General features: G+C 44.7%; 3 protein-coding genes across 14 annotated transcripts; 2 read left to right on the top strand and 1 right to left on the bottom strand.

The window, feature by feature from the left end:
• Positions 1-61,284: 61,284 nt before the first annotated feature.
• URB2 (URB2 ribosome biogenesis homolog) lies at positions 61,285-81,558 on the bottom strand. Of its 3 annotated transcripts, none has more exons than XM_082306664.1 (10): positions 81,520-81,558; positions 81,097-81,261; positions 79,704-79,880; positions 74,610-77,988; positions 72,480-72,640; positions 71,113-71,223; positions 69,924-70,166; positions 68,784-68,874; positions 66,979-67,118; positions 61,285-62,351 (listed from the first exon to the last, which is right to left on the bottom strand). In XM_082306664.1, exons 2-10 carry the CDS (start codon positions 81,220-81,222, stop codon positions 62,154-62,156), a joined length of 4,626 nt encoding a protein of 1,541 aa, XP_082162790.1. In that variant the 5' UTR covers positions 81,223-81,261; positions 81,520-81,558; the 3' UTR covers positions 61,285-62,153. The 3 variants fall into 3 exon arrangements, with proteins under 3 accessions (XP_082162790.1, XP_082162789.1, XP_082162791.1); XM_082306663.1 differs by lacking the exon at positions 81,520-81,558 and adding an exon at positions 81,472-81,517; XM_082306665.1 differs by lacking the exon at positions 81,520-81,558 and adding an exon at positions 81,412-81,433.
• Positions 81,559-81,781: 223 nt separating this feature from the next.
• On the top strand, positions 81,782-103,641 carry TAF5L (TATA-box binding protein associated factor 5 like). 5 transcript variants are annotated; one of them, XM_082306386.1, is made up of 5 exons: positions 81,782-81,884; positions 86,814-86,958; positions 91,900-92,004; positions 94,906-95,630; positions 101,652-103,640. In XM_082306386.1, the coding sequence occupies exons 2-5, from the start codon at positions 86,817-86,819 to the stop codon at positions 102,447-102,449; spliced, it is 1,770 nt and encodes a 589-aa protein (XP_082162512.1). In that variant the 5' UTR covers positions 81,782-81,884; positions 86,814-86,816; the 3' UTR covers positions 102,450-103,640. The 5 variants fall into 5 exon arrangements, with proteins under 5 accessions (XP_082162512.1, XP_082162515.1, XP_082162514.1 ...); XM_082306389.1 differs by lacking the exon at positions 81,782-81,884 and adding an exon at positions 82,582-82,679; XM_082306388.1 differs by lacking the exon at positions 81,782-81,884 and adding an exon at positions 82,708-82,942.
• Positions 103,642-110,759: 7,118 nt separating this feature from the next.
• Positions 110,760-138,024, top strand: ABCB10 (ATP binding cassette subfamily B member 10; the record flags this gene model as incomplete). 6 transcript variants are annotated; one of them, XM_082306898.1, is made up of 14 exons in its annotated part: positions 112,581-112,627; positions 118,029-121,404; positions 122,672-122,872; positions 123,214-123,416; positions 124,919-125,053; positions 126,694-126,840; positions 127,639-127,774; positions 129,467-129,562; positions 132,805-133,014; positions 133,293-133,372; positions 134,760-134,940; positions 135,180-135,223; positions 136,764-136,798; positions 137,405-138,024. In XM_082306898.1, the coding sequence occupies 13 exons, from the start codon at positions 121,218-121,220 to the stop codon at positions 137,694-137,696; spliced, it is 1,947 nt and encodes a 648-aa protein (XP_082163024.1). In that variant the 3' UTR covers positions 137,697-138,024. The 6 variants fall into 6 exon arrangements, with proteins under 6 accessions (XP_082163027.1, XP_082163022.1, XP_082163024.1 ...); XM_082306899.1 differs by lacking the exon at positions 112,581-112,627 and having other exon boundaries at positions 112,847-118,162; positions 119,820-121,404; XM_082306901.1 differs by lacking the exons at positions 112,581-112,627; positions 118,029-121,404 and adding an exon at positions 110,760-110,826.
• Between the last annotated feature and the right edge of the window lie 4,936 nt (positions 138,025-142,960).

The following is a 142,960-nucleotide window of genomic DNA, read 5'->3' as shown; positions in this document are numbered from 1 at the left end:
AATATCCATCAAAATTCAGGAAAAGGATTTATGAAATTTCATAATGAAAGTTGGTACTTGTTTACTTTTCAGCTGTCATCTAGAGCCCTCCAGCCACCTTCAACATGTCATGCCCCATGTTATCCCCATTTCACAGCACTTAAATTGAGGCAAGGGTTCACACGGACTGCCTGCCATCCCAGCAAGAGAGCTTGAAAGCATGGACTAGCGTGGAGTGTCCTTCCCTTGGTTTCCCTGCTGTGGCCTCCGGACAATGCTGCCTCCTGTTAGCCCCGTACGCGCACGCACGCAACACACACAGGTGCAAACACTGAAAAGAAGGGACCTCTCTCTCAAAGAACGGCCTATTGAGGCCGACCGACTTCGCATTTAGACTTCAGCCTTCTTGGCCTCCACCCAGTGCCTGCTTCCAAAGAGCTGGGAGCCCAAATCAATATTGTCTATAACTTCTCAGCTTGGCAAATGCACACATAACAAACAGGCACTTTGTGTGCTTCTGCGGAAAGAAACAATCCTGCATCACTGAAGATCATTTCTTCTGCCTTTCGTTCTTTGACTTAATTGAATCCTGGCTTTGTCCCTTATTGCTGTTACAGAAATAACTGAGACAGGAGTGTCGTCTAGCAGTCCAAGCAGGAAAAGCAAACTAATTACAAAATTGTAATCCTAATCCTTGCTTGGTCAAATCTTAATCCAGCTCCTATCGAAGTCAAGGAGTCTTCCTAGATGGTCAGGAATTAGGCTGGACAATAAAGATCTCTGCTTACTGTCAGTCTCCAAGCTAGCTGCGTTTAATACTTTTACCAGAAATAAATCATGAAAATCACCAATGATGATGTTTTTATCCGAGCCTAAAAGTACGGGAGTATGAAGTACTGAGGGAGACAACTCATTTATACATACCAGTCTGGGCAGTTGGTAATGTAGGAGCCAGATCATGTCCGTAGGAACAAAGAATACAGTGACCGTTATAAGATGGACTGCAGGATACTGAAAAGGATGGGGGTGATCAGCTTGGACACGCAGCTGGGTATCCCATGCAGTAGTACAGTTTTGTGGGTGACACAAGGAAATATCAAGGAGGTGGAGGAATCGTCTGTATAAAGCCAGTGAAACTGTCACAGTAATACTGTGCCTGTTTCAGAGACTTACTTACTTGTAAATGTGTTGGTTAGGTATGCAGAAGGGATCAGTGGGGCAATTTGGTCTCCTGAGGTGTCCATGGGCTACTTCTAGAAGGTCTGTAAAAGAGCACAAAAAGAGCAGTAGGCGTATGGAAATTTTTAGAAGTCCATTTACTGAAAAAGGTGAAAATTGCTGTTCCGGCTTGACCTCCTGTATAAAAGACCTTTATATGCTCTCTTGAACAAAAGATTTATGGTGACCAAGTGTCTGCTAGAAACCTTGGAAGCAGTTAGATGGCTAGGAACTCTCAGTGGTAAAAAGAGTGAATCTTATCTCAAAATGGAGCTTTGTAGCTTCAGCCTCAAACTGTTGGATCTCGTTAAGCCCGTAGGGTGAGGAGCCCTCCAGGATCAGATTTCTGTTCTTGGTGTAGCTGCGTAGGCTTCAGCCAAGTCCTTTCTGGGGTTGCTGATAGCCAAGGCGGCGTCCCCCTTTCTGTAAGTGCAGCCTACTCATCTTCTCCCTACAAGTACCACTTCACTTTTGGCTGTACTGGAGCACACAGTATTTGCGGGCTCCCATTTTAAGAAGTAATTCAGTTCTGTGGCGTGTCTTCTTCATTATCCTCATACCCCAGCGTTCGGTAACATTTATAGATTTGCTTTTAGGTCATTCATACAGCCAAGGGTTAAACAGCACAGGTCAAGGAAGCCAGCAGTTGCCTACTGAAGATGGTCCTATATTTAACAGCAGGTTTTGGGCCCAGTCTGCTAACATATTTTTAATGCCATTTAATATGACATGTTATTTTGAATAATTCTCGATAAAAAATGTTCATTACCATAACAAATACCTTAGAGAAATATGAATACATTACCCCCCACACCTCTGCCACCAAACAAATATGCATGGTACCATGCTGGTATTGAACATTTTGTTTCCCTTAAGCCTAAACTGATTACTGTTAAGTACAGTTCTTTTTTTGCCTTGTTGATAACGAAATTGCATTATTTTTCTCAGGCTCACTGTCTATGTCAGGCTGATATGCCTATAATTACCAATATCTGTATCTTCTGTTTCTCCAGGCAAGCAAGTCTTTCTAGCGTTCCCATGATTTACCAAGTTTAATAGCCCACACATCTCCTCATCCAGCTCTTTAAAGCTCTTGCTGCAGCCAGACCTACTGGTTAAAAACAGCCAACTTATTAGCTCTTGCTTCACATATTGCCAAGTTACTGTTGGAAGGGAACAGATTTCAGCTTCGCCCTTGGTGAATTCTTCATGCAGACTTTTAAAAAAAATGCTTGGAACAAGAAGATATATTGAAAGTATTTGCCATTTCTACATTAAAAACATGTTTTTACAGACTAGTATTGTTGTTAGGATTTTTTGTATTAAGAGACATACTAAAAACTTTGTTTTACTGCCATTTGCTCTCTTGCCTTAGGTTTTTTCCTTGTGTCCTGTCACTTCACTAAGACATTTTCTGGTTTTCCACCCTTCTAATTTATATTCATTACTATCTCTTTTCCCTCTGTGTGTGTGTGCATTTGTATTCAGCTACATTTGCCTATTTCAAGCCAGCCTGGTTCTTCTTACCAGTGCAACTTTTTTTCTCTTACTTGGGCAGCTGTGTGGCTTGCAATAAGTGATTGTATAAAATTCCCAATTACACTTCCCATTTTAAGACCATGAGAACAGCTGGGTGGGGTGCGATCAAAGGCCCATCCAGTGACCCTCCAGCAGCGGCCAGCTTGCCTGGAGTACAGACAACCCGGCAGCAGAAATGCAGCCAGAGCCTCCCCGCCCCCCCCCCCTCCATCCCCCCCAGCCCTTGGTGTCCCCCAGAGCGGTCTGAGCCAGCGGCGGGGGCCTTTGCATCCCACGGGGCTTGCTGGATCTTTCTTCCCATCCTTTACCCAGTGGCTTTTGGAATCCGTATGGACTTTTAGCAGCCACACAGCCCACATGACAGGAAACATGTGAGTTTGATTAGAGGACTCTTTATGTTCACTCTGTCTTTTCATTCGATGCCTCCTCATCATTGCACTCCATCATTGCCATTCACCTTTTCTGCATCATTTTCAGTTGTATTCTGTCACCTTCCCTCCTCAATCAACTCCTTTCCAAGCTGATAAAGTCTAGTCTATTTAATCACTCCTTGAATGAAATTATTTTCACCCTATCTGTGATCACTCTTCTTGTCCTGCTCTGAACCTTTCTACTCCTTCCTTACCCTTTTCGAGGTGCAGGGAAGCAAAACTGCGCGTACTACTGTGATGTCTTGCATTTTAAATTCTTTCTCCAGGATGATTTGGCTTTTAAAGTTTTTCAACTTCATGAAACTGGGCTTTTAAACTACAAAGTTTTTCTGAGTTACTGACTTGGACTTATTTGGAGCTTCTTTGAATATGAGAGACACTCAAGCCACCATCACTGTGCTCCAGCAAGAGGCAAGTTTCAGCTCTGTGCCCGATGCACCCTTCTTGCTGAGTTAATGCCTAATTTGGAGCCATGCGAGGCTGGATGCAGTACCCAGGCAGGGAATTGCCAGCTATGGGTTTTGGCAATTCTGAGGAAATTTTGTGTCTGCCTCATAAAAGCAAAAACGAGTAAAGATTCAGACGGAAGCTGCAAGAATAATCCGAGATGGGACAACCTGGCTGTCTAGTAACAGACTGACGAAGCTTAATGTTTCTAGCTTATTCAAGAGAAGATAAAAGGTGACTTGATCCTGACTTACAAACACCATTATGAAAGGGATTTCTGATGGCAGATGGATCTGTAATCTGGTGGTGTAAAGGCGTAATAAGATCCCATGGCTGAAAGCTGAAGCAGGACAAATTCAGATTAGAAACAAGACATAAATGTTAGCAACAGGGGTAATTATCCAAACAGCTTAAAGGGATGTACTGTGTTCTGTAACACATGATGTTTTCAAATCACCATTAGCTGTCTTTTTAAAAGATGTGCTGTTGCTCAAGCAGAAATTATGGTCTCCATGCAGAAATAATCAGAAGAGAGTTTTTAGCCTGTATTAAGCTAGAGGTCAACCTAGATGATCTTAATTACCCCCTTGGCCTTAAGATCCATGAATCTAGAAAAGTGGGGATAATGGCATGTACTTAACTACCTTGGGTTTTGAATGAGAAAAATTGGGAGGATTGTTCACAGTGAATAATTGATTCTATACATTTAGGCCAATTTTTTGCTCATAACGTATCTGGGAACAGAACATTAACTCCTCAAATCTGATTTTCAAATGTGATGGACGGCTATCTCACCCAATATTTTAGTTAGAATTTGTGAGCTGTGCTGCCTAATTGGCTAGCTAACGGGTAATGTGCCAGTTCACCTCTGTGATGGATTAGCATGAAGCCAAAGCAGACAGGCATACTTAAAACATTTAAAATTCAGTTCAAGTGAACATGTGTACGAACATGATTTTGAAATCCGTGTTCCTTTAATCAAACTCCACCATGTCATGGCTACTGAGGAGCAGTCAGAAAAACTGTGTAAGTGTCACTAAAGCAGATTCATTTATTTTAAATGCTAAGGTCTAATCAAGCCATAGTCACAACATTATTTTGCTCATCAGTCATCCAGGTCTAGGTCTAAGGATGGATTTTGTTTTGAAAACGAACAAATTCCCTAGCCATTTGCTTATACAGTAGGTAGTACAGTGAGGTCCTTCTAGGGGCTAATGTAATCAAAACAGCAAATACTCAAGATACTGGGTATTAAAAAAAAGACTGCTTTCACTTAATGCAGGTCGCTATCCATGGGAGGAAGTACAGCATACTGGGAGACAAAACAAGAGCAGGGGCAACTCACTTGGGTTGCAGTTAAATATTACAAAAACAAGACTGGAGTATTAAGATAGGAGAACCACAAAGAGGAACAACTGTTAAAGAAAAAAAATCTCTTTCAAAGCAGATCTTCTTTTGCTAATGAAACCCATTTAAATGATTTTAGGACCGTGGAAAGACATCCCTGGCAGTGATGAGGCACATCTGAGAGTGGTCCACTGTGGAAAGAAGAGGGGTCCTCCAGGACCGCAGAGCCGGCAAGTCACGCCTGTGACACTGGACCACAAAGGGAAGGCACAGCAAAAGCAAGTGGCTGTTCTTTAGGAGCACGTAACACAATGCGCTTATTGAACACGGCTTTTACTACCAAGCTTTGGCAACCTGTGCTTGTTATCCATCTGCCTCCCCACCCAGCGTGCGTAGCTACCCACACCTCCATCTGCAGGGCTCGTCCTGCAGCTGGGACCCACTGCATCAGCTCCCAGGCAGCGAGGCCTGGCCACGGCAGGGGCGGGAGTGCTCCCTCCTGGCCAAACTCCAAGGGGCCTGCTGGCAACGTGGACCATCATCGTGAATCAAAAAGATGGTCCCCCTGCAAGGGCTTGCTGTCTCAGGCACGTCCACCCCACTGCCAGGAGACGTGACTGTGATGCACGCAGACTCAGTCGAGTTGGTCACGGTCAAACGTGAAAGCTCAGGGAGGTACCCAGACCGCCAGCAAGCTTTGGCATCTCACAGTGAAACCTGTGCTTCTGCAGCATCAGATTTTGCAGCCCACCCTGGATTTCAAGCAGCCTGGGTATTGCAACACATACTTCAATGCTGTATTCCAGCTGCAGCGTGGAGATACCCTGCGTAGGAGCCGAACGCCTGCAGATGATTACAGAAGCAGAGTTGAGTGCGATTAACAGCCGTTTGGCCTGCAGTGAGCTTGTGAAATGAGTGCAGTTTGTATTACACAGAGACGTCAGGGAGCAGTGGGAAAGGCTGTGACAGGCAGGAGGGAGTAGCTGCCTGTGTCAGGGACCACTTCGTTTTTCACCTGTTAGATGGCTTTGCTATTACATCTCCAGCCTGGTGTGGAAATCATGCTTGTTCTGTGCCTCCGGTTCAACACCAAATTGGAGGAAATATATGGCTGCCCTACTTTCATGCGCTTTCTGATGGGAGATGTGAACGTCAGTTGCAAAACGACTCGGTACTGCCAGCACCTGGGGGGAGTGGTACCCCCTGATGCTCACTAAAAATGTGATGCTTTGAACCAAACTGATCTCTGCTCTGTCAGTATCAAGAGCTGTAAGAGCATCTGTGCTCCTGGAGACATGCCGTGGTATGCAAACAAGAAATAATGCAATAATTTCCCTTTTCCCCACCCATGAAAACAAACTTCTGAGTCATCAAACCATTGAGATAACTGAGAAATACACGCGGAGGGCAGCGGCCGGCTCAGCCAGTCGAGCACACCTCCTGCTCTCCTGCCTCGCAGGCTGGCAGGCTGCCTTCTCTGCTCCCTGCGGCACACAGGCCACGCATCATCTCAGCTGCTTCCTGGTGTTCGGGAGATGCAACGTTCAGGTGTCTGACCCATCGCTGTGGGAGCCCGTTTCTGCCCTTGCGGAAGGAGGCTGCTTTTACACCCGCAGAAAGCCACTGACGCCAGCAAAGTCCCTCCTGTCATCTCCGGTGACAGCGTCAGGGCAGACGTGGACCCTGACGAAAGGTCTGGCCATCAATTCATCCCCAGCAAGGAGAGCACTTACTGGCACATGTGCAGCCTATTTACAATCCCTGCATGCTCTTAGCGCTGGCTAGTAAATGCCCGTGCTGTCAGGCCATACGTCGCTTTATTGTGCTCTGAGCAGCCAGGACAAAAACAACTGCCTCCACGGTACGTTTCCAGCCAGCAAAGCTCTCTTCTGTTTCCTTCTGGGTTTGGTGTTTGAATTAAGTGGAAGCTGGGTTAACCCCAGCTCTGGATGCTGAGCCACTAAAAAACTGTTTCATTGCCAAGAATAACAGTCAGGGTTTAAAGCGTTTCAAAACCGCCTGTTCTGCCTTCACTGGTGGTGGAACAGTGCTAGATTCCTTGTAACGGGTTCAATCCTAGTCATGACTGGGACTAACCTACGTAATGAGGCCTCTGAAAAAACAGTCCCACTTTTCCCCAGATGTGAGCTAACCTCACAGAGGGCTGCAGATGTGGGGGGATTTGCGCGATGGGGAGGGAGGACTGGGTGCCTTCATCCTAAGGACTGGGCAGGGGTGGTTATGGCAGGCAGAAATTCATGTTCATGTCTAGTCTAGGTCCGTTACAGCAACTCCTACCTGTTCTCCTTTTGCATTCATGAGGTTAACGTGGGTTGCCTAATGGGCCAGAAACTGGCTCTGGAAAAAGGCTGCCTCTCCCTCCCTCCCTCCCTCCCTCCCTCCCGCCGTGCTGACTCAGACCTTCAAAGCCAGCCCGGAGCCTTTTCTCTGCCACAAGGCTGGGGAGAGGTTTGAAAACTCGTGGAAGTTCATGGCTTCGTTTTAGGGATTTGGAAAGGCTGCTGCCCTTCCGTGGGCAGACAGAGATGCTCAGGTATAGCTTACTTGGGATCTGTTTATTTGCAAAAACTATCAAGCTATTCCCACCAGCTGCCGTGTGAAGGCCGAGGAGACGGGAGATACGAATGCGAGACCTGTTCTTTGATTAGTGTGGTTTGTACATCAAGGTTTTATTAGCTTTTACTGCCCTACTGACTGCTGCCTGCGATTGCTTCACGCTCGCCTCTTCTCTAACAGCTCCTCTGCTCTCTCCGCTTTCCTTCCCACTGCGTTTATGTGAACCTCTTTATTGTCAGCTCCAGTGAGATGATCAAATTTGGCATCTGTTGCTGGACATTTCAGGTTTATTAAATCTGTTAAAAAATCTTTAGCTCTGTAACGTGCGCAGGGCTGGGTAACGGCGGGGAAGCAGAAGGGGCGGCCCCGGGGTCCCTGTGCAGGCACGGTTTACGCTGGTTCAGCGCTCAGTGCTGGGGGGCAATTCCCGGGGGGTGAGCAGGAGGAGGGGCTGGGAGGTGATTTACGGGCTGGCTGCATCCACCTGCCTGCCCACGGGTGCTTGCCACGTCCACGCCATGCATACATGCTCCAGGTATGCATGCTCACCTCCGAGATTTTTATGTCTTACTTAGTGCTCGTGCCTCCTTTTAAGTGTTATTATTCAATGTACTACTCTTATCTTAGTCATTGTCCCAAAGCCTTTGAAAGGCCAAGGTTAAGGTGAGGACTAGGTCATCTCTGTGGTTTTTTCTTCTCCCTTTCTTCTAACCACGAGCAGCTCTTAGTCTGCTGTTTATGAGCTCTGGGGATTTCAGGAGGTTTCTTGCCTTGTCCTGTTAGTCTCACATTGAGCCTTTTTTCTTATCGGCCTGCACTTAGACTTCTGCCTTCTGCTGAGCTGTGGAGAGCTCTCAGCTCTCCTCTGCAGAGGTCTGCTTGGCTTTGCTGGATGCCCAGGACCTCGTTGCCAAACTGAGTTAAATGCTTAAATAAATACCTCCAACATCTGCCTGTTGCAGATCTTGGTCCTTTTCTTCCACAGCCTCGTTAAAAAAGGTGTGCGTAGAGCGGGTTTCTAATGTGGGAAATAAGCATTTTTTCCTCCTCCTTTCCCCTCCAGCAACCAAAACCTGGAAGAACTGGAATATTTCGCTCCAATTTTCCCAGAAATTTGCTACTGAGCTGAAAAGCTGCATGAAACTTCACACCAGGAAAAGCATGAGCTCCAAAAAGTCATGAGAATGTGGAAATGAGAGGTAATCACGGAAAGCGCTGTAAACTTCACACAGAGTGGTCACTGTTGGCAATTTGCATAATAACCCTGAGAAATAAGCTATTATGCTTCATGACAGCAGCAATAATTAAATGCCAGAGCTGGTCATTACAAGAGTTAACCACTGATTAATTTGTCTGTTTATATTAAAAAACAGGGTTGGTTTCACTAACTAATAAATTGTCTGTGTACAGCTGTTACCAAAAAGATCACTTGTTAGATAATTGCTTAAGTCATTTTTAAATTGTTTTAATTAAGTTTCAGCAATTGGACTCCCCCCAATTTATTTTCCCTTTTTTATGGAATGGGGAAGAAATAAACAGGCACTGTGTAAGTGTAGGTAATATGAGGCAACAAAAGTATGATTGGAAATCTATAGGAAAACAAATACCCATTGTGATCCTCTTGTCCTCCCAAAGGCTTGTAGGAATCTAGAGAAAATTAGATTTTAATTTTATTTTATTTACTTTGCCTCACGGAGACTTGGCTCCTACCTCACTCCACTTGGTGAATTCATAATAGGGACAGAGATGCTCAAGTTGGTAAATCTTTGTGTGCTCATTCAATTTATTATGCGTGATATTAGCCAGCCAAGTGATGTTGTGGGGACAGTTTACAGCTTGACGATAAAGCCTCACTTACAGCCTCATAGTTCCAGGTCCTCCCTGGAAACCTGCAGATTGTCTTTCTCTGCCTGCCCTCCAAGAAGGGCTCACCCCACACCTGCCCCGAGCCTGGTGGGAGGCAAGGGCGGCGGGCAGCCGTGCCCAGGGTGAGAGGTGAAAGGGGCCCAGCACCGATGGTGACAGCAGCAAGGCTGCCTTCCCCAAATCAGCCTCCTGATGTTGCCAATGTGTCAGATCAAACGAGCCTTGGCACGAGAAAGAGAGAAAAGTTCTTTCGTTCCTGGAAATTCAATTATAGGGGGGGTTGCCGTAAAGGGCCTCTTTAATATGTTGTCGCTCTCCGCATTGCCAGTCATTGCTGTATAGCCTGCTCTTAAGGAAGACTCTTGGGCATCATCGCACAGGGCTTCTGCATTGTCTGCCCTATCCGTAAGGTCACTTTGTTAATGACTTCATTGATCCATACCTTTGCGTGGTTCAATATGCTATTTTCTGCCACGCTGTTTCAATGGTGTGGAGCTTAGCTTTGGGACACAGTCATCCAGGCATGACAGTAAGTTTTGCTAAAATACAGTTGTTTGACAGCTTACTGGCTAAGGTTCAATCTTTAACATATTTGCAGGCTCCAGGTCCAGAATAGCAGTAGAGTAACAAGGCCAGAAAATCCGAAAAGCAGGAATAATCACATTCTGTTATCACTTAGAGTTAACTACCTGCACCACACCTAAAAAAGAGACGTGTATATATATATACACACCTCTCTTGCCCAGTACAAAACCAAAACCATCTAATCCATAAATTCACATCAACAGTTTCCTCCCATACAGAACATTCAATTACATTCAATTTATATCTGTAGTCCACCTGTGTGGCTCTGCTAATATTGGTTCTTAGAGACATTTTTCTTTCCTCTTAAGAAAATGCGATTGCTTTTTAATTGAGAAACAGTCTCATTGGGGAATGGCAAACCCAGAGTTATATCCCCTGGAGATTTCAAAGCACACAATACAATCACCAACAGTGTGAGCAGTGTGTAAATGCTGAGAAACCTCCCTGCTAATCCCTGCTTTTTTGAGCATGTTAGCCTATCCACACTCACACCTCCCAGCTGAAGCGCCCTTGAGCAAAACAACTACGAATACATCAGAAAAAACGCAGTTGGGTTTGGAAGGGGAAGGGATGGACACTTCAGGAATCATAGAATCATAGAACCGTTAAGGTTGGAAAAGACCCTTAAGATCATTGAGTCCAACCGTTAACCCAGCACTGCCAAGTCCACCACTAAACCACGTCCTCAAGCACCACGTCTAGCCGTCTTTTCAATATCTCCAGGGATGGAGACTCAACCACTTCCCTGGGCAGCCTGTGCCAGTGCCTGACTGCCCTTTCAAGGGTGAAGAAGTTTTTCCTAATATCCAAGAAGAGCTGAAGGAGCGCCTGGGCACAGGGCCAGGTGCTCGCTCAATCCCCTGCAAGGGGAAAATCCCCACTTGCCCTTTTCAGCCGCACGTTGGAAATTACCAGCGAGCGACTCCTGCTCTTTATATTCACCCCAGCGATTAGTCCCGGTGAGAAGCCCCTTTTTCTGGCGATCCCACTCCTGAGAAGAGGACTTTTTTTCTGTTGGACTCAGCCCTTGCCTCTTGGCCTGGGCTGCGACTGCCAGCAAGCTGGAGTGTGATGGATTGGGGGTGAATTTGATGCAATGTCTCATTAGTAATCTTACTACGGTAGTTTTCACCTCGTGTTAGTTGAAACCTCCCTGTGGGGCTTTCAGCACAACCGCCCCATCAGACAGCTTCTCGTGTCCATCCTGCCCTAGCAGCAGTCTGACCCCCGAGCCCCTGACAGCCAAAGGAAGAACACTCACTGGTAACGGTATCTTCCTCATCCCACCAGCAGAAGACAAAAGATAGGAAGGGGGAGAGGTGGGCGGCCCGGTGCCGTCATGGTCCGTGACTGCACCGATCGGCTTGGGGAGGCGGCGCGGGGCCAAGGGCGCAGGTGTGGCCGGGCGCTCTTGCTCGCTGGCAGGGCGCTCGGTGCCCCAGCGCAGCAACGCCACTGGCACGGCCGGCCGAGCCCCTCGTGGGACACCCGCACCCAGCACCCCTGCTCACCCACAAACGCTTTTGCCCTCCCTCAGGCTTCCAGTTGTCCTTCTGTTCACAGCACCATGACTAATCTGTGTCTCACTTCTCCTTTACCACGCTGCCTTGCAAATGCTTCTTCTTACCATTCCTGTTTCCCAGGTCTTTTTCTGACACCCCTGCCTCCAGCAGCCCTGTAGACCTCACACAGAAGCTGTCTAGACCAATTCATGAAAACTTGGGAAGCACTTGGATGCTACCACAAGAGGTTAGGCAGGAAAGTTAATCAGGAAATTGCCGTCCATTTCCTCCACAGCACAGTTTGAATCACGGATTGTAAATAAGGCATGAGACGCACTCTGAATAATGAAGAGAAATGATGAAAAGTATGAAATAGCTGATCATGAGATCACAATTTATTTTGGACGGTGAATGTAGGAGAGGTTCCCAGGGAAAAATTAGTATGCAAGTACGTAGGTTCAAGATGAAAGATGGTATCATAATACATATGGAAATGGGAATTAAATGAATATCGTCCAGACAATCCTAAGTCTAACCATTCTTATATTCCAAGAGCTTAATTTTGCCATTTTAAAATCCTCTTACATTCAGGGGATCAAGGCCTTATTTTGTTAATCGCCTGTATGGAAATGCTCCCAGTGTAGAAAAGGAATTCAGTGACCAATAAAATAGCATTTAATGTTTTTGTCATTTTATTGAAGTTTGACTTGCCTGTATATTGAAGTGTGGGGCTTCAGCCACTTCTTTACTTAAGAGCAAAAGAGCTTTGCTGAGCAAGAAAGAAAAAAAAAATCCCACAAAAAAAACTAGTCACATAAAAAATGTTCTTTACTTTTTGTATATTCAGCACTTTTCCTGAGTAAAGTTCACAGAACACTCACATGAATAAAGCATTTTTTTTGTCTAATTGGATTGAACCTGGAGAGAGAGGAAACCAAATAAATCTTTAAGTGGAGGCAGGGAGGAATGGGGGAAAATACTTCAAGGTAAATTGAGAAATAGGTAACACTCTTACGGAAATTTCCTAAGGCAGAATGTTATTTAATGCTGGGTTATTTTCCTGGACTCACAGATTTAAAGGCAGAAGGTGCCTGATCTTGTTCATAACACAGGTCATAGGATTTCATCCCGCTGGTCCTGCTTTAGGACCATACCTGGGCGTGTGGTGAGCTGATCACAGGCAAGCTTTGCTCCAGCTGTCCAGAGCAGTGGGATGAGGAGGATCCTGGGGAAGGCGGCAGGATTTCTGTGCCATCCCACCAGCTTGGATCCATCCTATGTCACCACCGGAGGTTTCTTATGTGATTTGTTCCTCAGCAGTGAATTTAGGACAGCCAGAATCCTTTTTGGGTTTGGAGGCTCTGGGAGCTGCTAGAAGACTCGGAGTGCCCCATTAAGGGTACCTGCTGCCTTCAGCACCGTGCTGGGAAAGACCTGATGGGTGCTGGGATGGAGCTGGACAGACTGCAATCCCTTGGTGCTTCCTCAGGGCTGGAGGCCCCATCGCAGCCGAAGACCGGCTAATTACCAGTGTCTTTACATGCACTCAGGATAGCTTTGACAAAGTTGGCTCAGGTATAGATCAGGATGAAATAGCAGTGGTCCAGGCTGCAATAAGTACTACATTTCCAGGCACATTTTTCCACAGCATCCTGGGCTCTAAGCTGCCATGATTTTATTGCTAGTGGTGTACAAATTAGCTGCATTAAGACTAGCTCCACTCTACCTGTGATGGCCGCAATCACAGTCCAGTAGCTTGAGTAGTTTTGCAACGATCCCTTTTGCTCCTTTAGGTTAGCAATGAGAAGGAATAGCTCCCTGCTCTGAGTAGCCTTTCTTCATGCTGTCTCACAGCTCGACCTCATTCAGGTACGTTAAGGAGAGCTGGAGAATAGCAGCCCATTGTGTACTTTATGGGCTGGATGTTAAGCACCCCCACAGTCCCATATTTCTCTTTGCCAATTCATTTCAGGGCTATTGACTTTTGCGGGGATTTAACTGCAGGGTCAACACAAGAGCTGGTTGAAAGAAACATTCACGTCAGTGTGCTTGTTTGTAGGGCTGGAAAAGGAGACAAGACTCTTTAGTGACAGCAAGTATCGTGACAATGTTGGCAAACCCTGTCAGCAGCAGGCAGCTTTTGGCCCCGAAAAGAGCAAGGGAGTGTGACAGCAACCCTTGCTTGAGTGCTCTGCACCTTTTAGTTACTACCTGCGAACAAGCTGGTCGGTCTTGCAGACTGATGTCCTCATTACAGCGATCAGAAACTGCCAGTGTGCGTGCCATGTTGGTAATCCCGAGAGAGAAATCAGAAACTCAGCTGGAACAAAAACCGCTCTCCTCTGCAAGGGTGGCTCCTCCAGGGTAGGATGGAAATACACGAACGGCATGCTGTGATTTGACACAGCAAACACAACTACTGCCCAGGACGTGCGCTGTGGCTGAAGAGGAAGTCAGGATGTGGACTTGTTAATCCAGCATGTCTCAAAAGCACTATAAAAATAGACTAGGAGTTAGCTTATTCACAAATGAGACGTTATTTTTAGCACTGGGGAGAAAGGAGGTGCAGAAGGCTGTGACACTGTTCTTCACACTTGTTCATTTACCCAGGCTTCCCCCAGAGAGACCAGCAGCCAACACAGGCTAGTAGAGAAGGTTTGCAGTAGGAGAGCCAGTTTACACAATTTGCTGATGGAAAGAAGGCCTTTTGTGGCACTCAGTGCAGCACGAAACATGTTGTTCTTCAGTATGGGGTGAGCTATCTCAGGCAAATGCTACCTATTCAACAAGGAGATGAAGAGGACCAGATGGAAAGATGAATTTCCTTTTCTAGGATCCAAGAGAGTGGGCTGATGCTGTTGCAAGCGGAGATGAAGACTGAGCTGGAGAGTGAGGATCTGGCTGCAGATCTAAAATTTGTTGGGTGGAGGGGGAGAGAAGTGCTGGCCCAAATATTCACAGAGAAACTGTAGGATGAAGAAAACTAAAGGTACTTTTAGTGTGGCTCTGACCTTCAGCACAGTAACACCTGCCTTCCATCTGTGTGTTTGTTAACTCAAGATGCTCGTGCCTTAAAAAAACACAGACGGGAACACCCCACCCCACATTACAGTGAGAGGATGGTATTCATTTATTGACCATGGCAGTCCAGCTGCCAGAACATCTCCCTCCCAGCACTCAGGCCCATCGTCTCTGACCAGGTCTGTCCCTCAGGTGAGGACAGTCACAGCTTATAGCTACACCAGCCTTTTATTTGTCTGTGATGCCCCGTTCCCCACTGTCCCTGTCTCCTCCCATGCACCAGATCTTCCAGCCCTGTCTGAAACCCTTGTCCCTCCCCGCTACTAACTGCTCCTTGCCTCTGCACCCTCCTGACATGAATGCATCCTTGAAATCCTTCCTCACCAGCTCCTGCGTCCCGCTGTGTCCCCACAGGGTCATTCCTATCACTCCTCCCTGGCTGAGAAGCATTTCACTCCACCCTGCCGCCAACAGGTAGTGTGCCTGTGCTGCCCACCACTCGGCACTGACACAGGTTGGTCTGCTGCTCTCCCCCTCTCCCGAGATAACCACATTTCAGAGGCAGCTGTACGGCTTTTTTTAGATGGGACTTAATGTCACTTGATGGACCACAGCACTATTTTTGTGCCAAATTAGCACAGGCTTAGTATTCTGCGCGTGTGAGTGCTTCACCCAAGACTAGTTGCTGAAATATAAATACCACTCAACCAAAGTTATTTAGAACTTCAGTCGGATCGACCTGATCTGAGCCAATTATTTTCCCCGTCAGAATTAATTTGACTGCATATAAAGTGAGTGAGATGTGAAAGACAGGTCTGCAGAATTACTTATTTCATTAACAGTTGGTTTGGGAAAAAAAAAAAAAAAGAGGCTCTGTCCTTGACTTGGCTTTGTCATGGCCTCGTCAAGAAGGGAACCAGGGTCTTCGCATGCGAAGCTGCTCTGCTGGCAACCACAGTTCATTTGATGTTAGTTTGCATCAACAAGCTCCCTGCTCTCTTATATTCATGATGATAAGGGCTGGCTGTTTAAACCCTGTCGCAGAATCCAGACTCCCTCCCTGCTCAGAACAACTGTTGCTCAGACCTCCTCTGCGGAGCTAATTTATTGCCAAAGAGAGAGAAATGTAAATAGTTTGCAGCAGGTACGCGAGCAGGCGTTTCTTCACCGAGTATTACTTGGAGAAGAGCCAGTCGGTGCCTGTACACAGAGCTGGGGGGAGCAGCTTTTCAAGCATGGGAGAAAAGTAGGATTGGCTTCAAAAGCGATGATTATTTTATGGGAATAACTCCAGCAAGGTGGGGAGAGATTGAGAAACTCATTTTTTCAAGCTCAAAACTCATACTCAAGTTTCCTTGGGACTCCTTTCTCCTCCAGAGCTCAAAAAAAAGTGAGAACAGCTCTGCAGCTCTAGTCTATGTGAATACTTGTTTCTGGGGTGACATACATCCCAGTACCTTAGGACAGACAAAGCCTATTTTTCTTTTACACACAGCCCATGAGAAAAAGGTGCAGCTGAGACATAGGGCTGGGGCCAGCTTCCCACCCTCTGCACAGGGAGAGGAGTTCACGCCGTCCCACTGAGCCTCCCTGAGCCCATGCCACGGCTGCTCCAGTGCAGCAGCTTTCACGCAAGATCGGAGGTCTGGTTGCACCTGGGTTTGTAGGGACCGGGGAACTGTCCCCAGCCCCAAGAGCTAACAGTTTACATCTCACAACCAATAAACTCTGGCCCCCTGCATTCACCATCCTGACAAAATCCACCTGGGCTCTCCCCGTGTAAAACACCGTCCCTGGTGCTACAGTCGGACAGGGGGATTCTCTCCAGTGGCAGAGGAGTTGCTTGCACTCTCTTCTTTTCCAAGACCAACTTCTTTCTGATCTCAGAGCCTAGGTGTCTAGCCTTGTGGGAAGGAAGGCTGGGAAGACTTCCTAGTCACCACCTTGTCCCTGCAAACAGCTTCACCTTCGACGCGGTTTCATCCCAGCATGCTTCTTCCTCTACCGGCTCTTTGGATGTAACTCCTCACGGGCAGGTTAATATGAACAAAGCAGTGACCTACAGAGCATCTGAGGGTTGTAAAACATATTGCACATAACCCCGCAACACCCACGCCCAGGCTGCAGGGCAGGCCTCCTCACAGCACAGGGCCGCCACTGCCACCTCTGCCAGGGACAGACAGAGCTTGGGACTCTGTTGTGGTACAGCAGAAATGAAAAGTATTACTTCCTATTTTGCAAGGTTATTTTGAGCACCGTTCTCTTGTTTCCTGAAACACACTAGTGGTTTGTAGTTAACTGTGCTTTGGGGAGGTGGAATGGACCATACAGTCTCTGAAAATCTCTCCCCAGTCCCATAGCCTGGCTTGAGAAGGAGAACAGAGGGATCTTGCAAGGTGTTTGACTTCATCCCCTGCACCCTCCCACCTGCTGTGGAAAGCTTTCAGTGAGGGCAGTTCTGCAATACCCTTCCTCCCACCATGCCCGGGGCTTACAGCTCTCCTACAGGCTCTTGTTACACCTAATCTAAGGGTACGTTGCTATATATTAAGCCAATTATTTCTCATCCTACCTGTAGGAGACAAGGAGGAAAGTGAAAAACAGTTCTCTCTGTATTGAAATATCTGTGATTCCCCTCAGTCTCAGTCATCTGCTTTCTAGACAAAACCAAAGTCCCACTTATTTCGTGCCTTCTGAAACTTTTCCTTTTTTTTGCTGCTTTGCCCAGATTGTCTCTGACATGATATCCAAATCTGGACACATTGCGCCAGGTGGGATCTCAGCAGCGCTGGGTGGAGTGGCATAAGTAGCTCTCATACTGTCTGCCTGCTAACACCTCCTACCCAAAGACCCACCTTTCTCAAAACACCAACATATTATCGGCTTGCTCAGTTTGCGGAACACCAAAACCCCAGCTCCTGTTCTTCAGTACTGCTGTCTCAGCACTTATTGTGCAATCTGGTTTTATGCATTTGATTTCTATGTGTAATACTTCCAACTTGTCTCAAAAGAATTCCATCTCACTGGGTCCAGATCATTTCTCCAGCTCATCGAGATCACTCTTTTTCTTATTTATGTCCTCCAAACTCATTATAGCTCCTTCCCAGCTTGATGTCTGCTGCACATGAAGTCCTTTCCATCATCCACCCTGATAATGAAGACAGTGAACAGAAATAGTCCCAAGGAAAAAATTCCCCTGCAGAACCCAACTTGAAATGCCTTCTCATTTTGACAAGAGACCATTGCAAACCCACCAGTACATTTTTTCAACCACTTCAATGCGACTGCATGGCAATTTCTTTTCTAATGAAGATTCACCCCAAAAAGCATTGAATACTTCAAACACCTCTTCGTCATGCTTTATTTGTTCTCTGTGTCCATTAAGTAGTGGAGTTACAACTCCCTTTGCCTTACTCCTGCTCCTCATACATTCAGAAGAACTGTTTATGTTGCCTTGTTGCCTTGTTTTTAATCTTTGCAAGACTCCTTTTTTTGGATTTCAAGTAACGAAGTACCCCTGATGCAGCTATATAGGGTTTACTGTAAACTCTAATGCTCGTCTGCACTGAGACAAGCTGCTGATTTGCTTGTAATATAGCCATCAGCTCTCTGCACTTCTTCACTTAGAATTTCTTCCCAAGAGACCCTGCCTAACTGCTCCCTGAATTTGCTGAAATCTGTTTTTTTTTAAGTCCAGAGTTTCATTCTGGCACCCTCAGACCCTGAAATAGCCAGTGATTTGTTCCCCATCCGCGGTTTCAGCAGAAGGTGAAACAGACACAGAAAATGTCCAATTCTCATTTCACAAATTGGCCCCCTCCAGAACGGAGATGGATGGGCAGGATAATCTGAAAACTGCTGCTCTCTTTTCTGTGCTTGATCTGTAGGTAAAGGACTTTGACTTTCACAGTTGTACATCCAGCGGCCTTTGCGAGCACAACAAAGAAAGGGGGAAAAAATCCTATCAATCAAGGGGGGGGGAGATGGAAAGATATAAGGTCTCAACTGACATATGAGAGAGTTATGTTTTAATTTGTTCTTTGAGAGATGGACATGACTAGCAGCAATTTAGGATTACCAGCTAACTTGGGCAGCTGCCAGAATGGACAGAACATAATTTGGTATATCCAAATCAGCTGTCAAGGGACAGGAAGTTGAAATTAATCTAGTGGGATCAGAAATCATCCAGAGACTTTAACATCAAATGAGAAACATTTATTCTAACATAGCTCTAAAAGCAGGAGTGAACACCCCAAAGCACGCCAGGAAATTCACTGACCAGGTCCCTTCAGCTAACTTTTCATACGAGTGCCCTGAGAGGAGGAGGCAAGTAGCTTTTGGTGCTGGATAACATATCAGAGTCATTGCAACAGTGAGAGAAGCTATTTGTTTGGGACTTCAGGGGAATGAGGGGAAAGTTGGCTTTTTCTTTTTCTTAATAAATAAGGGTTAAATACTGCAAAAAGAGGTTTAGAAATATTTCAAGAACTAATTATAGTATCTTATCAACTTATAGCGGAAAAATTACTTATGTGACTTTCTCAGGAACAGTGGCAATGAGCCACATCACAAAAATACTCCTTTGCACATACATCAAGAAGAGACCGAGTGCATTTATGATACATATATTAATTCTTCCTAGATACCACAACCACTGCTCAAGTGAGGATCACAAGCCTGACTCTGAAAGCTGTTGAGTACCTACTGATAACTTCCACAAACTTGAGGAAGAAATATAGATGGTCTTTGACTTAATTATGTCACCTGGGAATTTTGGCAAGCCCTTAGGCACCTGGATACCTTTATGAACCTAGACCTCTTTCTCCCTATCTCCAGGACCAAGCTTTGTTCAGATGAGGGTCTCAAAAATCAGGGTCGTTCCACTTCAGGGAGGATTTCAGTAAATGGAAATGTGGTCTCCTTCAGATTTGGGAATTGCTGCTTCAGTGGTGACAGAGCACCTTTAGCAAACATATCAGCTGAGCTACAGAAAGATTTGTCAGGGTTTTTCCAAGCAGCTGTACTAATTTGGAGTAAGGAGTAACCTGGTTTTCTGAAGTAATTGCTTTTCTGTTCTCTCTCCCTATGTCTTTTTCAGAGGCCCATTTGCAAGCAGCTTGGCCTGTTTCTCATTTTCATGCCAAATTGTTTCTTCAGGTCTATCCCCTCTCCTAGGCTGAAAGAGGAGGAGACTGTCAGGCTGATGTTTTCTGACAGCCCTACAGGGCATAGGGCTGGGGGCTTATTGACTGCTTTTGAAGGAAAATAAAGCCCAGCCAGGCTGCCTTTCAACCAAAAGCCCTGCCTCAAGAGGCTGTCTGCCCAAAGGAGGGGGTAGAGCAGAACCACATTCAGCAGCAGCCTGCCCCTTCTCTTAAATCCCATGCACAGGCTTAACCAGAGCAACACTGGAGATCAGGAGCTGTAAAAGCTCAGGCCAACCCCAAGCCATTCAGTCTGGCTGCGGTTAGGCGGCAGCAAGCCGATCCTTCAGCCCAGCTCCTCAGGCCTGCCCAGAGACAGATGGCAAGCGGACAGGAGGACGCGCTGCTCAGGGCTGGTTTGAGCATGCCCGTGGCTCTGCTTGCAGCTGGACCGTGCTCGGTCACCAGTCCTGCTAAACTGACTGCCAGCCATGCTCGGCCACTCTTTAATTTGTAGTATAGACAAGGCCACATACACCGCGAATGCAGACTGTGAGCTACAGTTTTATATTTAGATGACATTTGCCGTGGGTTAGTCTGACGGCACAGACCCACAGAAAAGATGCCAACCCATAAGATCAGAAGTGAAGTTACAGTCATGTTTGTGCTTTCAGACTGCAGTGAGTGTGAGGTGTTTACCTCACCTTCTTTTTGCCATAGGATGAGGGTATGAACATGGATTATGAACATTAAGTAGCTGACAGGCTTTAAGCTGACTCTCCAGCTTGTTCTTGGTAGGATACTCATTTGCACTTATCCTCTGGGTCCTTGGGTTTGGTGCTTGCTTGTCTTGTAGAGTAATTCGCATTTTGGTATATGTTTCCAAGAGAGAATAATAGCATTTCCCATGTGTAAATGACTATAAAGTGCACCAGGGAAGGGAGAATTAGAGCCTTATCTTTTGAAAAAATATCAAAAAAGCAGAGGAAACTTTGGACTTAAGCCAAAGGATATTTCCTCATTTTGAATCTAAAATACTAAGAGAATTGTATTAAAAACACAATTATGGAAGCAAAAAGCTTTAGCTAAGGTTGTGTTGCTAAATATTCAAAATCACCTTCTGTACAAAATCTTACCCCTTCAAAAAAATCCTCCGAAATTAAGATAATGTATTCATTACAGTACTCAAAAGATTTCAATTTCAATTTATTGTCAAGGTTGAGAGGTTCTGAATAGTACTCCTGGGGAAAAGGGCAACTTTACCATTAAAAAGATAACACTTTACTGGATGAAAGTGATTTCCAAATACTGACTAATTCAGATACAGAATAACACAGTTGCACAGGACAGCTGCGATTCCCCTTGCGATTCCCATTTCATAGTTGGGAAGCTGAGGCACAAGTGTTGAATACTTTCCTCAGTGCAACAGTCAATGACAAGGCAGGACTTGGATAGGACTCCCATACTCCAAGTATGAACATGCTATGAAGACTCCACACAGGTTATCAGAAGCTTTCCTAAATGCCTTCCTGCATAGAAGACTTTAGTAACATAAACAGGTCAGCTGGCCTTTCTGTAGCCCACCAATCTCCTCCATGTCATCTATTCTCCAAAATATAACCTACAAACGAGAGTTTTCAGAGACGCAGGTAAAACAAAAGCCACTCAGACCAATTCCTTGCAACATAGCACTCGCTTCTTGTAAAGGATGATTCTGGTCAGCATTTAAAGAGAAGCAAATTTTGCCCGTCTCAGGGAACAGCAAAATTTCCTAAATCTAAGAGCCATTTCTCACCTTCCACACTCCCGTGTAGTCAGAACAATCCTAATTCTGCCTTCTGGTAGTGAAAGGGTGAATAACTGTCTCAGGGGGAGGAAGAATGGTTTCTTCATGACTCATATGGACCATTTGGACTCAAGTGGTTTTATTTATTTTTTCACATTAAGAGAAAAAAAAATAGTCACCCACACAAAAGCTGTAGATGCCCAAAGAATCCATTTGACTGGCTGCAGAGCCCATTGGTCCCCTTGGCTCACAGAGAAGACTCTGCCTAGCTCCTGAGGTTTCTGCGCAATAAGCTGTGACTCCTCCTGGGTCTTTGAGCCTAGAAGTGCCAACTGGAGGAAGGCTATGGCCCCAAATGCAGTTCTGTGAGGAGAAAAGTTTGTAAACAGTAGCTCTGGAAGCTGCTGGCTCGGTCTCCCATGCGTTGGACAATGTGGAGGGTGCAATGAAAGTCGGAGGTTGTCCAAGAATCACGCAATTGCTGAGCTTTGAGAACAAAATCAACCTACAGACAAGCCTTCAAAACCTTCAAAATGAGACCTGGTGTTTTAGGTCAAGACAAAGCTCTAGGACATGTATGAGTGTAGGTTCACCACGTAGCCCTCTAGTTGAGGTAAGACATTTATCTATCTCAGTTTAACTATTATTACATCAAGCTGAAGAGGAGAAAGTCCCAAAAGACCCTGCACCGGTCTTTAACAATAAAGGACACTTCTGCAAGTGACTGTCACTAGGGAACAGACCCTGTGGTAATGTGTTTTCTCCAGGAATAGGGAGGAGTTTTGAATAGAAAGGTCCAGATAGATACAATCTCGTTCTTCATGGCTCTGAACCCCAAGGATCTTGCTCTGAGCCAAGGGCATATCTTACCCAGTTGTGTACTTATGGAAAGGAAGAAAGGGGTTTTCCATCAACTTCTAGAGTTTAAGGTTGGAAGGGACTCTTCCAGCCGAACATCCTACACATCATGGGCTATGGATTCTGCCCAGTTCCCTTCTGCTGAGCCTGACCACATATGTCTGACAGTGTAGGCTGTGTCCAGGTAAGGCTTCAGTTGACTTTTGACATGAACCACTCAGATAAAAGGTGAATTTCTTTCTCTCCCATTTTCTAGAGGTAAAAGATGGGGAGAAATACTCACGGCCCAAATCAGCAGAGACTCACTAGTCTCCGAGATATAAGTCTGCTAAGAAAATGACCATAGACAAACAGGACCGGAACATACTGAATTGTGTTTCCACAGACATCATTGTTTAGTCAGATAAAATCTGACTTTATGAGTCACTGCCACTTCCATTGTGCAAACAAATGGCTAAGTAGAGCTCTTGTGGAAGTGGATGCAATTCCAATGGCTTCACTGGGATGAAACCTACTAACGCCAGACTTGGATTTGACTAAGTGCATGAAACATTGATGAGTGTCCTACAAGGAAAATGCTCAGCAGCATTAAATTGTTCTGTGAGATCTATGATGACCACTTGATCAAAGTTGTGCATGCTTAACAAAAATCCATTGAAAGAATGTTCCTTAACAGGTAGACAGTGCATTAATGAAAGAAATTGTTTTCCTCAAATTATGCCAGAGGAGAAATTAATTACTGGGAGAATGGGGGAAGAAAAAGATCTCCACCTTCTGCAATCTCAGAGTACTGTGCTATTTTTGCTTCTTGAAATCTAATTTCCATAAAACATTTCTGCAGAGTGCATATTTTCTGAACATGAATTCGTTAGCAGCCTTGCTAATATGAATGCTGTAATTCCAGAATAAAGAGACAGTGCCCTGCTCCAAAGGCCTTTGACTGGGAAAGGCTGTATTTCAAAGGGCACCTACAGCTCATGCCATGGCGTTGTAAGTAACCACTGCCCAAGCGGGAGTCAGACTGACAGAGGGAGGCTTAAACTCCCCAAAGGTAGGTGGGGGGGAGGGTGTATATTATCTCCAGTGGTATAGGCTTAGTTCATGCCCAGAATATAAATACAACTCCCCTTTGATTTTAATGTCCCCTGCCGACTCATACTGATGCCAGATTCTGGTGTAACATTGTGAACAGCATTTGCTTGCAGCTGGTTTCAGTCAGTGGAGTTTACAATAATAATGACGTAACTTGCAGAGTGTTCGTGGAAGTATGTGTATGCTTTGAGCAGTGCTGCTTGAATGCTCCCTGCTTCTTCAACTCCCCTTCAATATCCTTTTTATCCCATCTGTGCCACTTTCCTAACCTTCTGCCACCCAGCAGATACCAGAAAAACACTTGCGCTTTTCCCAACCGACCTCATGTTCAGAAGAACAAGTGTTTCAGATTGGCACACTGAGACAGGGTCAGCCCCAGTGAAATGTCTGCCCGAATATGCCGTGAACGCTACACCGAGCGATGGGCTGCAGGTGAAATTCTGCCCTTGGGAAGTGAGACTCAGGCTCAGCGTCTGCTCCTGAGACCTCCACGACAGCGTCACCCCCGTCAGGAGTTGTGTGGCTGCTGCTGTGGGAGATAACTGCCTCCCACCCCAGTCTATCTGTGGAGTGAGTCAGCTCACAGGCACCCTGGCTTCACCCCAGGAGGATTGCTGTTAGGTATCATCTGCAGTGAAGAACAAAACTCCCAGGGGTTTTATGATTGCCACCTAAAAATGGAGGGAGATACATGGCAGAACTTCTAGCACTTGCTTTGGGGGGACTTGAACTCATAATCCTGTCCCACACCATCATGTGGTATGTGATATGAGCTTGAGAAAACATCTGCTCATCATCCCATCGTCCCTTACTACTTAAATGCAGCACTCCTGCACCTACACAAGGTTTGGGTCTGTGAGCATTAGCCAGTCTTCTCCCCACGGGTGGAAGCCCTTCTCCTGGCATGCACGATATGGCAAGGGGTACGGCAGAGGTGCCAATTTCCACAGCGGGCAAGTGAGGCAGCCCTCACTCATGCCCTGACCTTTGAAGAGCCATTGGCCAAAGGAGGGAGGAAGGAAAGCTCTCTCCATTGCTACTGCAGGAGTGAGAAGAAAACAGAATTTGGTGCTTCTTCTCTGTGGTTGGTATTATCCCTGGCATGAGCAACTAACCAAAGGTCAGGGCCCTTCAGGTTGTTTCTGTTCTTAGGGGAAGCTGTGGCAGTCCACTGAGTCTTTGATGGATCCCTGTTCATTGACTAAGGCCACAGAAATGTCTGGTTTTCCTGGGCATCGTAAGACTCAAATAACAGGAGATTGTCCTCTGTCCATAGCCTTGACTGAGAAAGTCCCCCACCTCTGGCATTGCTTTCGGTGCCAGGCTCCCAGCACCTTTTCAGGCAATGCTGAAGACTTTCTCTGCTGCCTCCGCTCCCAGTTTCCATGGGCTTCTTCCTCTCCTCTCCCAGGCATGCAAACTCCCCTCACTCACACTGTGCCCTGGGCGTGCCCTCCATTTCAGGCAATGACCACTTATTTCAGCTCCTTGACTGTGAAGAGGCCTTACCCTCTCCATCAAGCTCTTGGAAGAAACACCTTATGCTTCTCATGCCAGAAGAAAATGTAAAATATTACATATATTGAATTAATGCTTCAGAGGCTCATTTACAGCCGTATTGCAACTGCACAGCGGTAATCTGGACGTACACAGCAGCATGACTGTCACCGTGGGCTATCATGCACTCAGCTTTGTGAATGCAGCAGTTTGCTTACTCTCCTTGAAGCATAAACCAACCGCCTCCGTGCAGAACAAACCCGGAGGCATGCATGGCTGTACCCCGGAGCACTGCCTCTTTTCTCCACCGGGGCCAGAGGAGGGAAGACATGCATTAAAGGGAATCACCCATCCAGATTCATCTGGCCAGTGTGCCGCGTCCTCAGAAGCGGCCTCCCGCCAGGCCGTGCCAGCAATGCCCTACCTGCTTCCACATCCCTCGCGCCCAGGACAGGATGAGCCACCAGGCCCTTTGCAGGCACGTTTCCACCCTGTCAGCCAGCCACGGCTCAGGCTCGCGCGAGCACAGAACATTCCCCGGTTCATAACAACCCTCAGCGGGTGACACCGCTTCCTCTCTTCGGGAACAAGTAACTCGGCGTGTGGGTTCACAGTGGGACACTGGAAGGCTCTTCCGTGACTCCGCACAGGGCAGGACTGAGCCCGGCGGCTCTGACTCACAAGCAGGATGGTGCAGTGGGTTTTGCACTCAGGCGGTTGCTTTGCTCCTCTCTGGGAGGCCCCTGTCCCTGCTCCAGAGATACCTGAGGTGGGACCTAGACCACCATAGTCTGCACGCCAAAGCACGGAGGAGAAACAAAATGGGTGTCAGAGTGCAAATTGAGTGGGAGCCTCCTTGGAGTGGATTGCAGTGGAAGAGGGAACAAGATGTCTCGAGGACACTGTCCTCACTCACAGGTCAGAGCCCTCTCTGAGAGCAGGGTCAAAGTGATAGCGAGACCCCTGTGAAACACTCACAACAACATTTCTAAAGTCTTCAAATGTTATGCTTTCACCATTCAGTTTCTTGCAAACAATCCCATTTGGAGGCATGAATTGTAAAGTGCTGGGGCAAGGTTGTTGGAAAATGGGATTTTTGAATTTCAATGGACTTTCAAAGCAGACTTACTGTTAAAGCCAAACTCACACCTTTCCTCCACTGAAAGCTGTATTAGAATGAAATCCAGGTGTCAGACAGGCAAGTTGGGGTGAAAAAGCCCTCAAAACCAGAAACCCAGCCCTCAGCCTCAAAACTACCCACAAAAGTACTTTTATTTTTCCTTTCATTATTGTTTATCTCAGCTATTAACATTCTGCTGGTACCACCATTAGCATACGAACTGGCCATGTCCCTTCTCTAAAACATCTCTGCAGAAACAAAAGAAATACTCTTGCTCTTGGTAAATACAGCAGTGCAGGTGCTCCTTGCAGATAAGGTAAAAAAGCAACTTCAAACATTAGTAACAACTTATGAAGGCCACGGCTGAATTTTTAATAGCCGAGTACCAGAAACAAGTCCTGGGATATGAGTACATATTTCATATTTGTCTTTATTCAAGCATAAAAATCCGGGTTCAGAGACAGGTTAAATGAAGGGATTTCTCTATTGTAAGACAAGGCGGTACTGAGGTTATGTTCAGGTCTATCGGATGTGAGCATCTGGTTTGTTTTGCATTACAAGATCAAACAATATCAAAGGAGATGCCCATTTTGGGGCTAGCAGCTGAATTCCAGCAACAGCAAGAGGCCACTAGAGAAACAGTCTCATTTCTGAATAGATATAAAAATTATTGCTCTGAATCACTCAACACCTCGACCAAGGCAACGAGCTGTGGTAGGGTACAGGCACACCACAGCCATCAGCCAAATCACACGCACCCGGCGCACAGTAGCAGCACTGAAAACACCCTGCTCCTCCATCCCACCTCCTCCCTCCCAGATAAGACAGATGACATCGTCCTCAATCCCACCGGCAGCGCTTCGCCACGTGCCGTGACCACTGCTGGGGTTTACTCGCACCCTGATGGTGGGTGCTGCAAGAGGGAAAGCCAGACTCCGGCCCCTTGCAGCCGAGCTCTTCCCACAGCACCAATGCAGGTCCCCACTTCCCAAATTGTTCGGCATCCAAGTGCGGCAGGCCACACGCAGAGCTGGCAGCTTGCACGATCTTCTGCCCCCAGGCTGAGAAAAACTCCTAAGTTTTCAGAAATTATGCTGTTGTGGAAACCTGGCTCTCAAACCCCACGTCCTTCTTTCCCAGGTCGGGGGGAAGGTGAGGGGCAGAGATGCTCGTTGGGTGGTTTGGGGGATATGGAAGTTTTGTGTGAAGACATCTGCTTCAAAACATCTGCCTCAGGGTGACCAGGAAAGTTGTCCCATGAATGACTACAGCACTGGTTCCCGGTCTGGGCCCTAAAGGCATGTGACCAGGAATTTTTAAAACTAATTAGCTACGATTAAGTGTTTTACATTTGTGTCAGCCCCACACACTGAATTATAGTTTCCCAGATCTTTTATGTGTTGCAGCTGAATTTCTTTTTCAATATCAAAGACTGCATTCTTTTTCTTTGTAATGTATTTTTAAGAGTGACAAGAGATCGATAAAAACTTGTAATTTAGAGATCCATAAAACCCACATAATTTAGCTTCATATACCATGCTTTAATAAAACAAGACATACCAGTCAGTCGGTTTGCACGCAGGTATATACATCTATGTCTCTGGTTTGGTTTATGTTAGGCTTTGTGCTTTTAAGCTCTGACAGCTATTTAACACTTTATTAGGAAAATCAAAACATAATTAAAATATTGTAATGTGAGTCTCTTCTCCTTAGCTTAAACTAAAAATAACGGCCTGCCCCCATTTTTCGCACAGGAAAGAAAGAAAAGGAAGCATTAATCATTCCGCATCCCTTGCATTTTTTATGGGCATTTGTTGCAGTTAGACAAACAAGCAGCGTTTTTCTATAGACTTCCCTCTATAGACCCAGATGACTCTGACAGTCAGCAAGCAGCCTCAATTATAAATGACTTCTGGTTACTTAACGTGACCCCGTCTGGAAAAGGCAAAGCTGTGAAGCAGAGAGCCCCGATGCTCTCCACGGGGATCTTCTTCCCCGCGTAAAGGACAGAGCTGCCAGCTATACAGCGAGCTCAGAGCTGCCCGGCTGCTCGACAGTGACTCGGTGTGAAGAATCAACCGGCCGCACAAATACGTCCCTCGATCACAGCCACAGTCACACCAGGTCAGTGGAAGAAGCCAGGAGAAAACTTTCCTTCTGTAAAAGTGAGTGGCAAGCTGCTGAATCACTCTGGCAGGCAGGAGTCAGCATGTCTAGGGGAAGGGAAAGTCAATGTCTCCTGGAGGGAATATTAGTAATAAAAACCAAAGCAAGGACATTCAGGACTCAAAAGGATCTTTACATTTAGTAAAAAAGCATTCAAAGAGTGGCTCCATGCACAAATTAATATTTCAGGAACCGTAAAACAATATTCATTTTATATTTATGATACAACATTATTCATCCAGTAGGGTTTCAAAATATTTCACAGCCGTGCACTAAGAAAGCATCTCATTTGCTGTAAAATGCAGCCACCTTGTCATGGGAGCACAGCAGCTGACGGGACTGTGTAGGACACAAGGGAAAAAACGCTACCATCAAGGGAATTTGACTGAGCTCAGCACTGCTGCTCCTCTTTTTTAAGTCTAGGATGGGCCTACGTATTTGCAGGAGCTGGGCTTAGGGAGACAAGACAAGTGGAAAAATTAGGTACCGCAACCACGTTTGAATAGGGAAGTTTTAGACAAGTCCTTGTTGAAATCTGACTGGTCCAATGCAGGTAAATAAAGATGCAATAACTTATGCAAAACAGATTTTATTGTCCTTCTTCCTAGCCAGGTCGTAGCAGAAACGAGCAAGGTCTGTCAGGAGCAACTCATGTTTTGTAACCCAGGGCAAAGCCACAGGAGCCACCACCACTGCAGCAAGCAAACCACTGGGGACCCCTCTCCCGGCTGGGGCTCATCCCCTTCTCAAAAATTGGAGGGGGAGCATCCATTGCTTCTTCTCTCCATCCCTGGCAGCCTTCCCTCAGCAGAGGAAAAGGGATGCAAAGTTAACCCTTTGTTTACTGTATACTCAGTATTCACCAGCCCATATGTATATCCACCCATTCCATAGACTGAATTTATGTGAACAGTTGATTTAATCAGTAACAACCAGTAATACCCTTCAGAAGAAAAAATGGAGAATGCAACACCTCTGCCACCAAACTAAATAATCCTGTATGCATAAATATTCTTGAAATATATAATTTGTATCAGAAGCAACAGAAGCTGTGATATGGGATATGCTTTGTTACAGTCTGATGTAGACTAAAAGTCAAATAATGCACTGTCAGAGACAGACACAGCCCCAAATACAATTTTCCTCTCAAAATAGAAGTACGATAAATAAAACAGGCAGCGAAGACCATCTACATAACTCGAAGCAATGCCATGTGTTTGGTTTTTTATGTGTTTAGGTATATATATGTACATATGCATGTACCTACATGAACAGTTAAAATATGAATTTATATTTACTCAGGGACAGAGTTTGCTTTTGGTCTCTCTATGAAGACTGAGTATTCCTAAAATAACCATTAGAAATCAAGAGAGAAGGGAAAGGAAAACAACCTTCAATTTTCATTTGAAAAAGCTTCTGCTTATTGATAGGGCTTTTCTTTGCTACAAAATTTGCTAGGAAAAAGAGGAAAGAAAGTGTCAGCTGCACCTTACCTAGTGCAAATGCAAGCATAATTTGGTGGAAACATAAGTTAATGGGCATTGAGGACTGTTGATTCAGAGCATGGCAAAGAGCACAAAACCTCCTATAGCTCTTAAAAAAAAAATTACAACCAACACGGGCCACTGGAGGGCTTTTGACTGAGGTATGAAGTATTTTACACAACTCTTGCTAGCTGCATATGGTATCTCAGACAGCACTTGTATCTTCCTCAGAAAGACCTGAGAGTCCTCTAGGACAGCAAGTCAGGTGCTAGGTGCTAACCCTTAACTCTCCAGTCTCTTTGGGGTGTGGGTAGGTGATTTATCATGACCTGGACAACAAGGAGTTATCCAAAGATCCAGATGAAGTCAAGTGCACGCGACCCATGTGGCGGAAGTTTGTATGGAGTGCACCGACATTGTATGCCAACTCATGGGCAGTAATGACCTGGAAAGATGAAGAGGGACAAACGGTGGATGAATTGGCTGGCCGTCTCTAGCAATACAAAGAAAATCTCTCTTCCTCCCTTGTCTCAGCTGTGGAGAAACTATCCCAGAAGGTCCAGCAACTTGAAGAGGATAGGTCCTACTCCCCACCTGTATGGATCAGCATCTCAGCTATTAGGAGTAAGTGTTCCTCTGCTCAAGAGAGAGGATATAGAGGGTACACACTGCAGGGCACCCTATGGTTTTACCTGCATGACCATGGAGAGGACATGAGGAAGTGGGATGGAAAATCTACCTCGACCCTAGAGGCAGGGGTATGTGAGCTGCAAGGAAAAACATCACAAAAGGGGGTTCTTCCAGGAAAATTGCTGCTCCAGTCTCCAGTGGGCAGTTCCCCAGACAGAGAAGAAGGGCTGATCTTACTCCTGATCTTAATGAAGGGACTTCTGGTTCGTATTTACAAGAAGTGAGTAACGAGTACTACGATCAGGACTAGAGGGGCCCTGCCTCCAGCCAGGTGGAGGAAAGGGACAATCAGGTGTACTGAACTGTGTGGATTTGGTGGTCTGGCACATCAGCACCACAGGAGTATAAGGCTTTAGTAGACACCGGTGCACAGTGTACCCTCATGCCATCAAGCTATAAAAGGGCAGAACCCATCTGTATTTCTGGAGTGACAGGGGGATCCCAACAGCTGACTGTGTTGGAGGCCAAAGTGACCCTAACCGGGAACGAGTGGCAAAAGCACCCCGTTGTGACTGGCCCAGAGGCTCCATGCATCCTTGGCATAGACTACCCCAGGAGAGGGTATTTCATGGACCCAAAAAGGTACAGGTGGGCTTTTGGTATAGCTGCCTTGGAGATGGAGGAAATTAAACAGCTGTCTACCTTGCCTGGTCTCTCGAAGGACCCTTCTGTTGTGGGGTTGCTGAGGGTCGAAGAGCAACAGGTGCCAATTGCTACTAAAGCGATGCACCGGTGGCAATATGCACCAACCAAGACTCCCTGATTCCCATCCATAAGCTGATTCATTGACTGGAGAGCCAAGGAGTGAACAGCAAGACTCGCTTACCCTTTAACAGTCCCATATGGCCAATGTGAAAATCCAATGGAGAGTGGAGACTAACAGTAGACTATTGGAGCCTGAGTGAAGTCACGCCACCACTGAGTGCTGCCATGCTGGACATGGTAGAACTTCAATATGAATTGGAGTCAAAGGCAGCCAAGTGGTATGCCACAGTTGATATCAGTAATGTGTTTTTCTCAATCCCTTTGGCAGCATAGTGCAGACCACAGTTTGCTTTCACCTGGAGGGGCGTCCAGTACACCTGGAATCGGCTGCCCCAGGAGTGGAAACACAGCCCCACTATTTGCCATGGACTGATCCAGACTGTACTGGAACAGGGTGAGGCTCCAGAACACCTGCAATACATCAATGACATCATCATGTGTGGCAACACAGCAGAAGAATTTTTTGAGAAAGGGAAGAAAATAGTCCAAATCCTTCTGAAAGCCGGTTTTGCCATAAAACAAAGTAACGTCAAGGGAGCTGCACAGCAGATCCAGTTTTTAGGAATAAAATGGCAAGATGGACATCGTCAGATCCCAATGGATGTGATCAACAAAATAACAGCCACGTCTCCACCAACCAGCAAAAAGGAAGCACAAGCTTTCTTGGGCGTTGTGGGTTTTTGGAGAATGCATATTCCAAATTACAGCCTGATCGTAAGCCCTCTCTATCAAGTGAGCTGGAAGAAGAATGATTTCAAATGGGGCCCTGAGCAATGACAAGCCTTTGAACAAATTAAATGGGAGATAGTTCATGCGGTAGTCCTTGGGCCAATCAAGATGTAAAAAATGTGCTCTACACCGCAACCAGGGAGAACGGCCCTACCTGGAGCCTCTGGCAGAAAGCACCAGGGAGACTCGAGGCTGACCCCTGGGGTTTTGGAGCTGGGGATACAGAGGATCCGAGGCCCACTATACTCCAACTGAGAAAGAGATATTGGCAGCATATGAAGGGGTTCAGTCCGCTTCAGAAGTGGTTAGTACTGAAGCACAGCTCCTCCTGGCACCCTGACTGCCGGTGCTGGGTGTTCAAAGGGAGGATCCTCTGTACCCATCATGCAACTGATGTGATGTGGCGTAAGTGGGTCATACTGATTACACAACGGGCTCGAATAGGAAACCCCAGTCACCCAGGAACCTTGGAAGTGATCATGGACTGGCCAGAAGGCAAAGATTTCAGGATATCACCAGAGGAGGAGGTGACACGTGCTGAAGAGGCCCCACTGTATAATAAACTGCCAGAAAACAAGAAGCAATATGCCCTGTTCACTGATGGGTCCTGTTGTATTGTGGGAAAGCATCAGAGGTGGAAGGCTGCTGTATGAAGTCCTATACAACAAGTCACAGAAACTGCTGAAGAAGGTGAATCAAGTCAGTTTGCAGAGGTGAAAGCCATCCAGCTGGCTTTGGATATTGATGAAGGAGAAAAATGGCCAGTACTTTATACCGACTCATGGATGGTGGCAAATGCCCCGTGGGGGTGGTTACAGCAATGGAAACAGAACAACTGGCAGTGCAGAAGCAAACCCATCTGGGCTTGTGGCAAGATATTGCTGCCCGGATAGAGAACCTGGTTGCAAAAGTACGTCTCGTAGATGCTCACGTACCCAAGAGACAGGCCACTAAAGAACATCAAAACAACCTGCAGGTGGATCAGATTAATGAAGAATGAACTTTGATGAAACCGAGCAAAGTGCAGCGGTGATGGAACCAGAACTGGCTTCAGCATGCAACAATCCAACACCACACACCATCTCTCCTGCCCTGAAAGACTGTTATGACAGATGGGGCCCAAAGTCATGGACTAAATGGACTCAACGGACATTTTAGAGGGATGGCCCATAGACTAAGGGAACAATATCTGTGTGTATATATTTCAAAAGACAGGAAAAGTGGCGGTGATTAATTGGAATGTATTGGAAAGTGTGGGACCTGGGCATGATGTAGATCGTATAGAATAAGGGGTGGATGCTGTCCTGGTTCCAGCTGGGATACAGTTAATTTTCCTCCTAGTAGCTGGTATAGTGCTGTGTTTTGGATTTAGCACGAGAATAATGTGATAACACACTGATGTTTTAGTTGTTGCTAAGCAGTGCTTATACTAAGTCAAGGACTTCTCAGCTTCCCATGCTCTGCCAGCGAGGAGGTGCACAAGAAGCTGGGAGGGAGCACAGCCGGGACAGCTGACCCAGACTGGCCACAGTCCATCATGCTCAGTATATAAACCCGGGGGAGTTGGCCAGGGAGCAGCACTCACTGCTTGGGGCTGGGCTGGGCATTGGTAGGTGAGTGGTGAGTGGTTGCATTACTTGTTTTTTCCTGTGTTTTGTTCCTCTCTCTCTTTTTTGTTGTTTTCCTTTTCATTACAATTATTATTATTATTGTATGATTATTTTATTTCAGTTATTAAACTGTTCTTATCTCAACCCACAAATTTCTTTACTTTTGCCCTTCCAATTCTCTCCCCCATCCCACCGGGTGGGGAAGGGTGAGTGAGCGGCTGTGTGGTGCTCGGTTGCCAGCTGGGGTTAAACCACAACACACGGTTTTACAAGCTGTGGGAAGGAGGCACCACGGAAGGACTTGCCTTGACAAAACCTCTCAGCCGGACCCTGCCGGTGCTGGGATCAGTAACCTGCCCTCCCAAATTCCTCCTCCTCCTCCAGTCTATGTACTGCCATGGGCTTGCTGCCCCCCTCATGCCTGAAACTGCTCTTAATTTTATGGCACTGCTTCTATCTTTAAACATAGACTCGACGCACGCTTTCTGAAAACGAGTCCCCCTACACCTCTGTGTACACTGGAGTATCAATCACGCGAGCGCTGTGTAAATGCTTGCAGAGTACAGTGGAGTATTTGGTGTAAAAATATTTAAAAGTCCAAAGGTGAATTAGAAATATATCAGATGAGCAATCCAGGGGAAGAGGCTAATTCAACAGAGCTTAGCTGGGACTGTGCAAGCAGCAGAGAGGGATTCCAGCTCTATCTGAGCTCCCGACAAGATTATCTATTTAGTGGTATTGTATCACCAAATTTCCAGTGGCTACTCGTGCCTCAAAATTTAACATTATTTCCAGCTTTCTGGGAAAATAGTAACTTCGGTGAGTGACAATCAACATGTACAGTAAAACTTGTATGGAAGAGAAAAAGGACTGCGAGTGGTCTAGGCCGTATTTTAGTCCCAGTCCCAGAACCTCTGGTAAACAAGCATTTTCCAGCTCAGTGCTGTGATGCTCTGTTAACTGGGTGCTTCTATTTGTCGTGACACACACATATCCAGGCACTTGCTGTAAGGGGGGTCTTTCAATTCAAACATGAAAATCTTTTAAAAGCAACCCACTGCCATTCTATTACAATAATGTTCTCTGCTAGTGAATCTAAGTCAAGGACTCCGGGGACAGTGAACATCTTAATGTTCTTGGAAAGTCATTTAACATCTGTCTCTTTCTATTTAAACCCTGCTGATTGCCCCATGGACTTAATTTTCCCAGCCATAAAATGAGCCAACAATATCTACTTACCTGGTTTATGGATAGAGATGTCTGCAGTAAAGGACTTGAAGAGTGAAGGAATTCATGAAGACGACCTTTCTGTCTGCCACAGGGTTCACCATCTATGTGAGGACATAGTGTGAAGATCAAGTTGAGCAGCTGAGATATCTGATAGACTGGTTTATACAGATGACTAAGTCAACCACAGGCATAAGGCTGCCGTTGAAAGGCACCGCGGGTCAACGGGACGTCCGCTGTGCCATGTGGGACGAAAGGATGAGGTGGAAGGGGTGCGGTGGTGGGAACAGCCCCTCCCTGCAGCAGCAGCACTAAGGCTTGGGAGAAGGCTTGATGCAGGGCAGAGCATGCAACAGGGAAGAAGACCAGGTGTTTGTGTTGAAGGATGAGTCTCTCTCCTATCTGAACGCTATTAAAGCTTACACCAAGATGAAAAACGTCTCCATCCCAGGCTCCCTGGTCAAGCTGCAACACAAACACCATAATCTAACCACTAAGCATCTCTCTACCCGCAGCTGCTTTCAGCTGATGCTTCTTGCAGGCCAGGGACATCCCTCTCCTGTGTCTCCCAGCGTAAGGGCAGGGAGCAGATCTGTGCTGCTCCCCTGACTATCACAGAGCCAATTAAGGACTGCCTTTCAGTGCCACAACTCGGGCAAAAATCAAGAGGCCACATTTCACTCTAAGTATCCAATTGCCTTTTTCCTTCCATGGTGCTTAATCATCAGTAAGTACAGGAACAAAACATTAGAAAGGACAGCACTGACATATCCAAATAGCTCCCTGCTCTGGTGTCTGGGCAGTACACCAGTCCTTTTGCCATTCCCCCTCCTTGTTCAAGGTGTCACCCCCTCTTTTAGGGCACAAAACCTCACGCACCCTCAGCCTCCACTGCCTAGAGCTGCTCCTGAGCCTGGTCCACACCACCACCGACACAGGCGACAGCCCACGTCATTGCTGGGCTTACTGAAATCTCCTCCTCAGGCACACGACGAGTGCAGCTCAGCTAACTCATGCCACTGCAGAGGCACCCAGTGCCATCCGCTGAGCGTTTATATACTCTTCAGAGGAGGGAGAAGGCTGTGTGGGATGGGCTGGGATCACAGGTAGGTTTGGCATGGGACTGGTCACAGGCAGGGCCAGATGGCACCGCAGGACTCATCACAAACACAGATCCCTGCACAGACTTTCTGGTTATCCAACAAATAATTACCATGTCCCTTTAGGACGTGTATAGCATGTGGCAGCCCAATTACAACACATGGAGCAGGAGGGGACAATGCCATAAAACAGCATCCAATAATGAAAATTAGCCTGAGGGAAGGCAGGGAGGGAGAGACCTTAACTCTTCCTTTTCTTTTTTTCTTTCCCTATGTTTAGTTCCTTTCACTTTCTCTCCCTCAGCTTCTTTTGTTGTTTTTTCGATCATTGCACAATTTTTTCACAGTCAAATATTTTCAGTGTTTTTGGTTCTTGATGGGTACAGGCTTCTCCTTCTGCCGGGCAGGGACAGAAAGGCTCGAGGGCAGAAGCGCTGCCCCTTTCAAGCCGGTCACCCATGAAGGCAGCTCCAGATGACCCACAAGCTCTAAGAACACAGCCCCATCTTGGAGCGTAATGCTCTTGTAAGGCTGCTTATGGTAATAGAAATTCAGCATTCACTATGAATAATCACAGATTTTATTTATAGTGACAAAATGAGAGGGCCTTTTATGCAATATTCACTCAGGTTACCCAGGTCAATAGCAGCCTAGTCATAGTGACTCATACTGTGGAACTAAATATTTTACACATAGCACAGTTATAGTCTGAGCCTGGCTTGCCTTCAGTAACTGCCTTGATCTTATTTTTCTCCTTCCCTCCCCAAAACAGTCTAGAGAATTCAAAGTATCCCATGCGATACAGCACCCGGTTCTCCTTATCCTGTGTCAGACATGAGTTGGTGATCAAAGATAGAGAAAGGGGTGCTCACGCTGTCTTTTGGAAGAGTTTTGCCTAGTGATCAATAGGAAACAGGGGCACATGTGTGGGATGGGGCACCCCAGAGGCTCTCAGCTGCAGTGCCAGGACACCATCCTTGCAGGGACAGATTGTTGCTGCTCTTACAGTAAGGTCACTTGAGGACCCAGGCAGCTGAGTGATTCATGCAAGGTCGTTGAGAAAACCAAATAGAAGAGCTGGGGATGGAGTTTTGAAGCTCTGAGTGCAAGGCCCCACCAGGAAATTGCCTGCAAGTTTTTATGGTTCAGACAACTGAAGGGAGAGTGATCCTTGCTGAAGCCATTTGCCCTCCCTTGACATGCAAGAAAGGGCCTGTGCCTTTGGTCCAGGCACAGGTCCTGCTGTCCCAGTGCAGCTTCAAAGGACATGTGCTAAAGCATCCCCCACTGGAGGTGCAAGTTGGTACAAGGGCTACCCTAAAGTGAAGGCTGGAATAAAAGCGCCAGAGAAACAGCACCATTTGGTCTGGAGGACTTTCCTCACCTGGGACCTGAGAGTTCTGCTGTGAAAAGCTCGGGCCAGTCATCAGAGGGGATTTGAGCTCTGTACAGTCAAAATCCCTAAAAGCAACTGCAGTGTGCCGGCGTGTCCCCAGTCCTGGGAAGATCCACCCAGCCTTGGCCATTAGGTAGGAACAGAGAAGAACCGCCGCACAAATCTACCAGAAAAGATGGGAAAGAAGAAATGTAATGGGGACACAATTTTTTGTGACTATAAATTACCTTCTTTATAAGCTTTCATGCAAGGATAAAGTCCCTTATTTTTTACCTTATGGAGTTAACTTTGTCTCTCTCTGAACACCTGAACCCAAACTACAGGCCTGAAACACCTTACAAGTCGGGGCAAATTGGGAACGACCCTGCTGGGGGCCGCAGCACCCCAGCCGCTGGAAGGCAATTCAGCCTCTGGTTGCCTCGCATCACGTTGGGGTATTGATTGACCCCCATGCTGCCAGCATGCAGACCGCACTCTGGCACAACAGGCACCAGGGCAGAAAATTCAGTGGCCGCGTCGGCCCCAGGAGGCGACGTGTGCTCTGCAACTGGTTTTTAAGTGTGCCATTCAAAAGTCTTCCTGAGACCACGCAGCATGCAAGCTGTGACCATTTTTCACACAATCGTATTTTCAGGGTGTCTTTTATTTTTCCCCCCAATAAAACTGGCCAGAAGAGAAACTACACTGAGACAAGGATTGAATTGCTCTGATTCAAGTCTTTCCCATTTGGAAGGGGCATTATTGGAACAATGGTTATAATAAAGTGATGCTTGTTTACCTGACTTTTCCATTAGCAGAGGAGAATTTGTGGAAGGTGTAAACTTTTCCAGACATTCAATTTGAGCTGTTTGATGGAAGATTTTAACTACAGCATCAGGGTATAAAAGGGTGATTTACCACAGTTTATTGCTTAGTTAGAGGAGAACATTTTAAGTAAGTGCGAGTAAGAGATCGAGCCTACAGTCTCTTTCTACACATTTCAGTACTTAACAGCACATGTGATCTCTGCGTTATTACCCAGTTACAAACCCAGACCATAGTCACTATTTCCAGGAGGTCCACGACCGCCCCACTAGGTCTGCTCAGGGAAGGAAAGGCTTCACTCAGCAGACTCTAGTTACAGAGAGTCTGCTGGGTCCTTCAAGGGCAGCAACATCTGTGTTGGTGAAGGCATCATTGCTATGTGTCACGTAGCATCTTTGGCCTGAGCAATGGAACCTCTTTTACTAAAAAAAACGCAAATGTTCAGCTAAAAACTGAGGTAATCCCTTCCCTCTCCAGCACAGCCACTTTTCCAGCAGGAAGGTGCAAAAGGACTATCCGTTTACTCTGCAACCAAAACGTTGTTTACCTCTGAAGGAGCAACAACTCCCTGCAGCTGCCCTAATGTGGCCAAAGTGGTGTGAAAACAAAACTGTGGTGTAAGACTTGAACCACAACCTGTCACCCACCATCCAGGGACTCACCAAAGGGATTTATTGTGCTCTCTTCTGTCCAGCCAAATCTGTTTGGCTGCTGAGTAAAGACAGCTCTTTGCATTTTTTGGGTGGATGTGATAGCAGAAGACAGCTCTCTCCTACAGCGACAGCGGTCATCTCACTGAGCACGACTGCTCTCATTGTAGGGAAGGACGCATAAAGCAGGAGGAAGTTGCAGTTCACCATATCGATAAACGTGTTGACAAGCCAGCATGCTCTAGAGGAGCCCAGTACAAATGGAGATGGAGATCGGAGTTGGTCAGGATGCTACCCTAATGGTCTGAGTATCAGAAAGCACTGATAGCCACCGTGCTGCCACGTGGAAGCATCACTTGCTCTAAGTCGGTTATTGATCCTTCATTTAGCTGCTTCTTGTGTAATCAAGTCTCTAGAGAGGACAGAGAAGAAAAATACCTTAGGAAACAAAAAGTATCAATGGCTGCAGCTGAGGTGCTGAAGAGTTTTATGGGTTCAGGGTGCTGGAACAAGCACCACGAGCTTCCCTAGTAGAGAAATTACGTTCTTACACAAAGACCACCTAGGAGTCAGATTATGGTAACTGCCGCTTCAAATGGAGTTATAAAAGGGAGGAATTCGTACTCTGGAGTTTAGCCTTTGGACATACCTTTAGAAATAACAAGTTCTGCTGGGGATATACTGGATACAGCAGCCGATGGCTGGCCCTGCTCTCCCAGGAAGGGCACAGGTGCTCCGCTCTAGCCCTAACACATGTTTTGGACCCTCTGAGCAAAAGTTCTGGGGCCTCTCTCAGTTTCGCACTACTGTAACTCACTTCTAATAATGAATTTGCACTGCATCAGCAGCAGGCTGAAAAAGTGTGCATTTCTATCCTAAAAACCCCTGCTCTTCCACACCAGTGGGCCAGCAGCACTAATTGCTGCCATTAGCTAACAGCACTTGGAGCATCTTTACGGGTCAGCTGTGAGTTTGTACATGACATCCATACATGACATGAGGAAAGGAGCTCCCTGTACATGACATTTAAAAAAAAAAAGTGAAAAAGAAAACAACACAGGAGGGAAGCCAAATAGAAGAAATACAAGTGATTAGATGACGCCAACGTGGCCAATGCAGTTCTCGCAGTTTTGAAGGACCTGGTGACCGCACGGTTCTTACATTTGGCATTACAAAACAGAGAAACTCTGCCACAGGAAAAAAATCTTAAATGCAGTAAGACGTCCTTGGAGTAAATATATGAATAGTTTGATTTGTCCTGTTGGATGGATACACATTGTCACAGTTCACTTCATCTGACAGGACTAAGACTCATACATGGTACAAATTGATTCAGAAAAGAGAAGACTGCCACGTGCTATTACTGTTACATTTGATCATAATAACTATGTACTATAAACAGATTTCAGTGCATGGCTGCTCCAAGGGAAAATGTGAAGAGAAGCCCAGCGTATCCGTACAAAGCAAGAACCACAGACTCTCCTGAGCACACTCCCCTCAATAGAAGACTTTGAAGGGTGGGAAGAATCAAGTTAAATCCTGTCCTGCTTTCCCCCTTTCGTCCCCTCCATCCACCCCCATCATCGCTGCACCTGATGCCCCTAAAGGATTCGCTAAGGGCAAGAGAAGGAGGGAACTGAATCTGTGCTGCATGTGGCTTCCTGATGTTGAATGCAAACACTCTTACAGCTGTTAATGCTTCTCCTGCCCTGTTTAGAGGAGAAATTCTGGTTTTGTTTATCCTGCTGTCATGCAAGACAAGCAGGACTTTGGGATTCCTATACACTCCAGCCACTTGGCACAGTTGCACTGCCTGGAAATGCAGAATATCTCCGTCTCTGAGGAATGAGAATTTAAATGAGAAGAGGTATCACTGAGGAGTTAATGCAATGCAGTTAACCCTTCTCTTGAATACAAAATTTTAAAAAAAGGAAAATAGACCATGGTAATACAGAGGCCCAGGTGACATCCTCTGTTCCCTCATTCACCATGCAACGCAACAGAGGCTGGATAAAACATTCCCTAAGTCCTGCAGCCAGCAATGCCGCCTCACTGCTGGGAGATTCTCCAGCCAGATGAGGAGAAGCGCCCAGGCTGGCACGCAGAGCCCTGCCCTGTGTTCGAGGAGAGAGGAGTCTGTCCCCAGCCCTGCCCAGCACTTGCAATGGAAGGTCATCCTGGATGCGTCACTGCCTGTCCCTTCACCAGCAGAAGAGCAGCCTCCCATGAGGAATGGGGGGAAAAAAAGACACATTTGTTTACATGTGATCAGTCACTGAATATATTTGCTTTTTTTTTTTTTTCCCCCATGAATGGCTGTTATTTCTTCTTGGGCACTTCCTGCCAACGAAAGCAGAGGAGAAGGGAAACAAGACATAATCCGGGTGTTAGCAAAAGTCACCCTTTGCAATGAGAAAAGCCCTAAACATCTTCTTTTTCCTTTTTCTTCCTTTTCTCTTCTAAAGCAATCAATGAAACGCAATCCACCAGGGAGAGCGAGTCATCATCAAATCTCTCTGTCTAATCAGCACGCCCAAGAAGATCTTTGTCTTCTTATAATTACCTGAAGCACAGAAGTTTTAAGCAGCACTCCTTCCCAGTGTAAATGAACCGGGCAAGAAATCCCTTGGAGTCCCTCAGCCCCTTATCTGATGGGCAGCCTCATTCCCTGGTCACAAAGCAGAAGTTAAAATTGGTTTCATTACTGTTAAGGGCAACTGGTCTGATACCAGATTATCACACTTCTTCCCACCTCTTTCTCCTCTCCTCATCCCAGCACTTGTGGGCATAGGCACGTGCATGCTTGCACACAGCCTAATTTCCTTATCCGTGTGGCATATCACCGGCAGATTTTGGCGGCTATACAGGTAGAGGCTGTGAGCTGGGTATCTTTACTGAGAAAAATATTTAGCTGTAGCATGGCAAGGTAGAAGGTGAGGGAATTGGAAGGACATAATGAAGAGAGTGGCAGCAAATAAAAAGATGGAGTGGATAAGTAAAGAAGAAAGAGCCTTTAACAAAATTGCACAACAAATAGAGGAATGTGAAAGATTGTTTCTATGGCAATGTAAGACTGCAAAACTGCTGTCTGCAAGCAAACGTATTTAAAATGAAACATGAGGTAACTGAGGTAACAGAGTCTCTGTCACTAATGGCAAAGTGATTTAGCAGCGTTGAGCCTCCAGTGTCCACCACCCCTTCACCACCAGTTGCAATGTGAGAGCACTGCCCCAGATTTCGGTGTCGGGGACTTTCTGCAGGGGCGTAGTAGCCCCCTTCAGTGGCCGCGGCTGGGGAGCACCGCTCGGGTCACGGGGTTGCCCCTCCCCGCCGGCGCACGGCCATCCAACGCAGGAGGCCCGGGGGAGCACCGCAGATGATCCTTGCTGAGAAAAGCCACCCTGCCCTGGTCCCGCTTCCCCCCACCACCACCCTGGAGGCCCCCACGGACCCCAACCGCGTGGGGGTGCTGGGGGTGTCGACACGGCAGCTTCAGCCAGGCCCATCTGCCCTCCCTCCCCATCGACTCCATCCACTGGACAGAACAGGGCCAGCCTCCAAGTGGGACTTGGGCTCTTCTCAGGACTAAGTGGCAGCGTCCCGGTAGATGACAGACGGGAAAGGTTTTGGCAGAAAGGTGTGAATCTGGGGTAGGGACCTGGAAAGGGGTCAGCTGGACCAAGGAGAGGGAAAGAGCTGCAGTATCCCCTTTCAGAAGTCTTCTGAAGCACAGACCTTAAGAGGAGGCAGGGGACAGGACGGGGTTTGCCTGCATTGAACTAGGGACACCATGGGAAGGCAGGGATGTTCGCGGTGGGGTTTCTCAGGCAGACAAGGCACTGAGGTGGCTGTAGGAACAGAGAGGAGCGAGGTCTGGGCTTGGCTCGCTCAGGAGCGCCCTGCAACAGGTCTTGCGCATGTCACATAACAGCACCTGCTCTGTCGATGCCTTGGCTGCAGCGCCGGTCTGCAGAGGCAGGCAAGAGAAACAAGTCTCCTCACCCATAAACCAGGCTCACGGCTCGGTCCAGCCACACCGCCTTGAATGCTCCCTTCCTGCACAGGTTTTGGCAATCTTAAAAACTGAGCATTTTAGACACACGCTGAGCTGTGTAATGAGGCTTGCTCCTCTATTTCTCCTGCTGACCCCTGTTTCAGCCAGATCACTGCCCACACCCTGCCTCTGGGGCCAGGGAGCCTTTTTGGAAAAGGATGGTGTGCCGTGGCAAGCAGGGGCAGGCACTTTGGTGGGCGCAGGCTGGCAGGCACTCAGCTAGCCCCGGTACAGACACGAGCTGCCTCCCCTCTCACCACACCGGTGTCACCAGCTCACCAGCGCCCTGTTGAGCCCTCCCTTTAGCCTGCCTTAGATCCGTGACAAGAGCTTGTTAAGATCTTGAAGCTGCGTGCATATAACATAACGTAAAGCAAAACATGTTACTTTGTCTATGGGAAATTAGAATTAATTTCTAGAATTAGCATATTTCAGTCAAATAGACTGAAATAAAAGCTTAAAATAGAGGGGAAATGAACTCAAATACAGCTACCTGGCTGATGAGCCTGTTCCTAATCTGCTACAAGGCAAGCGAGATTATTAAAAAAGAAATCAGCATTTCTTCCACATGACCTTTCTCAGAGACCCTGGCTGCTCCCCTGGAGACGTACAAGACCTTCTTTTCCAAAGCAGGACTCGAATGAGAAACGGTCTGGGCGCCTACCACCATGTGGAGGCAGGTGGCCAGCTGCCAGCAGCCCCGGCTCTCCCAGCCTGGGAGACCAGCCCCTCTGGCTCACCCCCAGCAAGCCGTCTGTGTTATACCAACGTTAGAAGCAACAGGCCAAAGATGACAGGTACACTTGTCTAAATTAAATGTTGCTGAGTGGTTCTCAAGTAAAGGGCTCGCGGCAAAGCGTAAGATGTGAATTCAAGTGCAAAGAGATTGCTTCAATATACGTTCTTATCAGTTTTGCTGTTAGATGCCCCTCTTTCAGCTATGTGGCATTTCAGCTCCCTAAACTCTATTACACCCTATTTATTTCCATTTTCTGAACAGTAAAAGCTGTAACCTAGCACCTCAGGCACTGGGCTGAAGCTTTGGTGAGTTGGGTCCGGCTTGTCACTGCACATGCAGCCATGGCAATGCCTTTATTGAAAAAACAGGGATAATACATCCATGCTGCAACTAAATCCAGGTTCTAAGAGCCTCATATGGGGGCCCATTGAGTGCTGAGGGCTTATGCTGCTACATGTATTGCCTTTGAATCAAACTCAGCTTTTTTTTTTTCAACGTAAGACAGCTTATTTACTCTTAGTGCTCTTACTCGCACTATGCCACTGCCATTTGTCAAAATGCAGTTGGTGTCAGCTATATTTCTCTGCTGTCAACTTGAGCAAAACAGCAGTGAATGAGGCCCTTTCCCTTTAATTAGCCACCTTTGTTCCCCAAAACAGCAGTATCTGAATATGGTTTCCACTGTATTAAAAAAGTGGCACAGAGCCTTCCCACTGCAGCCGCTCTCTTTAAGAGGTTGCATGGACACCACTTAGTTGTTTAATTCTGGCTATCCCCTTTCTGCTAGTTACTGGAGCATGCCCATGACCAGAAATGAATTGCATACGCAAGGAAGGGAAGCCACGCTGGTGCCTGAAACACTCTCAGGTTGTGATACCTGCTTTTATTTCTCAGTGATCCAGACTTCGCTTCACCCATACTCTTCCCTCCAACCTTAAAAGGCAAAGCTACCCTCTGGCTGCTGCTAGGATGGGCTGAAAGGTACCTTTCCTGTTTACAACAAACACCCCAAATTCTCTCTTTTCCTCTCCCATTTGTTTTGGTGGTTGGGGTTTTTTTTTGTAAAAATGGTCCTTGTGGAAGCAGCCTGCCTGACAGCCCTGCTGGCTAAAATCTGCTGTTTATCCACAGAGCGGGAACGGTTTGTGCCGCCGAAGCTTTCTTATTCTCATCACCTACGTGCCGCTAGTCTGCTTTGAAGAAGCACCTCTAGGGGTGAAAGCATACTTCTGTCTCTAAGCTAAATTCAATCCCTGATCTCTTTGCAGAGACTAACAACAAGGGAGACATTTGGCATGATTGATGGGAGCCAAATGAATAATTCATGGCAGATCATTTATTTTGATGAATTTTAGCCTCTTTTTCTGTTTGCAAATTGTCTGCAAGTAGCTTATGAACATCTCAAATGTATATGGGATTTGAAATTAACTGCTGGGTACTTTCCGCAAATAACTCCTAGCCTGTAGATTGCTCACGAACCATTCAGCGGAAGCATTTGAAATTTCAAATTCTAGCCACATCGATCAGCTTTGATTGCTCTCACAAGCCAGAAGCTCGTCTACGATGCTGGTGTAAATGCAGAGGAACTCCACAGACTGCGCTGGGGCATGACTCCAGGTTGACTTTGGTGTGACCGGCCTGAGAATCTGCCCAGAAAACATTTCTGTTCTCTAGGCAGGTAGGTAACGTTTTAAATCACATGTCCTCAGTGACTTGGAGAGGAGAAAGTAAAACAAAATCATTTTATGTTTACATTTATTTTCCATGAATCATAAAATATTTTGTTCCAGTAACTATCCCTGCCAGTAAACACCCATATCTTTAACGTGCCTGGCTATCAGTCAGAAACCTGTCATTTCTTACCTGACGCATTTCCCATCAGTTACCATGACATTTCCACTTCTAGAAATCCATTAAATGAGTTTGCTAAAGCAAATGCAGGACCAGACTCACCATCAGGCTGTCTCAGCTCCACTGAAGTCAGCGGTGCAAAACTGGCGGGATACAACAGAGGACTCTAACAGCGGGAAGTAACTTTTGTTTTAATATTTTAACAACAGTCTTGTAGTAAAGCAGACCAAGAGAGGGCTTCAGCTGATGGGATGCTATTTTTGGAAACCAGAAGACGGAGCTCTCATTGAACTGGATAAATCTGGATACATGCCCTTTAGTGAACGCTTAATTGATACTCGGCTGAGCCTAGCGGTCCTTGCGCTGAATTCCTCCTGGCTTTCTAGGGACTACCACGTCTATTTTACACAAGGCCATAAATGGCCAAGCAGCTGGTAGAGCCTGTCAGAGCCTGTCACATTACTCGTGTGGAGTACATCCGAACAAATGCCCCAGCAGTGAAAGGCCAAGTCACTGGCCCCCAGACCCGCAGTTGTCAGCTAAGCGGGCAGATAAGAGTCTGTCTTAACTTAAAGCTGAAAATCCTCTCCAATCAGGTTCTCTGGCTTCAGCAAGACCCCAGCTACTCAAAAGTCAAGACACACTATTGCAAACATCAAGATACAACCCATCCAAGCTCTGAGTGACAGCTGGATATTGGTTTTCTCCAAGCTACTCTGACTGCAAACAACTCGCAGCACAGCGAGGGGAATGGGGAAACTCCTCATCGATGGGAACTAGCACCTGATGCTGCTCCTTCTTTACCTTTCCACACCTCTGCCCCTGAAACCCCCAATATCAGACCTCTGCTGCCAGCCTCCCAGCGCTGTTTCCGTTTGCCACGGCCGTGCTTCACCAGGCCTGCTGCATCATACTTGTTTTCTCGCTCCGCTCCTATTGCATCAGAAACCCCGGGACAAAGGAGGAGGCAGGATGACAAACTCCAGCACCCTTCACTGCAATGCCAACGGAGGCAGAAGAAGATGCCATGCCAGAGTGGGGGGTGGCATTTCCTTGGGGCAGAGCGTAAATTGTGTGGCACTCCCAGCCCACCCCACATTTGTGTCAGCCTTTTGCTGAAATACTTGTAAGCCTGTCATTGCAGAAGTCTTTTTGGCAGCCAAGTCTTAAATATAGACTCTAATCACAACTGCACATGTTGTACAATCAGCCTAAAAACTGATTAACTTTTATATAAGCTTATGTTCAAGGGGCAATTCAAGATGCGGGAGCTGGCCCAGCTCAGAGTCTGAGTCTGTGTCTCTTTGCCATGCATGCCATAAAAACAGTGTATGGCATACTTAAAAGAGAACCAAATTATAAATAACAGGAAATTAAGAGGAAGAACCGTGGAACAGCCTTCATAAATTAGGTGGACCATCAGGCTATATTGTATATACATGTATATATAATCTGATGGAATGAACTGCTGTGAAAATGCTTATTTGACTGAAGAATCTTCACGTGTTTTATTATTCAGTAGTTTTATTTCATCAGCGGGGGGGGGGGGGGGGGGGGGGTTCATTTCATTTTGAGAAAAGCGCAGGAGGGAAAAATAAACAACTCCAGCTCATATCGTTTCTGTAGAAGGAAAGGGATGGTGTGGGAGAAGGAGGTATTTGTCAGTGTATGTATCCAAACCCATCACTGAGGTACCCTGTGAGTTCAGTTCAAACACATTATGGTAGATGTCTGTAACACAGCTAATGTCATTCGGGACAGCAGTTATACCTCAGAACATAAGCTGGTCTACAGCTGAGGTCCAGCAAAAAAAATTCTCCTCTGGAACTGAGCTCCAGAGAAGGCTACACCTTTGCTTGAAAGATGCAGCACTCACCATGCTGGGAGGCACAGAGTTTCACTTGATGGCCCTTTGATCTTTTCTGGTCCTTTAATTGCACACCATGAGCTTCTGAGCAACTGGACATTATTTTCCATGCAATCCTCCCTACAAAAATAATCCCTTTATTGGTCCGTAGTCCCCACTGGTCATATTTCACATCCCAAGTTCCCAGTGCTTTTCACCGACTCCTGGTGCACCGAAAGCAAACTGTAAAGCAGCTAGTGTTTGAACAGCTGCCAGGAAGCGCTCCTACTCGCAGGGCTACTGGCTTGCTTTCCCAGGCAGTGGGTGCTTCATCTTTAAAATCAATCTGATGCATTGGCACAAGCCCAGGGAGTGTTAGTCCATCTGCTGCCTAACTCTCCCAGTTTGTTTGCAGAGGCTTGCCATCAGCTGTTCAAATCCCTCTTTTTTCCCCTCCAAGGAATTTCCTTTTTTTTTTTTCTCCCCACTAGCCTCCACCAGGATCCCAATAATCCCCACTTTACTTTCTCTCTCTTAATCAGCCTCCAGAAAGCCACGGAAAGCAGCTTAGGAGTATACAGTGCAATTAACACTGCTTCTCATTTAGCAGGCCTGGCGAGCACTGTACAATGGGGTAGGTGAGGCGGCAGAAGCTCAGGTTTCTGATACAGTGTTTGGCACAGTCAATCCCCGAGCTGAACCCCATTTCTCCGTGGGGCTAGAGAATAGGATCCTACTTCCCACACTTTCCTCCTGCCTGTTGCGGTCAACAGCAGACTGCAAATCATTCCTGGCAAGAGACCAGTAGAAAAGACTCTTACCAGTCACCTGCTGCCTGGTGGAGGTCTCAGCCGAACTCCCACTGCTTTGGTACTTGTACCAGAAGTACGACTACTGCAATGAGCAAGGAGGTTGGGGACTCTGGAGAAGATAATGCTGTTGGTGGCCAAAACCTGTTCTGTAGCTGCTAGCTGCCAGTCTGAGGGGACGTGATTTTCACAGCCCAGTGAGTGCCTGGAGTCCCCTGGGGAGGGGCTTTCCGAGCTCCAGCCCTCTGCAGAGGGTGTTAAGCTGAAAGAGAGGTTCAGTGCTAAGCCTGCCCCAACAGAGTCTGGAGGGGGATCCCAGCCAACCCCCTAACACCTGGCTGAACTCAGGTGTCTGCTAGAGGAACAGGGCTCTGCACCACGCATCACACTCCATTTCCATCCCTACCCTCCTCACCGCCTTCTGAAGGCCCCCTCTGGGGAGGAGACCCTGTCCCAGCCAGGTAGGACTGTAAGGCTTCTTGCGCGGAGCCCCAGCTAGCTGCAGGAGTGGGATGTACCTCGTGCATGGCCTGACCCTCCACAACATTTCTCTGGGGAGAGCAGCAGCCAGCGCCTCCTCCCCTCTCAGTGCAGAGCAGGGGTGAATGCCAGCACGGACAGGGCACTGACTGTAACCCCACAGGGGAGCCACTCGAGGATGGCGCCGGTTTTTCTTTAGGGCTTCCCAGGGTCACTGAACACCTCCCCTGGGGCAGGAGGAGAGATGGGGTAGGCTTTACCAGCATCCAGTTTCTCTCTCTGCCCCTTCTCATGCTTGTGGCCCCGCTATACGACACAGCGCTTCGGTCCTGATGTGCAGTGCTCCTGCTGCTCCAGCCCTGCACAAAGACGGCCATTCAGCCCAGGCGGCGCAGCGGTTTAATGCTACAGATGAACATCTACCATTGTTGCCAGCGCTGCAGCCCAGAGAAACTAAATGCAAATTGTCTTTGTTCCCGAGCACAGATCCCCATTTCTTCAGCCCGAGGAGCCTAACAAACACCCTCTGTGCTCCCCATTTGTTCTCTGCGTATCACCTGCTTGTCAGCTAATACCCGGCTAGGCTGCGGGATTTAGCCTTGGGCGCAGCCTGCTCGTGTGCGACAGCATACAGATAATCTTTTAGGGCTGTAGCTACACATATATCTTGTACAGTGGGATGTGTTTCAAAATAAAAACATCAAAGATCAGTCAGTGGGTCATCAGACAACACAGCTAACACACAGCAGGTTTCCTGCTCATAAGAGAGCAGGATAAGCATCACTGCTTCGAAGCCTGGCCATCCACAACTCCTCACAGCTGGGGCAACAGCGATACCGTGCCTCCAAACCCTGATGCAAGAAATCCTACTTCTCCTGCCATTGTCCCTTGTATCCAAGAGTAAGAGGATAAAACTGAGCCAATGACAGTCAGGCTTGAGATCAAAGAAAAATTTCCATGACATTAATCTTTAAAGGTAGGAAATAACTTCCTGAGGATACTGAGAAAGCTCCATTGTTTGGAGTGCTTAATCCTATGACAGAAGGAAACAAACAGCATGAAAAAACCCCAACTTTTTGACAGTACAGGTGACACACCATATAATTTAATGAACTTGGTTTGCCAAGACACTTCTAACGTACCAGAGGCACCCATCCTGTGAGGCCCCTGAATACAGAAATCCCTGGACCCCCCCCAAGGTCCACTACGATCAACTGGGTTTCCTGCAAACACAGTCTGAACGCCTGCCTACTGCAGCTCTGTCTCCTTGTGGCTACATCACCAGTACAACTGAGACAGTTCAGTCTCGTGATAACAAAGATGGGCCCCTCAGCTCACAGTTCAGACACTTGATTAGTTGCTACAGCTCCCGAAGACGCTGCTTATCTGCCGAGCTGCGGTGGCAGAGCGCGTACACACTTGGCCTATCACCAGAGTGAGATAAAAATGTATTTGCTTAAATCTTTTTCATTGCGGCTTACGCAAATACGCTTTACCTCGTATTTGGTCACAGTGCACTTGCCTGCCTGAGCCTCCAGCTCATAGCAGGTTGTGCTTTTAGATCCACAAATCCCAGGTTCAAGTCTAGATGATGATGATGCCTAAGGCCATGACGTTATATCAGCACAGGACTCAAAATCTGCACAGAGCTGACAGCAAGACCAAGGTTTGTATTTTACATCAGGCTTATCACCATGGTCTCTGATCAGCTCTATCCACCACCAGCCATCACTTAACTCTGTAAAGCAACAACATTCAGGTCACCAGCTTTGCAATTTGTGAGCAATGAGGCAGACAAATGTCTGATTTAGAACAGATGAACCTCCAATTGGCTGATGCATAAAACGAGAAGCTTTATTTAAAATAGACAAATATGGGGTTTCCCCCCACGTTTATTTAGAAATCTTCATCATCTGCACATTAGCTCACTAGCTTCCTCAAACACACGCAGATATTTGCTCTCCCAACGCACTGACGGAAAACTCCATTTCCATGAGTCAGTTCCTGGTAGAGAGCAGAGAGAGCTGGATAGCCCTCTGCCAAGGGGAAATGATTAAAGCCACAAAACAGCCAAAACCATATGCCAACAAAACATTGGGGTTCCCATCCCTCCCTTCCTCCCCGTAAGGGCAGGGCAGGGTTCTTGCAGATGTTGAGAATCTTTCCTTGGCCCACAAGGTGCAGATCAGCACATTTGATCAATTCTTAGCTGTGGAAATGCCTAACCCATGACAGGAGGAGCAAAAGGATTAGCACAGTAGCATGGCTTCATGCAGATGGCACGTAAAAGAAAAGCAGTCATCAGACTGACAAGTGGCAGGGCTTATGATTTTCGTGCTGTTGCAGAAGACCCCTGGAAACTGTTGTCAGCAGAATCAGAGAAAGAAAAGGCATTTCGGAAGATGTGCATTGAACACAAGAGTTGAAAAAAGTTGAAAAATTTAGAGCAGGTGAAGCTGCTCAGTGGTCTGGTAGAGAGGCTGGCTTCCCCTCAAGCCGTCTGATGTAACACATTCACTTCTCAGACCAGTTTAACATCACGGAAGCCTGAGAGTTATGGACATAGTTGCCACATCTGATTGGGGGAATATTTCACACGCAGCACTGAGCTGCAGCTTTGCTTTTCTTTAACAATCACAATAATAGCCTGCATTTCTGGAACCTAAGGAATGTTGTCCAGCCGGCAAAAATTATTTCTGTAATCACTACGCAAACAGAGGAAGTGCATGAAGGGGTGAAACACTGCAGATGCTGGGATACAGCACTTAGCAAGGCGGTTAAGCAGCCCGACAGAGATGACTCTGCCCAGCACCGAGGGCTAGAACCTGGGCATGACGAAGGCTCATGAGCCTAGGTAGGCACGAAAGCTGAGCACAAAGCCACCTCAACCTTCGGATCGGTTAAAGGGCAGTGGAAGACATTACCTTATATAAAGGCTACAACACAGGGAGCCCACACTTACCACATCCCAGCTTATGCTGCCGTTGCTAACTGGCCACAGTGGTGTAGGGCACATGTCCAGTGCTAAACACCTTGACAGGGAAGAGTAGCACGTCCTGTGAGAATCCAAGGCAAGGAGAATGGAACCACCCACGCTGTAACAGAAGCCACTCAGTCTTCATGACCTGCTTTTCAAAGCTCTGGAAATCCACCACTCCAGCTAATGTCTGTCAGCTGCAAGAAATTAGTCTCGTTGTGGCCTTGCTTACCTGCAGTCTCCATTAGCTCCAAAAGAAAAGGAAGAAGGGGCTACCATGACAGTGCTTTTTTGTTTTAACCTGTCCTGTTCCACACTGCAATTCCCATCCCAGCTGTCTCTTGTAATAACAAAATAAACACATTCTTTAAGTATTATAAATAGAAACAGCAGGGCAGACCTTGCTTTGAACTGAGTTGCACTGGGAATTTCTGCTTTGCTGTCTTCCTGCATGCTTTCCACTTCAACATTTCCTACTAGCTTTGAAACAACACCCCGAAACAGACTCACATCTGAACCTGTGAATGTTTCTTTTTAAGATGGTCCCAAAAGGATGGGCTCCCAACCTGTTTGGTTCCCAGGCAACAGAGTGTTAGCACTGCACCTTAAAGCAATGAAGCCTTGGTGGCTCACCCCATTCGCCGAACCAGGTTGAAAGCTCAGTTCTGGCTACAGAAAGGAAACTGCATCACAAGCCCTGCAACCATAAGCTTCATTTTGCTCCAGTCCAGCTTCACTCTCTTCTTTCTCTCTCTTGCTGCAGAGCCTGAACAACTCTATGCTGCTGTAAGAAAGAGAATCCATTCTTGTGCTGAAGCCCAAGGCAAGGCTTTAAAGCCAAGGCATGTCTGCTTTGCCATCAGAGTCATTGCTGCAGTGCTTCTGGCTGTGTTTTGGCCAGCTTTAATCAAGGTAGTTGTGATGGCAGCACCTGTGGTGCCAGGGTAATAAGGGCTAAGGGGAAGATAGCACCCCCACCCAAGGCAATTAGTAGCGAGGACTGAAGCCTGACTTTTGAGCTTTGGCACCTGTGGGAAACCAGCTGAGAGCTAGCGTGCCTGCTGGTGCTGCGGGTGCCTCCACCTGCAGCACCGCCGCATCTCTGGGCAGGGCGGGGGTTCTGGCCAGGCCTGAGCTCCACCCTGAGCGCGCAGGACCAGCAGCGCCCTGGGACGGCAGGGGCAACTCTGTCGGACTTAGCTGCATCCCTGTGAGATGCTACCCTGAGTTTCACCAGCCGTGTTTGTCCTGCCTGTGTGCTGAAGACCACTGCCCCACAGCAGTGGCCAGGGAGAGTAGAGGTGTGTTAGCTTCTCTGCAACTTAGTATTTCATTTTAAACTGTCCTCCCTAGTGGTGTGGGGTAATGGGTCGGGCTCGGAGCCGCAGGGTCTGAGGCGAGACCACAGCTCTGCCCCACTGATGCTGCTGTGGGGAAAATAACCTCCGTCAGGGCGCAGTGAGATTGAAAAGGCCCTACTGTCTCAGTTAATCCAGCTGCAGCTCCTCCATCCGAGGGCTGTAAGATGTCACTGCCAGTGGTAGGCACTGCTCCTATTGCAGCAAATAAACTGCGGTCTCTTCTCAGCGCACTTGTTCGTCTGCCCCGCTCCCTTTGCAGCCTGCAGGCAGTCTGTGGCAAACTCTGCACAGCTAAAGGTGCCAAGGGGAAACAGTGAGCTCCTCTGACAACCAGGCAGGTGGTTAAGAAGGATCCTTCCATTCCTATGACCCCGTCCTGTCACAAACACTCCTATTTTAAGTCAAGGTTTTCTTCCTTCAAGATTTCAGATTAGGTTAGCTTTTTCAGTAAAAGACGATGCTGACAAACATCTTCCTGCTCTGACAGAGTTTGAGTGAAGCTGTGGGAGTGTCAAATCCACATTAGCTGAGAGAATTCTTACTGAAAAAAATAATATTTGCTCCATTTGGCAAGCCACTTTCCATCAAAGTGGCACAGGCAGACTACCTGAACTTTAAATCAGGAATTAAGAGATATAAGAACAGGGCTGATTCTCCACATTTAATGAAATCTACATTTCAGACTCATAGCATTTATCCTGTATGCCATCAGCTGTAACATTTTACTCCCTTACTGCCGTATGGAGCTCAAGAACATAACTATTTGCAACTTACTGCAAATTTGCGTTTGCTGGAGAACAGCTCCTAGCTATGTTAGGTTTTTCTTGTTACAACCTCCTCCACAGTATTAAAGGGCCCTCTAATACCTGGTCTGTTGCCTTGCAGAAGTATTTGCATGACATAAGTGAAAAGCTACCTCTCAACCTCCCTTCTGGAGGCTACAGTTCATATATAGTGGCTGGCTTCACAGTTTAAAAAAATCTTTGCAAGCTTAACCAATAAAATATTAATAGATTTTATTATAATTAAACTCATTGGTATTACCCTTGTTGTTGTTTTTCTTGGCATCGATGTTGGTTTAATAACACTGCTGAGAAGCTCTACTTAAAGCTCAGAGAGAACACAGCTCCCGCGCTGAAGAGCTTAATGTCAAAAATTTGGCTTTGTGGAAGATACGTTGCAACTACCCACAGGTTATTGGTCCTGCTACAGCCGTGACTATATCAAGCTCAATGGACTGTGATGTGATACGCAAGAGGTCTGACCAGATGATCTAGTAGTCCCTCCTGGTCTTAAGCTTGTGAATCTAAACAAACAAGACAGGAAGAAGACAGAGGTGAAATCATTTAGCAAGCAGCAGAGCACTGCCCAAGATGCAAATCACTATCTCACAGGGCAGCATCCCAACCGCTACATCACCAAGTCTCAGAGCTTTTTTGGGGGCATGTCCTTATTCAGCACAAACACTTTATGCCCTTCCCTCAACGTTTACTACGAGAGTAGGAGCAAAACAGCATATGTATGGTAACGTACATATACCACGTATTTGTATGTGCTTTGAGGGCACAACAGAAAATGCTTGAGGGGTAAAGATGGAGAAAGAAAGCAAGATTTCATTTGCTTTACATTAAAGTTTTCAAAGCCTTAAACCCCCTGACATAGTCTTTCATGATGGTCCTCCACCTTCTGGGTCCTGCAACTTACCCTCTTTGAAATACTCTGCTAGATTATACTAGATTATATACCTCATTAGATTATACTAGATGATATATCTCATAAAAACACCTAAGACGTTGAAAGCATATGTAAAAGACAAACTTTCCTATAAGCTTTCTCACCTCGCAACTGCAAGCTATTTTCATGTTCTCCATTCCTGCAGGTCCCAGTTATCCATGACCTCCTTTTTTTGCATTTGTGTGTGCTAGCATAAATGTTGCATAGATGTGCAATTACCCGTAGGTTAGGGGAGACAGAAGCAACAAAGGCTGCACAGCTGCCAGCTGGGAGCTGCAGGGGTAGGTGAGTTACACCTAGAATGAAATTGCTCCTCTCCTTTCATAGTACAGCTTTATTTACCTCAGTCTCTTGTTCTTCTCATCATCCCTGTTCCCTTTCATGTCTTTGCTATTAAAGTTATTAGGAAAATTATTCATTCAACTGCTTGTAGAAGCTGCCCAAAGATAAATACATTCAGCTTAATAAACCTTGTTAGCAGGAAGGAAGAGGAGAATGCCTAATTAATTTATTAGTGATTATAATGCACTTTGAAGATGAAAAGTGCCATGAGCTCTAAGGGCACATTTCTGCCCTCCCAAGTCCCTAGGAATCATGTGCAGAAGCTAATTCTAAACATTACCAATACTACAGTATGGCAGGGAAAAAGATGCACGTACCACAACTACTCCTCAACACCCTGGATCTGCACACAGAGGTTAACCTATCTTCCAGACACTGCCTGTGTTAAGACAACACAGCTACATATTCTTCTCCAAAAACAGGAATGGGAGAGTGCCAGGAGGAACCATTTAATGCAGTTCATCCATGCTCTGTGGATACACAGCCCAGCTATAATACCATTACGCTTACCTAGAAAGAACAGATTGAAACTTCAGACCTTGGAAGTTAAACGCTACTGTTTCTTACCACTTACACTAATGGGTTTTCCCAGCTCTCAGTACGGTAAGAGTCTCCCCTCAAACACGAGCTGCTGGGACAGTCCCCTTGCTAATAGATGGGATGCAACAGGTCTGGTGATGCTTTTAGAGAAATGGCAGCGTAGGGCAGGAGTGCGGGCAGAAATACTGTGACAGACGATAATCCCTAGCTATCGCAGGGAAAGGGCATATGGGTCAAAGGAGATTTCCAGCGCAAGTTTCCATGGCTCAGGAACAAAAGTATTTCTCCTCCCTAGGTTGCTCCTCATCCAGACAATACAGCACAGGCTGAGATCTGAAGAACAGCTTTGCCTTTTGCTGCAGTAAGAAATCTGCCTTTACAGCAAGGGAAAATAAGTTGCTTAGAAAGTCTCTTAGATGTCATTGAACAAACAAAATACGAGCTGCTAATAACAGGTTTCTTAGACACACATTTCCTTTGCATGAGGTACCAGGAGGCACATACTCTAGGCTCTCATTATTATGGGCTTAGGTTATGAAAACTTTAATGAACATATTTTAAAATGTCAGTCTGAAGAAATCAGGTACTAGCAGCTCGCATTTGCATAGCTGTCTCCTGAAAACACTGAGCAGCCTCAACAAATCCTAGAACAGAAAGTAAAATGCACACTAAAACAATAGCAAGTTTCACATGCATCTGGTGGGAGGACAAAAGGGGCAGAAATCATGCTGTCAGTCTACATATTTTCTGGTTATCACTTGAAATATTGTGAGTAAACCAAATAATGCTGTATCGCTCACCTCTGTAGCATGAAAAAAAAATCATCTCAGTTCACCTAGGTGCCCACAGAGCATTAAACATTCTGCAAACCTCACGAATCCCCTACGGGGAAGGCTCAAGTCTGTGTTAGAGGCCGAAGAAGGTAGGGCCTCGGCAAGCAAAGCACAGAGGTGACCTGCAGCAGATGCAGGAACAAAGCCACGGCAAAGCCCCGAGCTGTGCTCCCAGCTGCTCCCAGGTGCTCGGAATCAACTGCACCCCCGTGCCTCATGGAAAGCAGCAGCCACTTGCGTTCGGACAGACCAGCTGTGCTCAAGTGGCAACGTTTTTTTGCCAGGCTACAATCAGCATCTGTTTGTTCTACTGTCTCTTCTCAAGTGATAAGCACGGATGGCTACTTTCCCTTCAGGGCTTTACAGGCTGACAATTACTGGCTGGATGAAGAGTAATAAATCAGCCTTCCCTCCACGAGTTAATACACTGCCCGATAAGGCTGAGGCTTTGTTTGCGCAGGCCACGTAATTTACCGATGGCAGTCGTTGATCAAGTTGTCTTTTATGGATTTGTCAGTTGGTGCCCCAACACAAAGATCTGATTTTTTTGTACCGTGGTCATTTACTCTTCCTTTCTTTTCCTGGGATATTAACAAAACCCCAAGCCAACAATACTATTCCCTGAGGTTACTGAAGGGAACTCCCACACGCTGCTCTAAAACCGGCATGAAAAACTAAACACGAGTCACTCACTCTTCCCCGGATTGTTGTTTCTTCTCCCACCCACCGTCTCTCACACCTGGCAGCGTTAGGACGGCAAGTGCCCACTCACCGTTCACGCTGCTGCGCACACGGAGGCCCATCACCGAAAGCGGTTTCTAGGTGCTTCTAGTATGCCACATGAGGCGACAGATGTTTAAGATGCACTGAAAACCAGGAACAGCCTGGTTTTCAAAGCTGCTCTGCTTTCAGCCACCAGGAGCTTCTTTCCTTCTTGTAAGCTGCTGGTTCCTACCCCAAATCAGCTCATTAACAAAGTCATCTCACCAGCAAAGAGCCCTGGCAACAGTCTGACTGCATCCCAGACCTCCATTGCTGCTCTTTTTCTTCTCTCCTTTCTAGAGCAGAAGCAGCCCATGGACCTCATCCTTAGGACAGCAACGTTCTGCTTTGTGCACATTCCCGAGAAGCCCCAGCGCTACTCTGTGAAAGCCTGCAGAACCAACCCCTCAAGTGGAGGCTGTAGAAATAAAAGCAGGGGTGCCTGAGCTTAGCGGAAAACTCAGCTGCTGAATGAATTAACAGGGGACATGTCCCCGATTTCCATCTCCTTTTATTCTTTGCCTGCTTTCCAAATCCTCTCCACCAGCTATCAGCAGAAAGACCCCTGTCCTCTGGTTGTGGGGAAGAGCTGAAAAGGCACTACAACAGCTTCCCTGCTGGAAAGAGAGGGCCCAGGCTCTGCAGCAGCTTCCACGAGAAGATGTCTAGTTCAGAGCAGATCATCCATGCAACTTCTCCCTTCAAGAAGCAATTCTGAATCCAACTTCTACAAAAAGTAATCAAACCAATGACAACTGCTTTGGGGCAGAAGTTGGTCTCCAGCAATCTTAAAAGAGAAGCCCCAGAAGCACGTGTCCGAATAAGGCTCTTCTGACACAAACAACTCAATGCCTAGAAAGGACCAAGCAGCCACTGCCGGGAAGTCGTTGCAGGCCTGTACCTCTTACCACTCTATGCTTGCATTAAAAGATGCCTAAAAAAGAAAAAATGGATTTTGCCATTTTCCTTCATTACCATCTTTAGAAATAGGTAGAAAAAGTTAGCATCCTTCTTCAGGAGGAAAGGGATGGCAATACAGCTTAGGCACTTGGAGTGCCTTTATTTATTCTTCCCAAATTCTCTTGAAGAACTGTCAAGGGGTTTGCTAGAGGGCTCTCCTACACGAAAAGCTCTGAGAAGGTCACAGGGACACACTTTCTTTCACAAATTTTCCAGGCTTTAAAGTCACAAAAAAACCAACCAACCAAAAAAAAAAACCCACAAAACTTTCATACTTTAAAAAAAAAGGACATGAATACAAATCAGTCCTGCTCCATAGCAAGGCAGGTTTCACTTCCACTTGCCTGTAACATAAATCTTACAGCGTAGATACAATCACAGGAGCATCTTCCTTTTTGGAAACTTCAACTATCTGCAGAATACTTCACTGATGATACAGCAGCATACGTCAGGCCTGCCAACAATGACACAATGGCACTTTTGTATGTTTCTTATTGAAAAAAATCAAGCAGTCATTTCGCTGAAAAAATAAAGAAAAAAAATCATTTTTCCATGCTTGCAAACACTGTTTAGAACACAAATGCTGTTCTCCACCTGAAGGGCTAGAATCTGCTTCAAGCAGAAAAGCAATTGTGGCACCTCAAGGCAAGTAGCCTTACAAGTCTGTAACACACAAAAAATTATACAGTCCCAGTATGGCTATTATCACTGTAGACATTTAATGGTTCAGTAATAATGATATGGGAGTCTCTCAAAGTATTCCTTTATTCGTGCTATTATGTTTTAACCCATAAAAGAAGCTTTGGAAGGAGCCTTCTGTTATCCAGCAGCCTCAGACCCACAGCAGAAGTAAACAAATAGCAAGTTACTGATCCATTTCACACTCGAAGAAAAGTACTCAGTACGTTGTCTCCTCCCAGCAGGTAAGAACAGGAAAAATAAGTTCTTTCTAAACTAGCAAAATAATCTCTACCATCTTACACCATAATTTTCTTTGGTATTTCTATCCACAATAGCAAGATAAATCAAGCATCAAGCCCCACCCCCAGATAAGTAGAAAAATCAACTGATTTTCACAGCAGCTACACAAAAACAGGGGATAAATAAAACCAAGGTGATCTTTGCCGGTCGTGACTGTTCTTCTCGCCCATCCTGTCTCTTATGTTATACTTGAGCTGGTTTTGGCACAGCAGACTTGGGCACTGCCCGGGCACGAATAGCGAACACCGCGCCCAGCGTCAGAGGCTGAGCCTGCGGCACAGCCAGCAGCACCCCGACATCCCAGCCTGCGAGCACTGCCTACGGCAGGTATTCCTGCTAGTGCAGCAGCAGCGAGAGAAGCCCTCGGAAGAGATGTGTGGCATCAACATCTGGCCAAGATTAATGGTTGCAGAAGCCTGCGAGGACTGTGATTTTAGGTGTACTCGCAGCAGCTAACACTCAAGTGAAACAAAGGTGGTGATCCTGTCCTTTAGCCCCGAGATGGTGCCTCTTCCAAACCCTCACCCTCCCGGTGCTCAGAGCTCATCAGCCAGGAGAAAGGACTCCAGAACTGGGATTTCAGACGGTGCTTTTGTAGCCTTGCAGGATGGCTCCATCGTGTGACAAAGGGGGATCACTGCACCCCCATGGGACCGTACTCAATAAAACAAAGCCTGCTTTCTCAGCAGGTGGTCCTCTGCCAGTGACTTAATTTATTCTAGCTAAAAAACCCAGAGCAGTTCTTGGACAAAGACCTAGGATTAGCAAGTGAAATACAGCCTTCTTTTTAACCCCTTTGTAACTTCTACGCAGAAATGCTGCTTTGTGTTTCAGAACTCCGCTGCTCAGCCTGGAGAAGGAGGAGGGCTGTGGGATAAGCGGCAGTTGCACAGCGTATCTGAAATAAAGGTTTAATTGTGGCAGGGTTTCAATTTTTCATTCATTCAAGCACTGTGTCCTTTTTATAGGAGTTGTTTGTTACTTCCATCATCCCTGCCACGTCAGTCAGTTACACATTTTCATTTCCATGCCAAGAAGTTAAAATTAATAGAATTTTTAAAGTTAATATCAATGAAATAAAACTGATACCAACTCAAGTAGTTTACCTCCTTTAAAGCAATGAGTAAGATGTTATTTACTCTGTGGTCTACACTCAGAAGCTTTTGAGCCATGTGTGTGGCTTGCAACCATATGGCTACATCAGGGGAGCCTTGACACTTAAGACGCCAGAGATGCCACCTCACTTCCTTCCTCCCCCGCTCCAAACCTAGCTCTCCTTTTCTCACTCTGTTCTTTCCAGATCCTCTCCCAACGCTCATAACCTTCCTTTGTTTTACTAGCGTATTAACTGGCTTCACCCTGCAGCCCTCCTCCCTTTGGTGCCCATTTGGCTGCACCCAGCTCATACAGGCTTCCCTTCTGGGACCTACCAGGCACTTCGACGTCGCACAGCCCGGTGGGGCAGCAGTAACTGCCCTTCCAAACACTGGCCCCTATCAGCTTTTCAGCTTTGAAATAAAATACAGCCATGGCACACTGGTGTACAGGGTCCAGCCTGGATGGAGTTTACTTGCTTTGTAGCAGCCCATATGGTGCTGTGCTTTGCATTTGCGGCTAGAACAGTGTTGACTGATAAGGTTGTGGCTACTTCTGAACAGCGCTCGCACAGTATCAAAGCTTGCTCTCCAAGCTTCTGGTTCAGGATGTGAGGAGGACCATCTCCAGTCCAAAGGATGAAGTTTAGCCAGCACAAGAGGCTCCACATGGCAAAGATGGAGGAGGTGAGCAGGCACCAGTGTGAGCCGCAGCCTCACAGGGCCAGGGGCAGGCACCTGACACCAGATCCCAGATCCCAGTCCGGGCCCCAGTGGAGGTCTGTGATATGCCAGAAGTGCCCTGCCAGGGCCACAGCCAGCGGGGCACTGCAGGAGGAGCACGAAGGGCTTTATCTCGGAGAGCGGCTGCCATGCCATGACCCTGCCCCAAGGTCCGGCTCCACCTGCCTTGGCTCCCCCCCAGCCCTGCCCACCTCCCTTGCCCGTGCCATGTGGAATCTCCTGCCCCAGCCAAACTTCATCCTTTGGACCTTACTATGAGGCAGACGGACCCAGTAAAAGTGGTAAGCCACATTCCAGTCTTCCTCTGCCCACCCCCTACCTATAGATCAAACCAGATAATCATGTGAGAGTATTGAGTTCTTACTACTAACTGCGTGCACGTGTGAAGACTGTTTTACCATTTACGTGAAAGTTTGGATCTTTAGTCTCTATCATTTTCAAGGAAACAAACTTCTGTAGTTTACCTAATGAAAGGGGGCTATTTGATAAAGCTTCTTACAGGCTCAAATGTGATTAATTTACCACATCTTATTAAATTACCATCAGGTGAGCTGCAGTAAGTCCAGGGCTTGCTCTTAACCTAGAGTTAATGCAAAGCAACAAGGCTCAGCTTAGACCAAAAAGGTCTCAGATAGGTCTTGGTACTTAGCATTTGTCACAAGCTAAAAATGTACACTGAGAGCAACCACGGCTCAGATGACTAAGTGTAATTGCTTAATGACAGTAAATCGACCAGAGCTCTAAGTAGTCAGTCTTTGTGATTATCATGAGATCACAGGATAATTCAGTTGGGAAGGAAATTGAATAGGTCAGACGGGATTGCCCAGGGCTGAAATCAAGAGCAAAACCAATCATGGAAAGAGATACAAACTTCCAAATTTTTTACTGTATTTCCACAGTTTTGCACAGTAGAATGTTACACAGCTGTGTAACATTCACAAATTTCTTCAATAACAAAATGTAAAATAACAAGGTACAAAAATAAGCACTTTAACTGCTTTAATTCTGCTTACCATGTAAGCGAGAGCAGGAGTTATAACCCTCACTGGCTTTTACACCAGACTATTGCTTCCATAGAAAAGCACCATGATGTGCCAAAGCCTGAAGCCTGACATCTGCTGCCACACTGCAGCGAGCTCCCCGGGGCTCCGAGCGAGTTCGCCGGGGCCAGCACAGGTGCAGCAGTTCTGCCACTTGTGGCACACAGCAGGACCAGACCTAACAGCACATCCTCCCTCCCCGTTCCCCTTTTCCCCGTTATGAAGACTGGCTGTATAGAGACAGATGCAATCCATGTTTAGAGGACCCTCTTCAGATTTGATCTTACTCGTCATCCCAAACCAAACAGCAACTGAGGATCTTCTGAGCACTGCAAGATCAATTCAGACCTGATTGTGCAGCACCAGGCAGGATTCATCATGCAGTATACTTTTCCTCCCCCTGTTTTTTTGCTTTGTGGTAGTGGTTGTAATCATTATACAGGTCCTTAAAGACCTCCCTTACACCTGCTGGTAGTGACGCATTTAAGAACTTGACGTCCCGTTCAATGCAAAGGTCAAGAATGTGATATATCCCTTCTGTAAGATGTTTCTTCACAGCTGGGTGCAAAGTCACCTACAAGAAGAACAAAACTGCATTAAACTTGAAGACAAAAAGGCAAGAAAACATCTTCTCCACAGTCAGTATACATCAAATGCTGACAACATGTTACGCAGTGCATCAGACCATCTGGAACAGCCCATTAGATAAAATCCAAGATTTTGACTTATGCAGTATTTTCCTGATTTTTGCAAACACGTTTTGCAGAACAACCATGCCCCTTGCAATAAAATGCCCAAGAGTGCTACTATACACATTGCTGCAGAGGCAAAGACACTCACCGTCTTGGAATCATATGAAAACTCCTCAGCAGAAAAACTGTAATTAAAAAAACCTAAAATACTTGCCCTGGATTACGCATTTCAGTACATTCTGTATGTCTCATATTAGCTGTATGTTACTAAGTCTCAGTTTCAAATAAGCACTTCCTTTAGGCTACTCTATCATTCACATTGGCTAGTCAATCAATTTTAACTTACACTTAACAACTTGATATTTATCTAACAATTTGTGTCTGAGGACTTCAATGTACTGCATCCAGCTCTGGAGCCCTCAGCACAGGAAAGACATGGACCTGCTGGAGCAGGTCCAGAGGAGGGCCACACAAATGATCAGAGGGCTGGAGCACCTCTGCTATGGAGAAAGGCTGAGAGTCGGGGTTGTTCAGCCTGGAGAAGAGAAGGCTGCGGGGAGACCTTACTGCAGCCTTTCAGTACTTAAAGGGAGACTGTAAGAAAGATGGGGACAAACTTTTTAGCAGGGCCTGTTGCAATAGGACAGGGGGTAATGGTTTTAAAATGAAAGAAGGTAGATGTAGACTAGATAGAAGGAAGAAATTCTTCACTATGAGGGTGGTGATACACTGGAACAGGTTGCCCAGAGAGGTGGTAGATGCCCCATCCTTGGAAACATTCAAGGTCAGGTTGGACGGCGCTCTGAGCAACCTGATCTGGTTGAAGATGTCCCTGCCCGCTGCAGGGGGGGGGCTGGACTAGATGGCCTTGAAAGGCCCCTTCCAACCCAAACTATGCTATGGTTCTATGATTCTATGATAAAAGAAGCCTTCAAAAAGCTCAGAGATGTGCACATCTTAATCTGTTTTAATATCAGGAATCGTGTACCTTGCCTGAAGTCATGCAGAAAGCTGAAAGAATACAATGAACGACTCAGGACTCCATGCCCTGCTCCTGCCATTATAACCCCTGCTCAACCCCACGACCAGCAGAACCGCCACTGCAACCAGGAACATCAGTGCTGACTCTGGAGTCCTCTGGTCCTCCAGGCTAACTGGAATTTGTCCTGTGCTCACAATCACTTGCAAAATACTTCACTGCCTGAGGCGGGGCTGGCCTCTGGCATAATCACATTATTTTTGCCACAGAACCATGTCTTATCTTTGCTGAATCCCAAAATTAGCTTTATGCCTCCAGACCTAAGCCTCTGTACTCCAGGCCTAATGAAAATTACATAAAAAGCTGTCATTAAAATTCAGACTTCTTTCTTCCTGAGGCAACTAATAAACTTTCCGCTAATGAAGTGCACTCCTAATCATTGTGACAAGCTCCTGCTCTCTTTCTGCCCTAAATGTAAAACAGCTAATATATTTTATTAGACCTGCTAACATAGCTGGGAAAAACATAGGGCAGGCATTAAAGCACATAAGCCTTTATTTGGATCTGTGACCCTGATGAGCTTGCACGTCCAAAAGTTTGTCATTTTTCCCCTCTATGTCAGCTGATCTATTGGCTGGTTTATAACAGATGTTGTTTCTCCCTACACCGTGCACTGAAGTAACAGAACAGTTGAGCATCACAACTCCCAGTGAATGCACTGGGCTGGCCTCTCCCTTCCTAGGGCAGAGAAATGACGACAGAGAATGAGGACAGGAAAACCCAGAGCTATTGACAAGACGGACCAGATGTCCCACTTGGGATAAGCAGGTACCTCAGAGCTGCAATTAATGGAACTGCATCCCTTACATAACAAATTAATCTGGACCCATGCCTTATTTGGGCCATTCTTGCTTTGCAGTGCAGTTTCCTATAAATACCCTCCAATAACACTATGGGAAGCAGAACCAACAATTTAAACAGCTGCCACTACTGGCTGGCAGTTAATTATGCTTGTAAGTGTTTTATGGTCTATATAGTTAGCACAACCAATTTGTCAAGCATTACAGAGCTCTTGATGTGAGACATTAAATGTGTGAAGAGGTATTTCGCTATTGCCGAATTAAGCAACAGTTCATAGACAACAAGGGAAAAGCACTGTCAACAGTATGAAAGAGGCTATAGATGCCACCCACTCCAGCAAGGAATCTTTCTAGATTAACACAAAATAACTCACACAGATATTTTATTTCCTAGTATAAAGAGGAAGCACTGAGGGAACTGTTAGACAACTAGAATCATAGAATCGTTAAGGTTGGAAAAGACTCTTAAGATCATCAAGTCCAACCGTTAACCTAGCACTGCCAAGTCCACCACTAAACCATGTCCCTAAGCACCACATCTACCCGTCTTTTAAATACCTCCAGGGATGGAGACTCAACCACTTCCCTGGGCAGCCTGTGCCAGTGCCTGACTGCCCTTTCGGTGAAGAAGTTTTTCCTAATGTCCAACCTAAACTTCCCCTGGTGCAGCTTGAGGCCGTTTCCTCTCATCCCATCGCTTGTTACTAGGGAGAAGAGACCGACCCCCACCTCGCTACAACCTCCTTTCAGGTAGTTGTAGAGAGCAATAAGGTCTCCCCTCAGCCTCCTCTTCTCCAGACTAAACAACCCCAGCTCCCTCAGCTGCTCCTCCTAAGACTTGTGCTCTAGACCCTTCACCAGCTTCGTTGCCCTTCTCTGGACATGGTCCAGCACCTCGATGTCCTTCTTGTAGTGAGGGGCCCAAAACTGAATGCAGTACTCGAGGTGCAGCCTCACCAGTGCCGCACTACTACTTACTACTACTTTAGGAGTAAGTGACTGTTTAGGCCAGTAGCTTTCATCAGTTTTAGTCTGCAGACCCTTAAAAGAGTTCCAGTAAGTGTGCAGATGCCCATATAAAGACTTAAATCTACCAACATGTTTTTCGCAGTTACCTTTGATGGACCCCCAGGGTCTTCAGATCACAGGCTGAAAGCCACTGATCTGGACTCTGAAGAGATGAATGGTTAAAGGAGTTTTTCTCTCCCTCTGCAGAGCAACATGGAAGATGTGTACATGCCCCCTTAAGACAGGCATGCTGAGGCCTCCCCTTCCTCCGATATCCATCAATTCTCACCAGTCTAATGAGCAAATAAATCATCACCTACTTGTGATCTATCTATTCTGTCAGACAGAAAACACCCCTTTGTCACAGTGTCTGGTGGCTCACTACACCGATTCCTCTTTCCACACCCAAAGGTTCCATGCATATATTACTGATCCGTGGTTTCAGCTATCATCCATCACTTTCCATTTCCTAGTATTGCACAAAACTTTCCTAGAAGTCCCGTGAGACTTTGTACACTGCTAATACTGAGTAAGTGTCCTTTTAACTTGGAAAGGTCATTTGACAATTCAACTCAGGCTTTCTGAGTACATGCTCTACATTCAGCGATGAATAGATTTCAGAGTTCAGAGATAGTTAAATAGAGCAGAAGTAGTCTTAACAGTAATTTGTCCCTAGTATTTGCTAAACTACTATGTTTACTATGTAAACAATAACCAACTTACCAGGAACACTAAATAACTTGGCTAAAAACTGACATACCCCGTTGTTTTGCTCCCAAACCTTGGAAAAAAGCCGGGCAATAGAGAAGGCAGCTGAGTTTAAGCTACACAACAACCTTCGTCGTTAGTTACATTGGTTACACCATAATCCTTCAGAAACATAGCACCAGTTCGGATATTTTTGTGGTAAGAGAGCCCAAAATCAAAGACTAAAATTCCTTTCTGTATTTCAGCCCATACCCAGGCCAGAGCCACAAATAATCAATTTGCAGGTACTTGCAACACAAGGAGCATTCAAACCCTGGTGAAATCTAAATCCATTGGGCTGAACAGAATGATGATTTGAACTTAGGTCTGGATGTGAGAAGCTACTGCCCTGGCTCTGGCATTTGTAATAGTAGGAGTAGTTGTTTTCAGCAAGGATGGGAATGATGTCTTTGGTACGGAAGGAGAATTACTGAAAAGCTAACAATTCTCTGGCTTGGTAACATTTTCTCCATTCACTTACTCATTTAGACCAGATTAAAAGACATTTTCCAGGAGAATTTTTCCCATTACTTTGCCAGATGGGGCCCTAACTGCTATCAATCCTGGACAACTAAGACTAGCTGGGAGAAGAACCTAACTACCACATGAAGAAAAAACAACACCCAACATGACAGAAAAGCAAAGCATTTCTGTAAATAGGCATTGCATTGTTTTGCCTTAAAAAAACCCCACAGCCCACACCTTTAGAAAGTTTTCAGGAGCTGCATAAGAAAGATTCTCAGGAACTCTTGCTCAAAGTAACACAGAGTCTCGATCAAACCTATATCCCCATGAGGCACAGCAACTTTTATAACTTCACAGATTTTACAAAACTTAACACAGCTGCCTTTGGAACAGGAATTCCAAAGCCAGCACAATACCATGGCACTTTCAAGATGGATGAGAACACGTTACCTTCTGCAATTCAGTCACATACTGAGCCACAATGAAAGCAGAAAACACAGTGAAGTCCTCCATTTCTGCAGCGATATGAGTATACATCCGTTCCACCAAGTGTGCACACTTCAGTATAATTTCAAACTCATCTGTGTTGCCTAAAACAGAAAGTGAGTTGCAGTCTGGTGTTTAAGGCTTAAAAACACTAGGAAAAAAACAAAGAATCACCCAATCTTCCATATGATTCTTGAACTACATGAAGCCAACACCAGCTTGCACATTTTATCTTCTTTTCTTATCAAGCCACAGCTGAGAGGCCCCCACACACCCCCACAACACACCATATGCATATCTTCCAATGGTTATTTTGTAAGAACACACTGATTCCCACTCCACATGCACTGCAAATCAAAAAGTATTTGTTATGTATGCTGAAGTCCTAAAAGCAGCAGCTATGGTCCCTTCCTTGATTCAGTCCCAACCAGCACTGTGGAGGAGAGAACAAGGAGACTGAAAAATTATATTCTCTACCTACAGAAAATCAGAAGACACCTCTTAGAAACAGCATAGTAAGAAAGCCTTCTGAATAGATTTATTACGTGGAATACAACAGCAGAAGCCACAGCACTGAAGATAATTAAAGTGAGACCGTAGAGATCACCTGAGAATTTACCCTTTCAGTAGGCAGTGAATGAACTAACACTAACAAGGGAGAAGGGAAATCTAGAAATTACTTTCATGTTATCTCTTATGAAAATGAAACAATCCAGCAAAGATAAACAGCATGTTTTTAAACTTTAGGATGCCATGTACCCATAAGTTTCCTGTGACCCTTGCCTTATGTAAACATATTACAGAAGCTAGCAAATTCTCAAAGTTTGGCACCAGTTTAACATACCTTTTCCTCTATCATTGAGCCTTTGTTAGTATATTCCCCCATGATGCATACACACACTTACATTTGCCCGCAGTTGCGGGCAGCATATCAGCTGAGATAAATCTGAACATGGAATAGGCTGTAGGACATCAGTGGAAAGCTGGGATACAAGCAGTTGCAGGCCATGAAGTCAACTTGTCTCAAAAGGTCACCACTATTAATGGCAGGGTATTTGTGTCCTGACCAGCATAAACTACAGGAGGACTACCTTAACCACTGTGAACATCTGTGACTTGGCTACTTTGACAATGCAAATTCTTTAACAACTTCCAGTAATCAGTTGTTTTTTTTTTTTTTTTCTTCCTTTTGAGATATTTAACTACACTAATTCCAGATCCTTGACCGTACAGATATATTATCTAATCCCAAGTGATGCTTCAGACATGTGTAATGTTCGGGCTTTATGCTTAGCACAGAATGGTGACAATTCACGTCTGTAGTAAACATAGTTCCAGTCGCAAAAAGCTCCATTTAGTAGGATCTATTTGGGCTATAACTCAGGCATATGAGCATGTATCACCAGAGCTCACAGCCACCATGCTTTCAGGCACAGAAGTTGATAGGAAGAGCAGAAATTGGGCACAGCAAGCCTTTCTGGTTCCTGTCTACTTGCCAGCCAGCCAGTGAAGAATACCTTATTCACCTAAAGCAGTGCTGTCTGGATGCAGCTCCACAGGAGCCCCAGTTATCTTCATAAGCCCACGACACCACAAAGCTCATCCTCAATTTTACATAAAGAACAGATAGGGCTAATGGTTTCAATGCCACAGCTAGCTTTTGAGGACTTTGCTTCTGGTGTCAGACTGCCCTGTTCTGCATCTCCTCTTCTAGAATACACAAAATTACAGTGTGCATATATAGTGCAAAAGTGGAAAAGATATGGTACCTCTGTCTCCTTTCTGACGTCCTTCATGCATGACGGAAACAACCAGACGATGGAAACTGTTCAGAAAAGATGGTGCTGCTTTCAACAGAACCTGCAAAGACATGAAATAAAACCATCCGAGATTACATAGTAAAGGGAGTGGAGAGGATAGAGGTACACCACCCCATAGTCTGAGGGAAATCAATTCCTGTGAAGGAAAATATGCAGCTTATACAGCTGTCAGGAGCAGAGACTATCTTTTCATTCTGTATCCATATGGTATCTAGCACACGAGAATCCTGGAGCGGGACTGCAGTCCTGGCCATATGCAAATGTAAATAACAAGTAAACATCATATTAGAGTTACTCCATCTCTCCAAAGCAGCATTTGATTTAGTACCCTAATGTCTAGGGAATTTGTTCTTGCTGGTAGAGAACGTGTGTAGCCAGACAGATTCACAGAATGCAGGGTCCAGTAACACTACAGATCACTGTGTGAAAACAGCCTGGACAGGCAGCTTTCTACCACAGGGTTTTTGTAAGGGCATTTTAGCAACGTGTACTGCCTTGCTTTTATAATTTGCCGTTTCCCCATCTTTAATTTTCTTCACTCTCAGTCCTAATACAAATGCACGAGGCCCCTTTCTTTTTTTTTTCCACCTCTGCCTACATATTCCATGTAGGAGTATCTCCAACCCTCTGCAAGTCCTGGCACGTCTTCACTTCCCCATGCCAGAAGGCTGACAAGAACACCAGGATGGTACAATGTTTGAAGGTCACCAACTTCTAACATCTGCAAGCCCTGTTTTCAAAGGACTGCAGAATCTTCATCTCCAGGGAGAATGAGGTCCTAGAGCCTGACCCATTTGTGCTTCTAGAAATCAATCATAAAAAAAAGGGGAAGTTTTATTCTAATCTAGCATCAGATGTTGATAAGCAATCTGCTGCCAAAGACCAACAATGCAGGCATAAAACAAAGCAGGAGAGCAACTGAATGACGTGATTTTGAGATTCCCAGCCTTTAAAATGACAGGCCGTACAAAGCACTTTCATACTATCAGGACAAATTATTTCAAAACCACTATTAAAAAACAAATTTCTCATCACTGGCCTCTGTGCTGACTCTTTCTACCTTTTTCCTCTCCTCCCTCCCAGATATACCTTCGGATGACACTGCACAATAGAGAAAAGCACTTCATGGACTCCCAGGAAGACACCGCGATAGTCTTCTGTCTTCAGATGATCCAGAGGGACTGTTAGGAGAATGCTGAATGCCAATGCCACATGGTGTGGATTCAGGATGACCCCTTCTCCTTGCCTTAGCAGAGCTGCTACAGTCTCTAGGATAGGTACAACTATGGTGGAAATCAGTGACTGGTCCTGACAGGCCTCTTTGGTTTGCATCTACATGAAGACAGGAAACAGGTAAGGAGGAGAGCATTAGCCATCTATCACTAGCATTCGCACACCAGAGAACCATAATGCTCTGACTTGAGTCAGTGGAACTAGACTGGTGTAAGCTGAACTGGCAGGGAGACTCCTGCACTTTAGCTGTTCTTGTGCAACTGCACCCTGGGTGAGGATGCTTATGATGCATTTCAAGCAAGCACTGCTGTAAGTGTGGAATTGTAACTACTCCCCAGTCCCCTGACAACCAGCATCTCTTTGCACCTCCTCGCATGAATGTATTGATACAGTTCTCTTCTTTACAAGCATGCAGACCTACCAAAAAGGGGCAGAAATTGCACGCTCATGATTCCCAGCCATTGCAGGGCCAACCTCTGACAAATTCTGGTCCAGAGACACCATCACCATGAGAGAAGAAAAACCTACATCACTAGGTTTGTATGCTGTACAAATGAAGGACAGGAAACCTGGGTTTGGTTACTTTCAGTTAAGTTTCCCATTCATAATTCAGTGAATTTATATCTTTTTTTTTTTTAATATGAGCACTTTTTTTCTTTTTGTTTTGCTGCTGTTGGCTTCTACTGTGACATGTGGCTGACAGTTGCCTTCTCCTTTGTACAGAAGGAAGGACAGGAGACTCAGACTCTCTTCTCTGCAGCCTAACAAGTTTCTCCCAAGCTCCAGATTACACGGTGCAGTCCCAGAAAATTACTGATAATAAGAAATGGATGACGTACACACTGCACTCACAGGAGGAGATTTACTTGAGGAAGGAGGAGAGACAGAGTCTAGACAAAAAAGTGCAGGTGAATCTGGTATGGATTTGTCTAGTATCCATAACTCTCTTTGTTCCTGTATGCCTCTGTGCATGTTAGATGTAACCACTACAGACTCCAGCAAATAAAAGGGATAGGTAATGAAGTTACAATAAAGAGATACTTACAGCTAAAGCTGTGATTATCTGTGGGCTGGCAAACCAGAAAGCTTTCTCTTTGTCTCCACTTAATGGGCAGCTGAGCAACAATCTGGTTAGCGTAACAGCCGACAATACTTCCTGCAGAAAACAGATTGATGATCAGTCACGGGTACAAGATGCACTGGCTCCTTTCAAGTACAGAAGAGCTCTTTCAAGGGCAGTGGCAGTTTTGAGCGTTACCAGAGCCTTGACACATGAAGTCCTCCCACCAACAGATCTCTTTGGAAATTGTGAAGTGAGCAGCAGCTCAACAAAATTCAATATGCTGAGCAGCACTGGCCCAAATGTACTGCATGCGACTTTTTTTTTAGAATCAACTTACTGTACAAAAAGGTGTACATGATTTTTAAGAAAGAAAAGCCTTCTCCTTCAACTGCCACTAGATAACAGAGGGAAGCAGAGGGAATACAGGGACACCAATACACTATACGCTAAGAACGCTGCATTTGGCAGCAGTGGGTTTTATACTTGCTGGCTGTTATGACAGACTGATAAAAGAAACATATTACAAGCTATACTCAGGTGGCAGGAATTATATGCGTAGTACAGGAATTTCAGATACACTTTCAAAAAGACATACCAAGAATTGATGCAGCATAGCCATGTCTATTTCTGACAAATAAGAGAGAGCCAGATAAACCCCCAAGTTTAATCCAAGTTTCATTCTCAAGTCACTGAGCTTTCTATGGAGGGTACAGCTGGCTTTTTTGCTGAAAGTGTTCCATATGTCACCACTGCTGCTTAAGCTGCTCTGGAGAAAGGCACAGTATTTAAGAAGCTACTGAGTGGTATCTGGTTATTACTGAGTAAAAGTCTTTATAGAGACAAATACCAAAAGCACAGGTGCAGTTTTGGTTTTACTTAAAAATGCCAGCATTTCTAAAAGTGCCTTTAACCCTGTTAAGAAGAGCCACAGACAAACAGTGGTTAAATTAACTGACTGCTAGTATCCATTGTGCAAGAGCTCTGATCAGCAAGTAGAAAAAAATCTCAGCACGGCCTGTAACATCACACCTGTGTGATTTCTGTTGACAATACATGGAATTAAGACTGCTGAGTCCTTAAACTGGACAGGAGGTTTTTCCAGTAGGTTTCCATGATCTTTCCACCTCTCTCAATTTATATTCAGAACATGTCTGAATGTCTTGGTGCAGAACATGTCTTGGTGCACAGTCACCAAGCCCTTAACCGTGTAAATTAATTTGACCGGAGCACTGAACATAAAGCAGGAAGAGGAAAAAAATATTTATCAGATGTCATTCAGCCAACAAAATTTTTTCAAGATATAGAAAACTGAAGAAAGAAGTTGACAATAAATTAAGCTCATGCCTTACTTTAGCTTTCTGTTGCCAAACATTCCTCATTTCAAGTCCCTGCAGCACCAGCCTCATTATGGTATAAAATTCCTCAGCAGAACAGTTTCCCAGCAGCTGCACAAGCACCTCTGTCAGCTCCATCTCCATACTTTGGATCACCTGGGTTGTGATGGCAGGACCTGCGTATTCAAGAGACACAAGCACGCCTTAATCAATTCCCAAGACAGGGACTTACACGGGTAAGAACAGGGCGAATCTAATCTTAAAACAGCTCTGTGGGTACCTTTTTAACGCTCAAATGCATAGAGGGCCCCACGCTTTCCCTTCACCTCCCTCCCCACTACTGCAATGAATTGCTGTTCTCAAGTATTTCCTACCCTAGGGTTCACAGAGCAGTCACCATACCAACAAAAAGCCTATGGAAATACTACAACAAAGCATGTGCACAAGCCAAGGGAGTAGGCTAAATAAGTCACAGGGCTTTACTACAAATGCTGGCCAGAGAGCCATCGCAAGTCACAAAAGCATTAAGCCGACAAAGTTTAAGTCTTTGCTGATCATAAGTCACACTCCCCACTTACTCAATTATTACTACGTAGACAGTCCTGGACTAGCTTATATCTTAATTGATTCGGAAGGCTGGTTTTTTAGTTCCACAAGTATCCAAGTATCTGTGGCAATGCCAAAAGTCATCTTCAGCAGGAATCCATATTTCATGTTATTGAATATTTTACTTATTCATCAGAAATTCTTACAGCTTTTTTACAGTGATTAATTATGTCTCCAGGCTAAAGCACTTTACCAATCTTAGACTAGTAAAGTGAGGCACAGGATGAGAGAGAGAAAAGCCAGCAGAAAAATTACATCAATTGACACGTCCTCATGGTCCCTAGTTCTAGTGTGAAATCCCTGCTCTCAGTGCCCTTACTGAACACCACAATGCCAAAGGATCAAAATGTAGGCCAGGGAAGAGACAGACTAAGCCTGTATCTATGTGTAAGTTCTAGCTCAAACTCAACTGCACAAATTCAAGATCAGATTTTCCATGGAGAGCTGTTCTCTGTTCTTAACTAACTAATGCCAATATAAACATTAAGATCATGACTGTAGTACACTTCAGCAGTAACCTCCAAAGTGGGGTGCACACACCCCAGGGCGTGCACAAGACAATCCACTGGGGTGTAGGAATTACAATATATTTAATAAATAAAATAAAATGTAAAAATAGTGTTTATTGAATCTTTACCTCATGCTTTTTAAACCTCTTTTTGTGTATGCTTTGTAATGTACATAGTATACTAGTAGAGTAGCACATGCATATAATTTATAAATAAACATATATTGAGGCTGCATGTTCTATTTGCTTTTTTTTACTGATAGGTGTACACAATCAAAAATGTTTGGAGACCACTGCACTAGAGCATGTTAGTAGTAAGTTCCACAAATTGCAACTGTTTGGAGAAGTCAAAGAGAACAGTTATGTCTCTGCTGGGTTTAGTTGATTTCGCTTTCTGAATCAGACAATATAAAGGAGCCATTAGGTCACACAGCCGGCAAGAGAGGTTCTTCATGTTATTTCTAGCCCTGGCTCTTTATTTGATGGGGATAAAGGGATTGATCTGCCAATCTCCCAGAGACTTTATCACAATTACAGGTGTTCAGCATCCTTAACAGTTAGGCGATTTCCATTGTTTTATAACCTTGCCTATCAGACACAAAAATAGACAAGCATTTTACTGCAAGGTCCTCCGAGATCCTCAGGTAAGACATATCAGATCTGAGCTGGTGCACATCAGCTGCTTCAGTGGTGCCTACTGTACCAACTACGTGAGTGGAAGGATGCCGCACCTTTAGCCCTACATCCAGAAGTATCACCACGTTCCAGTTACTGTCAAAATGCTCTACAGGGATGAGTAACTGAGGACCTCAACTCTGCTAAGATGTTTTCATCTTCCAGGAGATCATTATTACCAAATCAGATGGTAGCTGTGGTTCAGGTACCACAACATTGCCTCCTTGAAAATTTTCCTGTTATGCATTTATAAAAGGATAGCCTACTGCTTCAACACAACTAAATAGATACAGACTTTTCAAAAAGCTCTGTCTTGCAAAATTAGCAAAGGAAGTGGAGAAAGTGAGTTTTCATACCCGTGAGAAGCTTTTTTATAGCAAAAACAACCGTGATTGCAGTTTCTTTTCCAGGATACAGCTCTGGCACTGAGCAGAAGACCGTTAGGAACTGCAACGCAGACTGAAGGAACTGCAGATTACCTCCTGCGCAGGGCAGCTCTCTCAGTATCTGAGAGTAAAACTTTTGGTAGAGTTTAATACGGGGTTGCTCCAAAAACCCACTGGGCTCCTTCTGCCAACCCTTCTTGACAGGATGGCTCAGATCTGCTTTGAGAAGAGTAGTGACAGATGGTATGAATGCTACAGGCAAAGGCTGGTTTTGGGTGTTACTCTGAAGACCGTGTTCAACAGTTCTGACCATCTGCAGAACTACTGGCTCCAACAGAGCAGACAGGACATCTGTAGACTGTAGCTTCTTTTCTGGCAGCTGCTGAAGGTAGAGTGTGACGACATGACACAGTGTGGTGACTGCCATGAGCAGTAACTGCCCAGCTGCAGGATTCCCGTTTTTCCAGCCTTTGCTTTTGGCTGCACCAACATCTGGCTTGCAGCTCACCAGGAAAGACATGAACTTTTCCAAGTTGAGCCTCACACTTTGCCTTCTTTCAATAATCATCTGAAGAAAGTTTTCCAAAAAGGCTTGGACTTCCTGGAGATACTGTGCCCAAACAGGAACAGTCAAAACATCAGTGAAGAATTTGCTAGCTGTGAGCTGGGAGGTCATGACAGCTTCAAGAACATCGCTGGCATGAAACACCTTAAAAACAGAGCTGGCATTCCTGCCAGCTTGCAGGCACCTCAGGAGATGGAAGCAGGTACTTAAAAACTTTAGTAGTAACAGCTTGCTGCAAGAGACACTAGCCCTGGTATTGGCTAGCAGGGACAGCAGCACCAGAAAACACCGGGTGCAGTCAGAGGGAAGAAGACTGTCTAGTTTCAGAAGAGAAGCAATTTCTAGCAGACCCAAGCAGCTTTCCAGTTGACTGTCTTTCAGGATGACAGGGCACCTGTTTTTTGCTAACAATACTATACATTGGGCAACTTTCTCCAGTGTTTTCCAAGACAAGCTGAGCCCATCCTTCAGCAGTTTGTTTTCCGATGGTACTTCCAACGGGTCAACAGGTCTGCAAGGAGCCAGGATTTCTTCGTGCCAAGGGATATTATGTGCAGACAGCTGTTGAAGTGGCAGATCTACCGAATCCCTGGCAGCAAAGGGCAGCACCCTAGCAAACTGATGGATAAGACTGGTCAGAAAAGCACAACGCAGGACCTTCATTTCTGGTAGAAAGGAGCTATGCATCAAACCGAGGGATATCTTTCCAATGCTGACGGAAGGCTCTGGGTCTGCGCCAGCTTCCTGAGCTTTGGCCAATACTAACGTCTCTAGAAGCACATTTGCAATGTACTCTACATCTTTCAGGGAAATATACGGCAACAGGATAGTCAGGTTGGAGACAACAAGATGCCAGTGGGCTGTGGGGTAGGTGAGATCACTTATCGCACTGATATCTCCATCCCATGGTTCAGATTCTCCCCTGCTCATGCTCGATCTCCCGGACTCCAGGATGAAAGCTGCAGCATGCTGCAAGGCCTGTAGGTCAGCTGTGGTCTGCATTAAGATCATCTTCATTTTCTGAAGTGTGAGCAGTTCTAAGCAATATTTACTAGTGGAGGCAAAACTATTTGCAAGTTCCATGACTCTCTCCCAGCACTGCTCCTCCACACCAGAGAGGAAAGCTGAAATGCCCCCGTGCCTTGCAGCAGATGCAGTAACAGCACCAGCAATTTCAGCTGCTGGAGACACATATTTACTGCAGCTAACACCAAACAAAGTGTCTACCTCAACCCAAGTGTAAACAAGGAGGAGAGCAGAGTCACTGGCCTTTCTTAGCCAAAGGTCTGACTTGTCTTCCTCTCTTCTAGGAGCTTGCAGCAGCTCCATCAGTGGCTGAATTATTCCCTTCTGCATCTTTGCCAGCAGACTCTGAGTTCGAAGGACCACAGGGGAAGGAGTGACATCATCTAGGCTCCTCATGTTGAACAGAAAAGCGTGCAGCACCGAGCTCAGTGACAGCAGCTTCAAGGCAACATCAGCTGACCCTTCAACAGCAGGAACGATAAGGGTCTGGCATTTCTCCACAAAGAGACACAAAATGTCCAGAATCTGGTTGGGTGGCAGTTCAAGGAGGCACTCACGAAGCTTTACTGTCAGGCCAGCAGAGAAGACAGGCAGCCTCAGTTCATCAGCAGCTGGTCGGCAAATAACTGTCAGCACCTCCTCAAAGAGCCGTGGGAACTGTCGCAGCTTGGAGTAAGTCTGAAACATGGTGTTGATGAGAGTCTCCTGGGGCTTCTTCGTACGTGGCTCAGAGACCCTGGCATCAATCCAAGCTGAGGCCACTAAGTCATCCAAGTCTGGCTCTACTATAAGGTGGTTTAATGACATCAAGAGTTTGAGACACCTGAACCAAGCAGGGATGGAAGCTTGGGAGTGACTCATCAACATCTGTGCTAGCTTGCGGTAAAACCCAAATTGTATCTCCTTGTGTCGGATACGGTCACTGGCGACATTATAGATATCACTGCTAAGCACCAAATTCAGAAGCTGTTCCAAAGCAAGCAGCTCTGTGCTCCAGTCTGCAGGCGAGAGCGTATCCTCCCTCATGCCCTGCTGTAGGCCAGAGAGCCTGAGACAGCCAAAAAGCCTGCTGAGCATGTGGAAACACACAAGGTGGTTTTCTGCCTTACAGTACGAGTCCAGAAAGAGCTTATATAGCAGGGACACCGAACCAGCCACAACAGCTCCATGGAGGGCAGGTTCACAAAAGCCACTGCCCAGCTTGGTCTGCATTGTGTTGACTGGTAGCAAAAGACTTTTCAAAGCTCCTTTCTTCTTCTCCTGGAGTTCCTGTTCTGGCAGCAGATCCTCTTTGTAGGATGAGAAAAGCTCAGGCTGGAATAACCCAGCCTGCAGCAAAGTTTCTACTTGGTTTCGGATTTCCCTGCTCAGGTGGTGACGCACATGGTTGTCATCTGCTTGTGTCCAGCTCCTCACAGTCAGCAAGTGCCTCAGGAGCAGACATGGCTGGAGCAAGTGACTTGTCACTTGCCCAAACACACGATTTGGGTTGGTTTGCTGCCTCTGGATCAGGAGGTATTGAGCAAAGGTAAGTTGGAGGACAGTGAACACCTGGGAGCCCACAGTGTCATCAGAAGCCAGCTGCTGACATGCCAGCTTGGACAGCTTGCTGAGGAGATCAACCAAGAGCTCACACTTCGCTGTGTAAATGATGGAGAGTGAAGGAGTAGAAAGAATGCCACTGGAACAACTCAGCACTGTGCCAATGTTTTGCTGTGTCTTTTGAGAACAGGCCTCTGACAATCTTTCATTTATGACCTGAAGATTGGGGGGGGGGAGAAACAAAATAAAAACCCACAGTCAATTTTGCACACAAAGATAAAGCTCATCATAATGACACCTTCTGTGAGCTCTGGCTGCAAGAAGGAAGCAACAGGGACCTGCCAACAGCTGCTGCTGGGCCTCTCGTATTGTGGGTCTCAAACTAGAAGCTCCTCTGGCCAGAACAGCATTCCTGCATTTGTTTGCACCGCAGGATGAGTGAGGGAGCCCTCCTTCAGTATGTGTGCTATCGGCAACAGCGTAAGACTATCCATACTTGATCCTAACAGTTGATCCTGAAGAAAAGGAGTAGGGGTAAATTCCCTCCCTTCTTGCAAGGTCTGCAAAATTATGTTCCAAACAAAAACCAAAAAACCACACACAACACACTTCTCACTTTTGGTCCAGGAAGCTTATTCAGTAAGAATATCCACAACTAAATATCATCTTCATATTTGAAAAAGAGCTAGTTTCCTGGGCTGATATCTGGAATGTGAAGGACTGTTCTCTCTACTCTTTGTGGGATACAGAGTTCTAAAGAATTAACATTTACTTGAACTTGCATTTCCCTTCCTTTTCTCAAACTTTGCATTGATATCCCTATGGTTTTCTCCTTTGATCCCCTTTTTATTTGTTCCCTTTCCTCACCTCCAGATAATCTTGTCAGCAAACAAATTCAGTAATAATTTACAAATCTGCCTCTATTCCAGAGTTAAAAATGTCATCTTATGTCTCCTTACATGTTGTAGTGGACGGTTCATCTCCTCAGCTCAAGCCCCACTGGACTAAAACAGATCCTTAAATTCTTTCCACTGGACCCTCTACCACCTCTCTCCTTGGTCTTTGGGGTACTCTGGCCTGTACCTCTCACCTAATCTTCAGCCAGACAGGTTTTCATGCCCAGACCACATTTAAATTTGGCACACTTTCTGTGTAACATCTCTGAAGCACAGATTTCATCCAACCAATTTTCTGTACTTCACAAATCAATTTCCGCAGGTAAAGGCATTTTTCTCCTGCTTCCTTCCAACCAGATCACAACTAAAAGGGTCATTTTTCCAGCCATTTTGACTGTCTTTGCAGCCATCCACTCATTGTGCCATTTCTGTGATCAGGAAGCTGAACAAGAAGTTACACTTTCTAGTTCAGTTCTAAACTGTAACTGAAGTCTCCCCCATTCACTTTCAGCAGAGGCTAAAATAACGATATGATTAAGATCAATAAGTGCCACCACTGTTCAGAGTCATCATAAGGAGCTGCAGGGTCTGCTGAACAGCACATCACGCTGCACAAGTACTCAAGCCAAACACACTGATGAGCCCCACAGTGAGGGAATCTCTCTCTCTCTACCTAAGACTCCCAGGCAAAATAGCAATATAAGCAGTAAATAATATAGAATAGCAACATATGGAACTGAGCCTTTACTTACCTACTGAAATACTTAAACCAGTTCGCTCTCTGATAGTTTGAAGAAGTTAAAGACAGAGAGGAAGATTAACTTTGAGGTTATTATTAGAATGCTCTGCCATTTTCAGCCTTAGCGCTGCACAAATACAAATTGCATTGCAGTGCAGAAATGAAGAAATTTTTAAAAGCCATCAGATTAATTATTATATATTTCATGTAACACCCTACACTGTGAGGAAGTCACGTACTGTAGAAGATACACACTGCTATTCAGCACGTTACAAAATATCCACGGTTTTAGTTACCTGTGCAACTGAAAAACTGAGACCGATTGTTTTCCCACTCTTTAAGAGATTCTGTAGTCTTCTACTATGGATAATGTTGTCTAGATAAGCCCAGAGCTTCTCAACAACTTCATCCTCCAGTTCAGGTTTCTTATTGTAGTATGAAACCAACGCATGGCTTACCCAATCGAGTAATACCTGTTAACAAAAGGTAAAAGAAGTAATCTTTCATAACCCCCATGTGAGAACAAGACAAAAGTAGTACCTCTTCACAATTACAGCACTCGTGCCTTGAGAACTGCTCTGTATCCAAGCAGAACAAGCGCTGAATGAGCAGAGAATTCCACCCTTGTAAGTTTTAACTAAGATCTAAATTCCTAAGAGCTTTCATTCTAAATTCAACATTGGCTCTGTGCTCCCCCTGTACCCTCCCAAGACAGCTTTCAAGAGTCAACATCCTAAGGCCCTTTCATCAGGGTATAATTCTGACAGTCAATACTGATTAGCAAACGTAGGCTTTTAAATCAGAACTTAAAGAATCAGATGGTTTTCACTTTCTGACAATTGGTATTCCTTTCACATCCTCCTCTTGGTATGTTTAAATTTACTACCAAGAAATTCAGGTCTAGGAATTTAGACATGTGCAAACTGGAAAAAGTTGAAACATATTCATTTAAATTATTGATTTCAAAATAAAATGATGGTGTATGGCTAGGTTTAATATTCCAAGTAACTGAAATAACAGGAACTCAAAACAGTGATGTCAGATGGTGCAAACACTAGACTCCACAAGACTACTAGGCTGGAGGAGCAGCAGCACAAGACAACCCTCACTCGGGGAAACATTGAATGGACCTTCAGAAAACAAGGTCAAAACAAAAGACTCGAGGGGAGAGGGTGGGTTCCAGGCATCTTCCAAGGAGATGTCTGTGAATCCAGACTGCATTCTTTCCATGTGCACAAATTTAGAGCACCGGGAAACATGCGTGTAGCTACCATCAGTTCCGCCACCCTAAAGTTCTTGTTCTTAACTATGGGCAGAAGCATCAAACTTTAGAGCATCCTGTATAGGATAAAATAAACAATGCACACAGCTCTGAAGACAATGGTTTCTCTTCTATCCGAAAGACAGAACACACACACTACCCTCTCTATAAGAAAGACTCTTTCTTCCTGCCCTAATGCAGATCCTTCTGCCGAAGCTACTTGAAAGATGATGCTACGAAAACATTTCCCACAACCACACAGAAATCGAGAGCCACCCCCCATTCACCATCGGAGCTATATTTGCACTACTACCTAGGGTCAAAAGTTTAAGCAACTAGATATGGATTTTGTGAACCAATTCATCCTCAACAGCAATGAATTATTGGGAATTTTTTGTCTTTGCTGTTTACCACTAAAAGGTACTTACTTGCTCTTTATTTGGAAGAACGCACTGGTGAGAAATCCACGCAAAATGGGCTAGTTTGAGTTTGTCTTCCCAAGAAGTCTTGGCGCTTTTCAGCTTCAGGTAAATCCCAGAGTAGATCGCTGCCATGGGGCCAGCACACGGGCCTCCAAAGGCGAAGAGAGACGACTGAAAGAAACGCCAAAGAGAAGGCGGTAGGGCGGGAAGGCGGCCGCGCACCCACCGCTCAGGGCCCAACCGCCCCCCCGCCCGCCTCCCCCTCAGCGGGCCGCGCCAGGCCCCGCACACCCCCGCTCCCCAGGCCTCCCCGGCGCCCACCTCTCCCCCACCGGTCCCTTCCCCCCTCGCCGGGCCCAGCCGGTACCGCCCGGCCCTCACCGCCCCGCCGGGCACACGCCGCGCGCTCCGCCCGCCCTCCCCGCCGACCTCTGTCCCCGCCAGGCAGCGCCAGCCGATCGCCGATCGCGGGAGGCGGCGCGGGGGGGGCTCGCGCCCATTGGCGGCCGCAGGGCGCCTGCGCACGGGGCGGCCCCCGCCCCGCTCCCCCCGCGCTCCGCGCCCTCCCGCCGCCCGCCGCGGCGTGTGTCAGCCAGCCATGGAGCGGCCGCCGCCGGCCGCCGCCGGCCCGCGGGCAGCACCGGCCGCGCCAGCGCCACCACCACCACCGGCACCCAGGGGAGGCGGCAGCGGCGGCGCGCCCGCCGGCAGCGCCTGGCGCCGCTGGGCGCAGTGACAGCGCCCCCCCGGCCCCGCCGGCCCCCGCCTCCCGCCGCCGCCGCCTGCGATGCTCAGTGAGTGGCGGGGAGCGGGGAGCGGGGGCCGGCGCGGGGCTGCGGCCGAGGCCCGCGCGGGGCCGGGGCCGGGGCGGGGGAGCGCGGGGGGAGCGGCGCCGGCCGGCGGCGGGAGCGGGCCCGGGCGTCCCGCCGGGCCGCCTCGTGGCGGAGGCCCGCAGGCCCGGCCCGGCCCGGCCCGGCAGGCGGCTCCCGGGAGGCCGGCGGGCCCCGGGGGGGGCCTCGGGCACGGCCGCGGCCCTCGAGGGCAGCCGCGGGGGAGGGCAGGGCCGGGCGCCTGCCCTGCGCCCGGAGGTGGCGGGGTGGGCTCGTCTCGTTGCGGTGGTTTTTTCCCTTGAAAAGTGCGTGGGTTTAATGTGCTGCTGCTGCTCTCGCACCTCTTCCCTTTTCTTTTCCCCCCCTTTTTTTTTTTTGTTTTTAATTCCGATGGGGGAAGACTTTCGCTTTCGCGTCCCTTCCGCGGGCGCCCTTCAGTTCCCCACCCGTGAGCCTTCCCCGGGCGGCGGCGGCGGCGGCCCCAGAGGCGCTGGGGCCGGGCGAGGGGCTCCGCAGCCGGGGCTCCTGGCGCTGGCCCGGGCTCCCGGCGGCGGCGGGGCCGGGTCCGGCAGCCCCGCCCTGCGGAGCCCGGGTCGGGTGGCGGCGGCTGAAGGCGCAAGGTGCCGTGCTGCGGGCGGGGGCGAAGCCTGTCCCGCCGGGGCGGCGCGCAGCAGGGCGAAACGGGCGAACCGCGCTGTCTTCGGGGGGGGGACGGACGGACCCAACGTTGTGGAGTTGGCAAAGCTTAATCCGTGGACGGTGAGCCAAATCTAGGTCCGATGCAAATGGATACAGGCTCTTCTGAAATCACAGCTGTTTCCTCTCCTTCGCCTGCTCCGTAGTCCCTGCTGTCTGCAGCGCTTTCCCTGTTTTGCACCACCGCCGCGCCGAGTCTCCATGTCAACTTGCCGTGTTTACGTCCCCGTTCTTCTGAGCTGCAGCCGCTGTGTGTGTGAAGTCTCTCAGCTCTGGGTTCTGAGCTTCGTATCAGTTTATCCTTACCTGGTTTATTCTGAAACTTTGTAAGTCTTAGGTTAACTTAATGTCACAAAATTAAAAATTAAGTGGTTTAGTATTGTTGGTAGACTCCAAATTTCACCCGTAGTGATAAGAGATGAAAGACGGTACTTCCCTGTCCACAACTGAGGCCTGAGACACAGTTCTCGGTAGAGAATATTCAAAATGTGCTTTTTTGTGGATTGTTTTATTGTTTGGTTTTTTTTTTTTCTTTAAGATTGCTTATCCTTGGTTCTTCTCTGATGCTCACAGGTTTTTCCTCAGTCTGTTGGAAGGAAGAGACTGCTGTCCCACCGTCAGGACAGCGTATTTAAAAGCAGCGTTTCCAACGCTAGTTTTCAAGCTCTTTTTTGTATGTCTGCTGGTAATATTTCAAGGCCGTGGAATCTGCCTAAACCTGTACCTGAGATGTAGCATAGGCAGGAAATTAATTTCCTTGGCCCAATCCTTAGTATACAACTAATTTCCAGCTTTCCTAGGAAAGAGGAACTTGTGATGTGTTTTGTATGATCAGTCTCTCTGGGTTTCTTCAGTGTTTTGGGTTCCTCAAAAAAAAGTTAACCTAATATCCTTTTCTTTTTTTTTTTTTTTTTTTTTGGTGCTCCAGTTTCTGACACCGCAGAAGACACTGCATTGTAGCTGTGCAGACTCCTGATGTGACCTTTCTTCTCTCCTTCCTTATGTATTTTGCTTATCAGTAAAAACAGTTCATGACATTAGTATTTATTGTCCTCTCTGGCTGTCTGAGAAGAACGAGGCAGCTGGGACTTCGGAACAATTGTTTCAAGCTTTCTGCAGGCATGGACAGGGAACACTATTTGCCTTCAGTTTGCTTCATGTTTTGGAGATTATCTTCAGCAATGAGAGCTAGAGTCTTAAAATTGATTGGAGGTTAAAATGGCAGGCTTGTCCTTATTTGCCTTTAAATTCTGTATCATTGACCTGTTGTGAACTGTCTCAGCTTGAACCTAGTTAAAGGCATTTTGGCAGGCTGTCCTTATGTTTATTTTATGATATACACTAATTTTGAGGGCTTGATAAAGAATATTTGTAGGAATGCTGGTTTTGCTCTTCTTGCACTTTTCATGAACGCTTTCCCTGCTCCTGTGACATTGCTCTTCGTCATGCTGGGGGTGAAGTATAAAGGCAAAGTGAACGAAGAAACAAACACCTGAAATGAAAGTAGGGGTGATAGCGTGTCTGATGCCCATGGGTGTTTCTTGGTGCAGATGCGTTTCCTGTAAGGTAGTTCCTGTTCTGTCACCTGGGAGTAGGGACAGAAATCTCCTTGAGATCCACTACTGTGACTGCTGGGAGGAGTATACAAGGTATGTGAAGGGAGCAAGAAACTGCACAGATTGTATAAAGCAGCTGCACATGCCACGTAGTTAATCTTGGCTGAAGAAATTGGGGCTTCCCTGTTATCCCCAAAGCTCTGAAAAAGGTTGGATTTGAATCAGCTGCCAGCGACCGCTCCTTTCCCAGGCCCTTCTCTCTTGCTGCTGAAATGTCCAGTCCTGATGTTAAATTTGAGACTACTGGGTAACCTACTGCTTTTTTTGCTTATCATTTAAAATTTACCATTTTCTCTGTTGGTCACCTGCTCGTTCAGCAGCTTGAAAAGGCTGATCTCAGTGCTTCTCTTGTTTGTCACTGTCACTTCAAAGGATCCTCTGGAGTTCTGCATCTTTCACACACCAGTTTTTGGTTTCTGTGATCCATTATGAGGACTTATCTGTACTTGCCTGCTGTCCCATAATGAATAAGGATTTTCTCATCAAATGTAACCTAGCACAAATTGATCGCGTAACTGAAGCAAAAAAGCATGGGCAAGGATATTTCTAGATGCTTGCTCTTTGAACCACAGACCCAAGGCCGATTTGCAGAGTTTTGACTGGCTAAACCACTTCAGAAACATTTAGTTGAATCTGTTCTGTGCCATTTTGGGAGTCAGTTTCTTTTGGATTATAAGCCAAATACAATAATTTAGATGCAGTCTCTCCAAAATGGTTTCTAGACCTGAAATAAGCATCTATGAGAGCATCTCAAATATAATTAAGTTGCTGGCCAAATCTAAGCTGTAAGGCAGACTGCATGCAGAGGCGTTAGTGTGGACCTGAGCAAATCACCTGTACGTGAGTCCATACTGCTAGCTGGAATGCAGAATGGTAACATAATACATTGCGAAGTTTAGTTAAGGGTGTTTTTTAAGAGGGTGCTAAGATGCTGGTCCATCCCTGTGTCCACCCTTCTTCATGGTCTTTGTTAGAATTCTGTCTTTCCTACAGTTTTGTGCAACAGAAGAAGTGTTATATTTGAGACAGCGTAAGTCTCGGATATAATTTCTTTAATTGCAAGGAAGATGAAAAGGAAGTTTGCTTTTGGAGTGGAAAAAGTTGTGGTTGAAACTCATGATTTTAATGGGTCTATCTGGAAAAGCTTTGAAAACTCCACACCTGTTGATGCCCCTTCCCCACCCTCAACAGTTATTTCACCTGTGAGAACAAATGGAAATCTTTTTAAGGTTTTCACGAAAGCTATGCTTTGGGTTTGCAATTCCACGTATGTGTTTAAAGTTACTTTTGCTGAAACCTTGCATCCCCGTCTGCTTGGAACTTCACAGAGGGCTTATTGTTCTAACAACTGGGATAAGCACTAAAGTGTGCATGGGTATTAGAAAAGGCTCATTTATGATCATATTTTTAAAGCTGTCATTTTGTTAGAAATACGGTTCTTACAAGGGGGGGAAGGGCATCCTTGTCTGTCTCTGAGCAGCTGTGTTTCATCAGATTGAGCTACTCAAACCAGAAAGCATGTGCACTTGTAAAATGTATGCAGGTCATTGGTAGCAGGGCTGTAAGGTGTAGAACTATTTTGAGGCAGGCTTCGCCTATTATTCTGGTACAATAAAACTTACTTAGTTCTGCTTTATTTAAAGCCTTTTAGGTTATCTAAACTTCTCTGTAAAATCGATGGCTATTGCAAAGGCTTGGTGGCAGTCAGGGACAACTCAAAGAGCAAGGGAGCTATTGCATTCATCTTACTGAGGCTCTCTATTACAAGCCAGAGGCTAAAAGCTAGCATTGGGCTCCTTTTGGTTTTGAGATACTACCAAGTGGTGTTTGTGAGGAGGGCTTTTAAAATTTATATAAAGGAAACTTCAACTGATTTTTTTTTTTTTTTTTTTTAACTTTTGTAGGAGGGAAGTCTAGATAAATGGGGGCAGGTGAAAAAGGCAGAAGGCTTTGCTTTTGTTTTAATTTCCCTGTTTTTTTTTCTGGGAACTTACCTGACTGAAGTGCCAGAAGTCTGGCTCTGACCTTTAAGTTCCGGTGATAAGCTGTTGCTTCTTGGACTTCCCAGATAGGTGTCCTATTTAAAGCATTATGTTTCTCAAATTTCCTTCTTTGTATATTAATTTATCATTCCCTTGACTCTTCTGGAATTGTTTTGTTGGTTGGTCAAGCAGAGGAATCAGAAAATGACTGAAGAATACCTGAACTGCTGCTGTAAAAAGGCAAGAAGAAGCTTTCCCTTTTTGTGAGTTATTTTTAACAAAAACAAATGCTTCAGCTCACCGCTGCAGTTTCAGTCCAGAATCCTCAAGAGTATTTTTGATTCCTCCATGAAATTAGTAGAATTAGGCAGCAAAATATCTTCAGGGATCTGATTCAAAGTGTCTAGTTACGCCTTAGTACTGAAAGGCAAATGCCTAACGGTTTTGTTTCATACTTCAGTAATGAAGTTGTTTGACTTCAGCAATGGAAATACTGAGCCGTTTGTCTTCTACCAGTTTTAGTACAGCTATGGTGTATGTTGATCTTGGTGTATACCTACGCAGCAAGAGCCTCATCATCTCTTTTCTTTTCTTTTGAGGTCATGAAACGCGTACGCACAGAACAGATTCAGATGGCAGTGTCCTGCTACCTCAAGCGCCGTCAGTATGTGGACTCGGAAGGTCCCCTAAAACAAGGGCTGAGGCTGTGTCAGACTGCTGAAGAGATGGCAGCTAATCTCACAGGTAATCCTATCATATTTTCCATGCGTGCTTCTTGGCAGAGTTGTGACAAGTGTGAGTATGTATATTGGTAACTACATGAATTTGTCTGCACGTATAGACAGCTCTCCTTTTGAAATAAATAAATTTCCCAGTGTGAAGTTGGCGTGAGTTATGAACTTTTGAAGAATGAAAATGTGGACGGAAGTATTACAAGGCGAGATTCACGGTCAGTGAAACAGCAGGCTGAAATACCCAGTCAGGATAGTGGAAAATGTGTATGTTGTATCCCAAAGAACATGAAGTCTGGTGAGTAGTGGAGCTTTGGGACGGAAGTGAGAAGAACCTAGACGAGGAATTAAGTAGAAGGAGGAAAATCTGTTGTACCTCTGTACTCCAGGAGAACTATGTCATGTGAAATGGAAGTGATACAGGCTGTCTCTTTCTCTGGCCTAGTCAGCTTTCTAGTTGTGAAAGCTCTGCTCTGTCACTTGGAAAAAAAAAAAAAACCTTCAATGGATGAGACAGTTTATCTCCCTACATTTCCCTTTCTCCTCTGTCTTAAAGGCTTCTGAATCCTGTTACACTACCTGCTTTTCAAATCCTGTCTGTGACAGTCTTCACTGTAATTATTGTTATAACAAACTACGCTACTGCTTGAGCATGTACAAATATTGAAAGGGTGCAAGCAATGTGGAGGTTACAAAGATTAAATTTACTTGTAAAAGTAATAGAAAATACCGGGCTGACCTTTGGGTGAAAATGCAAGGAGGAAATATTTTCTGTTGATGAAACTGCATAGATTGTGACAGTGTCCCAGGCTAAGAGTGGTGAAGACCTTAGTTACTTGTGATACAACTTGATTTGATAAAACATTAGCTGCTGTATAACTGTGCCTGTAGCTAGACAAGATTGAATGTCAAAATAGCTCTTTCCACCTCTAGAGTGTTTTGCCATAGTTACAATCCAAAGATGAGTGACTTGTGGGTGAATGTCCAGGCTGACTCTCTCAGGGGCCTGAAGGAAATTGGGTAATGTTTCGTTATGAGAAGTAACTTACATCTTCTTAGTACTTTTCATTTCTGTGCTGTTTTCAGAGTAACTATCGGAAGTTTGTTGCAACTCCCTGAAATAATACTGGGGGAGATGGGGAGGGAATGAAACCAAAGTAAAATGCTGAATTGTTTTTGATGGGAGATTTTACAGGAGAAGTGGGTAGAAAGGTCAGTGTCGAAATGGGATTAGAACGTGGGACCAATCCATACCAGGAGGACACAAGAGTATCTGACGTAGGAGACATGAATTGGATTGCAAGCCCTTGAATTTGCATATGGCATCACGCAGGGAAAAAAAAAAGTTTCAGTACAGAGTGTGAATGAGTGTGTGATTGGGTTTTGTCTTTTTACTAATCCTCCACCAAATGCTATTACTAAATTTCTTATTAGTCGGTATCCTCTTGCCAGTGCACGGGTTTTGTGGCTGGTGATTCAGAACTTAGTCATCAGTTTTCGTTAGAACTGAAAATGGTCTGCTCTTATGTATTCAGCTGCTTACTACTGTTTCTTGTCAAACATGCTCATAGTAAGCTGTCAGTGAGTATGCTGCAGTTCCGTGAATGACTGTCGAAAAAGAAAAACCCAGCTTGTACTTGTTCTGAGAACAGAGGCTGAAAATACTTTCTGCTGCAGTCATCATAGTTTGGCAAACTGAATAAAAACTGACTAGATTCTAAAGCCTGCATTGCTTTATTTCAGGGAAAGCGATCAAATATTTTTGTCTGAAGACGTCTTTGCTTGTTCCTTAAAAAATTCACCTCGCTTTTTCTGTTCAGCTCTTTTCTTCTGTTTGACTTCTAAATTAACCAGCCTGTATAAATGGGAGAGTTGCTTACTTCTGTCTTCAATTCTGTGACTACTTCTTTTACAGTGAAGAGTGTCCTCTCGTTTTGCTTTTAAATAGTTTTGTTTCTCAGTTTTACCTCAGCATTTCTTTTTGACTTCTTCCAGAGTCTCTTCAGTTCAGCCCTTCTGTGTTGCTTGATATACTTGCTCTATCTGTACAGCTCTGTTTTCACAGAATCATGGAACAGCCCAAGCTGGAAGGGACCTCAAAAGATCATCTGGCCCAACCTTTCATGGGAAAGGGAGCCCAGATGAGATTATCTAGCACGCTGTCTGATCGCATCTGCAGTAAAATACAGCACAGAACTCCCTTGTGGCTATCCCGTATTTCTGTACAACACTAGAAGAATATTTGAGGACAGAATGAGTGACCTAAGGAACAGGTTCCTATAATATTGCCCGTAGTATACTATCGACACATAGGACTATCTGAAATAATGTAAAATTATACATCATCACACTCACGTAAAAGAGGAATCAGTAGCTGTGAAACAGCGTTTACAGTAGCCCCTCATTTGTTAGCTGGAAGCAATGCTGCTCATAGCCAACACATGAGACCAGGATGCTGCTGTCCATATCCCTGAGTTCAGAGTGAGTTGCTTTGAATTTGCAGTCAGGTCGCATAGCTGGCTGCAGTTACTGGAAGTGAAGTCAAGGAGCAGGTGTTTCCAGTAGATGTTCTTATGACCACTGGGGAAGGTGGAAAAGAAAGTATGGTAGGTTTATTAATGTATTAGAAGGATATGGCCAGTGTTTTATTTGCACCAGGAGAAAAATACGCCTGAAAATTTCTTCTCTTGTTTTGGAATCAGGTGAGCTCTTGATCCCTTTTGCAGTTCTGGTTGGTGTAAAGTCTTGGGAAGGAAACGAATTAGAATTTGCACTTGTTATAATTGGTATGTAGGGTTCGGTTACCATTTGTTTGATGGGAATAAGCTCTAGCATCATTACTGGAACAGTAGGGCATAGTGATTGCCCAGTCAGACTGCACCAGGATAGGTAGCCAGAGATGATGTTCCTCTTTCTGAAGCATGAAGTACATCTTAATTTTGGAATTAAGTTGCTTATACAGAGAACGTTAAATACGTGGCATGGAGGGAGCACTTCATAAAGCCAAGGACCGTAATTTGTGCTTGCATGGCACGAGCAAGGTGGCAAGTCATTCCTGTTCCTGCTGAAGCGAGGCCACCAGAACTCTGTGAAGAGTTGACCCTCATATGTAACCCTGTGGCACAGCATAAAAGACAGGCCCTTGTATGTCTGGTTTTCTTTGCTTTTACAATGAGTAGTATGTGTGACATTGAAAACTGCCGCTAACACTAAACATTTTTGAGTTACTGCATGTGTGTGCATGCAGTTTACTTTCTTATGCTGAATATTGACTATCTAAAATTTTAAGTTGGAATAGCAGAGTTTTTTACGTTAGCCGTTAAGTAATACCAGTATGTGAGCCTGGAGTTCTTACCAGCTTTGAGTTTCTGAAGCAGGCAGGCTGTAGAAAGTGCAGTGTATCTGTACTTTCAACAGGTTATATTTGTTTGTTTTGAAACTGATTTGAGTGAAGGTAGGGTATTGGTGCTGGAATCTGTATTTGTTTTTTTCCCATGAGAGGATGGTAAGCACAGCGCAGTGCTCTGTTTCCAAAGCTGAATTCAGCTTGCCCTGGAGAGTTGGTAAACATACCTCCTGTATTTCCATAAGCTCCGGGAAAATAGACCTGTGTCTTACCAGAGGGAGGGGAGAATAGTGACAGGCTGCCTGTACACCATGTGCTGATCTCTTTCTAATTAGAAGCATTGAGAGGAGCTGGAGGCTGGCCTATCTCTCTTTAGCATGTGAAAATTTGATGATGTTGTTTATAGACTTCCAGGGCTGTCGGAGTTGTGCCTCTGTGCGCGAGCCAAATGCTGGAACAAAAAGTGATCAATCAGGACTAGGAAGGCAGAGAGAGGGGATGGAAAGTGGTGGGGGGCAGGGGAGACTGAAAGAAGCTGAAGGAGTTGAAAGTGAGAGTAAGAAAAATAGGTTTTGTGGAGGGGAAAACAGTTAGGAATTAAAAAAAGATTAGGAAAGGAAAATGGAGTGAAACTGCTTGCCCTGTTGTGCTTTTCTTAGAAGAGCAAATGAATTAACATATTAGTTAAAATTTAGAAATGTAAATTTTGTAACTTGTGTTTGTAATCACTGGTATTTATATATGCTTAGGGTATGTTGGTGGGTGTCTGTAAACTTGCACGAAGTCCCCTGTCAAATGAGGGGTTAGCAGAAGAGCAAAGGTTGGGTGCCAGAGAAAGAAAAGCCAGTTACCTTTCTAAATAGTTCAGAACCACTTTTACCAGAGTTGATACTGGTTCTGAAAATCAGTTTAACACCGTCTTAGGAGACTGTAACGACTGGGTTTGCGGTCAGATACCAGCTGCCCTTTAACCTAAAATCCTCAGCAAGCAGGAGACATTTTGATTAAAAACTAGTGTTTGCTTAGAGATTCAGTGTGTTTCCACCACCACCTCAGGGAGACTAGCAAATGATAATGATTATAATTTGTAGTAAATGATAATGACTGGGGCAAGGAATTTGAGACTCTGAAGTAGTGTCGCTGCAGACCCTTTGTCCGTGATGGGTGGTGGGTCCCACTGAAAAAGAAATTTTGTTTTGGAGGAAGTTGTAGATTCATTTCCTCATCTTTTCTGAGTGCAAAATAGTAAAACTGCTGAGTATCTTGTAAAAGTGTGAAGGGATCTGTGACGGTGTTACTTGTGAGTTTCTTGGGAACTTCAGATTGTATTTGAAAATGTAAAAATCTGTTCTGGGCGGAGCAGGTGAGTTGCTGAGCTTGCGGGGGGGGTTGTGTGTTAAGCTTTCAGTATATTTTCTCATTCATGATCTGTCTAGGTTGTTAATGCCATGTTTAGATGCTTTGGACTACGTCATCCCTGGACAGTTTGAAAAATGAAATGTCATCCTGGTGGCTGCATTACCTTGGATTTTATGAGAAGCTTTGCTTCCAGACATACATGCAAAACTCCTTAAATCCTTACTTAATTTTACTTATTTTATTTCACAGTCCAATCTGAATCTGGTTGTGCCAACGTTGTGTCTGCAGCTCCCTGCCTGGCGGAGCCACAGCAATATGAAGTACAATTTGGACGATTACGCAATTTTCTCACAGGTAAATATCAGGAAGCCAGGAAGAGGAAAGTAGCAGATTTTTTTGTCATTTCAATTAGTAAAGGACAGTATAATAAAATTAAAAATCATGTCTCTAACAATTTTTCAATTTCTAGTTTTGAGATTTCAATTACTACAATTAGAAATATTTAATTTTTCTTTTTCTTTCCTTTTTTTTTTTGGTTGCCCGAGTGCTGAGTACCTTTGACTTTTGTAGATAGCTGTCTGTTTGCCCTTTCTTGTTCAGACATTTGGGCTTTGTATATGTGTAGATCTTCTAGACAACATTATACATGTACAGGGCAAGAAGGAAGATTCAAGTCTTACGTGAAAGGCAGGTAACTCAGAAATGAACGTAGTTCTTTGCTGTCTTCTAGGTTAGGGGTTTTAATTTTATTCATAATTGGCTGCTTTTTATGATGGTCTAGATTTTTAAGGCGGAACTTGTTCCCTTAAATTTACCTGTACTGGCTTTGAGACTGGAGGTATGTGACAGAAAGGAAAAAAATTCTCATTCTGTAGTGTGATGCAGAAGACAATAATGATTTTTTTTATTTATTTAAAAAAGGAAAAAAAAAAAAGGACTTCTGGGAATGTCCTTAGTTCTTCTATGAGTCCCAAATACAGGAAGAAGAAAGCAGATAGGATTTTTAGATAACAGTACCAAGGAAAGTGAGGTTGCCACTCCTCCCACCTTTGGGCACATCTACATTTGTCCGGTGTAGGAATTTGATGCCAGTGTGCATAACACTAGGATTAATATTCCTGATAGTTGTTAAAGGGAAAGGGAGGGAGGCAGGCAGGAAGACAGAGGTGGAAAAGAGTGCCTTGGTCTTAGGCTTGCCACCTAGAGCAGTCCAACACCACTGCACTCTAGTATTGGGGGTAAATTTGTGTGGTTTAATAGATTTTTGAGAAGTATGACTGCTCTGTGTTCAGTGGCTTAAGTATTGCTTGGGCAAGTGCTAGGCATGGTTTTGGTGTTCATGTCGACTGCATCTTTTTTTCGTCCCCCTTGCTCAGTTTTGATTTCTTACTCCCTTGCAGAAACAGAAGCAGTTCATGTGTGTAACTTGCCAGCCATCCACAAGGCACAGCAGGACACTTCCCATTCCTGTGATGCCTGCCTCCAGGGGCGCTGAGGAGTGGGCAGGGCCTAGGACCACTGAATAATTGAGGAATTACTCTAGAGATCTCTAGTTCAACCTGCTGCTCAAAGCAGGGCAAGGTCACAGTTTGATCAGGTTGCTCAGGTCCTTGTCCAGCCAGGTTTTGAAAATCAAAAAGTGTGGAGATGGCACTACCTACAGCTCTGGGTCCCAGCTGCAGGGCTGAGCGATTTGGTGAGAATTTCCCTTGCAGCAGCTTGCCTGTTGTCCTTTCACTGAGCACCTCTGAGAAGAGGCTGGCTTCTTTTCCTCCATAATGTCCAACTGGGTACTGAAGGCAGCAGCTAGATACCCCCTTAATCTTCTCCAGGCCAGACAAACCCAGCTTCCGTAACCTCTCTCCATGTGTTCGTGGGGAACATTTTCTTTGTTTCTGTCTCTGCCAACTTCCCATCTCTTCCCTTTTTCCCCCACTGTAGTGTAAGAACATTCCCCTTGTTGCATTTCTGGACTAGAGCGCTTGCAGAGAAAGGAGCAGCTGCTAGCAGCTTACTGCTTTTACTACATACAGACCACTGGTTTCACTGGGTTTGGCCCAGTTTCAGTGGGACAGAAAGGAGAATGACGCCTAAGTATGCAAATACCGTATGTATATACTGCACACCACACACACACGCTGTAGTCACTCATATAGAAATGGGAGAGAGGCACAGCATGGACCGGAGAAAGTCTGGACAGGTGCTCAACAGGAGAGGAAAAATAACCTAGTGGAAAAGGGAAAAAAGAGTGTGCATTGGTGAGTGACAGGAGGGAAGAACAAGCTGAAAAGAAGCAATGCTGTTTGAAGATCAGCAATGCTGTTTGGGGATCAGCAATGCCTATTTTGTTCCAGTAATTTGGACCATTTGGGCCTCCAGTAACTCATTGTTGTGGCCCTGTGCGCTACCATGGTGTTCTGCTGCAGGGCTCCGCTCCTTACTGCTCCCTGCAGCTGGCTGAACGTGGCGGGGAAGCAGCCCCAAGAAGCTGGTGAAGGAGGGGTGGAGCTGTTCCACAGATTAGTCTCGGCAAGGTACAGGACAGCCTAATCGGGAGTTTGTTACACTGTGTACTAGGAATTACTGCTGGGATTTGCCTTGGCAGAGAGGGGGGGGGAGAGAGAGAGAGAGAGAGAGAGAAAGCATGCATATGAGCCGGCACAGAAATAAAAAAAGAGCACAGCATATTGCAGTACGTTTTGGAAACTGTAGCTTCCTTTTCCCTGGAGACAAATCAGTTCCATCTGAAGCACCACATGCAAGTTTTGTTGAAGCTGAGAGGAAAAAAAGTCACCAGAGATCAGGCCCGGCACAAGCTAGGTAAATAATTTTGACTTAAACACGTTAAATACTATTTTAAATATAATGAGTGAATTTTAAAGGTCATTTATTGCAATAAACAGAGGGCATAGTTTTTCTTTTTAAATACATAGGGGAAAGATTCAGCTGTCATGTAGTTTGAGGTGGTATTTTAATAGCTGGCCCACACCTAAAAAGGGTTTTGAAATCTCTGCGTTTTATTCTGACAGCATACCTCACTGACTTGAAAACCTCTCTTTGGATCTGTAACAGGTACTGTGTATCCCCTTTTGGTGACAGAAGAGGTTCATTTAGATGCACCAACAAAAGTCTCCTCTTGCTTGCTCTCTGATGCCACTGTCAAGGCTTTTTGCAGTAGTTGTCCTTGCTCTGTTTTACTCCCAGTAGAAAGTGGATTGAGAAATCATTCAAAGTTTGTTGCTGTTTTTTATGTAGATTCAGATTCTCAGCACAGCCATGAAGTGATGCCTCTTCTGTATCCCCTCTTCGTCTACCTCCATCTGAACATGGTCCAGAATGGCCTAAAAAGCACAGTGGACAGTTTTTACAGCCGCTTCCATGGCATGTTCTTGCAGAATGCCAGCCAGAAGGATATCATTGAGCAGTTGCAGACAACCATGACTATTCAAGATATCCTGTCCAACTTGAAGCTCCGGGCTTTTCTGGACAACAAATACGTCATCCGTCTTCAAGAGGACAGCTACAACTACCTTCTTCGCTACCTCCAAAGTGACAACAACAACGCCCTGTGCAAAGTCCTGACCTTGCACATTCACCTGGATGTGCAGCCCGCCAAGAGGACCGACTACCAGCTCTACGCTGGTGGGAGCTCCTCTCGCAACGAAAGCAATGGCCTGGAACCCAGCGACGTGCCGGCTTCCATTCTGCAGAACGAGGCAGCGCTGGATTTACTGCAGGACAGCATTAAACGTGTCAAGGACGGGCCCCCTTCCTTAACGACCATCTGTTTCTATGCCTTCTATAACACGGAGCAGTTGCTGAACACTGCAGAGATTTCACCAAATAGCAAGCTGCTCGCTGCTGGGTTCGATAATTCGTGTGTGAAGCTGTGGAGCCTGCGTTCCAGGAAGTTAAAATCTGAGCCCCACCTTGTTGATGTGTCCCGCATTCGCCTGGCTTGTGACATCTTGGATGAGGAGGTCTGGATACCCTTTTTTTCCCTCTCTCCTACCCTTTCTGCCGAGGTATTTTGTGGAGTATCTAGTAATGTCTTAGGGGACTGGGAGGCTGTTCCACGACCTGCCTGCCTTCATGCACAGATTTTATAGCCTACCCTCGTCCTTGTTCTTTCCTGCAGTGGTTATAAATGCTGCACTGAGGTGCAATGAGTTTGTGCTCGGGTCATAGTTTGTTAGTCCTAGGTGCTGATCTCCTCCAGCTGTCCTTGAACAGATGACAGTACACAAGCAGCCTGGTATGGACAGGTGACTAGAGAGGCTCCCTTCTCTGAGGAGCATGGAGCCTTCTTATGGATGGGAAGAGGAAACAAGGAGATGTGGGCAGTAAAAACACACTGTGGTGAATGAAAACTAGAAGAAAAACAGCTCAGAACAACCAGTCAGAGGGGTAGAGAGAAGGGGAGAAACGCAGGAAGAGGAAAATAAAGACAAAGTAAGGAAGGAGCCAAAGGAGGCTGGTCTGAGGCCTCAGGAAGAAGGAGGGATGTCTAAGTGCAAAACTGTATTTAAGGAATCACCTTAACCAGAGGTGAAGAGTTAGCATGGAAGAATGATGCAAATGTCTCTGTTAAGGAATCTACAGTGTAGAAACTGCAGAGACTTCCCACTCTGGAGTGCTGGAGACAAGGACAGGGATGTGTGTGTGCCTTCACATGCCAGGCTAGATAGCATCTTCTAGTTTACTCTTTTTTTTTGCCTTCTAGTCATGCCCTTCCTCTGCTCTCACCACAGCTGCCCAGGTAGCATCTTATATCTGGTTAGAGATCAGAATTTGTGACTCTTCCTTTGTTTAATCACTACCCTCTTGGGGGGGGGGAAGAAAAAGCCTCATTTGTTCTTGTGTTGAGTGTTTAGCAGGAGAAACATCCTTTTTTCCACTGTTTTTTTCCTTCCTCTCATAAAAAATACCTAGTGGCAGGGTTCTGTTTATTTTGGAAGAGTGCAGAGAGCTTGCTGTATGCAGGGATCTATGCTTGGGGATTGCTTTGTTAGTCAGTTTGAGAACTAGAGGCAGGCATTCAGGTGAGATAGCACAAGGGCATGCTCACCGCTTCCCAGGTTAACCCTTTCTGCAGAGTGAGCAGGTAAGTGGGTCAGACTAGCCCAAGATGGAGCTATGGACTTTTTCATTATAAGCTGCAAGAGTTCATAGGACACGTGACTTGTGTGTATTGCCTGTCATGGAAACCAAATGTCAATAACCTGTGACAGAGGAGAATTTCTCTGCTAATCAGCAAGTCACCTCCTTTGGCTCCAGACTACAGAAAAGTGAGATATTGTGAGGTTATCAGGAGTGTGTATTAGCTTTTTTTGGCACGTAGGCACATACTTGTGTATTGTACATGTCTTATGAAGTGGCTGTGGAAGCTTGAGTACAAATGGCTCTCATTGGCTATTTAATATTTTGTGTGTCCTGCAGTATTTATGCACAGGTCTAAAACCAAAAACTGATCAAAGGCCAGCACAGATCAAAGTCGTCATTGCCCTGAATAACTTCACCACTGACAAAAAAATAGTGACCTGACCAGGAGTTCAAAGTTAAGGGGGGATTACCAGCCTGAATGCACTTCTGGTTACGTGTCCCAAATGTAAACAAAAGCCTATTGACTACAAAGGAAATAAATTCCAGTATCTGGGAGTCCTAAGTGAAAATACACAGGCACCCATGGGGTTGCAGGTGGGAACAGACCAGCACCCGCTTGGGTGCCATGGGAGTAGAAGTCACAGATACTAAGACAGACCAAACAAGACGGCCCTGACCGGGCTGCAGTCATCGGTAATGCAGCTCAGCGTGAACAGGGGCTGTGTTTCAGACCGTCACTGCAGTATGATAAGCAACAATTCACAGTGATAAATCTGATGAAAACTTTGTCAAAGAACAAGAATCCTGAATGTGCTTTGACATTACCTCACTGAGTTCTGTAGAATAACTTGTGAGGATGTTAAACTTGGCTGGGTTTTGTAAGGTTTCTAAATTTTGTTTGTTTTGGTTGATTTCTGTATGGTGTAATTAGCTTTGCATACTGTATTGAAATAGTAGTGCCTGAAATAATTAATCTTCAGCTTGGTTTCTGATTTGCTGCAAGCGAATAGGTCCTCCTGTTTATGAAGACACAGAAGTCTAAAACTGCTAGTTTTGGTGGATCTTGTTCAGGGTGGCACTAAAACTACACTATTGGGTTTATTAACTCTTTTTGTGTGTGTGTGTATATATATATATATATAAAAAAAAATGAGGTTGAAACTTGGCAAAAGTGTTAGAGAATGACATTTTTTTCCTAGTCCCTGTAAAGCCTTTGTGTCAGTAAGGTCAAAGTCGTCTACTAGGTGCAGTTTTAGTAAATTCTGCTCAGTGTGATGCCCCAGTGCACTTCACCAGTATTGTCTTGCTTGTTGGAAACAGGGAGAGGCTTACTATTTTGGGATAAAGTAATTCCATTTTCTTTATAGTAGCATCTCACACATGCCACTTCATAGTCTCTCGTACTTAAGGTCCAGGGTAAAAATGCAGTTACGCAGCTGTGCAAATGGATGTATTGTTTGTCTCTTTGCAATTTTGCCATGCTCATCACTGGTACTACATAAATCAACAACAGAAAATAATAGCCTCCATTCCAAGCCACAGGAGTGGCAGCCTTTAAATCCTGTAAAGACTAAGACTTGACCCCATTCAGCTCTGCTTCTAAGATTCTGCTTTTAAGTGGCAGTGGTCCTTCCAAGTGGTAGTGAGCGGGGATGATGCTGACTTCTTGGTGGATGGCAGATGAGAGGGAATTCTGGAAGGAGCAGTAAGAAATGTCCTGCAAAGAGAGCCATAGTATCTACTCCCTCATCTTTCCCTGCTAAGAGATCCCTAGAGTAGGCAGGTAAGATATCTTCCCTATTGACATCTTAAGAGCACTGCAGGATGAAAGAGATGATGGCACCTAAGGAAACCTGTTATTAGTTAAGAGGGGGGAAAAAAAGGGGTGGGGTGGGGCAGGGTGAGATGGTTTTTTTGCTTTTTTTTTTTTTTAGGTTATCGTTGTTGTTTTTTGAGGCTCACTCATTCCCTTGTGGCTTATGCTGAATGGAAGATCAAGGTGATTTTTGTCAGCTAGATAATATTTGCTGCTCACAAGGTTAAATGCATCGGCAGTAAATTTTTCTGGGTCCAGATGACTGTCATGCAAAAGCCATTACTGATATAAGTAATAGCTGAGGAGTTGGGCAATCTGTCCATAGGTGTATCAGTTGGAAGGTGTCCTGTGTAACAAAACATGCCAGCGTTTTTGTTCTTTTCGGTTTCTTCATAATATAATTTTTGGGAGTCTTGTACTTACTCAGGAAGATTTCCTCTTTGCTGTTGAAGAGTAATTTTTTTTTTTTTTAGCTCATTTTAGTAGTGTTGGTAGCTTTTCCAATTCTATCCTATTGCTTAAAATCTGTTTTGGTAGTAGTTCTTTTCAAAATGGAGAGTATAAATAATAAAAGGTAGCTTTTAGTGTGTGTGTAGGTTATTGATTAAAATAGGCTTATGTAACTTAATTTCTTGTCCATTCCAAGGAAATACAAATCGTTCATGCTAACCTGCAGCAGCAACCACTTCAGAAGGAGTTAATGGATATCTGGGTAGTGCCCAGTGGTATGTTATATTCAGGAAGCATATTCAGTGTATGAAATTGGAATCCTGAAAAAAATATTATAAAGAGGGACTCCCTGCCTCCCTGTTGATTTATAACACAGGTTGCAACCTTTCTATAACTGCTTTAAATGCTCACCTACATGGTAGGTGGGATGCAAGGAAGAGTGTGCTTGATCTGACAAAGAAATGATGCTTGGCTCTGCAAGGCAGTAATTTAGTGGCTGCACTTCCAGCTGCTTTGTTAGTCTGGTCAGCAGACTAACTTGGATAGGGAGGAAACGGAAAATGTAGTCACTCAGAAGCATTACAGGTATACCGTTTTCGGTGAGCTATAACAGCAGTGTGCAGTTGTTACACTAAGTGGCTGTCAAACAGAAGTCAAAGATAAGATTTGCTACCTATGACCATATAGGAGTGTGGTTTTGAATGCCGCAGAAGGCGTTGTCAAATAAGCTGCTACTGTAATACAAGAGAAGAAGAGTAGGTGCTTGTAAGAGAGAAAGGGTATGTGCTTGCAGACAGCCCAAGTAGCCCTATGTGAATTTAAAGGCATAAAATAAGTACCTGGACTTGCAGAATTTACAGAAACTATAGTACAATATAGGTAACTTGAGTGGGCTTCCACTGGTAACTTGTCACAAATCTTATGGTCATAATTAAATAGTATAAAATGCTGCAGGTATCAGCCTCTCTCCTTTAATGTAGTAACATAGCCAAGAGATGCTGTGGATTCCAGTAAGCAATGCTCTATCTGAGGTAGAAAAAGCGATTTGAATAAGAATGGGGCTTTGCATGCTACAGCCTGCAATTTCTTTCTGCCTCACCTCCATAGTAGAGATGAAGTTGGCTCCCAGCCACATCATAAAACTCCCGTGGGCACTGACTACTCTGAAGAGAATTAGCATTGCTAAACACGGCTTGCTGCCTACCACTAAACATGCAGCTGAGATGGAGAAAGGCAGCGAGCTAGCTAAGCCAGGGTTTGCTCACCGCCGCTGTGAGATTTGAAGCCACTGGAGGAGAAGGGCTTTCAGGACTATGGCTAAGTCTGAAGCAAAACTGTTCGTGGGCCCTGAGGTCAGAGGGACGGGGGATGTCGTGTCAGCCAAGAGAGCTGCTCACGACGCGCTGACTCTGCTGGTCGGCAGCAGTCCGGCAGCCCTGGGGAGCTGGGTTTCCTCTCAGGGCAGGAAGGGCTCCTTCGGCAGGAAACGGGCCCGTTGGCGATGATGAAAGTTAAAGGGGCTGCTCACAAACAAAAGGGCGTTGTGTCGAATGTGATGTGCAGAGACTGTCCGTGGATGAGCATTACTGTTTCAGTACTGAGGAAGAGTGCCTGCCTGACAGCCCTGAGGAGGGGTGGTCTTGAGCTACTGCACCGGTGCACCCCAAGCCATGGTTATCCTGCACTCTGTTGGCGAGACCACCGCTTGTCAGGCAAGGACACTCTTGAGTTGAGATTTGTTGAAACTTGTGCAGTCTGTAGCCTTTGAGTGTCGAGAGGTGCTACCTGAATAGACTTTCAGAGACTCTTACCCTCCATTGGGAGATTCCTTCAGCACAGCTCACTGAAGTCTTTAAATGTGAAAGCCTTTACTTGTTGACTATCTGGTATTGAATTGGAGAATTACAGGATAAAAAGGTTTCCAGTGTCATCCTTTTTGTGATTATTCATCTTCTCTTACCCCAAAATAGATCATTTGACCTAAATAAGCTGCATATATTTGCTGTTCTTGAAGGGTGAGGATATAAAAGCATCCTGATAAAGCTTGCATGGAGAAAAATGGCCTTGCTGGGTTTCTGTTCACGTGTGGGGCTAAGAAGGAATGTCCAGCAGACAGCTTGTCAAATATGCTTTGTCTTTCCAACTCCTGCCTTTTGTTTAAGACATCTGTGTTTCTTTTTCTCTACTGTGAGATTCACTTCTAATAATGACCACACCAAAACAGCAGATGCCAAGATCTGCTCCAACATCTTAGCCAGAAGCTTAGTAGAGAGCGGACAGGGAATAAGCATATGTTTTTTAGCAAGTGGAAAAATGTCATAAAATACTTTTTTTTTTTTTTTCCCCCTATTTGCGTACAGTCCCAGGTTAAGGTGCCTTCTGGAGTGAGCATGAGGCTACCCAAAATGAAGATAAAATCTTTATATAAAGTCTTATCTCGCCATCTCTTTCAGCATTAACTTAGATGCAGCAAATGCGCTAGCGATGTTTGTGTCTGACTTGCACAAAATGCCACATCTAAAATAACTTCTTCTGTATTAACACCCGCCTATTTTCCTCATGGCAGTTCCTGTATTTGTTGAACAGATAAACATGCTTTCTTTTTTTGTTTCTCTTTCTCCTCCCCGACCAGGAGGAAGAGGATGACAGTGCAGGCACAGAAATGAAGATCCTGAGAGGACACTGTGGACCTGTGTATAGCACGAGGTTCCTTTCAGACAGTTCGGGACTCTTATCTTGTTCTGAGGACATGTCCATCAGATACTGGGACCTCGGAAGTTTTACAAACACTGTGTTGTACCAAGGACATGCCTATCCTGTTTGGGATTTGGATATTAGCCCATGCAGCCTGTACTTTGCCAGTGGTTCCCACGATCGCACTGCAAGGCTCTGGTCATTTGATCGGACGTATCCACTGCGAATATACGCAGGCCATTTGGCGGACGTAGACTGTGTCAAGTTCCACCCCAATTCCAACTACTTAGCGACGGGCTCCATGGACAAAACTGTGCGCTTGTGGAGCACTCAGCAAGGCAACTCAGTGCGTCTTTTCACCGGGCACCGTGGCCCCGTGCTAGCGCTTGCGTTTTCTCCCAATGGTAAGTACCTGGCATCAGCAGGTGAAGACCAGCGGCTAAAGCTGTGGGACTTGGCGTCAGGAACTCTTTACAAAGAACTGAGGGGGCACACGGACAACATAACCAGCCTTACTTTTAGCCCCGACAGTAGTTTAATTGCTTCAGCATCGATGGACAATTCAGTCCGGGTCTGGGACATTCGGAACACTTACTGCAACGCCCCTGCAGATGGGTCTTCCAGTGAACTGGTTGGTGTATATACCGGACAAATGAATAATGTACTGAGCGTACAGTTTATGGCCTGTAATCTTCTTCTAGTGACTGGAATTGCACAAGAAAATCAGGAACATTAATTTTTCTTTTCTTAGGGAAGTGGGTGGGTGTATTGAATGCCAGAGTCCATTGCAAGCTGAGATTACTGACTGTGAAACACTTTTCTTCCTCTGCCCCCTTGAAAGGCATGGTGAGAGTGATGCAAATGCTTTAAAACATCTTGCCCACAAAAAGGCCTGTGCTGTTGAACGTAATAAGGAAAAAAGGAGGAGTGATGAAAATACGTATACTTTCTAATCTTGTACTTGTAGGGATGGGGAAAAGGGGAGGAAATCCAGTAGCTTGGGGAAACCGAAAGCCCGGTCCAGACAAGTGAAACTGCCAACCAGATAAGCTGCTGACCTGCACTTAAATATCCTGTATTGATCGATGGGCACATCTTACCTACTGTTAACTGAGGCTTGAGTGTGTGGAGAACTACTGGCCCAGTGTTTTTTGTTTTGTTTTGCTTTTGTTTTCCTGGTATTGCAGAGGACCAGCATTTTAAGACCCTTCTATTAAAAGAACATTATGTATTTTCTACAGTGATAGTGGTCCTAAATATTACAGCTCCCTATAGCACTTCTGGAGTATTTTGGACTAGCTAAGTAGAAAATACCATCTTTCTTTTTAGTAAGGGGATGGAAATCTGACCTCAGTTGGGGCCCATCTCTGCATTGTCGTTTGGGTTTGGTTCCTGGTACTAGCTGTGATATTTGTATTTATGTTCCATTAATTAGGAATCTTTCTGAATCTGGTTGCACTGTGTTTTGAGGATGGGAGGACAGTGGGGGTAGAGCGGTGGCTTTAAGGGTAATAAACGACTTGCCTTGTCTGGGGGGAGGGCACAATAGAACTGAAGCGACTGAGTTTGGACTCTTCATGGAAACAGGGCATGTCAATCCACCACTGCACCTCACAGAAATATTTCCGTAAATGGAAGTTGGCAGTCTAGGGAGAGGGGGACAGGGAGAGAGAGACACACAAAGTGACATGGGAAAAAATAGTATTACTAAATTATTGTGCGTACACAGAGGCAGCTCTGCCAGTGTTGGATTTTTCTCAAAATGTTGCAATATCAGTTTCATGAACACTTTGTGAGATAAATCATCAGCATTTACAACAAGGATCTGCGGAAAAAGCACGTTCTAGTTTGTCATTTGGAGAGATTAAATATTTCTGCTTTCTGGAAAGAGTTATTTTGTATTTTGTTTTCTATTAAAAGCATTTAGTTTAAAAAAAAATAAAAAATGGTTTGGTCCCTTTCTGGGAAACTTGCTCTGACTTGCATGGAAAGGAGAGGGCAGGAGCTTGCTTCCCCTACACTGCTTCAGCCAGAGCCTGCTTGGCACTTGGAGGCTGAATCTGGTGGTCTCGCTCACTTGGTGCATGCTGGTTTGGTATCCCCCTACTTGCTTTCCACAGAGCTGACTTGACAGGTCATGGAGTAGGGTACAGACACAGCTTTGTAGGTCAGCTGAAATGCATGTGCAGGATCTAGGTACTCCCTGAGGTTGACACTGCGCACCAGAAGGCCTCATTCTGTAGCATTCCATGACCTTTACTTTGTGATTTGATGTTCTAAAATGCCTCTTTCGAGCAAAGGCACAATCTTGATTTCTTCTAGACAGGCTGTTGGTATTAAATGATAATTCCCTTCAGCTTCCCTCAGACCTTCTGGACTTCCATGAGAGAATTCTCTTGAGAACATCCAAACAATCTAAGAGTTTAGATGACAGCTCACAATTGCCTTTTTGGTTTGGGTTTGGTTTTTTTCGGGGGGGGGGGGGTGTGGATCTACTTAGGTTGGTAAATGACCAGAACCTTTTATGATAAGTGTTTGACCTTTCTGAGATTACTAACTGTGTGCTGCGGCTCAGCTCTGTGAGTACCAGAAACCCCTCTGTACACTTGGAGTTGAATGGCACTGTTAATCTTATGAGGGCTGGATATCAAAAGTGTGAAGCAGCTCAACAATCCCAGGATCAGGCATTTTGAAAAAAAAAACAGTATGGGAGATGGTTGTATTGCTGATGTTTTGTGCTATGCAGGTCTCTAGAGAGACATTCTCCTTCAGATTTATTGAGCCGATACTGCTCAGCAGACTAAACACATTGTATTCTTCAACCTGCAGTAATCTCTATGGTTGGTTGAGTGGTTTTGCTCGATTCTGTAGATTCTAGCCCAAAGATTTCATTGTGAAATGACTGTTCTTCTGTCATAGCAAAGTATCAAAGTGCTTGGCTGAACACCTGTGTGAACACCTAGGAAGGATATGGCTCACCAGTGTTCACTGGAACTCATTTACCTGTTTGTTGCCCTGTGTCCTGAGCAGGGTTTAGATTTAGAGCAGCTGGACTTCTGGTCCTGAAGCAGAGCAAACAGCAACCACAAGGGGGGAAAAAAACATAAAGGTGGGATGGGCAGAGAACAAAGTTTCCTTTTAACATCTTACTTCTACAGTGGAATTGGGCTTTTTATTAGTTGGGTTATTCTGAAGTATTTTGCATACAAAAGGGACAATTAAGAGTAAAGAGACTTAGAAAGCAAATCCTATTATACATATATAGGTTAAAAGATGTAAAAGTGATTTCTGAGGTGTTGGAAAAACAGTATCACTAATGATGTGCTTCAAACTTATAAACTTTTATGTACTGTGTGGACAGTTTTTGGTGCTCATGGAATGTAAATGTTTGAAGGCAGGAAGCCAGAAAATAATCTAGACTATAAGAAATGTCTGCAATTGATTGACAGGCTGAATTTCAAGGCAGAACTGGGAGGAAAGTATGAGTGGGAGGAAGGAGTACCATTAAGTCTAGCAAAATTTGGACCATAATCTCTATTAACTGTGTAGTTCAGAAATAAGTCTGCATTTGCACAGACACCTTCCTTATTCTATTTTAAATATGTATCATAAAAACCACAAAAGCATTTAAGTTAACATGGTTAAGAACTCAATAAGCGTCATAGCAGGGACTGTTGCTGCTTGTGAATCTGGGTTTAATGCAGTTCTCAGTCACGTAAGTGGGTACTCCTTCCCCTGCAAAGCTCTGCTCACTTCATGCGCCTCCTGGACGATGCACAGTGCACTGGGCTCTGCGTGGTATCAGCCAGTGGCTAACAGGAGATGCTTGGAGAAAGAGGGTATATAGACAGCGATACGTCCATGGTTTACACACTCCTATCTTCTCACAGTTAGTTTATTGTTTTTGGTTTTTTGGGGTTTTTTTAGTAGACCTCCAGGGCTGCAGGCTATGTATCTGCAATAGCCACTGATGGATTTAGTTTCCGTTAATTTTGTCTCTTCCCTTTTACTAATCAGCTATATACTTGTCGCTTCCACAGTTTGCTGCAGCAAGAAGTTCTGTACCTTGATTTTATGATGGGGAAAAGTATCTCCTTGTTTTTGACATCTGTTATCTGATAATTCCGTTCTGTTCCCTAACCTCTTGAATTAATAAAGGCAATGAACAGCAAAACACCCTTTCAAAAGGTGTCAAGTAGTCTAGGCCACAGTAAATATAGACAAAGCTGAGGTACAAGTCCATGCTTAGTCACTGAATATTGATGAAAGGAAAGGATATTTGCTCTAATAAACAAACTGCTACACCCACTCACACATCTATGTTGAAGTTGCCCTACCCACTTCTAACACCGCCATCTCCTGAGCAGTGTGCTGCCACGCTGTTCAGTCTAAACATCTTAACTTCCCGAATGGTGAAGTTCATCCTATTGCTCCCCGCTCTGGTTCCTTTGTGAAAAAGCTGTCTCTTACAAGTGTCTTTTAAGCCCAAAAACATTTTACAGAAATGATATTCCCATTAACAGATCCTTTGGATTTGCCAAGAAAAAAAAGGACTTCGGGCCATTTTGCTAACCTTGTTTCAACTGTTGCTGACTTTGTTAAGTCCTCCAGGCTCAGTGGGTTCTTCAACAAAGTCCTGAAATGGCCTTCCTTCTGAGTGGTGTCTAGTTGCTCGCGGTGAGCCAGGCTCTAAAACTGTACGATTACAAGACACCAATGTGACAGTTAAATTAACTGCCTGGATGTCCCTTGCCAAAGACTATCCCATCATGCTGCACGTTAGCTATGGAGTTTTTTTAAAAAGTCCTGGATAGGAGCCCAAACTGACTGAAATAACTCAACAATGCTCACCACGCTCAATGTATTTCAAGTACAAAATACTGGTAAAATTCGCCTCCGGACTGGTAATCTTTTTTAACACTTTTAAGTATGCATCTGGCTTTCTGTTTCCTGGACACTGCAATGCAACAGCACTGGGCAGCAGTTGTACGGAGAAGGTGGTATATTCTAAGTGCCTGGTTTAAGACAAGGCGTTATCCACTGTGTCTGTCATCCTGCAGAACTGTTCTCTCAGGACGGTGAAATTCTTGAACAAGGCAGCTGTGGAAGCTATTTCTATAACTTGATACCATAGGTGTTACTCTATCACTAAAACATGCATCCTGTTTTCAAAGAGGAGAAGGGATCAGTTGCATTAAGCTGAAGGTTAGACAAGGAAGACGACTTCTTCAGAAGGCTGCTCTGTCAGTAGCCCTGCTTTCCTACCTAGTACGGATCTTTGCAGTTCCATTTAGGATAAAATTTTCTTCTCTTTGCATAGGTTTATGATCTTCAATTAAGTCATGATCTTCTGTTTATGACAAGCCTGTTAACAAAAATATTTTAGCATATAGAGCCGGGGGATCAGCTAAGAACAGGACTTTATGGTGTTTGGTGCTGTACAAGCCTATCAGCACAAGGGCAGCGCGCCTCTGACACTTTGCCTGAGAACAGGAGGAAGAAACTCTGTCCGAATCCCTCTACCCTGCTGTCAAAGGGAGGTGTGCCGGTATCGCTACCCCAGCTCTGGAGAATGGGGTGGGAGGTGGCACAGAAGCTGTGAGTGTCAGGGCACGAGACTAGGATCGTGATGGTGTCCACTTCTATTTCTTTGCTATCACTTCTTCCCCCCCACCCAGTAGTGATGCTTCTGTTTGACTGCTACACATCACGCAACACCACCTACTCCAGCAGCTTTGGGAGGGTAGCAGGGCTGGTCAGGCAGCTTGTTGAAATAATCAAGCTGTCTTCATTGCTCATAAATTGCCTGTAAATATTTCCTTAATCATGCCTGGGTTTTGGTTTTTATTTTTATTTTTTCCCCTGTGGCTTAAAATTGTTTAACAGAGGTAGGCTGTGGCATACTGAACTACCTTTTTCCACCTAAGAGAAGCCTTTGATCTTGTGATAATCTTTGGAATATTCAAGGGATATCCTGAACCCCCTGCTCCTAATTTGGAAGGTGCCAGATCAAACTCTACTTTCTCTTTTACACTTAGGCAAGCGGGCTACCTAGACAGCAGTGAGTGCCATAGCTCTATTCGGTGGCACAGCAATGCTCCTGCTGAAGCACCCAAAGGCTGGGTTGCACATGAATCTCAGGAAGTTCCTAAAAGCGATGGGTAGAGGAGAGGTAGGTGGATACTAAGGGGAACAAGGCCGCTAGATAACAAACCACTCTTGCCAGAAGGAGCTTCTTGGTCTCTGGACAGCAGTGATAGTCCTTGTCCACTCTATCATCTGCCTTAGGCCAGCCCTGGACCTGGCTTTGCAATAGCTAGTGAGGCTTCGTAGTTCATGGAGAAGGAAAGGACAGTGCAAATAAGGGCAGAAACTGTCATGTGCGTGCTGCCGTGATAAACTGGGGTCACGCTGTAAGACAACCCCAGGCAAGCTAGTGCCAACTGCATCTGGAGGATGGCCGTTTGTCTGGCAGCCAGAAAAGCACAGCAAAACTTGTGTAACGGCAACTTGCTGTTTAGAACTAGCGCAAATCCTTCCAGAGCCACACGTAGTTCAGCACGAGAAAGCAGCCAAGCCCAAACCGTTAGCTCAGGCATCCCCAGGTCTGGAGTTGTGAGCACACATGCGACTTCATAGTATTTTAGGTTAACGCATCACAACTTCTTGCTGGAGTTGAAACGAGGCATGTTTGCACAGCTTTTGCTCATTTTTTTGTATTGGTGAGCAGCTTAGCTGGAGACTTATGCGCTGGACTGCTGTTGCTTTTGCCATTTTTGCTTAAGGCAATAGCAGAGCAATCTGCATGTGGTAAACAAACTGGAAAAGAACAGCCAGAATTTTAGGCGCTCTCTTCCCTCCTGGCAACTCCACTCCACTAGTGCAAATACTTCATGACCACTTAGGATGACTGTATAACCATCTGTGAGTTTGGGGGTTGTTGTGGTTTTTTACACTTTTTTTTTTCCACAGAAGCAAAGCCTAAACCAAACTGGAACATAAAGCTCCGCTGCATCTAAACTTCCTGTCACCTTTGCCAGTCCGAGCTCCTTGTCCTGGAGGAGGTCGGGGGTGCTTGGCTTTCTCTTTTCTTTTTTAGTTACTTATCCATAGTTATTTATTACTTCTCCAAAGTCTCTCAAGAGAAAACATCCTGTGTTCTCCAACAGCCCTCATCCTGCAGCCAGCACAGGAAACACGCAAGTGCAGAGGACCTGCCTTCCTGAAGCACTGTTTCTGTCTGTATGGATTGTCTTATTGCAAGCACGTGGTGCTTCCTCCCTGCAAAATTTTATTGAGAGATCACCTCATGCACCTTGGTGACATCTACACGCAGAGATGCCAGAGCCCCACCCTGCCTGCCTTGCTGCTCACGCTGCACACGCTCCTCCGGCTCCAGTGCACTGTGCACCTGGCAGTGGGAACTGCATGCTTCCATCAGGTTTAATTTCACGATGGAGATGTTTCGTTTGCCTTCAAACGGCACTGTGAGAGAACGTGTTTTTTTAGGTTGGATATTAGGAAAAACTTCTTCACTGAAAGAGTAGTCAGGCACTGGCACAGGCTGCCCAGGGAAGTGGTTGAGTCCCCATCCCTGGAGGTATTTAAAAGACGGGTAGATGGCGGTGCTTGAGGACATGGTTTAGTGGTGGACTTGGCAGTGCTAGGTTAACAGTTGGACTCGATGATCTCAAGGGTCTTTTCCAGCCTTAACGATTCTATGTTTCTATGTATTGTGGGATTTCAGTGCTCTGTGTTGCTTTTGTACTGCTTGCTTCACTCGATGCAAAGGCTTTTGTCCTGCAGTGCCTCGTTATTTCTCCTTGCAAGGCTACAAAACTATTTTGGTATCATGCAATAACTAAATATAAATTTCGCATTTGCAGTTTAATCTGCAACATGTAACCCCATCAGCTTTCATACACCCAATCAGATAACCTGAGGACAGCGCAGGCTGGGCAGGACAGCCCACAGCACCTGAAGCTTTTCTGGGAGACATAAACTCGCATCTCTGCAGACTTCCCTCCGGGTGCTCGCACCTGCCTCCCTTTCAGCTCTGTCCTCCCCGGCATTCACTGCGTTTCCCCTCCACACCTCCCAGCAGGGGAAGGGGGCCCGGGCTGTGGGAGGTTTGGTGAGAGCCCCGGCCCTCGGTATCGCGCCCAGGCCGGAGGTTCGCTCTCTGTGCTGCGTCCCAGACTCCAATTAACGCCCGGGCCCTGGCGATGCGGGGTGGCCGGCCTGGGGCTGGCGTGGGGGCCCCGGTGGGCCCCTGCGGCCACGGGGAAACGGCGCTGGGCCCCGGGGAGCCCCACGGCACACAACCTGCAGCGGCATGTGGCTCCTCACGGGCCACAGCAGGCTCAACTAACCATCCCGCCTATTAAAAAAAATCATTTTATTGGGTCTTTCTGCCTTTTACAGACTATCTCACGTAGTTTTGCTCCAAAAAGCCCTTCTGTTCAGGAAACGCGGGTTTGGTCGGGCCAAGGCCGCGTAAGGGCGCTGACCGGGCCCTCTCCTCGGCCGCGGGAGGCGGCAACGCGCTGCGCTGCCTTTTCAAACGGGGAGCGAACTCACCACAAACCCCGAAACCGCCCCAAAACTGAGGGCGGGAGGGAGCTCAGGTCAAGATTCCTCCCTCCCCCCTGCGTCCCTTCACGGGGCGGCTCCGCGCAACGAGAGGCCGAGGCCGAGGCCGAGGTCTCGTCCCCTAAGGCCGGCCCGGCACAGGGCGGGCGGCCCGCTCGGCCCGGCCCGGCCCGGCCCGGCCTGGCGCGGCTCCGCTCCGCCCCGTCCCGCCAGTCTCGCTCCTCGCCCGAGAGATCGATTGGTTGCGCCTCTGTTTCGAGGGCAACGGGGCGGGGGGGGGGAAGTCGCGAGCGTCAGAAAAGTCCCCCAGGTGTTCTACGCAGGGAAGCGGCGTGAAAAACCGCCTCATGCTCCGCCTGGCGCGGGCGGCGTCCTGCCCCCTGGCGGGCCGCCGCGGCGCGGGGCGCTGAGGGGAAGGCGCAGCGGCCGGTCGCTAACGGAAACGTTGGGCCAAGCGTTAACGAACGGCGAGGCGTTGCTGGCCGGGGGCCGGTGAAGCCTCGCCCCTGGGGCGGGTAGGGGTAAGCTCCCACACGGGCACCGCTCCCAGCGGGGTCAGCGACGGCCTAAACACCCGCGTGTCACCCCGCCTCGCCCCGGTGCCGGCCTCAGCAGCCGAAAGCTGGGCTTGGTGCTCCGCCGCCCGGGGGCTTTGGTCGCTTTGGTTCTGTGAGGCGCCTCAAGCGCTGGAAAACGATCGCAGGGTTTCGCTTGGATACGCCGTTGCTCCTCGCAGCCTCCCAGGACGGCACTGTAGAGGGCAGGGAGGCCAGGTGTGAGAAAGGGGGAAAACCAAACGTCTCAGGTGAGGCTGCGCTCGCAGCGTGGGTCGCAGAACGTTCCAGCCGTCACCCGAGGGCTGCGAGGAAGGTTTATGCTAATTTACTCAAATATCGAGGGAAACGGCTCCGGCAAGGCGGTGGTTTTCCCAGGATGAGGCTCCATCCCTCAGCACGCTCGCTGGGTGCGCTAACCCCTCAATTTCCCTAAATACTGGGAATTTGGCTGTATCATTTCTGGTAGTGAAAGACGGTAGCCACGTTTCCTCCTGATGTTTTAATACAATTTTACTCATTTGCAAACTTCAAAGCGTTCAAACAGTGCTCTTGCAAACCAAATCTCACGAGCTGACGTTAAGCTAATTCATGAAGAGGCTTGACTCAAAATTTTGAAAGGAAGGCGTAGGCCTGGAAAACAGGGCAGGGGGGGTCAGGCCCCCGCTCGGGCTTCCAGTGGCACGCAGCCTCGGGCAGGCTGCGGCCCCGCTGCCTCCGCCGGGGCCGGGGGCAGCAGGTTCCTTGGGAAGCGGCTCGTACCCTGAGCCGTTAACATGCGGAGCAAACGGTAGCCGTGAAGGGCTGTTGCTATGGGTCCTGCGGCCTCTAGCCCGGGCACGGGCACGTAAGGCCTGTTGGCGTGGATCCCGCAGGCTGGAGCTCTCCCCTGGCTGGAGGTTTTCTCTTGTCCGGACCAAGGCAAACCCACGGCCGCGGGCAGGACGCGCCGTGCAGGCAGGCCCCACGGCCAGCCCGAGGTGGCCTGCCCTGGCCTGGCCCGCACCGGCCTGGCAGGGAGGCGCAGGGGAAGGGGGCAAACCCCCTCCCGAGGCGGGGTCCGGGCGAGCAGGGCAGCGTCCCCCCGTCCTCCTCCCCGGCGGGACCCTGCCGCACCGGGCAGAGCAGACTCGGGCGCCATTTCGGCGGGCGCCGGCCCCATCCTTCCCCCGCGGGCCGGGCGGCGGCGGCAGAGGACGCTGGCTGGGGGCCGAGCCGCGGCCCGGTGACCGGGAGGAGGCCGGCGACCGCAGCCTTATCAGCGCGCCGCAGGCCGCCGCGGGTCCCCGGTTGCCGGCCCATGGGCGGCGGCTGGGAGGCGCCTCCTCCTGCCGCAGACCCGCGCGGCGGGGACCGCCTGCAGCACCAGCAGCGTCGCCGCCGCCGCCTCGGCTCCGCCGCGCCGGCCGCATGGCGGGCTACGCGGCGCGCCTGCCCTGGCTGCTGCCGCTGCTGCGGCGGGCGGCGCCGCCCCCCTGGGCTCGGGCCGCCGGCGGGGCCGCCGGCCTCCGCGCCCCGCCGCGCCCGGCCAGCAGGTGCGGGACGCCCTCCTCCCCGCCGCCGCCGCCGCTGCTGCTGCCGCCGCCGGGCGCGCCGTGCCGCCGCCGCCTCCTCCCGCCCGGGGCGGCGGGCAGCGCCCCGCGCTCCCTGAGCGCCGCCGCGGGCGCGGAGCCGCCGGCGCCGCCGCGGGGGGCTGCCGGCGCCCCGCCGCGCTTCGAGGCTCGGAGGCTGCTGGCCCTGGCGCACCCCGAGCGCTGGAGATTGACAGGTACCGGCCGCGGCCCGGGGCTGCCCCGCCGCCGCGCCGGGGGCCGCCCTGGGGCTTTGTCCGAGCGGGGAGGGGGCGGCGGCGCGCCGCGGCCGCGCCGGGCTCCCCGCGCCCTCCCGGCGGGTCTCCCGGGGCCCAGGTGCGCGGCCCGGGCGGGGGCCCTGCCCCGCCGCCTGCCCACGGCGCGGGGGGCGCGGCCCGGGGTCACAGCCCGGCGCGGCCCGCCGCCGGGGTGAAGGAGAAGGTCGGGTTTCCCTCCCGACCCGGCGCATCCGGTAGCAGCGGAGCACAGCGTTGAATCTTTAAGCGAGCATTTGATACGTGTGAAAAACGCTAGAAACGTGCCTTCTCGCGCCTCCCCCCTCCCCCCCCCCCCCCCCAAATTTGTTATTGTTTTGAAGGGGGGGCAAAAGCTTTGGAAGTTACAGAACTCTCTGTTTTGCTAGTAGTGTGGGTTAATGCCTCTCTGCATGTTCAATGCTGGCTTCACAAGCAGCTTGCAATAAACTTGGGCCTGAGACTATGTGGAATGAAGTAAAAAGGGGAATCCTCATCTTTTTTTTAAAAATGTATTAGATAGATTGGAGTTCTGTCTCCCAAGAATTTCTTGCCTAGAACTTCTGTAAGTCGTTCTGAAAACGATTTATTTATTTTTAGTGTCTATATGGTGAACTCAAATACCACGGCTGTATAAATTGCACCCTTAACAGAGTGATATTATCTACAAAGAGTAGAAACAAACTTTTCTTTACATTGCTTCTTATGGGGATAATAGGAGAATGGCTGTTAGTTAGAAAACTATATCAAATTATTATGTGGTTTGGTTTTTTTAAAGCCACCTTTATTGGTGAGCAGCATACGTACCGTCATGGCAGTGTGAGGGCCTGTACGCCTTTGCAAAAACTTGGGTGGTTCCCATGGAATGGGTAAATGGTGTTCGAGAGAAAAGAGATGAAGTAGTGAGACTTACATAAAGAGGTGGTTTTGAGAAATATGAAATACTTTGTACAAGATTTTATTCACAGCGGATAGTTACAGAGCTTCATTACATGTTGGCGTTACATAGCCAAAATAATTTGGACCCAAATGAATTTTTATAAGAAGTTATAAGTATTTCTGTGCTGTGAACACGTGTTTTATGCAGCTAATACCGCTATCTTGGTTGTGCAGAATAAAAGCAGGGGAAAATTGATCGGGCAGGGCTGGATGGAGAAGGGAAAAGGTATAATGTTCAGTGAGGCTTCAGTCTTGCTCAGGATTATTTTTCTTCATTGGCTTATGGACTAAAAAGTAAAAAACCCTTTGCCAGTAACTAATGTTCAGTCTGTTCAGATTTTGGTGAAGAAGTGAGATCAGACAGGTTACCTGCTGATTTTACAACAAAGTTGTTTGGTTTTCCCATTGAAACTGAAACAAATAAATCAGCTATTTTAAGGATGGCTTTTAGGAGCCAAAGGTTCCTAACTAACTGACAACTTAATTTAGTTCCCTTTACTGGGCACTTGCTGTTGGCCTGTTTATCACAAGCAGGGTACGGTATACTTGTTTGTAATTGTGTTTTAGAATAGGACTAAGAATCCTTAATCTGTGCAGCCTGCTGATGGTTTTATCTAAGTAAATCAACTATCACAGTTACTAAAAATCAGCTACGTGCAGTTTTGTCTTTTGAGATAACAAAATGGCCTGAATTAAAGTTGAAAAAAAACCCACAACACAACTTGATAGTATCAAATCATGAGGATGGAAAAAATATGCAAATGTAGTAACTGCTCTTCAGTGTTCTGTTGGTCTTGGTTCTGGGAGAGGAGGAAATTTATGTAAACTTTTTCTTCTTTATTGACACCCTACTTAAGGGAAAACTTTTGTTGTTAAGTTGTAATTAAGTGGGAGGATGGAAAAGCTAACAAGGAAAATACTTAGGGTCATTATAGAGCGCAGGAATAACAAATATGGGTAAAATGCCTTGTAGGTGGTTGTAGGGAAATCACATCTGCCCATTGTATCTAAAATATGTTAAAATATCTTGTGTTTTGTTCCTGTTGCATCTCTGTACTGAGAAACTAGTCCTTAAAAACTCGGTATCTGTTTTTCCTGCACTCAAAGCAAGAGGAAGGTTAATGGTTTCACTGTATGAAACAATGAACCTAGGGTAAAACATTTAATTTTGTCTTCAAGTCCATCTAAATGGTAAGCAAATGCTGTGGGATCTCTTCAGAGGCTTTACAGGTGAAGTTTTGTTTTGCAAGAAAGTTGAGCTCTTCCAGATCTTTCGCATTTTATATAACCAGTAGTTGGTAACATAGGTGTGTAGCGTTACCACAGCGCAGTGAAGTGATACGTACCTTTTGTGTGACTCCACATGGCATGGGTCATGATATCTGCTCATTCATGGGTCATGCTATTCCGCTCATTGCAGTTTTGCATTGAAGTTCATGGTCACAGAAGACGAAGTAGATGCAGCGATGACAGTGGAGGCCTAGGGAGCAGAGGATGATGATTTGTGAGGAAGTTGAGCAAGACCAGGGTCACCCGTCTTGGTGCGGTGGGAAAATGATGTCAGCTGAGGAGGTGCAGGTACAGAGGTGAAGGTGACCTGCTCCGGTTGGGACTGGCACCAAAAGAGACGGTTGCATCTTGTTTTATGCACAGCCTCTTCACCATCTGTGGGCTCAGGAAGAAGCGGTGTGCTCTGGCCAGGAGTTCCAGTGCACTGGCACGTAGCACATCTTGCAATGCTCTCCTCGCAGAAGGAGGTTCTGACCCTCTGGAGGCTCTTAGGGATGAAAATAAATGTACCAAATATCACACTGTTCAAAAAAAAAAAAAAAAAAAAAAAAAAGATCAGTGTAGTATGTTCTATGTTTCATCTTCAGTTACTTCTAGAGCTGGGTAGAGCTGTGAATATATTTTAAACAGGACATGTGTGTTAGATTTTGTTGTTCTTATTAAAAGTGGTAAAAAGATGGCTAAATACCGTGATGGGAATTCACTCTGTTAGTGGCCACAGTTTTGTGTAGTGAAATTAGGAGTTTGTAAATTCTGTAATATCTCCCAGACTTAACAAAGGAGGGAGGTCATTTTAGAAATTTTTTGGCTCATCCTGTGCAGTCAGGTCAGGTAAACCTGTGTGTTCAGTTAAATTCAACTCTCAGGGAAGAGGACAGGGCCATTGTTGAAATTATTAAATCCTGCTGTGTGTACGAGGCCACAAAAATTCCTTTTCAAAATGATCCCTTTTATTTCCTCCTGCCTCCTTGTTTCTCCCTGTGAGAAACTGTCTGTTGCACTTTATCCAAACCACACTCGAAGGAAACAATAGTTCTATTGAATTGTAAAGTAAGCACAAGGAACTCTGAAATTTTTAATCCAATAGCAAAGTGTGCCCTTTCCCCATATAACATTTACTGTGCACCGAGTCAAAGTAAGAGGGTTTGTTTTGTACGCAGGTCTTCTCTAGAGATCTGCAAGAAACGTTATTTCATAAGTTTTATTTTAGAATTTTGGGCATAATTTGCAATAGCTATTTTCCTGTGGGTTAGAATTTGCCATGAAATCAGAAGAGCACTGCCTTATTCATAATCTGATTTTTGTATACTTTGAAGTTACACCAGGTGATGCGCTTTCTTGTTCTTGAATGAGCAATACTGGATTGCTGTAGATTTAGCTTTTATAGTTTCTAATAAGGAATAAATCCCTATAAAAACAATTCTTAAAGAAAGTAAATTAAAAAAAAAAAGTTATACCTAAGACTACCTGAATTTTTTAGGTATATTCTTTGTAATGTAGTTCAGAAACTATTTTAATAATTCCTTTGATTGGGGATGATTGAGGTAGTGAGCAACTTTTTTTTTTTTTTTGTACAAGATGCAGATAGAAATGTTGAACACATCAGCTGTGAGTATTGCTACTAGAAAGTCATGCTTTTGGTTATTTATACTTGTATAAGCTGACATTTCTTAAGTACTTGAGTAGGAGTATCTTTGGAAACTTCAGTTATTTTAGGAAATTAAATCAGGCAGATAATGTGTTTAGTTTGTAGTAACAATTTAAATGGTTTAATTTTGAAACTTTGGCTCTTCCAAGCTTTGTAGCATGAGTTTGAACATCAGCAGCCAATCCATGTGCTGTTAAGGATATGCTTTTCCTCCCTCCATTAAGAGACAAGTGGCATCTCTCTGAAAAATGAGTTTTCGTACACCCATTCAAACCTTGACAGTGAGTCAAATTAATTCTGTAGTCTGCATCATGGGAAGGAAGCTCATGGGAGCAGAGGGGCTTAGAGGCACTAGAATACTCTTCTCTTTGGAACATGGTTTGAACCCCAGTCTTGTAAATCTTGCTGTTTCTCTGCTGTCACCCCGTAGCTGGGACATTCCTGGCCAAAATTTGGTTTCACCTCTCAAGTCCACATATGTGGCCCCTGTTTTTTGTTACTGTATTTAGTTATTGTAAAGTTGTTGTGCTCATCTAAAAGCAACTCAACTACCACACTTACCTTGAATTTTCTGAAGGCAATTCTTACGGTTTTAAAATTGTAATTCCTATATGTATGGTATATACAGGGGTAACTTACTAATTGTTTTCTCATGTGCAGTGTGCCTTTTGTAGAAATCAGATAGGCTACATGGGTTTTTTTGTTGTTTCTCCCCCTAGTTTTTCTTCTGATTTTGTCGGTGTTCAGTATGAAGCTTACAAAAGGTCCAAGCAGCCCTGTAGCTTTATCACAAAAAGTCTGCTTTTCTGTGGCTAGTTGGTGACAATTCCTTATTTCAAATTGTTGGTGAACTGTTAATGTAGCTATTTCGGTAAGACATTGCAGAAACGATAGCTGCTGACCATTTGATCAGTTAGGTGCTTACAACTAAATTTCTCTGTGGAATGCTTTGCTGCACTATTAGTGTAAATTTTGAAGACAGAAGGAATAATAGCTAGATTGGTCTGACATAAAGACTGTCTTCTACACAAGATAAATATGAACAAGTTAAATGCTTTAATTTTAAATGCATGGTAAAAAAAAGTAGTACTCTCTCTTGGTTTTGGGTGTCTTAAAAAGACTAGCTTGTGGTACTGTTTATATTGATAATAAGAAATTGTAAAATAGAGGTACCATCTTTCTTAAGAGAAAGTGAAGATACTTGCTTACAGTCAGAGTCAAGCCTCCCTCTTTCCTTTCAAGCGGAGGCCTTCCGTCAGGCTGTCTGCCTTGCTACCTCTTCCTCCTTCTCTCGTCTGCAAAGCGGCAGTCTTACTTGCTCTTCCCTTTCTTGGGCTTCCTCAAATCACTGTGTTATGCTCTGCCTGGAAGGACACTTCTCATTAAGTATCTTCTCTGAGAGCTCTTCTGACAAACCCTCTATAGCCTACTCTGCAAAGGCTCCTTGATGTTTTGTTTCCTCCATAGCAAAGGACTCCTCGCAGGTCTGTCCTGTTTGATCATGGGAGCCTCACTGAGGAGCTACTGAGGGTGATTTCTGTCAATCCTGAACACCTGATGACTCAACGAGCAGGCTTTCTTCAAGGTGGTAGACTACTTCTGTAAGTTGCACCGTGTAAATGTTCTAAGCGCGAGCGATGCCACCAGCCAATGCTCTGGGGCTCGCTCCTGTGCTGATATCTCACTGTGCCCTCCAAACCCTGGATACCCATCTTGTTCTCGAGACACTATCTCAAAGGTATTGCCTGTCTGTCTTGTTTAATTCTGTCCCACAGCAATTTTCTGCAAGTGTTAATTTCTCCAAACTGTTGTATAATCTTGGTCAGTCAGACCCACAGTATGCCAGCCTTTTCATGAGCTGTCTTGAAGATATTTTCAGTAAGCTCTGCAACTGTATTTTTGTTGTACCAAAGAAAACAGTCTTTGCCATTTGGAAACCTGAACTGCTCTTTCATGCTTGAAAAAATAACAAAAGGAAAGAAAAAACACCACAGATTCAATAGCCACATCAAACTGTCTATAGAATACTCCTATAAATATTTTCTAGAAACTGTGATCATCACTGGAAATAGTAACTTGCAAGATTCAGTATATTGACAATACCTACAAATTAACACAACTCCACTCAAAAAACTAGCAGCTTTCCAAAATGCACTAAGAATGCCGTATACAACGGTGCTGTCAGACACATACTGTATTTTTTTTTGAGCACAGTGTTACAATTGTTCTTAGTAATGTAAGGACGATGATTATAAAAGGTTTTTCTTGCATAATAGTAGGTGCAGTCCAGATATCATGTATGAATTTACTTTAACACAGAAAGAAAACCACACCAGTCATACCTAACCTAGAACTATACGGAACATCCTTAAGTGCTTATAGTGTACTCCGGAAGAAGATTCTATGTTGAAATAAATATTTGCAGAACTGACTCTTTGCAGGGTGGATACCAGGCCTTCAACCAGTCCAAAATAAATTGTGGGCCAGGATTCACCAAATGGAAATGGACTTTACCTAACCAACAAATATAAAATTTGTCAGTGCATCTTTCTACCATAAAAGAACAACTGAAGAGCCCAATCCCCGTGCTTGCACATCATAGAATACAGTAGACTTTATTCGTCACTCCAAATGCCCTTGTGGAAATTCAGTGTTAAGCTAAAAAACTCATTGTGTATTAGAATAAAACTGCACGGGTAACTGGTAAAGGACAGACATTCTCAGTTACTGGTAGAAGGGTACTTCTCACAAATCCAAAGCTTGCTTTCTGACCTGCCAGCCCTGGTCTTCAAATGAAACCACTAAAATACTTTAAAGATTCTGGGAGGTAACATTCATAACCTTACTGAATAGTAAAAAACTAGGTCCTGTTGCTGTGTTACCATGCGCTGCCAAGCATCATCATTACCTCATTTTTCTGTCCTTCATCCCTGATTGGCTGGAATGATTTTAAGTCATCTGAGGTAAAATCTTTATGTATTTGTGTTTAAAATAGCCCTTCCCCCAACAGGCTTGCAAGCAATTTTTTGGCTTTGTCCTTTCCCGCATACTGTACTGGGTGAGAAGGATGCTCTGGAAAGGACCAGCAAAACTAGAAACTTTTGCTCTCTTGGTGTTCTTCTTGCATGTAGAAGTTTGGTTTATGACTCTTTTGAGTCACTTAGTCCTTGCTCTGAAGAGAGGTTTCTGATAGCTCTGCCTAGTTATTGCTTGTAAACATCCTGGTTTATCAGTTGGTGACCAATTCCTTGCCCCCAGATACATCTGCTATGAAATGAAGTTGCAGATCTGCTGTCAAGAAGCAAGCCCACATTAGCCTTAACAGAGAGCACGTTGATCTCAATAGTGATAAAGGCATCGCTTTGCCTGTGCAGCGATCTGGATTTCTCTGCAAGTAGACAAGCAAAAGGTTTGCCTGATGTTTCCAAGAGGAGTGCTGAGCTGCTGCTGGAGCCAGTTTGCTTTGTCTTTGCTTCTGTTGCCACTTTGGTGTAGCCCTGGTTTTATAAAAGTTCCATTGATCTACCTCACATTTTCTTTGTTTTCATCTCATGGCCTACGAAACAGATTTATTCTAAAAAAAATAAAGCTTGCAAAATACACTTTTTTTCTTTGACATAATTTTTGGGGTAACAGAGTAAGCTATGTGAAACTAATAGGATAAAGTTCACTCTGACCTTTTTTCTGTCAGCAACAACCTTCAGCGTCACTGAAGTGTCTTCATATCTGGTTGCTGAACACCTCGTACTCCTCCCTTTAGCCAGTTATCACAATGACAGCTCTTCTTTGAATGGGGAGATAGAATGAGTGTTTGCTGATTCCTCTTTCTTCAATTAGTCAACAGTTTAAAACAAAAAGAAAGAGCAACAGCCTGGCATCTGTGCTATTTTCTAGTTGTTCGGCTGGTATAATCAAAGTGAGAGTTTCAATTAGGGAACCTTATTTTGCATGTGATTTGTGATTAAATTAATATAGACAGGTATATTGCTTAAGGGGAAAATTAAAATTCAGATCTGGATTATATAAGCTTCTTCAGGACTGCGTTGTTCCAATATATTACTGAAACTTTGTCTAATGTTTAGTAGTCTTCCGTTTGCTTTATGTCCTAGTATTTGCTTTTAGTTCAGTTAAGGCTGTTGGAAGTAATTACAGTGAAACCTATGCTAGTTTGAAGGAAGAAGAGCTGAAGGTAAATCCAAGCCAGGAAGGCTGTACAGCTAGACAAGAGACATATGGGATTTTTAGCCATACAGTCCTCTTCCTTCAGGGAATATTTATATATGCAGTTGTCTAGTTCCATCCATAACTGAGAAATTGTCTGGACTAGTGGAGACTGAGCTGCTGTGCAGCATTGTGCTTAGAAGCAATGCTTTTGACCATCTCCAGCTGCTTTATAGACCAGCTTTTCCTGACAGGAGATGACCTGGCTTTTGTTGGGTTTTTCCCGCAGCTTCACAGCTTGAATGCGCCAATGCAGCCAGCCTGTTAATAAGGTCACTCGTTCTTAGGAAGTTTTAGCTGGTAAATAATATGCTTACGAGATGTGTCTATGGCATGGATCACATAAGTTTGCAGCAGGAAGCTTTTCCCTTTCTACTCTGGCTCCTTATAGTTTCTATAGCTTCAAGTTAAAGATCCGAATCCTTTATCTTTAACATGCTTGCTGGCCTGAGTGTAATGCAACAGAAAGATGGGAAACAAATCTTGAACAAGAGCCGCAAGCAGCAGGTTGGACCCAATGGCAAGGATAGAGCTTGTTTGGGCAGCGTGTGGAGCTCTCCCAGGACTGCTCTGGGGCACTGCGGTGAAGGTGCAGAGAAGTTTTTGCTTCAGGTGGTGGCAGGTATGCATTTTTTGTACCTTGAATTCTTCATCATAAATGCACAGCTGTATTTACACTTCAAGTACAAACTGAAACAAAGCTTTCCACGTGTGTGCGAAGGTGGTAAGAGGCATCGAACCATCTGTGACAGATGTTAGAAATATTACTTACAGCAATGAGCTGCTCAGAGGCTCTCTGCTGTCTTCATCATAGAAGCAATACAAGAAGCTCAGTAGAATGGAACTAAAACTCAGGCAACTTCAGGATTTTCAGTACAGTGTCTTTTTGCCTTTAAAGGCATTAGCTGCTAGTAGTTTTGTAGCAATCCTATGAATGGTTGCTTTTAGTGTGGGGTTGGTTGTTGGAAAATTATGCTATATAAATGGTATTGTTTGTTGTGGTTCAGTGGTTTTCATATCAAGTTTGATCAGTTTTCAATTAAGAGGGTTTTTTCCTGGTTCTCAGCCTTCCAAGCTTGGCTTGCCTTTTCAGAATCAAGCTGTGTTCTTGGCTCAAGAAATTTCTTTGCAGATTAAAGTTCAAAAGGCTAAGTCTTGGTCCAGTGTGATTTTTCATACTCTGTTATACAGCTTCAGACAGTTACACAGGTTGTTCCATGGGTGATCTTGCAACTGGAATTCAAGCGCTCTGCTCATCAGCAAACATGCTTCTATTCAAACTTATGCTATTTTTCTTTTAGACCAACAATAGTAAAGGGTAAAACAAAACAAATGTATATAAATTTTGCCAGTCAAGAGTAAATCAAATGGGGTTTTTTTGTTTGTTTGGGTTTTTTTCCAAATAGAATCGCATGTTTTAGACAGTTCTCAGATCAGATCTTTACTTCAGTCCATTGCTATCTCATAAATAGACAGTTGGAAACTTTATTATGGTAGCAAGCATGAATAATAAAAACCAAACCAAACAGGAGTGAAGGATTGTGTGAGATATAGAAGACGTGCTAACTGTGAATGCTTTCTAAGGATGACATCTGTGAAGAGTTAACTTTATTGGGTGGTGGTGGGGAGGATTAGACAAGAGAAGTAATTCCAGGACTGTGGTTGTATACAGAGTCTTCCAAGATCTTAAAATATGCCTTGCCTAAGTTAATTTATGCAGTGACTTAAAATATCCTCTTCAGAACTGGGCCTAAAAGAGTGCTGATTATTTAATGCTGACACTTGCACACTTAATAGAAATTTCAAATGAAAAATTTTTTCGTATGTACTATTAATGCTCTTTGCAAATTCAGAATAATTTTCTTTTCCTTTTTCTTGTTGATTTGCAGCTGCTGTTGGCTTTCTGACAGTTTCCAGTGTCATTACCATGTCAGCCCCTTTCTTTCTGGGTAAAGTTATTGACGTTATTTATACAAATCCCAGTGAAGATTTCACTGACAGCCTGACCAGCCTGTGTGCCTTGCTGAGTGGAATCTTTTTATGTGGTGCTGCTGCTAATGCTACTCGTGTCTACCTCATGCAGACTGCAGGTAAAAATGAAAGCAAGAAGTGCTACCGAGAGTCATCTTTTTTCACAGAGTCAGGATATCTAATGATCTGAAATAAATTCTTGGCACTGGCTGAGAGATCTTCTTGGAATCAGTAGCTTTTTTTACCAGATCAAAGGTAAACTAATAGTGCAGAGATAAGTATGCTGGAATAATTTTTAATTTTTATTTACTGTTACGTGACATCTTAAAGTTCACTATTTTATGGTACCTTAAAACTCTGTAATGTGACTTGTTCAGTGCTGCATAATCCTGTGATTTTTATATTGTTGGTGTCTGTGTAGTCTTGTGTGCCATGCTTGACTGACTTCTGTTTCTGACAGGACAAAGAATTGTGAAACGTTTGAGAGCAACCATGTTCTCCTCTATTCTGAAGCAAGAAACCGCTTTCTTTGACAAGACCAGAACAGGAGAGCTGATAAACCGCTTATCCTCAGATACAGCCCTCTTGGGCCGTTCAGTGACTGAAAACCTTTCAGATGGGCTCAGGGCAGGAGCACAGGCATCCGTGGGGGTTGGAATGATGGTATGGTGGTCTCCTCCCTGCTTGTCACTTCCTGTAGTTTCAAGTTTGTTTCAGTTCTGCTAGGTAATGTGCGAATGTGATTCAGTCCAGAAACTGTTGTGTGTTGCACTGGTTATCCACGTACTGCATTGCAATAGATGATGTGCCTGTAGCCACTTGATGTTTACTCAAAAGCCAAAATATGGAGAATGCAGGTTTGAAATGAACTGCTGTTGCTGCCCGAATTTATCAAGCAAAGTATAGTAGGCAAATAGCTTAACTCTATTCTTACTGAAGATATTGAAAACAGTGATAATGTTCCCATGGTTGGAGGTAAAATAGGGTGTGAGGGCCCTGATGTAAAAGTCATTGAAGTTGGTTGATTCTGGTTAAGGCCTAGGTGAGCAAAGGCAGCACTGAACATCAAATTACTGCTGAGGATTTTTACAACAAGTGTTAGTCTTTCTGCTTTAGTCTGTCAGTAAAGAATATATTTAGGTGGGAGGCGTGTTAATGAAGGCTTCAGTGCAGTGCATCAGTTACTATTCCTTGGTGGTCAGTTGGTTTATGTAAAAATCTGACTTCCCTTGATGTTTTTTTCTGGCATTAATTCTTTTATGCTTATCTGAGAAAAGACACCTTGGCGGCAATTACCTTAAATGAAAGTGTGGTAATTTCTGCCATCTACCTGGAGTTAAAAACAGGTAGCAAAAAGTGTCCTCATAAAAATAAGCTTCCAAGATTGATGTTATTAGAAACTGTTAAGAGACTCCACTATGAAGCTTTAAAGCTTTAACACTTTCTCACTGCTAAGAATTATGGCTTTCTGTATTTATCTAAGCAAATAGAGTCTAAGATTTTATCTTACCATAGATTAACTGGAATAACTTTATATAAGGCATTCTGCTCAAAAATGCTGCCATGATTCAGTGTGAAAAGGTGGACTATAAAAGCTTGCCCTATTTAGGAGCTTTGATGATTGCTAGGAGTCAGAAGGTTTTGCAACAGTAAATTAAATCCCTTATTCCAGGTTATGAGCATTTGTGGGTGCTAGGGAACACTGGTGACTCCATCTGTTCCTCGGTTACCCAGAAGTAGTGTACGATATTTCTCTACTCAAACCTGCTGTATTACACTATTTAAAAGTTGTGAAAGTGCTTTAGAAACTATATAACAGCATATGTCTTTCAGCATCCCCAAGAGATTTCCTGGTAGGCCTCTCTACTGGCAGGTTAAGATACTCGGCTAAGACCACACAGAGAACCAGTGAGAAAGCTTAAAATGAAATCCAGACCCTTTGCTTACAATCCTTTGTTCTAACTGTGGGATACATTCCCCACATGCTGTGGAGGAATGGATATTTTGCCTGGAAGAAATAAAACATGATAAATTAAAGCATGGCAGCACTAAATTACAATCCTACTAGTTTTAGAAAACTCTAGCGAGGGAAGTTGCACTTCAGTACTCCAGTGGGTTATTTTTAATCTGAACGCTAACCCCTGACACATACCTTTTTCTTCTAGTTTTTTGTGTCACCTAGCCTTGCTGCATTTGTTCTGAGTGTTGTGCCACCCTTGGCTGTCCTGGCTGTGATTTATGGAAGATACTTGCGAAAACTTACTAAAATGACCCAAGATTCTCTTGCAGAAGCAACACAGGTAATCTTTCAACAGCCGCTTTCTAGTTAACTTCAAAGTTGCTCTAGTACATTTAGGTTAATATCTCTGAGTACAGATCTTCTGAAGATAATTGTACTGTTCATTGCCCTAAGCCATGCTGAGCCTGTAGTTTTGCACCTGAACAGTATAAAAGGTAAACTTCAGTAACACTTTCTTACAGATCTCAAAAACAACCATGCTTTGTAAAGAGCTGTCCATAACAATATAATGTGGAGGTACCTGGCCTTGAGAATTTGGAAATGTAGGAGAGGGTAAGGAGGTTAGGCTTTAGCTTATGTGTGAGAGCATAAAAACATCAGCCTATGAAGTCCTGTGTAATTTGGTACCTAGGTTTGAAAAACCCTTGTCTTGAACTACAGTTATGAATTTGAAGCCATCAGAAACATCCTAGATGGATCCATTTTTAAGAAAACTTTGCTAGAAAGTCCTTCTCTGGAATGAATCCTTGACGTTTGACCTTATTGTCAGCTCTTTAATGTTTATCATGCTTGACATTTTTTAAACTTCACTGGGCACCTCAGCACATACCCAGATATTTGGGAGGAAAGTAGAGGAAGCTGTTGTTTCTAAAGAGGCTGTTGTAGAGGGACCTTCATTGTGTTTGCTGACTGCACTGAAATATTGCAAAGCGCTATCAGAGAAATAGTAGTGATAGTGACCTTTTTCCTCACAGGCTGAGGGTGGGGAGACATCATGAAAATGCATAGAAATATAATTAGGAAAGACCTAGTTAAAATAACCACAGTTGTCAGCTGTTTTAAACTCGGGATGTCCTGCATAGGACTTCTGCAAATTGACTGTGCAGAAGGAAGATTAGCCCTCTTCTGTTTATCTTCCTCATCCTGTGTTGAAGGGAAGCTCATGCCTTTGTAAACCAGGTGTGGGACTTCATGTGAACAAGCAATTTTAGTGTTCCATTCAAATTTTCAGGTTAAATGGGGGATGGAAGAAGGAGAATTACATTTTTATATCATATTTTTACTCACAAAAGGGGGGCTTGTTTTTTGTAACACCATCACAGTGTCTATTAACAACTTAGTCTAATTGGTTACAATTGAGGTAATTTTAGAATTAATACTTTGCTGTGTAGAAGATAAAATAAAATACTGAGTTGAAATGGGACATTAGTAGTTGAGCTAAATTAATTCCCAGTGTTGCTTTGATCAAATGAGTAGAATTGTTTCAGGAAATAACTGCAGGCTTTTTTTGATTTAGTGTAGAATAGAATATTCTTTATTTTTCCCCCTCCCATGTTGTTATTGCAAGTTACTGTGAATAGTAATTTTCTTATGTTTGTTGTTCACATCAAATTAAGTTTTTTTTTTTTTAACCCTACTTTTATATTTTTCTTTCCCTGCTAACATTGAAGTCAAGGCAATCTTGAAGTTCTTTTTAAACTGCCTGAGCATGCAGTTTACTTTTAACTTAATAGAATTTAAAAAAAAAAAAAAGAGAGGGGGGTGCGGGGAGGAGGGCATGAGAAATTTTCCAGTGGTATCCAAAGGAATGTATTTGGAGATTAGTGTAGTGATATTGGTTTAACTTTCAAATGTTCTGTAATATGAACGTCCCAAATCGTGCGTCTGTGTGTATTTGTTTTGTTCTTTGCTTTAATGTAGTTAGCTGAAGAGCGTATTGGAAACATAAGAACAGTTCGAGCTTTTGGGCAAGAAGTGGCTGAAATGGAGAAGTATACAAATAAAGTTGATTATGTGCTACAGCTGGCCAAAAAAGAGGCACTAGCTCGGGCAGGCTTCTTTGGAGCAGTAAGTGTATTTTGATGAAAGTAAACCAACCATGTTATGCCAAGCGTCAATTATTTTAAAATTCATGAGGATACTTATAAATCTGCAAATAAATGATTTGAGTGTAAATTGAACCTACATGGAACTGTTGGAAGCCTGGACTTAAATCAGTCTAAATTGCTGTGAAACTGCACCTCAAGATACAGTGGTATGATAAAGCCAGTTTAAGTCTCTCTTTCTGCCCCATACCTTGGTACTATTTATCTCAGCCCACACCCCCTATTCAGGGAACTAAACCAGTGGAAACCTTCCCCCACCCTTAGCGTTTTACAGGTTTGGCTTCCTGATGAGATGAGCATCAATGCAAAGGAAGCTGGAGAGTGCGCGGGTGGGGGAGGGAGAGTGGGATTGCATTTTTCCGTAACAGCTTGCAGTGAGTTTGCTTAATAGTATTCTAAAACTGCAATGTAACCGCAGACTATCAACTCTCCTCCTTTAATGATGGTTGAGAATAACGTTTGGTGTTCCTTTCCGTCTTGGGGAATGAGGTGTAAAAAAAAAAAAAAAAAAAAAAATTACTTGCTTTTTGAACACTTGTTGGGTAGCGCAGTGCAGTGGCACTGAATGTCTGGGTGGGTGTTGGCTCAGTTTGCTTTAGAATTTGTTTTGTTCAAATTTAACTCAGTCCTCTAACAATCTTGATACCTATAGTATGGGAATTCTTTTATTAGAAGGAAAATTCTGAAACAACATTTTAGAGGGTTAAGTTTAAGATGTATGTGACAAAATCTGCCTTTTCCTCTATTTCTTTTTCCTTAGACTGGCCTTTCTGGAAACTTAATTGTCCTCTCAGTGTTATACAAAGGAGGATTACTAATGGGCAATGCCTACATGACAGTTGGTGAACTCTCATCTTTCCTAATGTATGCTTTCTGGGTTGGAATAAGCATTGGAGGTACGGAATGAGAAACTAGATTTTCTTCACTTCAAAGCATTACAGTTGGTATGGGGGCAGGAGGGAAGAAGCTCTAAAAAGATCTGGCTTTCTTAAAAGGTCTCTTCCAAATGATCTTCCCAAGAAATCATACATAATTTTTTTCTGAAGAGTTAATGAAAATAAGAATTTATAACTTAATATAAGCCTTCCATTTTCCCAAAGGAATACAGAGGTTGTTTTTCAATATGTGTATGTGACAGATACATATTACTTTAATTTTCTTTGGGTCTAAATTAAGATACTTGGTATATTGTGTAAAGAAGTAATACTGGTATTATATTTATTACAAAATGTGTGGTCTGTGTTAAACATACTCTATTTAGAAACGCATGTAGAATTTAGCTTTAATTCAGTATAGAGTGTCTTGAGCTGGAAGAGCAAACAAAGTGCCAGCAGAACACTACACTCTGGTGCTAACCTTTTGTTTTTCCTTACTGACTGACTCCTCCTTGAAGCTCAGACTCTGTAATCTACTGGCCCAGAAACAAACTGTTCATCTTTTTGACAGAGCAGTCTTCACTACTGCATACAGGCAAAAATGAAGATAAGGTACTTTGAAGTTTGACAACTGATTGGAAGGGTTCTTCTTTAAAATGAGTCTGTTCCTTCTGATAGACCAGCAGGGCAATGCAGCTCGTCTATGCTCTTCTTTTCTAAGACTAAGCCTGATATCGTGGAAAGCACAAAGATGTGCCTGAAGGCAAAATTCACAAAACCTGCTTCCTTGGATATCAAAATTCCGGTGGCACCCATTCCAACTACCAAAACCCTTTCTCCTCTGCTGAAATCATTCAAATTTGGTTAACAGACTTACTTGGCACTTTCAAAACATGGGACAAATTAATGCTAAATAAATGAAAAATAGGGTTAGAAACACTGATGAAATGTCATTAAATTAACTTCTATTCGTGATAAAAACATCTTTTTAAATTCTACTTAAGATTATTGAAGAAGATAGTTCCGCACAGAGCTCATTCTCATGGGAACTCTGAAGTAAACGTGTCTTGCCACAGGAAGCCTGCCTTCCTTGACACCTGCAAAGCATATCCATCTTCCAAGTGTTAAGTCTGCTTGGTATATGTCATCATCAATATATATAGGAGTTCATGCAATGAACTGTGAAGTTCACTGCATAATTTGGGATTTTGCCTCTTTTTGTTGTAACAGTTTGCTGTGTTTTCTACCAAATACTGAAGACAGGTTATGAAAATTAAAAACATTTTCTAACTAGTATTTGTTGTCCATATTATGTAATGGTTTTTTATGAGTGGTTGTGAATTTGCAAACCTCAGTGTCTCAGTTTCAAGGCACTCTGTGAGGCTCATGCCTTCTCCCCTGTGCCCCGCTCTGGGATGTAGATGCTTTGGCTGTTTTTTCCAAGCAGACAGCTTCTCACCATGCTAGTGCCTTGTGTTGCAAGCTTTCAGATAGTCTTCAGATATAAATAAGAATGGTTGATAAGGGTTATTGGTAGCTCTGAAGTGAGACTAGATAGGATTTAAATCAACATGTCTGGTAGTGTGTTGGAGTAAAAGATCCCCTCCACGTCTGATGCTTCAGTGCTGGTGATGAAAAGTATAATGCAAATTTAATGTCTCCTATGTGTTCCATTCCATATGGATGCATAATACTGGTGTGCTTTTTGTTTAGGTCTAAGTTCCTTTTATTCCGAGCTAATGAAAGGACTAGGTGCCGGTGGACGTCTATGGGAGCTTATTGAAAGGAAGCCCCAACTTCCATTTAATGGTGGGTCCTTGGTTTGTTATTGTTCACAGGTTGATTTTTCTCTTATTGGTCACCAGTACTTCAGAAGGAGGTGTGTGATACTTAAAGGTAGTACCAACTTACATTCTTTTGAAAAAAAACTAGATACAGTGCTAATTCTCCTGACTTTTCCTAACTATGAAACAGATGATGATGATGATGATTTCCTTTAATCAGAAGTTTTAGAAGCTGAAAATTTGGTGGCCTTGTTTTTCTTTAATTAATTCAGAATTTCTAATAATATTTAAATACAGTAAATAAAAATATATTGCCAGCAGCACCTTATTTACAGCTTTATTTTTCAGGAGCTAGACAACGCCCTCCAGTGTTGAGTATATTTTGTATAAACAGCATTTGCCTGTCTCCATCAAAGTAGTTCAGCAAGCTGCTTGTAGAAGATACTTTCTGTGTGAATTGCTGTTTTATTTAATCAGCTGCATCCCACTAAGCAAAAGTCATACGTGAGTTTTCACCAGCTCTGTATGTTGTTAAGAAATGCAATATAGCAGAGTCCAGGTGAGCTGTCAACACTGTAGTTTCCCTCTAAGTTTTGTACGGTCCTCTAATTTAGAAACTTTTTAAAGGCTGCTCTAAGAGGAAGAGTCAGAAAAGAACATCAAACAGACCTAACATTTTTTGAGTGAGCTCTGACTGTAGGGAATAGAGTTTCATCTTTTGAGTTGGTTGATACAGAGAGGTTCTTTTGAAAAGCTGTTCTTCAAATTTCTGTTCTGCTTCTGTCTCTGTGCACTGGAATTCCTCGAGTTCTTAATCTAATGGACACCAAATCACAGTCTGGCCTCTGTCTCATTTCTCTTCACAGCTGCAGTCTGTAGGATGCCTTTCAGTGTGCACAGACTTTACACAGCCAGTGAAAAGTAACAGTATTGTCTCCAAGGGATGGAGGCAGACTTAGAATAGCAGCCATTTGTCCAAAAGGTAACCACCAACTCGCTAATGAAGGGATAGCTACACACTCTTGTCTTTTGCAAGGAAGCTGGCTTAAACTTTCTGCCATGACTGACTGTCCAGTGCCACACTGCAGTTTGCTGTGCCCTTCATAGACCTAGTGCAACTGTTGATTTTGTCATCAGTTGGATGTGATTTCTTTTTTTTTTTAACATCTGGATTATTTCAGTAGTCTTCATCTTTACAGTGGCCCCAGCACAGAGTAAGCAGTAGTATTGGGGCAGAAGTTGTCTTTCACACTGAATGTATCGAATTGTTCAATTACACCAATAGTGACATCCAGAAAACAATCTTTATTTCATAGACCGAACATAAATCGGACAAAGTTTCAGACACCTGTGTAGCATAGGCTTACAGAGTTTCTTCTAAGTTTCCTTTCAGTATAAACTAAATACGTAGGAAAAGATATAAACCTTTGTCTCAAAAAACAATTATAGTTGATTTCTGGCTCATCAGAGAATAAAACCAAGATATTATTTCTCTACTGTCCAAACCAACCTGAAACATCTCTCTTGGTTATTTAGGTTTTATTTTCATGGAACTCCAGCTGTTGTTGGTGACAACAGATATCTCAGGAACAAATTATAATGTCTTTTTTTCCTGTATCAAGAATCCAAACAAGAAACAAGCATAACCCTATATATAGCTTTTAGATATTTTTACAGTAATACATAGAGGAAGGACTTGTGGTACCAGGCTTCCTGTATTGCAGTAGATTTCAGTGTTTCAGGCCATGGGATAGACTGTGCAATAACTGGAACTGAGAATAAAGATAAGTGATTACTCGTTACTTTGGTAATAGTAAGGATTATGCCGCTAGCACAGGATTTAGCAAATACATTTCTTTTCCCACAGGGAGGTTTACAGACCATTGTGCTTTTACCTAACAAGTTACAATGTGTATGTCCATGGATGAAAGTCAAGGAAGGAGTCTGAAATTGTATGCTCTTGCCTTTGCCATTTCTATGCTACTAGCATTAAACTGAGAGCTTGAGAAGAGGAGGGAATCTGCAAAAAAGAAAAGCAAAATAAATTATTTGCTCTAGGAACAGCAGGACTAGTGAAATCTTGATTGCTACTGATGGGTGTCTGTTCCTATCCGCAGTTCCCTGTTTAACCGAACATAGGCATGTGCTACCATGTGCTGTGGCTAGCTGGGGGTTACTCACGTGCTGCGTCTGCAAAGAATTAAGGGTTTTGAATCACGTCTTTAGCACGAACAAACACTACTTGGGTGTTGCTCTGGTGCTGCCAGTTTTCATAAAGGTGGTAGGAACTTCTTCAGTGAGACTGTCCTTCGGGAATGCAGCACCACTGTCCACCTAGTTTGCTTTATATGGGTATGTTTAGCTGGGATTTAACAGGGCTTGAAGAAATTGTGTTTCGTTGTTTTACCTATTTATAAGCTTTTTCTAGTACTGGTAGTCTTTTAAGATAATTGTTTAAATCAAATGCTGTGCTCCAGAAAGGAGTTGGTTTTATTTAACTTTGGCAATCAATCATTCATGATTGTTTGTTACTGTATTTCACAAACAGATTTTAGTTTCAATGAGCTGTTGCCTAAGAGTTGTGCCTCTGATTGGTCTTTGAATACACTGTTGTCCTGAATTTATTAAATATACTTTCCACTTTAAAAAAAAAAAAAATTAAAAAATGGCCATTAATGCAACAAACCTAGCGGCAGCTTTATTCCGGTGACAGCCTCTGCTTAAAAGCTACCCGGTTAACAGGTAGTGGAGAGGGAACTGCTCTTGTTCAAAGAGGAGGGTGTTTCAGGTGACTTTTGTGGCTCGGTGAAAGGGCAGTAAGTGATTTGCAATGTTTATCTTTTTGCATCTGTTCTATGGCAAAGGGACTTTGGCCTTCAACAGTGCTATTTTATTTCATTGCTCCTAATTGACAAAACTTAAATTGTTTATGATATGTTTAAAAATTCAGATAATGCTACTAGAAGTGAACATTGTTAGTTGCTAGGTATTAGCAAGATGCAAATTCTCCCTCTTGCTATAGGTAGCCTACAGGCTCACTGCTGGTGAGCAAAACCTGAAATTGCATTCAGGAACGAGTGGTGTACCACACTGATTCAGTCGTGGCTGAAATATAACCCCTGTGGTCCTGACTTGTAGCTTGCAGTTATCCCTAGATTTAACACAGAGATAGATATTTCTACTGGGTGTCTGTAAAGCAAGTTCTAGGAGGGCTGAACTGATTTTTGTTTCTGTTCATGTTTCTGTATTTTATTCTTTGTCATACAGAGGGAATCACATTAGGCAAAGACACATTCAGAGGTGCTTTGGAATTCAAGGATGTTGAGTTTGCATATCCAACACGTCCAGAAACATCCATTTTCAAAGATTTTAGCCTTTCCATTCCAGCTGGCTCTGTTATGGCTCTGGTTGGCCCAAGTGGTACAGGAAAATCAACTATTGTATCCCTTCTGCTGCGGCTGTATGATCCTATCTCAGGTATGTTTTCTGTGTTGCGCTCATTCGTGACAATTGATGCTTTGCATCTCAGATACACCTTACAAACAGTCAGGGTTCCTGTGCTTGAGGTCCTGATGTGGCTGTTCCACTGATGGACCGTGCTTCCCTCTGGCATGTATGCTTACCTTGTGGTGGTGCCTGCATAGCTTTGCATTTCTGATCCACCAGTATGCGATTCCCCAGGGAATCGTTCTGAACTGTTCTTTCTTTTCAGTACTTGTCAGTACACACTTGACTTTACCATTTCTTAATTTAAGGTACTATCACTGTTGATGGCTTTGATATCCGTCAGTTAAATCCACTGTGGTTCAGGACAAAGGTTGGAACAGTGAGTCAGGTAAGGAAGAAAATACATTTCTAAGTGAATGAAATAATTTAATGTGATCAACTAGCTGTGCCTCACTTTTCTGCTTTTTAAAAAAACTACACAATCTTGCTTCTCAGTGAAATCCCTCCATCTCACCATAACTGCTGTTGTGCAGGCTTTGTTCTAAAAATAAGTATTCAGAGGTATTCCCATTATTCTGTAGTCTGTTTTTACATAATCAAAGATTCAAAGCGTTAGCTTAGAAGAAAAGTGTGCATGTGGAGACTGGAAAGTACATTGTTGCAAATTGTGTAGGTATGACCATCTTGATGTTTGCTATGATTTGGTGAAGAAAGTAACACAAAGCTTAACATTTAATCACATTTTGTATTAATGGAAGTTACACAATCATATTTTACACAACCATTTGAAAACTGACCTTCTGTGCTACGCGTTGTTTCCAGGCAAACACAATTCCACTAGGAAAGCATGAAAATACAGGACTGTTGGCACTTACTCTTGTAATGCCCCCTCCCTAGTGACCCCCAAACTCTGGAAGTACAGAGAGATGTTCAATGGTCTCTTAAAAATAAACTACTTGACCAATTAAAGTATGTATATTCCTTCCCTCATCTCCCCAGGTGCTTCACAGTGCAATTAACTGTTAGGTTGATGTTCTGGTTAAGAGCGTAAGGATAACTGGGTATATGTTGCATTTCAAAACATCTACTTTATGTAATAATGCCACCAAAAGCTTTTGTGCAAAAACTATTTTCCTGTGGGCACATTAGCATTTTTCTTTTTAAATGTATGTATTCCACTTGAGTTACCAGTAGGAGATTCATACTAGTATTCATACTATAGCATGTCTCCTCTTTATTTTATAAACAGAGCAGACTTACCTTGTTTCAGACATTTTCCCATTTTACATCACTTGTCCTATCTGCCAGTCCTCTTCTCTATTTTAAGCTTTAATATAAATTAAATGCACAAAATGCCATGAAATCTGTGTAGAGGTTAAGAGAAGAATCATCATCATTGCAAATGATGATATGTAGTAAAGTATAAAGAAGGTTTTCTGATGTTTGTATGAATAGCTCTTTCTGAACTCTTCCTCAAATATTAGGAATTGAGGGTTATGTTATGTTTTGTCAGTTAAAAAAGCAACTTATTTTTTAATTGGTTTTCACTGCCCATTTTGGTGTTAGGAGAGGTTTTGTTTGTTTTTAATTCAATTAACTCTAGCTTACACATTCTTTTGTTTGATGGATATAGTAGAAATTAATGCTGGGTTTATGTTTATTAATTTTGGAATATATTAATTTATTAATGCTGGAATTTATGTTATTTGAGATACAGACAATACACGCATATAATTGCATATCTACCATATTAGTTATGTTTTTTAATTTATCAGGAACCAATTCTGTTCTCCTGTTCTATTGCTGAAAACATTGCTTATGGTGCAGAGGATCCTTCTACTGTGACTGCAGAGGAGATTCAGAAAGTTGCTGAAATAGCTAACGCTGCTAGTTTTATCAGAGATTTTCCAAAAGGGTTTGACACTGTAGTTGGAGAAAAAGGCATTTTGCTTTCAGGTACATCTTTATGTTGCTTATTTTAAAAATCTCAATGCTATAGAGCGAAGTAAAAATTCTATTATTTTTTGTTACCAGTTTTTTCTCCAAGTCATAGCCTGCCGTAAGTATTACAAAAATCCCTCCATCTTCATTCCCCCGCTAGAGTACGTGTCCCTAATTCTGCTCAGCCCAGGCATTCAGTTAAAATTACTTCACATCTGTTTTCCTATTTCAATTTACTGAGCTTTTTCCCCCAGGTGGACAGAAGCAACGAATTGCAATTGCTCGAGCTCTGCTCAAGGTAAGGCAGCACCCAAATAGCTATTTAACTACTTTGTGAGGAGGCGGGAAAGGTTAAAAAGGAGAAGGTCTTTCAGTGAGAGAGGTGGAAAAATATTTTTAAAAAGAAAATTAATATCTTTCACATTAATTAGGAAATTGGAAAGGGCTGAGTGGTTTAACTAAAGACAAGTTACTTATGTAAGTGCTTCTTCCTATCTTTCAGTCATGTTTTTTGATAGTTCTTGCCAAAACTGATGGTAAATCATTGTATAATGGCTCACTTTCATAAGACCAGGTCAAGGATGAAGGAAGACTTTAAGAATGTGGTGCTACTAAACTCTCATATGACACTTCTGTCTCCATGTTCAGATCTCTGTCATTCATGGGTTGATTTCTCTGGGTTGCAGCTTACTAGCACCATAGATGCCCTGTCTTGGCTTTGAGGGGAGCTGGTCTGGATTTGGGACAAGATACTATTTCAGGCACAATGTTGTCATTAATTTTTTTTTTCCAAGGGTTGGCATGGGTCTAGCTTTAGGGCAGGCTCTGTGCTGCACAAATTTGAGGAGGCTTCTGAGGATCAGAAGGAGAGGGAGTTTGGTTCAGGGACAGCCACGGGGCCTCACAGGGAGGCAGTTTGGGGCTGATGCTCAGCTGGAAGTTTTGAGCCTTGCTGAACCCAGCTTAGATTCATGTTAAGCCGCACAGGTCTCTATAGCATCCTAGCATGCCCGGTTCTGCTAGATTACTGGGAGTTTTTCATTATACCAGTTCTCTTTTACCACGAACACTGAAAAGCTGGTTGTACTTCATGTCAAGTACCGTTCATGGGAGTAGAGACTTTGTTGGGGGGGGGGGGGGAGGAGCTGTAAAAAATAAGTGAGTGGTTGATATATATGTTTGGGGGTGTGGTGGACTCCCTTCTCTTCCAGATAAAGTCTAAAGCTTTTACTGTCAACTTAATCAAGGAAGTTCGGGTTATGTACTGTAATTCAGAAGAGGCTTCTTAGGGATTTGAGTACTGGCAATTTTTTTTTAATTTTTTTTTTTTTATTTAATTGGGAAGAGTTCTCAAATGCTAGTTCTTAAGTACTATGTATTTCATCTGTGGGTGAAATACTGCTTGTTGGTAGGTTTTTGTTGTTTTTGTTACTAGACACATATATAGCAGACTGACTGCAAGCAGAGGGTAGCTCAGGCTCTGTGAAAGATCCATGTAAGAGCAGTAAATAAGAAATTGATCTTTTTTGGACACAGTGCTGCCAAGTATGCATTAAAAATAATCTCCCACCTTTAGACTGTACCTTTCAAATAGTGATCTGATAATAGAGTTCTTTTACTTCAGTTGGCAAAATTTGAAGATAGAATAGTGTTGTTTCTGTTTTGTCCTCTTAGCACTTAGACTTCTTAAAAGTAATGCTTTGAATGACACTAAGTTCTTTTGATAAAGTAAGTACACCTACTTCGAGTTTTACGCTGTATGAATCATGTTCTCTATTGATATAAACATTCAGATCTTGTCTAATTGTTATTATAACCAATTTTACTTTCTTCTGCAGAATCCTAAAATTCTTCTGCTAGATGAAGCAACAAGGTGAGAAAGAAAATAAATAGAAACTTAGAAATTATCTATCTGTAAAACTCAGCTATGAGCGGTGCTCGTTCTTTCTCTGCATGCCCTGCATGCACAAATTATCTAGCGCCTTATTTTTCTCTGCCCATGAAAAGAACGTGCTTTCTAGAATGTGTGGTTAGGAGACCTGTGATAAAAACTGTTTATGCAAAGTGGACAGGATAGCTGGTACACTGTGTTGTAACTTTTCATGGAGTGAAATTTGTAATATGTAACTTGATTTTGAAACATCTACTTAAAGCTTTTTTCCTATTCTTAGTTTAAATTAAGATCTTAGTCTTAAAGAGAGATGATTATACTGCAGTATAAATTAATTTTTTCACTGAATTAATTTAGTGTTATTTCTCCATGCATATTTTTGCCTATGAGAGTATGTAATGCCTGTAACTCGGATGTGTGCACTAAGCATATTCACAAAACTTTCCTGCAGTGCCATTGGTTCCTCTTCACCAACAATAGCAAGGGTTCGCAGTTTTAGCAAAATAAGCCTAATGCATACAAAACTAACTTGTCTTAAAATAACAAATATCCTCCTCTCTCTCCTCCCTGCTCTCCCTTTCTTACTAGTGCTTTGGATGCTGAAAATGAGTATCTAGTGCAAGAAGCTCTGGACCGGCTGATGGAAGGAAGGACAGTCCTAATTATTGCTCATCGTCTGTCTACTATTCAGAATGCTGATTTTGTTGCAGTCCTTGGCCAGGGTAGAATTCTTGAATGTGGAAAACATGAGGAACTACTTGCAAATCCAAATGGACTTTTCAGGAAACTAATGCAGAAACAAGCTTTTCTTCAGAATAGTGATACTTTTGCATTAGATTTACAATCCAGAGAAAAGGATGTATTAAAAGAAAATGTATGAGAGAATGTATCAATAATGGAAGTTTACAAACTACAAAGAATATAACTTATGTTTCTGTTATGTAAAGTAAATGTTATATTTTTCCAAAATGTACAAAATATTCTTTTGAAACTTAAATGTGTTTAAACTTTTTATTGAAAGCTTTTTAATAATTATTGCAACTTTTTAAAATGTCTATCGCATTGAGGTAATTTCAGTGTATAGATTTTTCTGCTTTGTGTTATGTTAATTGAGACCATTCAGAATCTTGTTCTGTATGATGATGTGCTGCATTCTCAAGTAAGTTCAGTATTTTAAGGGTAATTAAATGACAATCTTATAATTTTCATATCATTGTCTCTTCCCTTTTCAAGGAACTTTTGCTTTCTGTGCTTGTCAATAGTCTTAAAATGCTGGAATTCAAAAATGCGTGACACTAATGTATTCTGAAGGTTCTGTCTGACTTCCACTGCACTGTCCTTTCAGTTACCATTTGTTCTGAAACGTGAAAGTTAATTATGATCACCATCTACAGTTACAGAGAGAGAATTACATATGAGAACACATTTTAGAGAGTATGGAAGCATGAGTTGGAGGAAAGTTCTTTAAAAAACAAACAAACAAACAAACAAAAAACCTAACAATAAAAGCAACCAAACAAAAAACCTAACTGACTTTACATAAAGACAAAGGAAGCATATTAGTATATTAAGTCAGCATAGGAAAATTTAAAATTTGCATACATTTTCTTCCTTTTTCTTTTTTCCCTGTTTTTTAATTTCACTTCCCTTCTAAGATGACATCCAAAAGAACACGCTTTTATATATGTAAGCTTTTGTCCTTTTTGAAGGCATAGGCAAGTTTTATTTTATTTAAAATTTCATTCGTAGAAATGAAATTTTGCCTAACTACTGTATTAGGGACAACTGCCTTCTCAAGGACAAGTAGTAAAATAATAGCATTACATTAATTTGAATAACTGCAGGAGGGTACATTTGGCAGTAAAGAGTAGGCTTCATGTTTCTAATTTAAGAATCTCTTCCAATAGAATCTCTCTTGACTTTCTGAAGATGCAGAGCCCCCACAAGATAATTTAAAAAAAGCTAGAAACTTTCCAGGTCACATTAAAACTCATCCATGCTAGGAACACTTGTTGCTGGAAAACTTTATTGGCAATAGGTGAGATACCTAGTGCTGGGCAAGCGTAAAATGTTTATCTAATGTGCCATTACTGGCACTTTGTGGAACACAGTGAAAACGCTAGAGAGATCCCTATGCTAAGGAATGAAAATAAAATTACATCCAGATGTAATTTTATCTTCTGATATAGTTTTACTAGAAGCAGATATTTTATTAAAGATATGCCAAAAATACCAACCGCTGACCCAATGTTTAATTTCAGTGTTGACTACCAATTATTCTCTTTATAATGTATTTAGAGGGGCTTGAACTTCAATCTTTACTCATGTAATCTCTCCTTACGTGTGATGCAATGAGCCCCTTTACTCATGTATTTACACAGGTTACAGGAATTACTTGCAGCTGAACTGAATGAATGTTTTATGTCTTTTGTTCATTAGTTGTTCCAGCAGGTGTTGCAGTCTACAGAAAAGTGAAAAAGTTACAGAAAAGCTTTAGTCCACAGAAAGATGAATGTCTGTCAGAACAGGTACACTGGATAACAGGCTTTAGTCACGTTCGAACCACTCAAAATACTCCTTGGAACAAACCACAGACCTCAACAACGTGAGAAAACAAAAGTTTCTTCGTAATCTACAAGTGGAAAGCTTTGCTGGACGACTTCAGGTTTGTGGTTTAAACACCTACAATGTGTGTGATGTGTGCACATGGCATGCCGTATACTTCCACAGCAGCGCTAGTCAACGCTGGATATGTTTGCATTTTGAACTGTAGGAGCCCTAGTAGCTTAATGAGGAAAAAGGTGTGAGAAAGAGAAAAATTAAAAGTATTGCATTCTTTTTGTTACAAGAGTTGAAGACCTTCTGGTCTAAGGCGGAAACTGTTGGTGTATCTCTAACAATCTGATAGGTGTCTTCTGCTAAGGGCCACTGTTTCATGCTGCTGCCTTGTGTAGCGTGGTCCTTAGGGCAAAAAGGGGCCATGCAGTGTACAACAGACTTAGCATCAGAGTATCTGACTGTGCATCAGAAAGAAGTATAAACTGAACTTTCTTAAACTCCCTCACTGTGTTTTCCATCATTGCCCCCTTCAGGTTTTAGTAATGCTGTATACCTGCTATTTGTTTTGTTTAAGCTGCTGTTAGTAGGAACAGGTTCAGTTCCATGAGGGATGGCATTAACAGCTCAAAATACAGCTGTGCTACTCCTAGTGTATTTCAAAGTCCAAAAGGTACTCAGAAATGCTTTTGATCACAGGTAAATACAATTTAAGTCAAATTAAACTTGCCCAACATTTCCTGAAGGAAAGGCCAGACCGTACTGAGAATTGGTAGAGGTTTCAAATTGTCCGTGGAGCCCTAGTGCAGCACCTTATATAAAGACCATCTCTCTCTCATGCTGCACACACTAGTGTTCAACTTTGGCCTGAACATATCTTCTCTGTGTAGAAAAGTAGCAAAGATGATTTTCCAGACATTCAAAAATAAATGTAGCTAATTTTACATGCACCCACGTATATCAAATATGTAATGGAAACATTTTTCAGTTTCTATCACTAGTTGCCATATTTTAGTTGATACCTATGGGCATCATTTTGAAGTCTTTTATTAATACTGCCTTTTTCACCCTTGCCTCAGAGGCCAGAACTATTTCCTTCCCTTAACTTTTGCTACTCAGTCATGACTTTTGGGCCTTAAATACTGTAGCTAATTGCTTTCAAAACTACCTTGCTAAATTGAATGCATTAGTTAGGGTTGAGTATTTGGAGACTGAATGAATGGTCAGCTCTCAATGTATGCTTAATCCCTTTACTGGGTTGCTAATTAGTTTTCTGATTCTTGACAGCATGAATGTTCTCCTGAGAGAAATAAGACACTGAAAATAAAGTGTCTTGAGTAACTTTATTGCTTAAACTACTTATTTAACACTTTAATGCTTAAATAGAGTACTGATCACGGCATCATCACTGCAGCGAATGACTGGCATCTCTGAAAAAGCTAAAGTTCTTTCAACTCAGGTTTCAAGTAGTCAATGCAACTTTTTGCTTTAATCTTCTGATACAGAGAGGCTCTTTTCTGTCAATACTTTAATCTTTGAAAAGGGAGTGGATTCCAGTTAGGGGAGTAACAGAAGAGAATATCCTGCCTTTGTGATCTCCGCCAATTCTGTCTTTGCGTTTCCACTCCGTGACATTTTCAGCTGTCTTGAATGGGGAGAATTGTTCCCAGTTGCTTAAGGGGTCTTAAACTCATGATACAATGATCCAATAGATGAATACTCTGAACTGTTAGGGAACTCTGTCTTCTGATGAGCAAGACATTACATTTCTTATCTTATGAAGAAGAAAATGATACTGATCTTTTATACACATCTTTTTAAACATCTGCATAGTCCCACAAGGCATATTCAGCTAACCAATTCATGAGAACTTTTGTCTGCTCTGCAGATGATGGAGTTTGCTGCTATCCTTTCAAATTAATTTGCTTTCTAAATAGGTAGGCAGCTATTTGTGGCTAGTCAACCCAAGCAGTATTTTCTACACTGTTTTTCAATCCATTGATCAATAAATAAAAAGCAAATAAAAAGATTATCAGTCCCATATATTTTGAAGTTGTGGCTCTAATATAAGTCCACTATTTCCATTCTCTCAGTTTAAGTCCCCACTAGGGGACTAGGGATTTGTCAGAATTGCCTGCTGGACATTCACCTTTTCATGTGAAAACCAAATACCACACGAGTCCCAGTTCAAGAACTGGTTAAGTCTCTAACCGATATCAGCATAAACTATTCGTGTGTCGAAAATCAGATTTAAAGGTTGAGTTGTATCCTCTCTCCTGAAGATGGAGCTCTTCAGACAGGGCCGACACAGCAAAAGGCAGCCGAGTCATTCCCGAGGAAGGGTAGCAAAGTGTATACGGGATTCAACCAGGAAAAAATGACTGCTCACACTGCATCATCTTAAATATTGTAGAAACGAGATGTGAAGGGGAGCTTTCAGTTTTTAAAATAATTTGAATTCGTGGATGTTGGGAAATGTGGATGGCAGCTTGAATTTTACTCATTTTTTCCCCATTTGCTTGCTTGAGTGTGCAATTTCTGGTTTGGTTTGGTTTGTTTGTTTTTCTTGATGAAACAACAGTAACATGATGATTTAGCATCACTACATGGAGAAGGCTATATAGAAGGATACTACATTACTATAACAGTATAGTGAAGCTCTGCTAAATGTTCATATTTAGCTTCATAAAATCAAAGCAAAAGGAGACGGAGTGAAGTTAAAATGCAAAGCACTGAAACAGACAGGTGCCTCGTACTTCAGTACTGCCAGATGAAGCATCTCAAGCTTATCTCCTCTGCATTTCAGGCTCAGTCATACTGGACCACAGTCCACGCAGAAAGCTTAACAGCCAAAACTCTTTTTAGTCAAAGAACATATTTTTGGAAAATGATGGGAAATGTCTGAGTAGCCTATTTTTAGTTAATTTTATCTTCACTAATTAGCTTCATTGATAACATACAACTCAACTTCTTCCCCGATGGTACATACATACCTTCTGAAAGCTTCTTCATGCAAACCAATGCAGCTGAGTATTTTCTTTCAATGAGAAAATTTAGTTTTCCTTTAAGACTAGAATCTAATTCTATACCATTGAACAGTTGTAGTGCACGATTGTTATTTACCATAGATGCGAAACGTACCAAGGTTTGCATGGAATATGTTTTCTATGTGTGGTGGTTTTTTTTTTTTTTTTAATTAGAAATTTGGGGACAAATACAGGTTACAGCACAGGCTATTTTAAAGATTAGGCAACTCTGTTTAGCAGAAAACACGTCCTTCCAAAAGCGCCAAACGACGGTTTGCAATGGTCTTTCAGGAGCAGTTTTCTGAGCACACCCAGCCACCTTTCCCTGCTCGAGCTGGTCAGCGCCAGAACCGCATGAATTCAGTGAAAAATGGTTCCCAGGTCCAGCCCTGCCAGTCCCCCTGGAGCGTCCCGAAGGGCCGAGCGCACCCGGCCTCCCTCAGGCAGACCCGTGTTTTCGTGAGGCCGCCCGGCACAGACGGCTGCCGGCGCCGCCGGGGGAGAAGCGCGGCCGCTCAGGCCCCTGCGCCGCGGCGGGGGGCCCGGTAACACAGCCACCCCC

The sequence above is a fragment of the Platalea leucorodia genome, assembly GCF_965183815.1.
Source record: "Platalea leucorodia genome assembly, chromosome: 3".
Lineage (NCBI taxonomy): Eukaryota > Metazoa > Chordata > Aves > Pelecaniformes > Threskiornithidae > Platalea > Platalea leucorodia.
This window is presented reverse-complemented; position numbering and strand designations above follow the sequence as displayed.

Coding starts and splice junctions, on each gene's coding strand:
- TAF5L (XM_082306386.1), top strand. CDS start 86,817: ATGAAACGCGTACGCACAGAACAGATTCAGATGGCAGTGTCCTGCTAC. Junction 86,959..91,899: donor GATGGCAGCTAATCTCACAG/GTAATCCTATCA, acceptor TTTATTTCACAG/TCCAATCTGAATCTGGTTGT. Junction 95,631..101,651: donor GTGACATCTTGGATGAGGAG/GTCTGGATACCC, acceptor CTCCCCGACCAG/GAGGAAGAGGATGACAGTGC.
- URB2 (XM_082306664.1), bottom strand. CDS start 81,222: ATGGCAGCGATCTACTCTGGGATTTACCTGAAGCTGAAAAGCGCCAAG. Junction 68,875..69,923: donor TTGTGCAGTGTCATCCGAAG/GTATATCTGGGA, acceptor ATGTCTTTGCAG/GTTCTGTTGAAAGCAGCACC. Junction 67,119..68,783: donor ACGTCAGAAAGGAGACAGAG/GTACCATATCTT, acceptor TTTCTGTTTTAG/GCAACACAGATGAGTTTGAA.